Source organism: Panthera uncia, chromosome A2, assembly GCF_023721935.1.
Source record: "Panthera uncia isolate 11264 chromosome A2, Puncia_PCG_1.0, whole genome shotgun sequence".
Taxonomy (NCBI): Eukaryota; Metazoa; Chordata; class Mammalia; order Carnivora; family Felidae; genus Panthera; species Panthera uncia.
The window spans coordinates 34800103-34944281 of NC_064816.1; the positions used below are offsets into that span (position 1 = coordinate 34800103).

A 144179-nucleotide genomic window follows, 5' to 3' on the forward strand; every position below is an offset into this window, starting at 1 on the left:
AAACTCGTAATATTTAGTGATCTACACAAGTAGTACTAAATAATTCAGGTAACTAACTTAAAACAGCTTAAACAAGTAGACTGAGAAGGAGGTTGGGGGCAGACTGGTGTTGGAATCGCTGTTCCAAGATTTCGAATTGTACAATTTGGGATAAATGATGTAAACTTTCTAAAAGGATTGAGCTCTCTGATGTAGATATTAACACCTTCTCACACAAGGCTACTCTGAGAATTATTAGAGCACCCGTGTAAAGGAGGTGCTAAATGTTAGTCCCTTCATATTCCGAAATTCAAACTTTATCTGTAACTTTCTAAATTTTTAAAAAAATGTTTATTTCTGCCAGCACAGAGCTCAATGTGGGGCTCAAACTCAGGAACCTTGAGATCATGACCTGAGCCGAAATTAGATGCTTTAACTGACTGAGCCACCCAAGTACCCCTGAATCTGTAACTTTTTAAGTACCTATAACTATGTATCTCATTATATGATTTTATAATGAAACAAACGTTGGTATGGAGCTAAAAAGAATAAATAAAAATTTAACCTAGTGACAGGTAATCATAAAGCTTTTGAATAGAACACTGCCATCTAAGTGAAAAACACATAGTGCATGTTCCCACATTGAGACACTAAAACTAATTTTTCAATACTTACACTTAATTTTGTCTAAAGGCTTAATTTTTTAGGGAAGAAAAGGGCATTTTAAGGACAATATAAAAAGATTCCATTTCATTACATTATTATGTGAGAGCAAATTAAATCCGTAGCTATTTCTTGTGGTACCATAAAAGTTTTGTATTAGTAATCCTGCTACACATTTAAAAATTATTGCAATGTACATCACTATGGAACTTACTATCCTTAATATACCTTAAAAATTTTCAGTGAGAAAAGTAGACAATATATGATTTTATTAATAAATAGTGTGAAAGCATCAGTGATAACTGTTTGAACATTAGATTCTTTTAAACATCCATGTCTTAGCTTTAATATTGTGCATATTGGCCTCTATGGCACTACAAGTAAACATGAAAATAGTTCCCATTTCCATGCACAGGTATTCAGCTATTACACCATTTACAAATTATTATGGACACGGTAACCTTTGCAATAATTAATATTCATTTGGACAACCACAATTAAATGAATATTAAATCAAGCAAGAAGTAGGCTATGTTCAATATGCTCTAGATGTCAGGTTGTAATGTTTAATGTTATTTAAAACTTTATTTTCTAATTTTCTTTAAAGGGGTATCTTTTCTATATGGGGGTGCTCAAATGAAAAATGAGGAATGCGTTCTGTGACCATAATAACAGAAGTCACGCATCAGAGTGTTTGCCTCCTCCTCTAAAGAAATACATTTGCTCATTATCTCTCTCTCCAGATATCATTTGCCATATTATTAATGAAAATGCTTACAAATACCAACCCCAAAATTCTGTCTTCAAGGTAAGTTAAAAATTTAAAAAAAGAGTGGTTCTTTATATAAAAAAGTCAAATTCTAGCAACACTAACGCTAAAAATGACATTAAATTTCTTAGCATACATGTAATATATAATATTTCCATCAGTTTTCTATTATGTGCAGATTTATTTTCCTTAAGTAAAATGAAGTTTGAATAGTACAGTCTGTGGTGTGGTGACATCAGCAACTGCCAGTTCTTGCCCATCAACGAGTCCCAATTCTATAATAGAAAAAGTATAATTAACCCAAGCAAAAAAATCTCAACAGAAGCAAAACACACACACACATACAAAGTACACATTTAAGGTCTAGATAAACATCAAAATCCAATTCTCTTTAATCAAGGTGATACTATCTTTGATTTCTTCGAGTTTTTTTAATATTCTACTGAAAGAACAATTCTATTATCATTTCTAAAGATATAATTATAATGAAACCATCGTTTAAAGGCATTACCTAGGATAAGGATTCATTACTTTTACCAAGAGAAAAAAAGAAGAAAATGATTAGTAAATATATTCATTCAAAATAGCTTTCAGGACACTTGGGTGGTTCAGTTGGTTAAGCAACAGACTCTTGATTTAGTTTCAGGTCATCTCATAGTTGTAAGTTTGAGCCCATCGGGCTCTGTGCTGACAGCACAGAGCCTGCTTCAGATTTTCTCTCTCCCTCTCTCTCTGTCCCTCCCCTGCTCATGCATTCTCTCTCAAAATAAATAAACATTTTCTTTTTTTAATCTTTAAAATACCTTTCAATGTCTTGGAGAGATTTGGCCTTGTTCGTTCTTCAATAGAAGTTACTGACTAGAAAACAAAATTATTTTAATGTAAAGCACATTAAATGAAATTGAACTTGTAATATAATGAGAAAAAAGACTTGTAATATAGTTTTGTGAAAAACAAAAAAACAAAACAAAACAAAAAAACAACCAAACACTGATTACCTGTAAGTAAAGTGTTCTATTTCTTCCCTCTAATGTAGCTGTGATGGCTGGAGATTTCATCTGCCTAAATTATGATAGGGAAAACAAAATAAAATTAAAAAATCAAAGATCACTTCTTAAAAAACAATTCTAGTTTTTAAAGTTTTAAAATCAGAAAAATTATTTCTATAATAAAACAAAAATCCAGAACACTTACAGAGATGCACTATTGGTTAAATAATCCAAAACCTCCTGCAATTTAGCAGATGGAGAAAACTGAATATTTTGAGGAAGCTGGCTACATGCTGGGCAGTTCTCCTAAACACATAAAACATAATATATAATAGTGGCATACACACCAATAATAATCTATAAATATGAAATGAAAATCAACTTGTTTTATAATATTTCCTACAAATAAATTTTCATGCTTTAAAATCTGTTTTTCATAATAGACCTGTTTTCCTAAATTATTTTGCTACACAGTATTTATTTTGGGCTACACTGCAAAAGATATATAGTAAGTAGGTTTCTGGAAGTTAAAGAATACATAGGATGTAGGCAATTTCACTCATATTTCTAACCAGTAATTAATACGTAAAAATCAAACTATGCATGATCAAACAAGTTTTCATTAGTGTAATAGTACTTACCTTTCTCTCTGCTTCAAATGTATACGTGTACAGTCCATCTACATCATTGAATACCAAGTAATTATTAAGAGGAATATATGCACTGTAATGAAAAAACGTTCATCTTTATACAATTGAGCCAAGTCAAAATACAGATTTACATAGATATTAAAAAATGAAATCCATTACCTTGTGGCTATTTTAAAAACCTCAGTGGCACACACAGCTGAAGAGGGGAGAAAATAAAGGTGCCTCAACTCAATGAAAATTAGACATTTAAAATTATAAGTTTTTTAAAAAGTCAGTTATAAATCAGAACAGATAAACATTTAAGGCTATTGATTAAAAAACAGATAAATATAGATATATACATACACACACTCTTTAAAACACTGAGAAAGTAACAAATTGTATATTTGTTTTATATAATCCAAGTAAGAGAGTAGCATTGCATGTTTTCCTTCCTCTTCTTTAGATTAATGAGCAATCTGTTACACTGATTAAAGGGAAAGGTATATAGGGGGCCTGGGTGGCTCAGTCAGTTGAGCGTCCAACTTCGGCTCAGGTCATGATCTCAAAGCTCGTGAATTCGAGCCCCGCGTCGGGCTCTGTGCTGACAGCTTAGAGCCCGGAGCCTGCTTTGGATTCTGTGTGTCCCTCTCTCTCTGCCTCTAACCCACTCGCATTCTGTCTCTGTCTCTCTCAAAAATAAATTAACATTAAAAAAAATAATAATAAAATTTAAAAAAAAAAGGAAAGGTATATAATATCCCCTTACAACAGAGCACTTTATGACATAATTTAAAACAAAATATGTACAGATCCAATAGCTTGTTCTTTTTTGCAGTTTTGTTACACCCTCCCTACCTAAGAAGATACCAAATTTCTAAAATACTAGTTTTCTGAAATCAAGTAGCTGCAATAATGTCAATTTAATGAATCAAAACTAAAGGAAAGAAAACAAAATTAAGTATGGCCATTTTCCCCTACCTGCAATGACTGCATTTGTAGAAGCTACTGCAGGAATGATTCGTTTTACAACTCCTGAAAAATATATTGATTAAAAGACGGTCATTTCTTCTAAAAAGTGTCTTAGACAATCTGATTATTAAATATCATTTTCCACAACTTGATTTTTCAGGCATTCAAGTCAGAAAATAGACTTAAGTTTAACAATGAAATGATCTTCTTTCACATTCCCATCACTTTGTTGTATGTTCAGAATCTTAAACCAGTTACAGTATCAAAGAAAACTCTTTACTAAGCTTCAAATAAAAAAGACACAATATAATACAGCTCACAATTAGAGTGTTTATTGTATTTCAGGTACAGTATGAAGATTAAGATACGACAGAATTTTCATAACATCCTTGTTATTAGTCTTATCACTCTGATTTTAAAGGTAAGGAAAATGAAGTTGAGACAAATATCCACAACTATACATCTAATAAAGTGATAGGAGTGCCATATGAACCTGTATCTGCTCCCCAGTGCATAATCTTAACTGCTACAGTTTACTATACTATCCTCAGTGAAGTGTGAATAAAGTATAAAGAACAAGAGTTAACTAATTTTTCCTCATACAATAGTTTTATTGATTCCCTGAAACTTACAACAAACAGAGAAACTGCCCCTCATCGTCTCATTTCCCTCTATAATATGGACTATGCAAAATATTTAACTGTACTCTATTTCTGTCTCATGTTTTGCATATCAGTATTCACAGATTAGGAATGAACAAAGCCCCACCCTCTACCATTTTTTTAAGTACAAAATAAATATTCCCTAACTATATCTGAATTGTTCATTTTGGAACACAAAAACTTCAGAAAAAAGTAGCCATATTATCTTGGGAGTTGAGGGAGAATTTAAAAATGTGTTCCCAGACTTTAGGTGCAGGCAGGTTTCAAAAAACTGAGAAAAAGGCCAAACAATCTAAGAAGACATGGAGCAAAGACAGTGAAAAAGTTTGGAAACCTGTTTTAAAAAGTTAATTCTGGGGGCACCTGGATGGCTCAATCAGTTAAGTGACCAACTCTTGGTTTCAGCGCAGGTCATGATCTCACGGTTTGTGAGACTGAGCCCCACATCAGGTTCTGTGCTGACAGTGTAAAGCCTGCTTGGGATCTGATGTCTCCTCTCTCTCTGCCCCTCCCTGACTCACACGTTCTCCCCATCACTCTCAAAATAAATAAACAGCTAAACTTAGGGTGCCTGGGTGGCTCAGCTAGTTAAGCGACTGACTCTTAGTTTCGATTCAGGTCATGATCTCATGGTTCATGAGTTCAAGCCCCACAGCAGGCTCTGTGCTGTGACCGCAGAGCCTGCTTGGGGTTCTCTCTCTCTCCCTCTCTGCCTCTCCTGTGCTCTTTCTCTCTCATTCAGAATAAATAAACTTTTAAAAAGAAATAAATTTAAAATTAATTAATTTTTAAAAAGCTAACTCTGACTGTATGAATACATATAATTTCAGAGAAGGGGAAGTAGGGAGGAACTAACTTCATGATGGTTAAACTAGAAGCTCTCCAGTGAACCACATACAGCAGGATGTACTGAAAGGAAGAACAGGTAGTCACAGTGAGGAATGTAAGACACATTGCCCAATAAGAGCCAAAATGATTCTCATCGCCCACTCCTCACTTCTTGTCCCCACCCCCTTTACTTCCAATTTTGATTCTGTACTTTGTCAAGGCTCTCAATCATCAGGCTCAAAAGCACACACCAAGCCTTGCTAAATATGGAAGGATGAAAGAGGCTGCATATTGAAATGAGTTTACAGTTCCTGATCAGGACAAAATTAAGTCATTTAATTCAAACTGTTGCCAAATGTGCACTATATGCCAGACACCATTCTACGTGAGTAGCAGTGAAAACATGTATTTGCTTTTACAGAGTTTCCTTCTGCTTTCATACACTGAAGAGCTTTATGAAGAAAGTAAAACAAGGTATATGGTAGAGTTGACAATGGTGGAAGAGGTCCATTAAAGTAGATCATCAGGGATGACCTCCTCAGGAAGGTCATTAATTTGAGCTGAAACCTAAAGCAGAAGAAAGATCTAGCTATGCAATGACCTGTGGAAAGAGCATTTTCATAAATAGTAAGGGCAAAGGCTCCAGGGCAAGGATGTATCAAAGTGTTAAGTATGAAATATTCTTTGCATAGGAAAACAAGACTACCATTATTTCTGAGAAATTATATGAACATTGATAGTGAATGGCTCCGAGGTCATTATCAGTTGAATGATGGAGTAAACCGGTTAAGTTGGTACCTGAGGGATAAGCAGCCAACCCTAAGGAGATCCAAAGAAGAACATTCCTGGTATAAGAATCAGGAGTATTAAAAAAAAAAAAAAGAATTAGGAGTATTAAAGCTCCAGGGTGGGAATGAGTTGGGTGTGTTCAAGAACACAAAGCAGGGACGCCTGGGGGGCTCAGGTGAAGATCTCATGGTTCGTGGGTTTGAGCCCCATGTCAGGCTCTGTACTGATAGGTGAGAGCCAGGAGGCAGCTTCAGATTCTGTGTCTTCCTCTCTCTCTGCCCCTCCCACCACATGCACTTTGTCTCTGTTTCTCAAAAATAAATGTTAAAAAATTTTTTTTAAAAAGAACACAAAGCAGGTTGGAATGGTTAGAGTAGGGGGAGTACAGGAAGCACTAAGGAGCATGTAATAGAATTTTTAAATGACATTACCAGGACCTCAGTAAATACAAGGAAATAATCACAGAAGAGAAACAGATTTTCAAAAAGATGGCAAAGCCTTTTTTCTAGTGAACTAAGTGATGAACTTGGAACAAAATTCTGGAAGGATGAACTGTGAGTACCTACATTAGGAAGCAGTGATCACTAGACTGAGCATTAAGATTGTTCACTGAGTTAAGTCATGTTGGACTCAGTTACTGTGATAAGTAACTAGGTAACCCAGGGAAACATGGAAGATAGTATATCCAGGATTCGGCAGAGCAGTTGGAAAGGTCTTTCATGACATCCTTGTGAATAAGACAAAGAAATAACAAGTACTCAAGAAAGCCTGATCAAAAGAATGAGATAAACCTAAAAGGGCCTAACCAGAAGTATGATTCAAATGTCTGTTCTCAGCTACTTGAGCCTTGTTAAAAACAATTTTTTTTTTAAATTTACATCCAAGTCAGTTAGCATATAGCACAATGATTTTAGTAGATTCCAGTGATTCATCCCCTACGTATAACACCCAGTGCTCATTCCAACAAGTGTCTTCCTTAATGTCCCGTACCCATTTAACACATCCCCCCACCCACAACCCCTCCTGCAACCCTCAGTTTGTTCTGTGCATTTAAGAGTGTCTTATGTTTTGTCCCCCCTCCCTGTTATTATTCCCTTCCCTTATGTTCATCTGTTTCGTATCTTAAAGTCCTCTTACGAGTGAAGTCATATATTTGTCTTTCTCTAATTTCACTTAGCATAATACCCTCTACTTCCATCCACATTGCTGCAAATGGCAAGATTTCATTCTTTCTGATTGCCGAGTAATACTCCATCGTATAATATATACCACATCTGCTTTATCCATTCATCTGTTGATGGACATTTGGGCTCTTTCCATACTTGGCTATTGTCAACAGTGCTGCTATAAACATTGGGGTCCATGTGCTCCTTTGAAACAGCACACGTGTATCCCTTGGATAAATACCTAGTAGCGCAATGCATTGCTGGGTCGTAGGGTAGTTCTATTTTTAACTTTTTCAGGAAACTCCATACTGTTTTCCAGAGTGGCTGCACCAGTTTGCATTCCAACCAGCAGTGCAAAAGAGATCCTCTTTCTCTGCATCCTTGCCAACATCTGTTGTCTGAGTTGTTAATCTGACCCATTCTGACAGGTGTGAGGTGGTATCTCATTGTGGTTTTGATTTGTATTTCCCTGATGATGGGTAATGTTGAGCATTTTTTCATGTGTCTTTTAGCCACCTGGATGTCTTAAGTCTTGTAAAAATTTTTAACTATTTGGAAAAGAGATAGAGAATGATTATCAAAACAACAGATGAAAAGATGCTGGAAAAAAAGAGACAACCTGGCAGGCATAAAAGCACATATAGAGAGGTAACAGCAGGTTTAAGAATAAACTTGTAAAGGGGTGCCTGGGTGGCTCAGTAGATTAAGCACCTGACTTCAGCTCAGGTCATTATCTCACGGTTCGTGAGCTTGAGCCCCATGTCAGGCTCTGTGCTGACAGCTCAGAGCCTGGAGCCTACCTCAGATTCTGTGTCTCTCTCTCCCTATCTGCTCTTCCCCTGCTCATGCTCTCTCTCTCTTTCAAAAATAAATAAACATTAAGAAAATTTTTTAAAGAATAAACTTGTAAAGGCCTACACTTGTGTATTAAAACTACCCCAAAAACCTGCCAAACCTATAGTAGGAAGATGGGGCTTAGCAACTGCATGTAGGAAAACTTTCAGATTTTAGTAGACAGTAACCTTAAAGAACCAGAAGTATACCATCAACATAAATAACAAGCAAAGAAATAACAAAAAACCCTGCTCTCCTCTAAGACTGCACCAATTATCACAAGTTTATTTTAAGACCAAACCTAGAATGCTGCATTCTACCCTAGATAGTTAAGAGAAATATGGACAACTGGAACATGGTTAGAAAAAACAACACGATGGGAACTTAACATCAGGCAACATGTCAAAGCTTTGAAGGAACTAGAAAGGCTGATGACAGTGATTTGCAGGCAATATGATAACTGTTGTCAATATGTTAAAGGCTATTACTCAAAAGGGAACTGATTTATCTATGGTGTATGCTGGGGCAATGCTCAGACCAAACTAAAGATGGAGATTTCTGCTCAATACACAAAATAATTGTCTTGACAGTCTTATCCAAATGTGACATAGATGGTCCCAGGACGTGACACATTCCTCTTCAGTGAAAGATAAAATGAATGGTTCAAATTGGATGATTCAGGGCCTCTTCCAATTCCAGTAAGATTTTATTAAATTCCTCTAGCTAATAAGTAGTATGGATTCTGTCAAACTCTGTTCCTTCCAACCAAATTTGGGACACCTGGAAACTATTATTTCCATGGTACTTTGAGCCGCAAATGGCTGGTACTATCTGAAATCATTTATCCGTTATTTCTTTCAGAGCATCCCAACCCTTGAAAATGGGATCATCCCCAGGTTATAATTCATGACAATTCACTGACTTACCTTGAGTGAGTCTATAGGTAACACCCCTAATATTATATTGTGATGCTCTCTCGAGGGATTTTTGGAAAATCCACTGAATATGATCAGGATCATCTCCATCTAATGGAACTCCTTCTGTTAGTGGGGAAAAAAAAAAGAAAGAAAAGAAAAAGAAAAAATAAGCAGGAGAGGAAGACAGAAACATGTAAACTTAAATCAACTTGTTTTTAATGTAATTACACAAACGGATAATATAAACAAATATATATCTTACATAATTCCGGATTATGAAATTCAGTTTATTACCTCCAAAAGGCTGCTCCTTAGGCCACTGTAATATCCTTACATACTCAATACAGTGTTCTGGTAGCCTGGGCATAGATGCAATGGTGCACATGGGAAAATTAACCTGAAAGCACAGTTTACCTTTTTTAGTGGATTTTAAACAATGAATTATTTTAAAATGTAACTTCTAATTAGGACTGCTCCCTAAAAGTAGATAGTAGGTTTTAATTCATCTTAGCTTTCCTCTTATAAAAACAAAACATTTTATACCACTAATAATTCTAAAACTAAAAGAGCATCTGAGTCACCTGCCTTAGATTCATCTTCCTGTAACAATAGGTTTGCCCTACATGTACAAAATTTAAGCTTTGTTAGATCATGAGAAGAAAAGTGCCAAATAATTTCTCAAATATGAGCACTTCATTATGTTTGCATATTTAAATATGACGGTATAAAACAAACCAAAACAAAAGCAAATTCACAGAGTTAAATCAATCCCAAGTAAACACTAATAAAATTATTTCTTTTTGTTTTTTAACCTTTATTTTAAGTAGGCTCTACACCCAACATGGGGCTGGAACTCACGGCCCTGAGATCAAGAGTCACAGGCTCTGCTGACTGTCAGCCAGGTGCCCCTAAAATCATTTTTACTTTTAAATCAAAATTCTAACTGTTCCTTAAAGTGGGTATGTAGCTTAAAGAGGCCCATCTTTGGAAGGATCATTCTCATCCCTGGTATCTTTATTTCCCCGGAACAATCACAGGCAAAAACCAAAGAAAACACGGTATAGCTCTATCCCAACATATAACTTTAGAATTGGCCCTTGATCCCTACTCTCCAAAAGAAAAAATGAATACAAAGGAATTATGAAAAGAGAATAGTATCAAACTGTGATATTTGGTTCCTATGTTTCTAGAAATAGACCATAATTTCTTATATTTCTTCTTAGCATGATTTTTAAAATATGATCACCCGTAATTAAAAATCCTAAATACTGAACTAGATTTAATAATTAATCCTAACTCTACCCCCCAAGAGACTGTAACACAAACGCAAATGCAGGTGCTTTTTTGATTACCTGTGGAGGATACAGTTCTAGTGTGCATTCAATACAAGCAGTCATTCCAGGCAGAATCACCCTGGCATTTCCTTTAAAACCTTCTGTCCCCCCATCTATCAAAGGGACAATGGAGCTTGGATCTAATACGCCATCTTCATAATTTAGAAGAGATATCTAGGAAAATTATTTGAAGGTAGAAGAGGGGAATAACAATTAAAAAAAAAGATAACATGCTGTCAAGTAATTTCACAAGTCAATCACATTACTGAGCACTAGATTATCAAATCAAGGGATTATGATATTAGCAATTTATATTCTCACCTGAAAATTAATGACTGGCAATAAATAATGAAGCACAACTACTTGAGTGAAAATTAAAATGATTTTTCAAAAATATGATATGGTATTCTAATTTTTGGTATGTTAGAAGCAGCAGCAAGAACTTCCAAGAATCATAACAACACTAAAGTTTTTACCAGCATGCCATTTATCCATCTTCTGGCTATGATAGAGTCCAGTCCACATACAATTATATGAAATTCTATGGAAGAAAAAGCAAGTTTAGCTTTTAAAAATGCCATTGCACAAAATAATTCACACTTTCTAAGAAACAATAAAGCCCCGCCTTTTATTACAACACAAACACACACAGCTCCTAATTCTTGAGTAATCTTTACTCAAGACAACAAATAAAAATGCAGCTAATGATATCAACTAAGAATTACAACAGTGGCATTCTCTGTTCAGTCAACCTTACTGAAAAGCAAACACCAAGAGATGAAAACAAATGAAGAAACAGCCCTCAAATAGCTAGCAACCTTCAAATAGATAGCAATAAAATACAGGAAGAATTTAGTGAGAATTTAATTTCAAGTGGACAACTTACGTCGATAGAAAGTGTCATTAAAATCTTGAATCTTGTTGAAATGTCTGGATATAAGTAAAGGAACTTAAGCTGTTAAGTTTTTAATTTATAAAGTGAATTTAACAATGCCATAAGGAACAAATTATAAATGTATTTAACAAGACATAAGTCTTCAATGTTCCGGGGAATGTGACAAAATGAACACAATCCTAATTCATGACAACACCTCTTTTCTAAACATTCCTCTCCTTAACTACTTAGTTCTCTCATCTCTGAACTCCCATATTATATTTATGTCTCTGTTATACTCTCTACTAGACTTCAGTTTTAATATCAAACCATACATCCTGGGAAAGCAGACTGTGTGTTTTAGCCCCAAACACACCATTAGCCCTAAGCAAAGAGGCAATATGGATTTTAGTGAAGGAAACACGCATTACAGTTCCCATTGAGGCACACGATTACAAGACTTAGGACAAATGAACACCTTGTACACCTTGAATTTATACGAAGTTATATATCAAACATTTTCCATTAAAAATAGGAATTACTGCTGCGAAGCTAATTTTAAAAAACCAGGTTTCCAATAGCTTTTTCAGGTACTAATGTGATTTGTTATTTTGGGAGTAAGTGGGGCGGGCGGGGGGGAGGAACAAATCCTTGTTCTTCTCTCATTTAAGTCAGTTTTCCAAGTCTCTCTCTTTTTTACCCTACAAAATTCTATCAGCAGTCCTTCCCTGTCTGGATGCTGCAAAGAGAACCCCATTCAAATGGCTGTTGGTGTTAATCAATCATAGTAGGTAGCATTTTAACAGCACACGTGTACAAAATATTTTAAGTTTTCTAACGGAGCAATTTTCTATTTAATAATATATATTATACTTCTCTAAATTATAATTATCCATCATATATTTTTAAAAAGCAAAATGGAGAAAAACGGGACAATATAAATTATGTTTGTCCTAGATTTTTTATTCTGGACTATAAAAGCTATAAAAAACAAATTCAATTCTAGCCCTCACCCATTCAGGCCTCTATTCCTTCTGAATGCTTGGCAAACAGGAGGCATAAACTGCAGCTAGCACAGGGAGGTCATAAGAGAACCAGAGCACACACTGGAGAAACAGCAATAGGGGGACCCAGGATCCACACTAAGAAATTCTATGCCCTAGATTTCTACAAAATACTCAAAGTTCACAGATCTAACAGTATGCATATTCTTCTTCATCCTTTTCCCTACAGGGGCCTGTATTTGCCTTTTTAAACTTTTTATTTCGAAATACTACAGATCCACAGAATGTTGCAAAGCTAGTACAAAGAGGTCCCGTGTTTTTCATCCAGTTTCCCCTAGTGGTTACCTCTTAGAGACTATAGCATAGTATCCAAACCAAAAACACGACATTGATAAAAATGAGTATGTACAGCTGTCATTCAAACACATGTAGATTTGTGGAGCCGCCACCATAAAGACATGTGACTATTCCATCAAGGCAACGCTCTACCTCCTGCTAACCCTTTAGAGTCACTCCAATCCGTGTCTAATCCCTGGCAATCAGGAATTTGTTCTTCATTTCTGTAGTTTTGTCATTTGAAGAATGTTATTTAAATGGAAACATACAATATATGATGTTTTGAGATTGGCATGTTTCATTCACCATGTCTTTTTTTTTTTTTTTTTTTGAGAGAAGGTGCGCATGAGAGAGCAGGGGAGAGGCAGAGAGAGGGATAGAGAGAATTCCAAGCAGGCTCTTTGCTGTCAGCACAGAGCCTGACACAGGGCTTGATCTCACAAACTGCGAGATCATGAGCTGAACCGAAATCAGGAGTTGATGCTCAACCAAGCCTCCAGGTGCCCCTCAGCATACTGCCTTTGATATCCACCTAACTTGTTGCATGTTTCCTTAATTCCTTTTTATTGCTCAGTATTACTCCACTGCATGGTTATACCAGTATTAACAATTCACCTAGTGACAGATGTTTGGATTGTTTCCAGTTTTTGGAGACTGCAGATAAAGATGCTATGAACATTCGAGAATAATTTTTATGTAGACCTAAGTATTTGTCTCTCTAGAGTAAATGCCGAGGAATGAAATTACTGAGTTATACAGAAAGTATATATTCACATTTTTAAGAAACAGCCTATTTTCCAGATGGCTATACCATTTTACATTTCCCACCAGCAATGTATCTGTGACCCAATTTTTCTGTAGCTTTGCCAGGATTTGATTTTATTATTTTCTCCTTTAGCTATGTCAAGTATGTAGTAATATTTCATTGTGGTCATAATTTGGATTTCTCTTATAGCTAGCAACGATGAACATACTCTCATGTGCTTTTTGAACTATCTTCTTTAGTTAAATGTCCCTTCACATTTTTTGTCCATTTCCTAACTGCATTGTTTTCTTACTGCTCAATTTTCAGAGTTCTTTATTTATTCTGGACAAGTCCTTTGTCAGATACCTACTTCATAATTATATCCCATTCTCATAATTACATCTCATTTTCTTAACAGGGCCCTTCACAAAACAAAGTTTTTAATTTTGATATAGTTCAAATTTTTTTCTTTTATGGATCACACTTTTTTGATGTGGTCTAAGGCCTCTTCACCAAGTCCTACATCACAAAGATTTTCTCGTACACGGACGGCCATCAAAGTTTTAGTTTACATTGTATACTTAAACCTATGATGCATCTTGAGTTTTTTTTTTTTTTCAATTTTGAGGTTTGAGTTGAGATTCATTTTTTTTGCATACGGTTATCAAGTCTCCACAATTTGTTGAAAAGATTATCCTTTCCTCCACTGAACTAGTTTTGCACTTTTGTCAAATACCAATTGGCCATATTTGCCTCTGGCTATTACTGGTTTCTGTGTTCTACTAATGTGTGTCTCTCTCTGCTAACACCACAAAGTCTTGATTATTGTAGCTGTATTAAGTCTTGAAATGATACAGTGATTCCTCACACTGTATTCTTTCTCAAAATTGTTTTAAGTGTCCCGTCACCTGTGCATATACATTTTAGAATCTCATCTGTATCAACAACGAAATCCAACAATACAGGATTTTGATAGAAATTGTATTAAACTTGTGTACATATGTAGGGTGACATGACACCCTTACTCTGTCAAATCACCCAAGTCTTGAAAAAGGAACACCTTTCCTTTCATTTAGACCTTTGATTTCTTTCATCAGCATTTTGCAGTATTCAGCATATAAGTCACATACTTATTTTATTAGATTTATACCTAAGTATTTCTTCTTTTTTTTGAGTGGCTGTAAATGGTATTCACTGTATTTTAAATTTCACTTTCTACATTTTCACTGCTAGTATAGAGAAACAGATTTGGTTTTTTTGTTCATTTTGTATCCTGTGGCATTTCTCAAATAGCAAAGCTCACCTCCTGAATTTCTATAAAATACTGAACGGTCCCCAAACCTACAGAACACTACTTTTTTAAAAGATATTTCTTCTAAGAATGAATTTACTCTGACACACCTTCCATTTGGTTAATAATACAGTAACTGTCTATTCAGCCTGCTACTCTAGGGAGATATAAACATTAACTATAGCCAGACAAGGACTTACAGTCTAGCAAAAGAGATATGTAATTCAAACTGAAATCAAGGGCAATAATGCAAAATAAACAATGGCGCTGGCTGTGAAAGCTTAATTTAAAAATTAGGGCAAAAAATATTTATATAACCTTAAAGAAAAGATTGGAAGCAATATAAAACAAAACGTCACCAGCAGATACCTCAGTAATAAACTTACTGCTGATTTTTTTTTTTTTTTTTGCTTATCTGTATTCTCTATGTTAAACATCTCTTTTATAATAAAAAACAAATGCTTTTGAAAGTTAACCTTTTTGTCAAAAGGATACGGAACTACATTGCAATTAGGAACTCTGTCATTAAGAAATTCTGCAGCAACTTCAGCCTTAGGTCTTCCAACATCTTTAGGCCTACAGGAAAAATTATATTTAAATTATCATTCATCATATAAATCTAGATGATCTATATAATTTACTTTCAGACATAAAAAATATTCATGGTGAGTTTATTTAGAGGATATTTAGAAGGAATACTTTTATCGAAGTACTTTTGATGAGTGATTAGGCATTCAACACTAACACCAAATGGCAACAATTGCTGATGTTCCAAATTGTATTTACAATACAACTGTAAAATTGTAAAATTCACAAGCACTGACAAGTCTAATCAAATATTTCTTAAATGAAAATAGAAAGTGTTTGTTTTTTATTTTTGTTTTTTCCATATAAAGCATAACAATGGCATGTTTCCTGGCCACTTTTCACTCTGGCATTTCCTAATGTAAAATATTATCCCACACTCAGAGCATTCCAAATCTGCCCTGAACCCCAGAACCTCAAGGTGCTACTATGGAGGTGGTGGCTGAAATATACATGAGATTTATTCTGGGGATACAAGAACCTTCGTTTATCCCCTTCTTCCCATGTGTGCTGATTAAATAGGAAATTTTATGTCCCGTAAGAAGTCATATGCATGTGTTCGAAGAAGAGACAATGCCAAAGCCATTATCTAAAATTGCAAATATTGCCAACATTTTTAAGAAGCTAAAAACAGAAGACCTAAAAAGGTAACTCCTAGTTAAGAACCATAGCTATAGATACAAAAGGACACAAAGAATTCTCTCTTCTAATCTCAGTACGAATGGTATTTTCTTTCTACTTCCTTATTCTCCTCAAAGACATAAATCACTCCCTCACACATGCATAGTAAGAGCTTCGTTACTACTTTTTCACAACATATTTTTCATTATACACAGAGATCTATCATACCCATTAGACTATGAACACCTGGAAGAAAGAGACCATATTCTTATATCTTTGTATTCCTTCATATATAAGCACAGAATACTTTAAAAATAAATGAAAATTTAAAAATCAATGTTCCTAATAAAAATTACTTTTTATTACTTACTTTTTAGAAGTCTAAATTTTTCATGTTTATTTATTTTTGAGAGAGAACACAAGTGGGGGAGGGACAGAGAAAGAGAGTGAGAGAAAAAGTCCTAAGCAGACTCCATGCTGACCCCAGCGGAGGGCTCAATCTCACAAACCCTAACATCATGACCTGAGCCCAAATCAAGAGTCAGACGCTTAGCTGACTGCGCCACCCAGGTGCCCCTAAAATGGGAATTTTAAAGAAAAATAATTTAACAGGTCAATTTTTTCCTCTCCAATAAAGCAGTGTGCTTTTCTTGATTCAAAACTTCTAATAAGAGTTTTATTCTGACTTTGTCCTAGAACTAGACTGTACAAATCAAGGAACCTGATTTCAGTACTGTATTCAACTACTCTGGACAGAGCTCTTTAGATAAAAGGGATAAAGGAAACTTGATTCTTTAATGTTGTGGATTATATGCACTTCCACAGTAGAACCCAAATAAAAAAACTCCTAGACAGTTTCTGTAGAAACTGCTAATTTGCCTTTCCAGAATTAGGGGATCAGATCGCTCCACCTAAAAACTGCCCTCTGAACAAAAAGGCTTTATACAGGTATCAACTTTGCAGGACACCCTGGCCTAATTGCTTATTCTGGAAAACAATGACCTGCCCTGAGGGCTGCTCTGAGATTAAAGGAGGTAATATAAAGACTTTAGAAAGTGTTTACTACATCTTAAGTACTCAACAAATGTTAACTATCATTATGATTTTCAATCATTATTTTAGCTACAAACTAAAGGTCATGGCCTATCATCATTAACCAATGAATTCAATGGGATCTTTCTTAGAGCATTCATGTACTAAGAATGTGTCACTCGGGAAGGATCCACAAAGTTTTCTGTGAAGAAGGATAATTTCAAGGGCTAAATAAACAAAAAGATAAGGCCTAAATGTTAAATGTACAGTTTACATCGCAATTACAGCACTTCCTTAACTTGACTTTAACCCATCCCTCAATCTCTTTAATATCTTCCACAAAGAGAGAGGTTTTAGGCCTATCCAAAAATTTAATTTTACCTTCTCTGCTAACCTAAGCTTATTCGGCATATCTACAACTATTTGAGTACTCTCTGCTAGTAATCTAATCCCTAGAAAGAAAAATAGAAAGTCCTTATCTCTCCATATGTATAATTTTTTGATCAATGATACTTCTATCTAAGCTAATCAAATCTCTAAATGCTACATAGTAAAACTGACTAATGAATCTTTCCTCAGGACTGCATATATGGCCTACTTCCAGTTTTTAAAGTCATTTCTAACAATCCATTTCTAGACGCTTTCTGTATTTCATGTTTGTCGAAGGTAATTACCCCTTTGTTCCTGGGTCTTCTCTCCTTAACTGTCCATTTTCTTTTTCTTTCTATTAACAAAGTTCCAACTCTGTCACAACTTCATTGCCCCAGAGTCACCATACAACTCTTGGCTTATAAATTCCCACCAATGTATGTCATTAGGGCCTAATATTCTGGCTACTATTCTCTCATGAAATCAACAGGAGGAAAAAGGCTGCACTCCACGTCTTCAGAACACAATCACCTCCCGAATCACATAAACCATTTGGAAATCTCTTTAAAAAACACAACAAAATCATGTATTTGTTTACAAAACTAATTTCACCAGAATGCTCAAATTTTCTTGCAAAATTTTACCTAAAAAGGGAGTGGTAGTTATTTTTTAAATAAAATGAGTGTGACCCTCTCATAGTTTTTAAAGATGATTAAACTGTAATGTACTCAAGTTCAAGTGATTATCAGCATTTTAAACTAAGATCTTAAAACTTACCTAAATAAAAACTGCCTATTTAGATTGGAAACATCTATTGTGTCCATGTCTATAACATGAATCTGTCTAAAACCAGACAATGCCTGTGGGAATAAAAAAAATCCAATTAAGCAGAAGTTTCCTCACATTTGAAATTTTAAGATTTGTTTTCATGTAGTTCTAAATTTATAAATGCTCAATAATAAATTCTACATAATTGTATTCAGTGGTTAAAGAGTCTTACAAGGTACATAAAACTCAGAGTTCTTGTAAAGGTCAAAAATGTGTAACTACTCAACTTTAAATAGTCTGCAACCAAAAGAGAACAACTCGACATTTCTGCAGCGGTTTTATAATCCCGTAAACACATTTGTAAAGTTTGTTGCTTTGCTGCTGTTGCCAGCTATTTTAATTTTACTAGTCTTACTAATTAATTGAATTTGCTGTTCTTTTTCAGAATATTGTTAATAATATTCCTACAAGCTTTATCTTAGTTTACATAACATTAAGTATGTCGTGCTTCAGAAATAACTATTACATAGTTACATATTACCAACACACATACGTACACAGCACATGTAAAAGGAGTGTCCTTGAAGTATTGAGTCAAGAACAAGCCATCAAAAAAGCTAAGGAAAAGCAACAAATGGTTGCATTTCAATAAGGCCACATATTCTAACAGTACAACCACTGCTCAAATTTATCAGCAGAAGCAACAGAACGAAAAAAACCAAGTCTCAATAATTAACCATGCTTTTCTGGTCTTGGTCAGTGAAATAGATTAAATCGGGTGTCAATAATTCTCCTACTTTTGGGCCCCTCCTTAGATAGCAAGATGTCCTCCAGGGCTGTCCATACTTGCTTTCTCATATTCCTGTCTCACACTTATACTAAACAAGCTTTCACTACCACCACTTCACAGAAAACTGCCCTTGTCAAGGTAACCAGTGACTCCTATGTCGCTACCTCCAATGACAATTTTCAGTCTCTCTAATCATATCCACCTGAGATATGTGACAGGGTATGAACCAATTCCTCCTCTTTAAAATACGTTCTCCACTTGGTTGCTACACTCATGAGAAATCTGAACACTAAAAATTGGTTTCCAGTTCATCTCACTCAGGAGCTTTCCCCCTACTTTACTGGCCAGAAGGTGGAGTGCCCTTGTGCTTACTTCTCGTTAGTGCTTGTGATCCCAGGCAATTTGGGAAGATAAAGCATCATCTGACAGACCTGTCAAACTTAACAGTTTCCAAAACCAAACTCATTCATCCTTGCTCACCAACACCACTAAATCTATTCTTTTCCCAGTGTCTTCCATTTCAGTGAATGCAAACTCCATCCTCCCAGGAGAAAAGCTTTTCATGTCATCCTTCACTCTCCTTTACTCATGTCCCCAAACTAATCCACTAGCAAACCCTGTTGACTCCAATCTCAAAACATGTTCATCATCCTGACCACCTCTTACCACTTCCAATGCTACCATCTTGTTCCAAGTCATTGTCATCTCTTGCCTAGGTGACTCCAACAACCTTCTAACCAGCCTCTCAGCTTCCTGCTCTGTTCTTCCTTGAGCTTTTTTCTCTGTATATCAGACACAGTGAACCAGGTTAAAAGTCAGATTAAGTCAACTCATCTGCTTAAATCCATCCAATGACTTCCTGACGCACAGTAAGAGGCAAAGTTCTTACAGTAGCCTGTAAAGCCTTTTGTAATATTCACTCTGAGCTCCTCCACCTCCCACTACCTCTCTGATACCCTATGGGAAAATGCTCCCCCTTTCCCACTTCTGATTTAGCTATAATGACCTCCTGGCTGTCCTAAAAAGTAACGGTCATGCTCCCACTTGACAGATTTTGCACCAAATGTTCTCTCTGCCTAAAGAATTCTTGCTCACCCCTTTGCTCAAATAACACCTTTTTGTAAACCACTTCCATTCTCACCAGGCTATCTACCAAGCTATCAATCTTGCATTCCTCCTTTCCCCACAGCTTTTATTACCATCTGATATATTATGTATTTTACTTGTCTTTTTCCTTCCGCTAAAACATAGGCCCCACAAATACAAACACCCGTCAGTACTATTCAAGGCTGTATCTTTAGCTTCCAAAATGATGCCTGGCATATGAGGGTGAAGAGGTTAAATAACTATTGATCAATCATTAATACTAATGTCATAGCCTTTTTTTTTAGAATGAGTCTTTAGAAGGCTTATAGTCAATTCAAAAAACCATGTATACCTCTTAGGTATTTATGTCTGAAATAAGCAAAGCAACAAGTGGTAATCTAAAAGCTTTAGTTTTCTTCTATTAAGCGGTTATTACAACAATAAATTACAAGGCATCAAAGTTGTTTGGTGACTTCCTTAGATCTAATCTCCAATTAATTTACATTTAAAATTACCATATGTCACATTTGCAGGTAATAGCTTCATTAGAGAAAAAGTTAAGCATTAGGAGATTTTTGCATACAATGCCTACCAAAACCACTACCCATCCTCCATAAATCCTTCCTTTCTAGAACTCCTTGGTACTGCAATAGGGTTTTTATGTTTAAGAAAGTACTGTCATTTTGGCACCACATCACATAGTACATCATACATAATTCTATTTATTTTGTGTACGACTTGTACCTCCAATGAAATTTCAAATTCATTAGGGACATAGACCATGATGACCCACAATCCCTTCAGAACTGAGCACAGGAGTAAGTACCATGAAGCGCATTAAGTTTCTGCAGTGCCACTAGGAGTGACATTAGTGTTTTCTTAGCAAAATGTATATGGCTGTTTACATTTAAACTGTAGCTCCAAGACCAACTTTTTAAGTCCTTCATTTGGCCAGTGAATGTGACTTTACTCATTGTCTAAGAGTTTGTTCTAGCACTTCCAATTTTTGACACACCAACGAACACCTGACACACAACACCTTTAAATCAATTCTTCCCCTCACCATTTTTGTTAAATAAGCCAATAAGGCCTTATAAAAAGCTACTTTGTGGTTATTAAAAGTCAACGAAACTCTCAAGTCACATATTATGGATTTCAAACCAGTATACAGAAATAGCTTCACTACAGAGTACCCTCTTTTAAGATGATACTGTGAAAACAAATTGACAAAAAAAAAAAAAAAAAAAAAAGGCTTAGCTCTCTGAAATTTCATGAGTTTACTATTTTATGGCCATCACAAATTACTGTTTGATTAAGTCCTGTAATGACCTAATGGCTCAGTGAAAAGCACACTTGACTAAGATTTAATGACCTGGATTAGGTTCCAAGCACATCACTATTCTTCAGAAAAACTTGGGCAATTCATTTAACATCTCTGAACCTCAGTTCTCCCTATATGTAAAATGGGACAATATCCTATCCACCTAATTGGGTTATTTTGAGGAAAAGAAGAAATAATTCTTTGAAATTACACATTAAAATAGGAATTACCAGTTTTGTTATTTACTTCACTGAAATTAATGACTGCTGTGCAAGAGGAAGCACAAAGATTTGTTTAATAAAGACCAGAGAAGAAAACAGAAGAATTTCTATCAATGACTTTACAGTTGAAAACTTTAGACTGTAAAAAGTTCCACAGTTATATCATCATTTTAATTACTATCTCTAATCTGACCTGCTAAATTTATCTAACAAAGTCTCAGGAGAAAAGATTAACAATCATAATAAAGAAATTTTCTAGTAATAGAACAGAAAAAGATAAAGGACTAATTATCACAAGGAGGAAAAAAATACATTATATATATATATATATACATATATACATACATATATGTATAAATTACCAGATTTTTCAGGAGCTCACATCCTAAGCCGCCAGCTCCAATGACTAGAACTTTACATGTATCTAACAAAAACTGGAGAGACTGTAAAGAATGAAAAGGCATTATTAAAATCTGGTTGATAATAACTGTAAGTACCATCAATAAAGCAATCGCCATAAAAGTTTCTAATGTTTCCGTGAAAAAAGCAACTGAAGATAAAGAGCAGACTTTGTATTCAATGAATTATTTTAAATTTATGAACAAGGTAGAACCAGAAATTCTATAATCCCAATGATTTCAGCGGGTTTCAATTTTAGTGTTTTTAAATTCATTTTCATTTTATGAAATTAAAAGTTCATGTCCAACAAGAAAAACTACTATACCTAGTTAATTAAGACTCATCTTTTTTTTTTTTTAAACTCTGAAAGGGGATGGAAAACAGCAAATTTACTTATTTAACTGACTTCCTAAGAAGAGAAAAGTTTGTAAAAACTTTAACAGAGGATCAAGCACTGCACAAGGTGTTTAAAGGTCTTAAAAAGGTAAGAACAACAATAATGGTATTTATAAAACAAGAGAAAACAGAAAGAAAAAAATGGATAAAACTCTTAGAAAACTGTACATCAGCAGAAATACAATTTAAAACAATCATTTAACACCAGTATCTTAAATTATCAGGCAAAAAAATAAAAGGTAGATTATCCAAAGAAATTCAAAATACTTGCAATTCTGTCTAAGATGAAAGGAGAGAAAATTTATACTGAAACCCAAGAGTCTGTACCTTAATTTTAGGAATAGCATAATATTTCTATTTCAACAACATCTCTTTATAAACACAAAGGACATAAAAACTAACTATAAAGAAGATATTCTCTACCTTGTATTAAAAAATAAGTTGTATCTAATTGAATACTTGCCTTAAGTTAAACACTCCCAGTCCAAAATTCTATTCCTCTATTATAGAGCAGTCATAATTTTTAACATGCAATTATACTCAATTCTAAGATGCGCATTTCAACTAAATTTCAAAATTTAAGCAAGTACATGTATATCTCTATCAAATTTAATTCCTCAGAGTAGGACTAAAATGGGGAATGTGTCTCAGAAGTCATTTTAAACTGTAATTTTAAGTGAAGTATAACTTAGAATCTTAATTCAGATTATAAAGTTATTTTATTCTTGAGAATTTTCAACACATTACATGAGAAATGTGAAAACTACTAAATATTTGTCATTCAAATAAAATCAGTTGCAAATATTCAATTTAGTATTTCAAGATAACTTACACAATTGTATTAGTATTTTTTTATTAAAGAGCAAATTAGAAAGAAAGCATTTTATTATTTTTGAAACATAAAACTATTAGAGGAGTTACTTAAAAATAAACGTTTCTCACTTCAGTGCTCGGTTCGAAATCAGGGTGTGTGAAGGGTCCAGATCGCTCGAGGAACTTCTTTACATGGTTCCAGCGACCTTCCCAGTCTCCAGTGTCCCCACACCCACCATCAACAGCCATTCTGCACAGAACACAGTAAATTCAGCTGCAAAGATCAGTAGGAAAAAGCCACACCTACAACTATTATGGTTTCCCCAAATGAAAAAGTAACCACACCAGACCTGCTCAAATAAAAAGGGAAGTATCAGTATGATTAGGCTTATGCTTTTAAATTTTCCCTTGGCTATTATACAGTTTATTTCAAGTTAGGAACAGCACGTTTGACGAAATATATCATTCTACGTGCTTCTGGGATCCTAAAGCAAACCAAGATCAAATTTGGGGTTTTGGTCAATTGGTGAGAAATGGGCTTTTCTACATTTGGAATTTATAAAAGATTACTGCAAACCCCTCAAGTCTGTTCCATCAACACAATTATACCAGGAAAATGAAAAACAGAAAACAAAAAAACACCACTTTCAGATGTGTGATGCTCCAAATCTAATTCATGTGTCATTTCCAAGTTTGAAAGATGTCATTTAATGATTATTTCTGATGACAGGAACTGTTACACATTTTTCTCTGAAAGAGGTCCCAATTTTCAAGAAAGAATCTCTTAACTATGAGGTGTTGTTTCCACTCAACACAAAAAAAGTTTGGGGTTACAACTACACTACAGATATGCATTACTATCTAAAAACTTTTTAGAACATACAACTGAGTAGAGAGGGACTCCTCTAACAAAATACAAAATGTATTTCCTATTCTATGCAAGATACATGTTTGGTTCTGATTATTTTTAATTTTCAAATTTCCTATAAACCCACAGTTGCTACCTTCAAATGTATTAGTAATACCCAATTTTTACGAAGGGACAAATAAGTACTGCCTAACAATAAAGCCCACAGGTTTTGATGTCACATTTCAGCTGGGTCTGGTTCCACAACATTGTGACCTTCAGCAGATTACCTAACAGCCATAAACCTCATGTGTAGGTGGTAGCTACATCTTAAGGTCAGAACGAGGATAAAGAGATAATCCACATATAGGACTTAGTAAAATGCATGGCATATAGTAAGCATTCAATTCTTAACTGTCATTTTAAACAAAAGTGGAAAGGAAATGAAAGATGGGAAGGAATGTGAAATTAAGCTGGATATTCCAGTCCAATTGCAATTAAACTCTCCGAAGGAGATTCGTAGAGACTCTAAAGCACTGCTACCGGGAACTGGCACAGAAATTACTAACTCACCACACCCACTGCAAGAGTATGTTCCTCCCCTCCCGTGTAGGGAGATGAAACATTAAGTGGTGTGGGCCAGGGTGGAAAACATTTTGTTTAAATCTGTCTCATCAGCACAGAATTAAGTATCTGATAAAAACTTATCCGGGGAAAATAAGCTCTTTGGAATCAACGCTCTCCTTTTAGAACCAATGATTCTGCAAAAATGATTGAAGTGCTTACTGCAATACCTTATGCATAAAGTTCTCATAAAAAGTTTGCAATTAATACTACTGTCTCAGTATTTACGAAAGGCCAAACAGGCCTACGGTCCGTTTCACGTGTTTAAGAAAGATTCCCTTTTCACAAGGTCACGGCTTTGACAATTGGGGTGGAGGAGGGGTTGGGGCTCAAGGGTCCTTCCGCAAGACTTTTGGTCAAGTACCACCCCGGCGGGCCGGTGCAGGGCCTGCTGCGGTAGACCCCGGGCCCGGCGCCCGCCCGAGACTGAGACGAGGAGCGGCCCGCCAGGCCCCTGGGGCTGCGGGATGGGGGTCAGGGGATGAGGCCGCGCGGCCTGCGCTCCGGGTGCCCCCCTCCCAGCCCCCCGGGCCCGCTGCGGCTGGTCCCCTAGGCCTGGGGTCGGGGGAGGCGGGGGTCCCCGGAGAGGGCCCCGGCCTCCCGGCAGCACTAACTTCTCAGCCAGCAGCTCCTCTATTCTCCTTCTTTTCTTCTCCCTAAAAGAGAGAATAAAAGAAGGGTCAGCATCACGCTACACATTGGGCGCCGCGAGGGGATGGGGGGGCGAGGGGACGGGGCGGGGGGCTGGGGGACCCCGGGTGGCGGCGGTGACCGCCCACCGCCGCGCTCTCTCACAACCCAGCCCGGCCCGGCACGCCTGCTGAGCCCGAGTACTTACGGCTCCTCGCCATCCGCCATATTGTTCTCCGCCTCTTCCCAGGTGCCCTCACGGCGGGCGGGGCGGAGGGGCGGGACGACGCGAAGGGGCGGGGTCAACGCGGTCGAAAGAAATGGGGCGGAAAGGGGCAATGGGGCGGAAAGGGGCACTGGGGCGGGGCCAGAGGAAGGGGTGGGGCTGACTGCGCGGAGGCTACGACGGGTTTTAAAGCCTTTTCTTGTAATTATAATCTTGATTAACTACACTTAATTACATAAATCTTACCCAGTGTGTAATGTTATGCTGAGTAAAAATATACATATAATACATTATATGTTTGTACAATTTATGTTAATAAACAATTATATAAAATGGTATATTCTATGAAAAAACTCTTTGAAAGAGCCATCTTCATACGCCTGACCTTTTCCCTGACGCAAAGCATCGGAGTAATTTTCACTTTTTACTTTTCAGGAAACATTTTTGCATAAGGGTACTCACTGTAAGAATAAAACGTATCTAAATCGGTTTATAGTGGTGGGATGGAGAGATTATTTTCTTCCTTTGTGAATATCAGTGGTAATCTTTTAATGTCACATCATTCTGTCAGATAAGAAGTTAAGCGGCAATGGAACTGAATTGAAAAAACACTTTTTTGGGGGCAAAATATATATTTAGACAAAAGAAAAGTACAAAGGAAAAAAAACCACAAAATTAATGAATACTTTAGAACACCCATAATCTCATCACCTGAAGATAAACGGTAATAAAATTTGGGGCTATTTTCTTCCACAGTCGGACATACACTGATAGATGGATAGATACATTTGTGTGTGTGTGTGTGTGTGTGTGTGTGTGCGCGCGCGCGCGCGCGCACGCGTGTGTGTGCACGCACATGTGTGTTTGAATGAATACAAAAAGATTATATTAAAATATACATATATGTATGTATCTATACATACATATATGTATCCTTTCTTGGAGCGGGAGGTTGGAAAAATGAGATATAGACTCAGGAATACAGTTTAAATCCTTAACTCTCAGGGTGCCTGGGTGGCTCAGTCAATTGAGCTCAAGTCATAATCTCAGGGTTGTAAGGTCCAACCCTGCCTTGGGCTCTGTGCTGACAGCTCAGAGCCTGGATCCTGCTTTGGATTGTGTCCCCCCTCTCTCTGCCTCTTCTCCGCTTGTACTCTATTTCTCTGTCAAAAATAAATAAACATTAAAAAAATAATAAATCCTTAACTCTTCACTTATGAACTATGAGACCTTCGGCACTTCTGGGTCTTTATTTGTAAAATATTTACTTTGTAAGACTGAGAATTGAATAAAACACAATGGTTCTCAAAATATAATCTCTGATCAGCCATATTAGCATCACTTGGGAATTTGTTACAAATGCAAGTTCTCACACCCACCCCCAACCTTCTGCAAGGCCCTGAATGATTCTATTCAAAATAAAGTTTGAGAACTACTGACGTGGAATACATATAGCCTAATGGGTACTCAGTAAATGTAGCTGCTGTTAATAAATCATGACATTGTCTCCTCTTTGTCCTTTATTATTCCCCAATCAGGTTGAGTTTAATAGCATTCATTGAGCTGAAAATTAGTGCCAGGCAGTAAATGGGAGAGGACAGAGTTCACAGTCCACAGTCAGTAGCAGGAGATACCAGCCACTTTCCCAGGTCAGGTGTCTCAACATCAACCCAGAAAGCTCTTTTTTTCCCCCTCCAGACTACTCTACAGGTAGAAACCACTGAGATTAAACCGGTGCTTTTCAAAACAGCCTCATGTGGGCTGGACCCCGGCAATGCTACTTTCAGGAGATCTTTTGATTAGTGGCAGCAAACACCACAGCCCCCTCAGATAATAGAAACCAACAGGTGCCTTGGAAATCACCTAGTCCAAACCTACCTATTTCACAGGGAGGAAGCTGAGGTCCAGGAACAGGGTGCTGCTGGATGGAGAAGAGGTCTGCAGAGGCATCTAGCCCGGCATCTGTGTGCCTTGGATCTAACACCTAGACTCCTGTGGTGGTGTTTTGGTACATGACACCAGGCACTCCCACTGGCTCAGACTGACCAATTAGAGACAGCCAGCAATGAAAGTAACAGACATGCAACAGTTTTTTTTCATTGGAATGGAATATATCATAAACTATTAGACTATCCACTGTGGTTTGTATACAGACAGATAAATATTCAGGTGGCCCTGTCTAGAAGCATAAGTGTGGACATAAGAGCCCCAGGAAAACCTTTACATTGAATTTGACCCCCTGAATGAAAAGTGGCAAAAAGCTGCTACTAATAGCATTTCAAATAGTACCTGACATAAATTAAGGATTCCACATCTGTCCATTTTTATTTGAAATGATTTTGACAAAGGTAGAAATGTGTAGTGGAAAAAAAAATCATATGCAGCCAGAGAGAGAAGCATGATTAATATTTTATGAGAGAGGGAGAAGGAAATCATGGTAAATACAGTCATATCCAGCTTTTTTTGTTGTTGTTTATTTTTAAACCTCTTTGGAGGTTTAAACAAACAAATTCATTCTTTTTTTAAAGTAAGCTCCATGCTTGGGGCGCCGGGGTGGCTCAGTCGGTTAAGAGTCCGACTTCGGCTCAGGTCATGGTCTCACGGTTCGTGAGTTTGAGCCCCGCGTCGTCTGTCGTCGGGCTCTGTGCTGACAGCTTAGAGCCTGGAGCCTGCTTCGGATTCTGTGCCTCCCTCGTTCTCTGCTCCTCCCCCACTCGCACTGTGTCTCTTTCTCTCTCTCTCAAAAATAAATAAACCTTAAAAAATTAAAAAAAAATAAATAAAGTAAGCTCCATGCCCAGTGTCGAGGGCGGGGGGGAGGGGGTTGAACTAAAGACCCTGAGATTAAGAGTCACACACTCCACCAACTGAGTCAGCCAGGTGCCCCTAAACAAATAAATAAATATATGCTGAACAAACGTTTACTGCATATCAATTGCCTATGATCAATGAGGAATCATACTATTACTAAAAGACATGTGACAGCTTATGATCATGCAGTCCTGAGCAGTTGGAAGGGTCTTGGTCACAGCTCCAAATGCTCACTGATCTCTCCAACAGGTGCAGGGTCCTAATGGGGCTGGTATGCTGGTCACGACCAAGATCATTTTTTCAGCTAGCCCACAGTGCTGCCTCGTGAAATTCTTAAGCCCCAGGGAATTCCTCCACACCCTCCTACTTCCTGTAACTGATCACCAAGGTCTGGCACATCTCTACGGTGCACTCCTCTTACTGTAATATATTTAAGTTAGTTTCCACTGCATTGCAAGATCCCTGAAGACAGGGCAAGGCTGAATTCTTCTTACCTTTTTAAAAATCCCCCACAGTGTTTTTATAGTGCCTTGAAAGGACTTAAAATTTATCTGTTGGCATCCTACTGAAGTTTTCAAACTTTTAGTGCCCTATCAAGCCTACTCAGATACAGCCACACCAATAAAACTGCAAGATAGAGAAAAATCAGAGGATGTTCATAATAAAGCACTGAGAATAAATCAGGTTAAAGCACTATTAATACCATACATATGAATCATGGACTGTGCTATTATTAATAACAATAGCAGTAATATCTAATTGTAAGCGATTACTGTACACTATTGGTCACTGCAGACCATTGTTTGCTTTCAAATGTGAATGACCTCCCAGCTCAAGGCTGATGTGACTCGAGTGACTGCAGTATCAGAATAGCACAGAAGTTCAATAATTTTGTCCAGAAAAGACAGAGTTGCAGAAGAGAGAGAGAGAGAGAAGTGAAAAAACAAGCCAGCCTTTCCATTCTACACGTCCTTCTTTCCCATTTTGCCAATCTGATTTCACTCAGTGACTCATGGTGAAACAGAAACCATGAGAATTGCATTCAGATGTGCAGAGGTTAGTAACTAGTTAGTTTTCAAAAACAGCTCATCTTCAGTAACACTATAGTTGCCTTCCATTCCATTTCTCTTAGACTGGCATCTGAACAGCTGCAAAAAATTTCCTTAAAGTCTAGAACATTCTTAGGTTAAAGACTCAAAAGGGATATTTTAAAGGAGGCTGTGTGTATTCGGACTGGTAGGGAAGTCATTGCCATCTCGCTTCAGCCTGGGGACTTCCGCTGGTTTCTTTCTTTTTTTTTTTTTTTTTAAATGTTTTATTTATTTTATTTTTGAGACAGAGAGAGACAGAGCATGAGCAGGGGAGAGGCAGACAGAGAAGGAAACACAGAATCTGAAGCAGGCTCCAGGCTCCGAGCTGTCAGCACAGAGCCGGACGCGGGGCTCGAACTCACAAACAGCAAGATCATGACCTGAGCTGAAGTCGGACGCCTAACCGACTGAGCCACCCAGGCGCCCCACCGCTGGTTTCTTTCTATCATTTCATCTCTATTTTGCACTCTGCCCCTGGCTCTGCCGCGAGACCCCACTTTTCCTTTAACCACCAACCTCTTAGAGCCAATCAAGAAGTAAAGAAGAGGAAAAACGCCCGCCCGCTCCCAATTTCTTTCGTTCCGCTGCTCACCAACCTCAGAGCCGACTGAGCCAGAGCGGCTGTCAACTCCAACCCAGCTCAGCTGATCGGTTGCCGCCGCCGCCGCCGCCAGATTCCAGAGGGGGAAGAACAAGAAGCTGAGAGACCAGACATGGACGTGAATTTCGCTCCGCTCCGTGCCTGGGACGATTTCTTCCCTGGCTCTGACCGCTTTGCCCGGCCGGACTTCAGGGACATTTCCAAATGGAACAACCGCGTGGTGAGCAACCTGCTCTATTATCAGACCAACTACCTGGTGGTGGCTGCCATGATGATTTCCGTTGTGGGGTAAGTGGGGTCCCCCTCCGGGGCACCGATCGAGGGCGGTACTGTGGGGCTCCGGTGCACAAGATCCCTGGATGTGGAAAAGCTCTCCACACCCAGCCTCCGCCCTGGCAAGCGCAAGCGGTCAAGCCAGTGGAAACTTGTCAGGGCGAGGCCGCAGCCGTCTTGTGGTCCCCTTTTCCATCCCGCGCCTCGGGCCCAGAAGTGGGGGGATTCCTAGGGGTGAGGACATTTTGCCAGCTTCGGACAAGAAAAATGACTTTTTTTTTTTTCCTCTCTGTACCCTGATTAGGCACTTGCTGAAGGAGATGTTCGCAGTGCCCCTGTCTTGTAAAAATAAGAAAGAGGGAGGTGGTGAAACCCTATCCTGGGGCTGGAGGGAATGGGCGCCGCCCTGGGAGACTTGGGCGACGGGGTGTGGATCCGGATTCTGCATTCTGGGGTGTTAGTGTAAAAAGGGTACCAAAGAAGGGACGTGTTTTGTCGATCTCTCTGCGTAGTGCCCGCCACACTGTACAAGGAATCTGAGCTTGGGAGCAAGAGGGTGGGTGTTCCCTGGTGACGCATCTCCCGGTGTGGGGTGACGGCTGCGCTGACCCCAGGAATGGGGTTCTCTTGCTTTTTCATCCAGGAGCTGTCAGGTGTGGTCACTCTTGCTGCTTTCACTTCCTGGTGTCGGTGTATTCAAGGCCTTTTCAGTGCCTGATCTGAAAGTGTTCTGTGTTACATAGGATTCCACCGCTTCCAGCAGACGCACCTGCTTTACTAGAAACCACATTTTCTTGTAGTTTACCCCTTAAGAAATGCTTCTCTTACTTTTGGAGGATGGTGATATTCTAGATCTGACTGATTCTACGCCCCTTTAAAGAAAGAGGCAGCCTCAGACTTTATAAAGGAACGCGCTTGCCATTACAGAGGGGAAGTGCAAGCTGGCCTGGGAGAAAGAGGAGAGAGCCAAACTTGGAGGGGGTGGGAAAGGCCAAAGAGGGTGGTTTCTTGAGTTGCTTTGCTGGTCTTTGGCTTATTGAGTCACTTCTCTGTGCCAGGCTCGGAACACAACAAGATCAATCAGACATGAATTCTAGCCGATGGACAGGTGGCAGTTGTTGAGAAGCCAGCCGTAGGACCAAGTACCCAGCACAGAGGAGAGAGAGAGTTCGCAATTTCCAGATGTGGTTCAGAGTAGTTGCCCCCATGCGGAAGAGAACGCTCATTGGTGGGATTTGGTAGACAGTGACACAGGCCCTCATTCTGTGTTGCTTGAGGAATCACCAACTCTGAGAATGGCTTAGTGTGTGGAGGGCACAGGTTCTGAGCCCTCTTTGAGGGAGGGTGGCTGCCAAGAGGCCTGAGGCAGCTGCCTCCAGAACCTTTCCCTAACCTTATGCTTGAGGCTCCTTTGCCAGAATGCTAAAAAATGTCTTTAAAACAAAAACCAAATAGTACATAGGATTGTATCCGTTGGTTTGCTTTCTTTTTCTTTGCTCCCTCTTGGGAAAGAAGCAATCCAGACATTTTGTCTGGTGATCTAGAGGTGAGGCTTTTTTGAGGTAGCCCCCAAACTTTGTTAATCGGGCAAAGTTTGACCCAGACTCATCAAATGTTCAAAGAAAACTGTTGCTTTTCAGAGAGGTGTACTGCCCAGACCAGACACAGGCTTTGATGGAATCCATTTTTCACTGTGAAGGTCAGGGTCCAGCCCCCTGGCTAAATATAGCTCCCTCATTATGGTGCCTTAGCCTACTAATTCAGGCAGTTTGGAGTGTTGGCCTTCCCATTCTCCTTTTCAAATAGGATATGTTGGTTGGCAGTGACATTTTTGAAGATAAAAGTGAAAAAGAGCCATCTTTATTTTTTATTGACCTTATTTTTAAAGCCATACAAAAGATGCAGGCCAGAAGTAAATTGTTTTGAAAATTACATGCGTGTAAAATAGGAGATTTCCTCCATACTGCAGTAAAAATTTGGTATATGATCCTTGACTGTTTTCTGTGTCCACAAACACACATTCGGTAATTTTTCCACAAATGACTTTTTTCTTTCTTTATAATCTAATAACAACAAAAGCAACCATTTATCGAGGTCTCCGTGTACCAGGTACTTTGTTCAGTAATTTACCTGTATTATTTTGTACAACCCAATGAGGTGAGATGACATGATATTATTATCGTTGTTATTATTGTTGCTGAGGCTCAAAGAGTATAAATGACTTGCTTAAAGTCACAGACCCAGTCTTGTGCTCTTAACTACTATGCCATCTTCTTATGAGTCATGAGGTTTAGAATTATAATCTCTTAAACCTGGAAGAAACCAAGTATCTTCAGGGTCAGAGAGCTTAGTTGATTTTGGAACATTTCTCATTCTAAAGAGAACTCTCCTCTCTTGATGATGTCAGTAGATGGGTGGGTCAGAGCAGTATTAGAAGCTGTTTATCTGGATCCTCTACAGGCGTCTGATAGTTTCCTATGACATCTTGGTACAGTGTGTGTGAAAATGTCACCTGGGTGTTTACTGGATAAGGAACCGTGTTCAAAGGGTGTTCTGTCCCCTAAGAGTAAGGAGGGGCCTCAGGGCATTGTTAGAAGGCTCCAGCCTCAACTGTGAATGCTCCTGTGTTGAAAACTGGCTTGGGTGAGGATGGAGAGAGCCCGTTCTTGCGGATTGCAGAAAGGAAGAAGGAAAACCAAACACCTATCATCTAGCTCCAAAGAAGACACAAAGGGCTACCTTGGTAAAAATGGACAGTAAGAGGGATTAGGATAGAGATAAATCTGTACATGAGGGCTGATCAGGCAGGGCCTCATAATCCATGGGTAGAAGTTTGGTCTTCATGCTCAGTTCAGCAACATATATACTAAAATGGGAATGATATATAGATTAGCATAGCTCCTGTGCAAGGACAACGTGCAAATTTGTTAAGTGTTCCATATGAAAAAAAAAAAAAAAAAAGAATAAGGTCGGTCTTCATTCTAAAAGCATGGTTTACCAGGCATGTGACTTCCTCTCAGTAGATCTACTCTAGCACTAAACTAGCACATTAGTTTTGAGTAAGTTTCTTAGCTAACAGCCCTTGTTGAAGGCGTCCTATCTCCTGGCTCTTCAAATAGTAGAAAGTAGCGGTTAAGAGTGCAAGCAACAGAGCCAGATTAAGTGAATTTTAAATCCCAGCTGCCAGTCATTAGCTCTGTAAGCGTGGACTTGAACTACGCCTGGTCCTCAGCCTCCTCCTCTATAAATGAGACTAATTATAATACCTGCCCTCATAGAGCTTCTATGAAGATTACCTGAGTTAATACAAACAAGGTTCTTAGAATAGTGTCCGGCTCTTAGTTTTTGTTCCACAAGTGTTACTTATTATTTTTTTCATCATTTGGTATGATCATGGAGATTACTGAAACACGTAGACAGCATCTTTACCCCAGCAGCTGTATCCACCCAAGCTCCAGCTGCCAACTTACCTGCTCCTGCTTCTCCTTCAAGATGCAGGGTTGGTACCATCTCTTTGAGGAAATATTTTCCCTTTTCCCCTCACTCTCTTATGTTAATTGGGCCACACACCTGTGCCTTTATCTTTCCTGGTAGTTACCTCACAGGCTTTTAAGTTGTCTGTTTCCTTGTCTCTACTCTGGACTATAAATTCCTTGAGGTCAGAGACCGTGGGTTTAGTGTGTGATTATTTCTTCTTTTTCTTGTTGTGGTTATCATTATTTTTATTCGCTGTATCCCTGAGGCCTACTATATAGCAGATGCTTAGTTGGTGAATGCAAATGTAAATAAATGAACAGAAGGCCTCAACGTAATCACGGGGGCAGCTTTTAACCTACCTAATGGAACAAATTATTTTGAAGCACACAGCAGCACGTTAGTACATAGCAAGGAGATGCTCCTAAAGTGATTCCAACTGGGTCGTTGCTGACAGCACTTGCTACCCGTTGGTCAGGATTACTGTCGTGTAAAACATTCAATTTAGAAAAGATCAGAAGTCAAGCTCTTCACTAATTCCTATTGCCCTTGTCGAATTTCGGTGAAATACTCTCCCGCAAGTTTTCTCAACATCAGCACCGTGACAATTTGGATCATATAATTCTGTGTTGTAGAGAGCTGTCCTGTGTATTGTAGGACAGTTAGCAACATCCCTGCTGTCTACCTTCTGAATGACACTAGCAACCAGGCTCTCAGCTGTGACAGTCACAAATGCCTCCAGACACTCCAGGTGTCCCCTGGGGGTCAAAATCACCCCTGGTTGAAATCACAGGGGTGGTAACCTTGGCCTTGAACTACACCTGCTCAAGTTTCTGTGGCCAGGAAAATCATGATAATTTAGTGATCACCTTCACTAAATAAGTTGGTTTATAACAAGTTACAAAAACAGAGTTCTTGGCAGTTACTTAGCAAAACAGTTTGGTTTTAGCTCCCAGCTTCTGACTTTTCAAACCTAAGAATGGAGCAGATTTGAAACTTACACGGCTTTGATGATTATCCTTGATTTATTAAATTTGTTATGCTATCATTCTTTTATTAATCTGCCTGGAAGACTGTACTGATTCCACCGACTCAGACTTTTTATTTTTTGACAGAATTCTGGCAGTTGCTTTTTTAGTTTTCTGCTCAAAAGTTCACTTGCTCTGGAATTCCTATAAAATAGGAATTGTATGACTTTAGTTAATATAAAGTACATTAAGACCTAGCAAGTGATAACAATTCAACATTAGCTGCTGTTATTATATTAAATTCTAGGTTACAGGTATACTTGAAATTCTAACAACTTGTGTATTCTCTTAGAAGTATTAGAGGATGAATACACTTCAGTGGTTTTGACATAATTGCAACTTGTGCTTCTTGTAAACACTTGGGTTGCTTTCCTTGAAGACTTCAGTTTCCTTTTGAGATTCAGGCATCACTTCAGAAGAGGTTAAAAGGAATAGCATAAATAACAAGCTGGGAAATGTGTATTTTGCTGAAAGTGGCTTTGCATTTTTAAAATCAAGATTGAAGAGGACCTAACTTACCGTCTCCATCCTTGACACGATACATCTTGGCACTAAGTATTCTTTTTTTAAGTAATCTCTATGCTCAAGATGGGGCTCAAACTCACAATCCCAAGATCAAGAGTCAAGTGCTCCACTGACAGAGCCAGCCAGGAACCCCTAGATACTCTTCTTACCTCACACACAGCAATACAAGTCTCTGCCTCTATTTTCAAAGTGAAACGCAAAGGCAACACCTAACTACACTTGAAGTTTAAATGCTCAGTATGGGATACAGTCTGATTGTGGATGGAAATTGCTTTGTGCTTAATAGAATGCCAAAAGAGTGGAGCTGGAGAAATCTAAATCTGTTCCGGGCCATGGAACAGCAGCATCTCTCACTCTGGGAGTTTGGAAATGCAGAATTTCAGGCCTCTTCCCAGCTGCTGGGACCTACTGAATCAGAGCCAGCTTTTCGACAAGACTCCCAGATGATTCATAGGCACATTAAAATTTAAGAAGCACTGGTCTGGTCTGGTTCAAAAGAAACATTGAGAAAATTTAAATAAATGTACCCATATGTGCAGGTGTTAACTTCAGAAATTCTACATATATCATTTTTGGAATGGTCCAGGATCTTAACTCCCCAAGTAGTTTCTGATATACATCCCCAAGTGGAAGTTGAGAAGTAATGATCCCATCGAACCCCCAATTTCACCAATGTAAAGGCTGGAGTTCGTGTGGCTACTTAGAACCAAAAACTGCTATTAAATAGTAGCTTCTTTTATTGATATGAAGTACTTTTTTTGTTAAATCATCCTGCAAATATTCTGCATCTCCTATTTAACCTAATTCATCTGAACAGCTGACTCTCATACATTTGTAATTATTGGCCTGTCTTATTCTCACAAAATCCCCCCTGCCATCGGGACTCTTATTTCCTGGCATGGCATCAGAAGCGCCAACCACACACAGAATATTCAAACATATAAATGACTCCAGTGCATCTGTAGCCAACAGGCTCATTTATTTTCATTTGTGTACGTTCAGGCCTCCCCTTTAAGACAGCACCGTGTAGCCGCTGAACAAATGAGCCTGTATTTTCTTGAAGCACCTCTCCACCATGTGGCCTGGGGAGGTGTTACCAGAGGGTGAAACCTGCAGCTGCCACTTTATGCTACCCGTTGTTTGAAATGGCAAGGGATTTCTGGAAGGCTGGTACTTCTGTTTGAAAAGAGCATTGCTTTAATCTCTTCGGAATGAGTGTGGTCCTATAATACGTTCTAAGCCTTCTGGCTACAGCCTTTGGTATTAAAAAATGGTCAGATGGATTATACCTTTCAATGCTGCAAGGATGAAAACCCCAAGTTTCTAGATGGTAAGGGAAGATCAGGGTAAGAGAGCCCTGGGATGCTCTGAGTTGGAATGTATTAAAACATTTGTAGATGAAATCAATTGCAGTGCTTTTATGCCAAAACCTAGTGGAAAGGTTTTTGAGATTAATCAGCTTCAACACCAATGCTACAATATTACTCTTATTTTTGTTGTTTTATCCATTCACTCCACAGAGTATGAAGCATTTACTGACTTCTCAGGCACTGTGCTAGGAGATACAGTGCAGAATAAGAATCTGTGATCCCTACCTTCATCATGCGTAGTATCTACAGGCTGCAAGATGAAACTACACACATAATAATTAATATTTATACAAGCATAGCAAGTGTGCAGAAATACCTACACAAACATATTCTTTCCTTTTTTTTTTTTTCTTTTTTTAATGTTTATTTTTGAGAGAGCACGAGTGGGAGAGGGACAGAGAGAGATAGGGAGACACAGAATCCGAAGCAGGCTCCAGGCTGTCAGCACAGAGCCTGACCCGGGGCTCGAACTCACAAACTGCGAGATCATGACCTGAGCTGAAGTCAGAAGCTTAACCTCCTGAGCCACTGAGGTGCCCCAAACAGATTCTTTTCAACCCGACTTATCTCATTTCTCCTGTACATTATGATGCCAAATTTCAAAACTCAGGTATTAAAAATGGGAAAGGCATTGAGTATGTAGACAGAGGAAAGGGTAATTATAATTTTCTCTTCCTCACCTGCAGCTGACATGTCTTTTACTCAGTTCAACGAGTATTTACTGAGCACCTACTCCGTGTCATACAGTGTCTAGGCCCTGAGGATATGAGCAGGAATACAACTCCACCCTGCCTTCCTAATCCTCCTAGAATTCATCTTCTCCTGCTCTCCCATACCTTTTTATCTACACTTGAGGTATGCACATGCAATGTTGGCATGTCTTTCCCTGACGGGTGATGTGCTTCTTATGAGTACAGAACTTTACGAGGTCTGTCAACACCCAATAAAATTTTAATCTCAAAATTCTTCATCTAATAAGGGTTGTCTTTCATTAAATCCTTGGACACCATTTATGCAACCTTGTTCTTGGCTTCTCCCCACACACTTTTTAAAAAAAACACTCCCACCACCATCAGTCGGGGGTTGGTTGTTTCTGTCTCCTTTCCTACTTTAGGATTTACAGTGATTCTGGATAAGTGTGCAAATGAGCATATTTGGGATTCCTGGCCCCTTTTGTAGAAGGCAAAAGCTCTCAATCTACTTAGTAGGGGCCAAGACCTCTGTATAAGAAATTGAGTTCTAAAAGATGAACTTGACCTATCCACTTAATACCAAATTTGTGCAGCACTATTGGGAATTTCTTATTGTTTTTCTTTTGGGCAAATGAATTCTCTCCTTTATCACTCAGCTTCAGAATACATACCCGTAAGATCCTCCTCTGTCTGTTGCGTTGGGCTTGTTCTCTTACTTCAGAGAACACTTTCAAGCCTGTGATCTTGGACAAAAGCTGCAGGCTGCCTCTCTGTTCTGCAAGTGTTTACCATAAATAGGATTTCTCACCCTGCTCTTAGATGGAGCCTTCACTAATGGGGACACCGAGATGGCAGAAAGTCCATCCGGAGTGGGAAACTGAGGCTTTGGTTCCTGCTTCTACTTATCTGCTTCAGTGTGCCGTGAGTGTGGCTCGTCCCTCAGAGAAACAGAAGGGAAGGCAGAAATTGGGTGTTGGTGGGAGGTGGACAGGAGCCTACTTGTAAGATGGAAGATTATGTGTCACCAGGCTCATTTGCATTTGCCCAACCCCAGCCTCCTCAGCCAGTGCTGTAAGAACCTGCCATGTGAAGGCGATTTAATTTACTTTACTAAAAGGATTCAGAAAGAACAGTTTGTAAACAAATATCTTTCTACTGCAGCTTAAAAGCATTATTTGTTGTGAGGGTAACCATAGGTTCCTAATTGCTGAAAGCAATGATTAGTATACACGAGAGTCCATTATACTATTCTCTTTACTGTTGTATATGTTAGAAATTTGCCGTGATGCAACGTTTAAAAGGGATTAGTGGCCATCTAATCAGAGCCTTGTACGCTGTTATTTGAAGCTGCATCACTGAGGGAAGTATGAGATGTATGGCTTCTAAACCAGGCCCAATTTATTACTTATTAAAAATAAAATAAGCCATTAGCTTCATAAACACAAAAGAAAACATGGAGGTTCATAAGATATGTCTTATTGTGAATACTTTTTTTTTTTTAATTTTTTTTTTCAACGTTTTTTATTTATTTTTGGGACAGAGAGAGACAGAGCATGAACGGGGGAGGGGCAGAGAGAGAGGGAGACACAGAATCGGAAACAGGCTCCAGGATCCGAGCCGTCAGCCCAGAGCCTGACGCGGGGCTCGAACTCACGGACCGCGAGATCGTGACCTGGCTGAAGTCGGAGCTTAACCGACTGCGCCACCCAGGCGCCCCTTATTGTGAATACTTTTGACATGCCAACTGCTGCAAAGACGATGGATCATTTGGATGTGAATGTTTAGTTTCATGTTGCCAAGTACCCAGGATGCAATAGCTATACATACACAGCAAGAATGCAATAAATACTATGGGTCTTCCTACTTCAATTGGTTAAGAAAATCTCAACGTTAGGTTACTATGCCCTTTCTGTGACAAAAGAGACAGGCTCCCATCCCACTTTCAGTGCCCTGAAGGCTCCTTTGCCTAGTGATTATTAGGCCTAGGCGACACTGATCGTGTTGACTCGAAACTGATTTGTACCTTTCCATTTATACTTTATAGTCAGAAATATTTCCTGCCAAGATGGAAGCCAGGTAGGGAAGCTAAAGCAACCATGGGAGACCCTCGGGGTTATCAGAGGAGTCACAGAGCAAGAGGGGCCTATATAGACAGGTGTGCGGGAGTACAAGTCTCCCTCTGCGCCACCCCACTCTCCCTCCTGGCCCCCAGCCGTACTCGTGGCAAGACTTACCAAGTTCCTCCTGCCGGCCAGCCAAAGGGCCCTGTCACCCCATCCGAACATGTCATGATCATTAGAACTCCCATCTGCACGGGCATTCACATAAACTTTCCTGTTTTTCTTTTTCCTCTGTTTGTTTCATCACAACTCTGTGAAGGTACAAAGACAGGGACTATTTCTCCAGTAATACTTAGTGTACAATGAGAGTAAGAGTGATTCGTCCAAGACAAATCTCCCATCGCTTCACTCGTGGCCATGGAAAGTTCCTGGGCTTCTTTTAAATAACATGAAAGTACGCTAGATCCTTACTTACCTTTCTTCTTTCTTTCAACAAACACGTATTGAATACCTACTGTATGCCAGGCCCTGTACCAGGTGCCAGGGAGACAACGTTACAGTCCCGGCCCTTAGAGAGCTTCATCTCTAGTGCGAGACATTCATCCAACACGCAGTCAGGTAAATGTAAAACCACCTCTGTGATCAGGGCAATGAAAGTGAGGCCTATGGTGCTATCATGTGGTCAGCGAGATGGATTAGGCTGGGAGTTGAAGGCAGTAGGAGTGACTCAGGCAAAGAATGGCTTGTGTGCAGGCCTGTGGGGGCCAGACCCAGGGCGAGTTCGAGAAACCCTAGAGGACGGGGTGTGGAATCAGGAGGCCGTGTACGAGGAGAGCACAGGCCGGGCTACCAGCCCTTGGTCCCCTCATACTCATTATTAAAAACACCCCTTACTCCTGGCAGATGCAGTCTAAGCTAGATTGTGTAGTGAGTGAACTGTGGCCTGGACTGGCGCCCCCCTGCTTACCTCAGCTGGGTCTCCGCCTCCGTGTGCTGGGTTCAAACTACACAACTGTGTGTAGCAGCCCTGGAGGTACAGGCAGGCAGGAGCCAGACCCTGTGGGGCCTTGGAGAATGTGTAACGAATTGTGTTTTTATTCTAAGAGCAAGGAGAAGCAAGAGAATGGATGGGTGGATTCATATTTGCAGTGACTCTTCTGGCTGTTTCAGGACCACAGCAAAACATGACCAATTTAGAGAGAGCCACTGTGAGTAAATTGTTCCCTCCCTTTCTTGGTGAGTCAGGCTTCCTCAGGAACCAAACTACAAAAATAGCTTTTTGGGTTAGAAAATTGGAACTCGATGCGAAGCTTCTTCCCCTGCCCGGAAAGTGTTTCACTGCCTTTTTGACTCTTGTTGGCATTGTAGTGTGACAGGAGTCACCAGGTGTGCCCTTGACTCGATCTGAGAACCTCTGTTTTGGTAAACTTTTATCGCCAACTCTATAGTTGATGGGTTTGAGGACGTACTTACTAACCTGTCCGTTCGTTAGCTTGTTTATATGTAGAATGAGATGCATTTTTCTTTTTTTTTTTTTATTTATTTTTGGGACAGAGAGAGACAGAGCATGAATGGGGGAGGGGCAGAGAGAGAGGGAGACACAGAATCGGAAACAGGCTCCAGGCTCCGAGCCATCAGCCCAGAGCCTGACGCGGGGCTCGAACTCACGGACCGCGAGATCGCGACCTGGCTGAAGTCGGACGCTTAACCGACTGCGCCACCCAGGCGCCCCGAGATGCATTTTTCAAGATGTGTCCTAGCTCTGAAGTTCTGTGACTAGCCAAGATTTTTCTTCCCCCTTCAGGGACTTGTGCTAAAACCATAGCTATAGCTACCTGATTCATGTTGGTACATTGAGGACATGTGTCCACATCTGCTTACAGCAACCTTCTTTCAGAGAGAAGTGAGAATGCCACGGGATTTCCCAGAACGATGCTTCATTGCTGACCCCAACTGGAAGAATACTGAGAAGGCGTGGGGGAGGTTCCTGAAGCTGCTCAACAATGCACAACGGGTTATAGTATGAATTGCTGTCACACTTACATCAGCTGGCACCCTTTTCTCTCCCCTAGACCCCTAGAAATAGGTTTCTTCGCTTCTCTGGGCCTTGGTTTATTCATCTGTGCAACGGGACTGAACTGATTTATTTATTTTTTTTTTTTAATTTTTTTTTTCAACGTTTTTTATTTATTTTTGGGACAGAGAGAGACAGAGCATGAACGGGGGAGGGGCAGAGAGAGAGGGAGACACAGAATCGGAAACAGGCTCCAGGCTCCGAGCCATCAGCCCAGAGCCTGACGCGGGGCTCGAACTCACAGACCGCGAGATCGTGACCTGGCTGAAGTCGGACGCTTAACCGACTGCGCCACCCAGGCGCCCCTGAACTGATTTATTTTTGAACGCGCTGCTACAGGATTCTGTGATGGGATTGTAAACCTCTTTACAACCGTGGATGTTTCCACTAGAATTTTTAACCATTACATTTATTTATTTACTGACTTACTTATGGAATAGGATGTGTATGCATATAGGTATATATTTTTATCCCACAAGAGGAAAACATACTGAATGCTTTTGACTTGTTCAACTAGGTCCCATTTCCACCAAGGACAGAAAGTTACATTTGTCCTCTCCCTTTGTCCTCTCCACTCCTCTCTGTCCTTCTCCCTCCCTTCTACCGCTCTGCCTTCCTTCCTCCCTCCCTTCCTCCTTCAGGGATTACCTGTAAGTGAAACTCCACCATCAGAGCCCAGTGGCAGTTGTGCCCATGAAAGCTGGGGTAGCATATTTATGGAAGTTTTTTTTCCTAAAGGTTCTTGGGCTTTCTTGTGGGTCACTGTGACTAAGAGCCCCGCTGTTGACTAAAAGCTTTGCTCATCTCAGACAAGAACTGGCTCCCCAGTTCCTGCACTCATTGGAAAATGAAATTAAACTCTAGAGGGTGGTGTAGGTGTTTTATTTTCCTCCAAGTGCAGGGAGGCGCCAAGGCATTGGAGTGGTACAAATTTTACTCTTTGTTAGAATGGAATGGCACTTCAGAAGAAGGGGGGAAATCGTTTCTGCTCCGAGTAACTTTGTTCATTTTTTTCCAGCTTGGAAACTTGGTTACTTTCTAATTATAGACTGTGTGGCTGGGCGTGTTGTAAGCTAAAACCAGTTCTATAGGGCTCTGTGCTCTGTTCTTTTCCCTTGACTATGAAGAACAGGAACAGGTGACAAGCAGATTTGGAATTGCTTGAGTCAGGCCTGGATTTTTTGTTGTTCTTTGTCCTGGGTTTTATTTAGACATTCAGCATAGACGCCTATTTTACTTCAACAGAGAAAAATAGACAAAGCTTGGCATACTCTTTATTTTATGCTTCACCTCATGAATCATTTTAATAGGTGTTCTGTAAAGAACTGAGTAGGATACCTTTGCTACTTTGCTACCAACCATCCAACCATCCATCTTTTATTTGCACTTTATGCAAAGTGTTTCCTTTAACTTGAACCCTCCACTGTAGTTTTTTGAGTTAATGTGGATCTTTGCTTTTCTTTACAGCTGAAAAATATTTGGGTGAAACTAATAAACAAATGGGGGTAAGCTACCCATGATGCTACTACCCCTGTATAACCAATGTAGTCTTTCAGGATAATTTCTTCTGGAATCTCTTGAGAGCTAGGAATGAGATTTATTAATCGGTGACAGTTCCTGGGCCTCTCCACTCCATTTCCTCACCGCCTGCTGAAAAAGATTTTATTTTTGTCCTAATTCTTCCTTTCTCCAGGCCTATAATTGTCTTTCCCAGATTCTGGGCTTAAATCAGCAGATAGGGCATAACCCAGATAAAATTTTAAAAGAGAGAAAAGTACAGAGTGACTTGTGGCCCCCAGATGATAAGGAAGTGGTGAAAGACAGACAGAATAGTTCATGTTCTGGGTACTGGAAAAGCCTGGAGGAGTGGGGTGGTGAACCCTGGCCAGAAGAAGATCTGCAGAATGAGTAGGGAACCAAGGTTTGGGTCGGAGAAGGAAGAGCTTCGCTATGAAGTATGAATTTAAATTGCATTCATGTTATTGGAGAGATGACGGAAGTAAAGATAGGCTGTTGTAGCAAGCCTGTGCCAAGCCTGGGTTGGGATCAGGGAGCAGTTGCTTTTATATTTTTATATTTTCCTTTGTTGCATGTTCATTTTATTTCTAATTACAAAATAATATACTAATTGTGAAGCTTTCTACTTCTGAGCTATACTATATGTATATACATACATACATACATATATATACATATATATATACACACATATATATGTATATATATCTATCGCATGTATATATCTATATATGTATATATATCTATCACACGTATATATCTATCTCCACCTAACAGAATTACAGTTGCTTTTGCCCACTCAATATATTATTAGTGTCTTCTTTTATTATTAAGTATTTAAAATAGCTGTATATACCACCTCTAGGCAATTGTTGGCCATACACGTTATTTCTAAAACTTTTTAATCATATGCCACTCCTGTGAATATTGTTACAACTCAATCTTGGCATTTTTGTTTATTTCTGTAGACTCTATTCTGAGGAAGAGATTTATGGCCTGTAGGAGGATAAGTATTTGCAAGAGTTTTGAATGAAATAAGCAACTTACTATTATGGGATTTAACTTTAAATTATGTACTCCTATACTACTACTCTTACCATTGTTTAATAGCATGCATTTTAATAGACCTTCTTAACTTTTCCAAAGCACTTTCACATTGATTATACCCCCAATTTCACCCATTAAGGCATATGATACTTTTATCTGAAACTATTTCAGATAGCTTTTATGTTTCAGAAGGTAGAATCAGAGCTACAATTTAAAGGGATTAAAAAAAAAAAAAGAATCTTAGTTATCCTGAATATGAATCCTGCTCTGAGTATGAATCCTTCGTCTGTTTTATTTCAGTGAAAGTAAGCTCTTGGCTTCACTTTCCATTGCCCCGTTTGCTTCTGTCCCTCATTTCCAAATCTGTCATGTTGATATTCAGAGCATGATGAAAACACACTGACCCTCATTGTCCTTCCCAAGTAAAATACGCATCAAGCCTATTGTGAGGGTAAGAAGTTAGTAGCTCATGGGACTTGCTGATCACAAATGTCACATTCAGGGTTCTGTATTCACTGTGGGTTTGGTTAAGAGTGGGGGCTGTAACACCCAGTCATTCTCTTATGAAATACTGGATCTAAGTTTTCTTCTTTATTATCAACAGTAATGTAACCTTTGACTCCTGTAACAATGAAGCCAGAGGCTCTGTGCTTGGAAATCTCCATTGATAACCCATCCCCTAATGATACTCTCAGCCCTTTTAAAGAATTATAATGGATTCTCTTTGCCAAGAGTCATATACTCAAATGCCTCCATGGGCCAGGCAGGTTATGTAAGAGAGAATGCAGGGCAGCTGTTAGAAAAACAACGATCAATGGCAGCTCAATGGGGGCCTCTGTGTCAGAGATGCAGGAGATGGTGGGAGGACAAGAGCTAATTGGAGAGCGTTTGTTCTATCTGAAAGAGAAGGTGCTCCAGCCAGTGGCTGACATGTGGAAAAGTGGGCCTACTGTTGTTAAATTTTCTTGTTTATAGGAGAAGTTAGAAATCCCAAGTTTTATGGACTTTCTGAACAGCGCAATTCAAATAAAAGTTCTGTAAACACCATCCAATGCAAACACATATGTGACAGTAGGCTGGATCTGGCCCACGGAGGCCGTCACATGACTTGCGTCTGTTGTGGCAACTCCCATGAAGATTTGAATAAGCCTGCAGAGCTCAGAAAATATGTGAGCACTGTACTGGATGTGCACCAGAGCCCAGGAGATAATGAAAGTGAAACAGCCCCTTCAAAAGAGGCGGTCTCGGGGCACCTGGGTGGTTCAGTCGGTTAAGCCTCCGACTTCAGCTCAGGTCACGATCTCGCGGTCCGTGAGTTCGAGCCCCGCGTCGGGCTCTGGGCTGATGGCTCAGAGCGTGGAGCCTGCTTCCGATTCTGTGTCTCCCTCTCTCTCTGCCCCTCCCCCGTTCATGCTCTGTCTCTCTCTGTCTCAAAAATAAATAAACATTTAAAAAAAAAACAAACAAAAGAGGCGGTCTCTTTTAAATTTTAAAAGGCCTTTTAGCTCTTCGCTACCATTACTATAAGAATGAGGACCACTCTCGGCCATAGGACTGTTGACATTTCAGAAAATGTCAACATCACGCTGCAGGGACATACAGTGTCCTCAGACTTATCTGTGATATTTTACAGATGCAATAAAAGCCTTGTATGGATTTGGGGCCGGCGGGGGGGGGAGTCTTTGAAAATTGTGGACCTCTAATGAGACGGACTGACCACTTTGGTGGGAGTCAAACTACCCAAGTGTGAATCTTGGCTCCACCGTTTTCTCACCTCTGTGCCTCACTTTCTTCATTTGAGAAATAAATTAATAGCATCTGCCTCATCGGGTTATGAGGATTAAATGAGCCAGTTTAGATAGAATGCCGAGTAAGTACTCAACACCTGATTTGCTCTTCCTTACCTTTCTGATCTTCCCTTCCTGCTCCCACTACTGCTGACCCAGGCTCCCTCATTTTTTCCCATTCCAGGTTCCTGAGCCCCTTCAACATGATCCTTGGAGGCATTGTAGTGGTGCTGGTGTTCACGGGGTTTGTGTGGGCAGCACACAACAAAGACATCCTCCGCCGGATGAAGAAGCAGTACCCCACAGCATTTGTCATGGTGGTCATGTTGGCCAGCTACTTCCTCATATCCATGTTCGGGGGAGTCATGGTCTTTGTGTTTGGCATCACTTTTCCTTTGTTGCGTAAGTGAACCTCAGTCTTCTTGTGCCTTAAACAAAAAAATGTAGGAGCAATTGTTCATTGGGAATATCCTACCCTGTTTCTTCCACATGTTGACATGTCTGCAAAATTACCCCAAGTTTCTGAAACAGCAGATCAAGGCTAATGGTGCAGTAAGTCCATAGATTTATGTCTACTGGGTGCCTGCTCTGTGCCAGACACTCTTCTGGGGCTACAACAATAAACAAAAGAAGTACAAATCCCAAGTCGCACAGCAAGAAAGTTGTACAGCCTCCACTGGCCTCCAGATTGGTCTGATATTCAAGTCTGTTCTCAATCTTTAAGTGCCATTCATACTGATGCATTCATACTGATGCAAGAATGAATGTATTTCATTGGGAAGTAAACTAGTTACTCTCTAGTTACTCAGTATATCGTGTTTAGTGTCCAACTTTCCTAAGTCTGTAAGAATAATTGGCCCAGAATATAGTTACCAAGTACTCCAGTTCTGGTGAAGAGAACTAGATATTTTCTAAATTTTACATGCATTGTTTGCTGAGATCCCAAACACTCGAAACCTGAAATAGAAAACAGATATAGTTCCAGTCTCATCAGCAGAAATCTACTTAAAATTCAATTATATTAAGTGACAAGAACAGTCTTTTAACTTATTAATAGCATTTCACATGTGTATTTTTTCCATTAAATAAAATCAGTTGCTTGTTTGGGGATATGTGAGATTAAGCCCAGAATATTTATAGATGGATCCCACACCTTATTGGAAAAAATATTTCAATCAGCAAAGTCAAGACTTTTAAAAATATTCCTCACATTTACCCTATATACTAGAGGCTCAGTATTTCAAAGATTCTGCTTTGACACACAGCTTGTTAACTTCAGTGCCTTTCTACATCAGGGCCTGAGACAGGCCAGTGTAATGAAATGTATCATAGGTAGAGATCAAGGGTCCAGATTTTTCTTCCTAGACATGCTGGAAACCAGCCGTGTGCTTTGGACCAGGTATCCTATATGGGCTGTAGTTCACTCATCTATAAAATAAGGAAGTTAGACAAGATTAGTGACTCCCAGACCTTGATGATTTTGAGAATCATGTAGGACACTTGTAAAAAGCACAAATTTCCCAGCCATATCCCTTAGAGATCTTGAGTCTGTGAGTTGACAGTGCTCCTCCCCAAAACCTGTATTTTTAGGAAGCTCGTCAAATGTTTCCAATGGCCAGTCTAGATTGGGAGCCTCCAGATAAAATGCACACCAGTGTTTCTTAAAATGATGGTCCAAGATCACCTACATGAGATTCATCCAGAGTGAATATTAGCATTTTACATTGTGGAAACGTACCTCAGTCTTACTGGTCTGAATTTTGGGTGGTGGAGACCTAGGATTTGCCTATGTAACAGCTCTGCAGGCAATTTATATGTACACAGCAGTTTGAAAAATCGCTCCTGGTAGATCACATGGGATGCCTATTTAAAATACTGATCCCAGGCCCATCCCTCTAAGGTTCTGGTTCAGGAGGTCCAGGAGAGGGACCAGGGAATGTTTCTCAATAAACAACATGAGTAATTCTAAATGATCAAGCAAATTCAGGAAACTTTAGGGTACCTGACATGTGTAAAACCTTTAGTTTTTATCTATACATCTATATCCATCACTTTGGAAAAATGCCTCAGGAGGTGCCTCTAAGGACGACTTCACCTGATCATCCCTGATAATCCTTGAATTGAGCATGAATTCCTTTCTCGAAAACTTTGTGTAAGGTTTTTTATGTAAGTTGGAATCACACTGATTCACTTTGAATTTCAAGCCATTTAAGTGGCAGCTAAAAAGGTAACAATATCGACATGAAAAAGAGAAGGTGTGGTTGGCAGATGACAGTCCTGCCTGCTGTGTTTTCCTTCACACACAAAGAACACTTAATATATGACTTAAACAGCTTTATATCAAGTCCAAGGATCCATGTGAGGACTTGGGTAAATTGGAGAACCAGACTGGACTACAGCTAACCGTGGCAGTTGACCCAAAGTGTGAAGATGGGGAGCCTAAGGCTGCAATGGGCAAAGAGCCGTTGCTTCCGTGCTAACCATGTTTCTCTTCTCTGTAGTGATGTTCATCCATGCGTCATTGAGACTTCGGAACCTCAAGAACAAACTGGAGAATAAAATGGAGGGAATAGGCCTGAAGAGGACACCAATGGGCATTGTCCTAGATGCCCTAGAACAGCAGGAAGAAAATGTCTCCAAATTCGCTGACTATATCAGCAAAGTGAAGGAATAAATATAAGGGCTGCCACGGACATCCAGGTGTGGTTTGTCCTTGTGCAGACCTAGTTTCCATTTGTGTTCTTGAAATAGGAGGTGCCTGTACCACCCAAGTATCTCTGGCAGCATGCATGTATAGGCCAAGCTGTTAACATCTCTGATGTGACAGAGGGAAGCCCTCAGAAACTGAAAGAATCTACCCTCCTATTATGCCTGAAGTTTCAAGTGTGTTTATGCAACTGATAGGAAATGGATCACACTTACTTCTTTAGAGAAATAAAAAGAATTATGGATTGTACAGCAACAGTACAGTTAACTTGTAGGAAAAAAAATAATTGTAAAGTATCAAGGCAATATGAGTAAATGAAAAAAGACTGTTAAAATAGATGTCATGTGTTAGCCTGTTTTAAGCACCACCCTCCTCCCCCCCCCCACCCCCACCCGCATCATTCTCCTCCAAAAATATTCCCTGGGACTGTAATATGTGGAGTCTAATTTAGTTTAGCTTTTATTATTCTTCTTTTAAAATCAAAGATGATCTGTATCACTTTACCACCCGTTTGACGTGCAGTGAAAACTGGATAAACCAGTTGTTTTTATTTTGTTTACAAATAGAAAGATTGCTGTTTAGGAGATATTTTGTCAAGTTTTTACAAATTTTTAAAATGCTAGTAATGCCTTTTCACTAGCAGGTATTTGTTGCAAATTAAATGTCATCTTCTTTAAGGAGGTTAGAGCTACGGAACCTGTATTATTCTTGACAGTCTTGTTAAAAAAAGCAACAACAAAAAAATAAAACTTGAGTTCTGTTTATATTGCATATTTCTTGTTGTTATGGCAAGAAGGTGTCCAAGATAATGTTTCTTGTATTTTTTTCACTGTTTAGCTTTTAACTGGAACATTGAGAAGGAAGGAAATCAATGTGCATTTTATTAATTCCTTAGGGGCACAAAGAGAACAATAATGGCTAATCTTTTGAAATCTGAAAAGCATCTTTAGATGACCAAGCAAAAAGACATGAACGTGGGAGTGATCAGCGGCTTCTGCAAATCATGAAAATTTTAGATAGCAATTGTTACGACCGCATGTTTTTACAGATAGGCATTAGAATTACGACAGCATGAGTTTATATATCCTTTTACTTTCTTCCTTTTATTTCTCATGTATTTAGAAATAGGTTATACAAAAATGTTTTGCTTGCCAATTGGGTGATTTCATAGATGGGTAGAAAACACTTGGGTTTCCCTAACACTGAATTATGAAGACAACTGGAGTGGTACTTACTGGAGAGACTCTCTGTACATCCTAAGATAAGAAGCAACTGCATATGCCATTCCCATCTTTCTTGCATTTTTATTCCTCAGCCAACCTGCAGCCATCATCTCTAGCACAGCGTTACCACCGTGACTTCACAGCCACGGTCTAGAGTTTGTACCCTTACCCAAATATGGAGAATAAAATTTATCAAAGATTTTCTGTGTGTGAGAGACGTTGTTTATTAATGCACATCTGTGCTAAATATCTGGGAGACTCGGTGACAACCCTTTAAACAACGAGGATGTGCTATACTGCACGACCCGCTCTGCTCGTGTTTCAAATACACTAGGTCCCCCCACCACACGTCAGTTACCTGCTGTCAGCCTCAGTCCAGAAGCAGATGATTCTCCTTGTGACACATCGTCAGGAGGTCCACAGTAGCTAAACACTACACATCAGAGCGCCTACAACATTCCCTCACTTCATCTCATCACGTAGAATATTTCTCATCCCACGTCATCACAGAGGAGGGGTGAGTATGTACAATAAGTTAATTTTGATAGACTGCATTCACGTAACTTTTATTACAGCATCATTGTTCTAGTTTATGATTTTTGTAGTTAATCTCTGTGCCTGGTTTAGAAGCTAAACATTCTCCTAGTATGTACAGGAGAAAAACAGTATATATAGGGGGTTCTGTACTATCTGCGGTTTCAGGCATCCAAGGGGGGTCTTAGGACATATCCCCACTGGATTAGGTGGGGACTATGGTACTGTTTAATAAAACTTTAACATTTTATTAATTTCTAGCTGAATAACATTGAATTCCAATGGGATCCTGTTCTAAACCTGACACACTTTAGCCCCTTCCACTTTCTACATGAATTCTGTAGAAAGAATGCAATCTATTTGGAAAAAGTGACAACTTAAATAAAAACTATACTCATTATAATTACTAACAGTTGGTGGTCAATTCTAGAATAATAACGATATACACATGTAGCATGTAAGTGCTATATATTATTGCATTTTAAAAACAAATTAAAGGGGTGCCTGGGTGGCTGGGTCGGTTAAGCGTCCGACTTTGGCTCAGGTCATGATCTCACAGTCTGTGAGTTCGAGCCCCGGGTCGGGCTCTGTGCTGACAGCTCGAAGCCTGGAGCCTGCTTTGGATTCTGTGTCTCCCTCTCTCTCTGACCCTCCCCCTTTCATGCTCTGTCTCTCTCTGTCTCAAAAATAAATAAAACGTTAAAAAAAATAAAATAAAAACAAGTTAAGGGGTACCTGGCTGGCTGTGTTGGTAGACCATGCCACTCTTGATCTCAAGGTTGTGAGTTCGAGCCTGACAATGGGTGGAGAGATTATTTAAAAATAAAATTTTAGAAATTGAAAAAACCAAGTTTCAAGTGATATTACATCTTAGGAGGGTGACTTATCTACGTGCATACCTTCCAGAGGACACTGAAGAAGTTAAAATCTTCACCTAATTTTTAGGGTAGGAGTCAGTTGATGGAAAAAGTGTAAGTAAGCTGCTTTACCTGTCTCTTGACAAAATCTGTGCACTGAAGCAGTAAGCTATGAATTTGAATCCTCTTTTCCCTTGGCACATCTAAGAATAAACACCTCTTTTAGGACTATTAGCACTCGTTGAAATTCCTGACTTTATTAATACTGTGGCTATACAAACAAAGGCACCGGGCTTTCAAGAGTTTCAACTACTAACAGTAAGCTTTTAAACATGTTTAGAGCACTTTGCCCAACAGCATTTAGCCTCTCGATGTAGAATATGCTAGACACAAAGTTTTATTTACAGTAGCCCTTTCTTAACTTGCTTTGCATGCAAGGATGTTTTATAGAAACGGTAACATTGGAGGAAAAAACCTCTCAGCCACTGGCTATTGTAAAACCTGATTGAAACTACAGCTATTCAAATGTGGATACTTTTGCACACACTAAACTATCTTTAAAAAATGTAAACACCATATTTCTTTCCCATGGTCTGTCCTTCTAAATAATGTTATTTTTTAACTTTCCCAATTAGGCCTATTCTCTCCTAGCCTGTTTTGCTTGTTATGTACCACCTATGATTATATAAAAGGAGAAAGAAGGCAGGCACAACTAACTATTCACTTGGGTAAAGAAGAGAGAAAAGGCATCAATGTGTGGTTTTCTCATTTCTAATGTTCATGCCACTTCTATATAAAAGAGTCTAAGGGTGCCTGGGTGGCTCAGTTGTTTGAGGGTCTGACTTCAGCTCAGGTAACGATCTCATGGTTGGTGGGTTTAAGCCCTGCATGGGGATCTGTGCTCACAGCTCAGAGCCTGGAGCATGCTTCGGGTTCTGTGTCTCCCTCTCTCTCTGCCCCTCCCCCCACCTTCAAAAAATAAAAAAACATTAAAAAATGTTTTGAAGTCAGATTCTATGCATCTAGTGACTAGAATGGATGATTAAGGGCTCTAGGAACTTGGAAAGAGGAAAGAACACTGGGTTTGGAGTTGTCTGGAAGATTTTTATGGAGGATTATGACCTGATCTGGTCTTTAAAGATGGGTAGGCCTTTTGTAATGGAGAGCAGGAGGGAAGTGTTTTGAAGGTGTTCTACAGAAGGGCTAACAAGAGCAAAGGCATAGGCTGTGCATGAGGATGTCTTATCAAGAGGAGCATAAAGAATCTGTGGCAAATATGACTAAATCGGAAACAGACAGTGGAGGGCCTTGACTAATACAGTAAGAAATTAAAAGCTAACCCTGTAGCAAATTTCCTTTAGAAGATTTTTGAGGAGAGCAACAAGATCAAATTAGATGCATAGACTAAACACATATATGTGTGTGTATATATGTATATGTTTTATATATATTAGCTAAAACTAAAAATTTATCAATCATTATTTATACAAAACTTTTAACAAAACAAAACTAACATGTTCTCTGCCTTTCTCCCTCTACATATGGAAACAGGGAAGTATACGCGTGTATGAGTATGTATGTATATTTATGTGTGTGTATACATACACGGTTTGTTTTTCCCATTACTTTTCCTGGAAACACTATTTTCTCCATGTCCTATGCCTTAACTGCTCTGCTCCTCACAGATAAACACACACACACACACACACACACACACACACACACACCCCTTTCTGAAGTACGATCCACCAGGGGAATGACCAAGAGAGCAAGCTAAACAGGGCTGGGGACTGAAAATCCTCACATGATTCTCCAGAGAAGAGCTCATTCACCATTCTTCCATTTCAAAGCATCAGCAGGTCCTGGAGCCCAATTCACCCTTCACATATCCAGAGAGTGAAACATGATTTGTGCCCTTTAAGATACCATGCAATGAATTACAGCAGGAGATGGAGGGAGAAATACTTAACACTTCTATAGTATTTATTGTTATTTTCCAGAAGAAAGCAAAACAAACGTTTACGAAAACAAAAATCTCTTTGAAACTTCTGTTGCTGGAAGCGTGACTGCATTTTTATCTCAGTCACGCAAACTGATTGGACATAGAGAATGGTGTCCCAGAATAGTAATTTTCTTATCTCCTCCTCCCTTTTCAGCCCCTATTTTGCCTCTGCATTTACAAAATGCTCCTATCAGATGTCAGCCCATTCCCGCTTCCACCACCTGGCTCCAGAAGTATGCTGCTCAAAGAGTCTCCGAACTCTGATACGAGAGTCATTATCTCAAATCCTTGCTCTTCTAGATGATTCTGTTGCCACTTATGCCAGCTCTTTTGGCAGTTGCACCTGTGGATTGAAGTAGTTGAAGAAAAGAGAAAAAAAATTAATCTTGGAAATTCAAGAGTTTTACAGCAAAAATGACAAAAACTTACTATGTGTCTGAAAAGTTACAGAATGGATGAGAAATTGGGGCCAGAGAGCCACTCCGATTATAATAAAACAACAGTAACAACCACAATCACCATTCAGTGGGCATTTACTGATACCAGGGACTGATCTAAGGGCTTGAAGCACATGGTGAAGCATAATATAAAAACAAAAGGGCAGATGTTGGAATCCGCCTGGTTCAAATCCTGATACTGGCACTCCTAGCTGTGTGGTGCTAAACATCCGTTTTCTCCACTGTAAAACGACAGTAACAGTATGTGTCTAACAGACAAGGCTATTTTAAGGATGAAGGGATATAATACAAGCTAGTAGTCAAGATCAACACTTCAAAAGCAAGGCTATCATACAATAGCCTTGTAAGGAGGGAACAGGCTCAGAGAGGAGAAACAATTTGCCCCGCAGCTAGTAAGTGACAGAGCAGGATTTGAATCGAGATCTGCCTGATATCAGTACCCAAGCCTTAACCACAAAAAAATACCACCACAGAAGTATAAAACATATATTCTTTTAAAAACTGATCTTTCTGGGGCGCCTGGATGGCTCAGTCAGTTAGGCATCCGGCTTTGGCTCAGGTCATGATCTTGCGGTTCACAGGTTCAAGCCCTGCATCGGGCTCTGTGCTGACAGCTTACAGCCTGGAGCCTGGAGCCTGCTTCAGATTCTGTGTCTCCCTCTCTCTCTGCCCCTACGCCACTGGCACTCTGTCTCTGTCTCTCTCTCAAAAATAAATAACATTTAAAAAAATTTAATAAAAAATAATAAAAACTGGTCTTTCCTTCTTGAAATGCATTTCTAATTTGAAGCTCAATTAAATTTTAAAAATAAAACATCACTGGGAGAAGCCCTAAGGCAAAAAAAAAAAAAAATTACAAAAGAGTAGCAAAAGTCTGACTGCTATTTTAGTTTTGCTTCATAGGAACAACTTAAATACAAGGCAAGTTGTTAAACAGTTTCAAGTGGTGTTACATCTTAGGAGGGTGACTTACCTCGCATGCATGTACCTTCCAGAGGACATTCAGAGTTTGTACAATAATGATTAAGAATGTTCCTCCTCCTATTCCCCATGTCCACCTGCCAGCGTGATGAGCCATCTTGGCCATCTGCTATGGCCCCTCCTACAGGCAGTTCTCTGCCCATGACCTTTGGCTGGAAATTTCCCAACATCCTGCCTCCTGGGGAGACTTCTGATGGGTTGCTTCTGCCTGCCCAGCCTTCAAACCAAGGGGTTCTCCATGTGCTTTGGCCCTCTCCCTCCTGGTGTCAGACTTTCAGGATGCGACAGTTGTGACAGCACTTTGGTAGGGCTCAACCATGGAGACACCGACAGTAAACACCAGTGAGCAGAAAATGCACTGCCCAGTATTTAAAGTGACTACAAAGTTGCAACAAATAACTAGAACAGTGTGTTCTTTGTATTGTTTTTTTTTTTTTTTTTAATTTTTTTTTTCAACGTTTATTTATTTTTGGGACAGAGAGAGACAGAGCATGAACGGGGGAGGGGCAGAGAGAGAGGGAGACACAGAATCGGAAACAGGCTCCAGGCTCTGAGCCATCAGCCCAGAGCCTGACGCGGGGCTCGAACTCACGGACCGCGAGATCGTGACCTGGCTGAAGTCGGACGCCCAACCGACTGCGCCACCCAGGCGCCCCTGTTCTTTGTATTGTTGAATGGAAAAAATTATTTTACATAATGTTATTATTTACATAATGTTATATAATGTTATGCATGGGAGGGTTCCAAATTAATAAAAATATTTTAAAAAGCAGAATGTGGCACTGGCCCAACAGAGTAAACCCAGATACATATTGATATATTTAAAATATGACCACGTTGGCAATTCACTGTGAAAAAGAATGAGTCATTGGTTAGCTGTCATTGGTCAGCTCTTTGGAAAAGAAATAACAAAGGAGGCTTTTTGCTCTCTATTTACTTCTAAAATTTAACCCTTTAACTCATCTGTAATATGGAATCTTTTTTTAAAACCAAAAACTACACGGGCACCTGGGTGGCTCAGTCGGTTAAGCGTCTGACTTTGACTCAGGGCATGATCTTGCCGTCTATGGGTTCAAGCCCTGCGTCAGCTCTGTGCTGACAGCTCAGAGCCTGGAGCCCACTTCAGAATCTGTGTCTCCCTCTCTCTTTGCCACCCCCCCCCCCCATCTCACGCGCGCACATGCTCTCTCTCTCTCCCTCAAAAATAAACATTAGAAAATTTTAAAAAAATCAACTACAAATGCAGGAATAAAAGATGGGCAAGTATCTTAGTAATCTCCAAAAGAAGCCATTTCTAAGCAGAACACAAAAGACAGAAACTGTAAAGGAAAAGATAGCTAGTCTTGCTGTTATAAATACCTAAAACTTACAAACACATGAGAATCAGCGTGTAGTACTGTTAGGGGTCCTGTTCCCCCCTTTACTTGTTGGTTAAAACTAGTTTAAGAAAAGTATGTGTGGAGAGCATTACATAAGGCACACACATACATACACTCACAGAGACTGGGCCGGAAGAGAAGATCCATCTCAGTAGGGGTTATTTAACTTGGCATATGGATGTGAATTCCTGCTCTCAGTCAACAACTCAGTGGGTATCCAGGACAGAGAAGAGGAAAGGCTAGTTTGAGGAATTCACAGTCCCCTAGGAGACCTATACTGTAACTTAGGAGGGCTGAACCTGAAGCAGAATGTGGGAGATTCAGTAAGAGAGGTGCAGATTAAGGAGAATGGAAATAGAAAGGGAAAGTATTCACTACTGGTAACTTGTTTGGTTTCTTTTGTTGTAAGAAGTCGTATTTGAGTCAAGCCTGTTGGGATAGATTTCAACAGATAGAAATAGAATTAAAGGTCATTTGAGTAGAGGGTATAGAGGCAAGGAAGGAAGTTCCTTTAGGGGAACTGTTAAAAGATGTGGTTTGTCGTGGAGGTCACGGAGTTGTGACCATCAAAGTGTGGCGTCAAAAAAAGTAGCATCGGCATCGCCAAGGAAGTTGACAGAAATGCAAATTCTCAGGCACCATCTAAAACCTATGGAATGGGGAATTCCAGAGGTGGGCTCAGCAATCCGTATTTAGCCTTCTAGGTGATTCTGATGCATGCTAAATTTTAACAATCACTATCACAGACTTCAGAAACGTTGTATACCATAGATTCTTTTCTACACTAGGTATTAGGAAATGGCAGCTCTTAGACTAAGTAATTCTGTAAGCATAGGCTCTTTCTAGGGGAGTTTGAGATGTGACATAGCTTTTTCGTATAGAGAGGTATCCTCTAAAGGAGCAAAAACAATAAGGCAGGAAAAAAGTTGTTGAAGATAATGCTGGGGGCTCTAGACCTGAACTCGTGAGAGAAGGAAGAGAGCATGGAACACTGGGAACCAGAAACACAAGTAGATCTAAACTCAAGAGCTTGGCTTGGGGACAAATTGAACGAAGTAGTCAAGAAAACCCCAGTGATCTAAGGGGAAAGAAAGATCCAGGGAGTGTCCCAGATTATGTGACAATTGAAACAAAGGGAAAAGATAAAAATAGGAAGGAGAAAATTGTGAAAGGAGAGAATCCAGAAATCCTAAAGAGAAAAAAGATCTTGTTAATGAGGCAAAGAAGAAATGGCTAGAAATAAAGATAAAGACTCAAGAGTCTATAATGTTGCATCTTATAATCACAACTGCCAATGCGTCATTGAGACTTTTGGCTAACAAAGGCTGCTTAGGATATTATTAAACTGAAGTCTTTCCGAAGGAGAAATTTAGCTGTGTTTTTAGGCAATTGAGTGGAAGCAATCCAGAAATACATAGATGAGCCCAAGTGAAACTGAGTTAATGTTAAAACGCCTTTTTTTTTTTTAAAGTTTATTTATTTTTGAGACAGAGACAGAGCATGAACGGGGGAGGGTCAGAGAGAGAGGGAGACACAGAATGGGAAGCAGGCTCCAGGCTCTGAGCCATCAGCCCAGAGCCCGATGCGGGGCTCGAACTCACGGGACCGCGAGATCGTGACCTGAGCTGAAGTCGGACGCTTAACCGACTGAGCCACCCAGGAGCCCCTAAAACGCCTTTTCTGATTGGCACTGAAGCTTGTGTAAGATATAAATGCATTTAGCCTCGGTGAATTAAATTGTTGTCGCAGATGGAATTTTATTTCAGGGAGAAGTACAAAGACCCATCTGGGATGGTAGGCAGTGAGTGGTCCACAAAATTTTCAAGATGAAAAAAAAAAAATCATACATTTGCCAGGGAAGGATAAGCCTGTATAAGCCTAACATCTTTGTTTTGGGCTGGTATCACACTGACTAGTTATTAACTTATAGGGAAAGGAATTAGTGATTATCTAATAAATTCACTTTGCTAGACAAGACAGAGAGTTTAAAAGCACAGCTAAAAACAAGAAGAGAAGAACCTAAAAAACTACTGGAGCCAACTAAGTCATGCAAATGAGTGGAACAGGCCAGGTATTAGGCGGTAGGGAATGGTGGAGACAGAAAGACTCAAGAGTCCATCATCTATCTCAAGGGAGAAGCCAATCCCAGATCCACCTGATTAGTACATGCAAATGCGAGCCCACTGTGGCCAGATCTGAGGCTTCCAGGGGTGCCAGATGTCTCGATGTTATTGTGTGGTATTTTAAATTTTGTACAACAATACTCAAGCCAAACAATATAGGCCTGGAGCCTTGGCTGACAATCTGTCAGTTCTCCATCCCTGGCCCACAGAACACATACATTCCTCTTAAGCTGAATTAAATGGGCGGCTTCTTGGAGGAGGTAGCATTTAAGCCGAGCAAGTGTACAGGTTTTCTTTTATTCTTTGCTAGCAACTTCATTTCAAAGTTCCCAGGCCAGAAGCAAGCATGGGGACAGAATAGGCATTGAAATGAAAAAAATAAGATTAAAAAATACAAACTGACTACTTGATGAGATCTCCTCTGGCAAATGTAAAAAGAGGATTTCCAAGTCCACGAGAGGAAAAGAGCTAGTCTTGTTTTTCCCTTTCAAGTTTCCTAAATAATAATACTAAATAATTTGTACATATGCTTTTGGACACTCAAGATTCCAGTGAGGAACACGGGGAAAAAAATCACATTTCAAAATTATTCTTTCATCTTAACCTCCTATTTGAAAACCCAGGGGTTTGGAGGGCATCTCTATCTACCAACGCAAGCGTGGGGAGAAAAACCTAAAAACCTTTAGTTTAAGCTCTCCAAAATGAATGCTGTGATGTCTCCTTTGGCTGGCTAAAAAGATCCCTTTCTGCTCAGATTTTGTGATACCATCACCAGGGGTGTTTTCAGTGACATTTCCACAGTCCCCAGACCAGAAAGCGTCTTGCATGCCATGATGTTTTACAATAGCTGGTTGCGCATACAAGCACGAACACACCATGGCCTTGAACCCTATTAGCGCTTCCATTAACTACACGGGCTGGCTGGGTTAGTAGAGCATGCGACTCTTGATCTCTGGGTCGCAAGTTCAAGCCCCACACTGGGTGGGGAGCCTACTTTAAACAAAAGACTGTTTGGGCATGCTTGGCTGGCTCAGCGGGGATAGCAAGCAACTCTTGATCTCGAGGTCATGGGCCCAAGCCCCACATTGGGTGTAGATTACCTAAATGAAACTTAATAAATAGAGTAGCTTTTGAAGAATGTCAAAGTTGACAAAATGTGATGGGTATGTACCAGTTCTTTGCACTATTTTTGAACTTCCGCAAGCCTAAAATGATTTCAAAATAACAAGAATAGCTTTTAAGATCACGCTATGATTCATCATGAAAGCAGAGATTTATCGTGCATGTAGCAAAGCACAAAATTTGATCAGCGGGGAGCAAAGGGACATTAGTGGAGTGAAGGTTTGTCAGTGGAATGAAGCATTTTCACATTTTTGCAGAGCATTTTCCAGGACTATGTGGATGAAGTTGCGTGACATTCTGTATCTTAAATATATGCAAAGAGGTACCTATTGCTGGCCAAACCAGGCAGCGGAAAGCAGGCGGAATTGCCAATCCGTTGGAGCAGATAAAAGACATTTCCAAGCAGAGGCCAACGTGCAAGGGCATCATTCAAAAATCATGTCAGAGTTTACTTTGAAGCATTTTTCCTTCTCAGTGGACCGTAAAAACAAAACACAGCTTAAAACTGGTAACTTCCTAGAATCGATCAAAAGGGGAAAGTGTAGTACTTAGCAGGGTGTTGCACTTTTATAAGTATCCTTGGGAATTTATTTTATTGCCCTCTGTTCTGGAATCTGAACTCAGAGTTGGATTGGTTTCAGCTGACCAAAAGGCAGAGTGTCCTGACTATGGAAATTACAAAACCAAGACCCTAAGATCCATGAGGCCAAGACTGCACCTGTCTTATTCACCACAGTATTCCTGACCCCTCGGATGGTGCCTGACATGTAAAAAGTACTATGTAAATATGTGTAGCATTAATGAATAAGTGAATGGGTAGAATGAAACAGACTCTAGGAACAGCAGACTCGCTCACTACAACACTCCCTGGGAAGGCAGGGAATTGGGTCAGATGATCATCGGAACTTGTTTATCTCTTCTACTCTGAATCCACAGGCCACCTCTAATGTAGATTGTAAAAAGACTTCCCTTCACTCTTTTTAGACTGTTATTTTCTGATGGTACAGCCTCCCAGGCAGCTCCCAGATGCTTTACCAATGATTGGTTGCACAGTAACAGAGCTAGTTTCTCTCAAAACAACAGCCCAATCCACCCCCTACAGAGGTCTGGCTGCCGGGGAGAGGAGCAGGTGCAGCAAGTCTTGATGTGGTACCCAAGGGCAGGCAAAGAACTCTTGCCTGACCTCATGGGACCTCTAGTGTTCTCACCCTGGCTTCTGCCCTAGGAAGAACCAGAATCCTACCACACAGAGGAAAGTCATCTTTGATTTGGAGGAATGGAATGTTGTCAATTCTGCATTACTAGCAGATGGGAAAAAGGAACATACATATGTAGAACACATCTTGAAAAAATTGAGGCTCCCTATGATGAAATCATGTACAGACTATTCTGGCTGAATTACACACTAGGATTTAAAACTGGGGCACCTGGGTGACTCAGTTGGTGAAGCGACCGACTTAAGTTCACGTCATGATCTCACGGTTTGTGAGTTCGAGCCCCATGTTGGGCTCTGCGCTGACAGCTCAGAGCCTGGAGCACATTTCTGATTCTGTGTCTTCCTCTCCCTCTGCCCCTCCCCCACCCACACTCTGCCTCTTTCCTTCAAAAATAAACAAACATTAAAAAAAAAGAAAAATTTTAAAATAATACAGTTAATTATCAGCTACCAGTGACCTTGGGACACACACCTCTCAGATTCCATAAATGCTATCATAGTAATGACCAAAAAAAATTATTGCCTCAACTTAACCTGCAAGGAATAAAATACTTTCATGTATCAGCAGCAGCAATAGTGAATCATTGTAAATATTAAAACTGAAATAGTAGTTAAAACTCCATTAATTCATGGAGACACTAACTTGAAGTTTGCCATTTGTCTGGCTGTCTAAAAAGTGAAGAATATATAAATGCAATTGTACGTAGTCTCTCTTCATCTAATAAAAAAGTACCAATTGGGGCGCCTGGGTGGCTCAGTCGGTTAAGCGTCCGACTTCAGCTCAGGTCACGATCTCGCGGTCCCGTGAGTTCGAGCCCCGCGTCGGGCTCTGGGCTGATGGCTCAGAGCCTGGAGCCTGCTTCCGATTCTGTGTCTCCCTCTCTCTCTGACCCTCCCCCGTTCATGCTCTGTCTCTCTCTGTCTCAAAAATAAATAAACGTAAAAAAAAAAAAATTAAAAAAAAAAAGTACCAACTATCTTTAAACATTGTGGAAGCCCTCAGTTATTTACAAATAAGGGGCCTGATTTAGGCTTCATTCTTACTTATTCCTGCAACAGGTTCCTCAAGATCTCTGAATGTCCACTTTATGGCTGGGGCAAATAAAAGCTTCATCCTCAACTTGGAACTGAGTATCCGCGTCAATTCTACCACTTTCTACCTGTATCTCCTATACTTGGTATTTAACTTCTCTAAGCCTCAGTTTGTTTTTAATAACATGTGGAGACTAATAACACCTTATAGGGTTGCTAGCCCTATAAGATAATTCATATCATCAATCTGGCCCATAGTAAGTACCTAATAAATGTTAGCTGTTAGTATTATTATTACTAAGGTGTACAGATGTACATATGCCCAAGAGGACAACTAGTAATTTAGGTCCACTGGTAATGTTGATGGGCTTCTTCCAGTTAGTCACACTTATGAGAATGTCCTCACATTAAAACAAGCAGGGAGGGGCGCCTGGGTGGCTCAGTCGGTTAAGTGTTTGACTTTGGCTCAGGTCATGATGTCATGTTTCATGAGTTCGAGCCCCACGTTGGACTATGTGCTGGCAGCTCAGGGCCTGGAGCCTGCTTCGGATTCTGCGTCTCCCTCTCTCCCTGCCCCTCCCCTCCCCTACTCACACTCTGTCTCTCTCTCAAAAATAAACAAACATTAAAAACAAAAACAAAAACGAGCAGGGAATAGAGGTGGGATACACTGGCTGGTGCTTGCTCCCCATTTCTCTTTCCCTCTACTTACGGGTTTAAGGTAGGCGACATTGCTGTGACGAATGTCATTCAAGAGCTGATCTCTGGGAGTGATTTCCACCAACGGGGGCGGCCTATTTCTCGGCACTGGCTTCAGTGTTCTGATGACGTCTTTGAGGTTGGTTTTCTCGGGGGGTTCTCTGGCCTCTGGCATCCGAGATTTGCGCTGGATTCTCTTCAGCTTCACCACCCGGAAGGAGTCAGGGTCCGTCCTGTACTTCGGAGGCTGTGATGGCTTCTTCATCATTTCGTTCTGCCGACTGAAGGGGACTGCCTGGGGGTTGGGAGGCTGAGGAGGAGGTTGGAGGAACTCCTGCATCCTGGCATCTGGCATGGGTCCTCCCAACTTCTCCCACATTCCGGGAGGTAGCCCCAACCCGTTCTCCAGCATGGCTATCAACTTCCTCTGCTCTTTCAGTTGCTGTTGTTTTTGTTCCTCTTGTCTCTTCTGCCTTTGTTTATCCTGATTCCTGGTGAGCAGGTTGGTTACCACCATTCTGGGGCCGGGGAGCTCAAAATGGTAGCCCATCTTCAGGAGGGTGGTGTTGGCCTTCAACAGTCTGGATATTTCCATTTCGGCATGGTGGCCCAGCATGTGCCTTTGATTGTGAAACCGAAGTTCAGTGAGCGTCTCGTTGAACTGGAGACACCTCATGATGGCCACAATTCCTTTACCTGTGATGAAGTTGGACTCGATGTTGAGAGTGGTGATGCTCCTATTTTCCCGCAACATGTTAGCCAAGGCAAACGCGGTGTTCTCATCGGCGCCCACGTTTGCTAAACTGAAGGTTTTGACATGTTTGTTTTTCTTCATTGCGTTGACAAAGTCCAGTAACATTTCCTTGGGGATGTTTTCAATGTTGTTCAAATTGAGCTCCTTCATATCGGGATCATTCTGTCTAACTCTCCTCAAGCTCCCATCTAGGTCCGTCTGGTTTCCTGAAGGCCTTGCACTCACCTTTAAAAAACTGGTGTCTAGAGCTAACTTCTTAGGATCTAATTTTGATACTTTCTTCTCGCTCTTTTCTTGGACCTCTGGCCTGTCTTTCTGTTCTTCGAATGCTTTCTTAGCTACTTGTGGGGAGCTGCTCTCACCGTTTCTGATTTGCTCCTTTCCCTCACCTTCCTCTCCTCTTTGCGGCTTTTTATCTTCCCTGCCATCTTCATCCTCATCATCCTCATCCTCATCGTCATCATCCTCATCATCCTCATCATCTTCATCATCTTCATCTCCTTCATCTTCTTCACCATCTTCCTCATCTGGTTCTTGGACATCGTTGCTGCCTTTTGATTCTCTTTTATTGGCTGTGATTTCATTGTTGAGCTTTTCTTTTAAATAGTGGGACACGTGTCTATTACCTGTGCCTCTTTCTTCATGCTGCTCTTGAGTGTCCACCTAAAAGAGAGTTTTAGGAGGGTTAGAACACAGGGCAGGGGAGAGATATGAAGCAGAGCAGTAGCTACTAGAAATAAGAAAAAGGTTTATTATGAAGTGGGGAAAAAAAACCCAAAGGAACTGTATGTATAGCATTCCGTTTGTATGTGTATACGTATATAAACACATATACAACATATCAAGTTTATAAAATATTGGGAAAAAAAAGTCTCTTGTAATGTTTACCAAATTAGTAGTTATCTCTTAGAAAGAGAGCTAACTGGGAAGGGAAGAGCACCTGGCTGGTTCATCAAGGCGGGGGGGGGGGGGGGACAGGACTCCTGACTTCAGAGTTGTGAGTTTGAGCCCCACATTGGATGTAGAGGTTACTTAAACAATAAAATATTTTTTTAATGTTTTTATTTTTGAAAAAGAAAGGCAGAGCACTAGCAGGGGAGGGGCAGAGAGAGAGGGAGACACAGAATCTGAAGCAGCCTCCAGGCTCTGAGCTGTCTGCACAGAGCCTGATGTGGGGCTCGAACCCATGACCCGTGAGATCATGACCTGAGCTAATGTCGGACACCTAACCAGCTGAGCCACCCAGGTGCCCCAAACAATAAAATCTTAAAAAAAAAAAAAAAAAAGAAAAAAAAAAAAAAAAAAAAGGAAAAAGAAAAAGAAAAAGATAACTGGGGAAGGGACACATGGGTGTCTCAGTTGGTTAAGCGTCCAACTTTGGCTCAGGTCATGATCTCGTGGTTTGTGAGTTCAAGCCCTGCGTCAAGCTCTGTGCTGACAGCTCAGAGCCTGGAGCCTGCTCCGGACTCTGTCTCCCTTTCTCTCTGCCCCTCCCCAACTCACACTCTGTCTCTGTCTCTCTCAAAAATAAATAAACATTTAAAAAAATTTTTAAAAAGATAACTGGGGAAGGGAAGCATTTGGGGGATTTTTACTTTTTACATTCTATAATTCTCAAGTGTTTGAGTGGTTTCCTTTTTAAAACAAAGTATGCATACTCATTTTGTAAGCAAATATAACCTAAATAAAGATGAATTTTTATAGCCATACTACACATACAAACACACATTTTTTTCGGTTGTGTTTATCTCATCCCATATATTAAACTGAAACCTAATTTTGTTTTCAGATTCTGTATTGTTTTTTAAAATGGTATTCAATTCTGGAAGTGACCCAAAAATGATTTGCTGTGAAAACCTCACAGGCTTATCTATCAATACATTGAACTCTTGGTTTTATATATAGCTGAATAGGCATTTTTGTACTCATAGTCCCGGGTTACAGGATAATTTACTTATTGCCTTCAACAAAATTTGCATTCCTTAAATTCTTGGTAACCTAATATAATGTGTACATCACATACTTATCCTGAAAATGTAACATATTGTGGGGAAAATGAGAGCACCTTGGTATTTTGAAATATATCAAAGACCTAGACTTGGGTTTTTGGTTTTTTGTTTTTTTTCTTTTTTGGTCTCCTCAGCTCTGTAACTGCCCTGGCTACTCCAAGGACAGGCTTGCTAGTCAGTTTCTTTTGAAACAATGTATCTAGAGGCAGAGCCAGCTACAAAAGAGGGCTGGATTATTTAGATATTTAGCAACAATTGCTTAATGTAGAAAAGAAAATGGCAGCCTTTAATCAATAATGTTTATTAGATTCTTGCCCAACAATCAGGGTGCTTTCCTATACCACATGTGTAACTCGTTGGTGTCATTTCAAAAGCTCATGTAGCATTTTCAAGCAGTAACTTTCTTATCGCTTCTAACATTGTTGGTTGGAAGTCACAACTGACAACAGTTATCCTAAAACCACTTAAAGCCTTCACCACTGCATTTCTCATCTTTCCCAGGAGGGGGAGCCAATCATCAAGCTGTTTAAATTATACCAAGGGAACAAAGTGTTCAAAGTACTCAATTATTTTTCTTTTTCTGAAATTCATATTCACATAGAATTGTCTTCTAGTCCAGTTGTAAAATATCTGGAGATTATACCTGAAACTGGAATCTGATCAAGCAAGCAATTTATTTTCTTAAGTTTCGTACATGTTTAAACTCTCCTAACCATGAAGATAGTTTATAACTTTCCTTAATTACAGCCTGCATAAGAGCAATGAGACAAGGTATCTATATAAGCAGGCATAACAAAAAGAGACTTTACCTGTGGGGATCTCTGTCTTCTTCTTTCTATGTCATTTGTAAGTGGAATATTTAAAAAAGTATGCTAACATACAATCGTCTCATAGATTCAACCATAAATTCTAGTTTTCATATAAAGAACATATTTAAGAAAGAACCATCCTTAAAACAACTCTTTCATAGCTATCAGTCTCTAAACTTATTACTGATAGCCAATAAGCTGTGTTAATATTGAATTTTTAGTTATTTAACTTGGTTAACTGTAAGTTGTGTGGTGGGTCTTCAGAGGGGTTTAAGACCTTGGCCGTTGTACGTGAAATACTGCATATGGATGCATATGCAGAAGAAGGGGTACAGAGTTTTCACCAGCTTCTTAAAACAGCTTGTGAGCCAAAAAAAAAAAAAAAAGAGTCAAGGACAAATGCTTCTGGGTTATGAGTTAATTCATTAAGTATCATGTCTGCAGAATACAGGCTTTCCTACATGGTGAACCCCATAGTAATTTTTTTAAAAAAAAGAGACATTGACAAGCAATTACCACTTTTTCTTCCCAATTCTACCATGTAAGTGTTTCAGGAAGTTTCAATCTGGCATATGATTAAACATTATGGATTTAACCTAGAAGAGGCAACACAACAAGAGAAAAACATGGAGTCTTGAGAAATGACAGTTGCAACATGGACACCTGTCGCTCAGGCCCAGGCAGCCGTTTCTCTGTTGTACACAAATCCCTGGTTACCTGGGATGGCACAAAGGTGACAGGGACACGTTCGTCTTCCAGCATGCGTCTCGATGCCTTTTGCCAATACATATAATCCATAAGAGATTTATGGTCAAAGTTTCCCGTGGGTGGCTTGTCGGTCTGATCCTTCTGAATCATTCCCACAGGAAGCCTGGGGTCAGGGGCCATGACTTCCATTTCCGACTGCAGTTTCTTTAGCTCTTCAGGGGACAAGTTGGCCAGGATTTCATCTTCATCAATCTCCTCATCAAACAGTTCCTCTTGATCTGAATTCCTGCTGTGTTCTGACATGATTGTTTTTCTCGGTATTTCTCTATGTTACTAGAGAAGGAGAAATAACCACAGACTCTCAAAATCATCGACTCTCAAGGAGTTCCCCCAGTGAACAAGCAATCCAGGTTAACGCTGCTTTGAGAGATTTTTTCCCCCCTGAGAATCCCAGCAGCGTGTGCTGAGCAGCTAGGGGTGACTGGAGCTAAGCTTATGCCGTATCTATATTAAGCAGGGCTTGACTGGATAGGGTCAGTTTATGGAACTACTCTGCCGCTCTCATTTTGGCAACTTGAGTCAGCTGTGCAAATCCATCTGACATTTCAGTGCAGCTGCTTAGGTTTGCCAGTGAGTAACCGGTCTAGACAACCTCTACAGGAATCAAATTAGCGCTCTTCCCGTGTGCTCTTACACGGTCATAGCCAAACGCACGCCAGCCCATAAACACATACCCCAACCCCACAGGGGGACACCGCTTCTTTGTATTTAGAGGATGAAAGCAACTTACAGTATTTTGGAAGGAAGATCCAACCAGCGACTTGAGTTCTGTTGAAGTGAAAAGTTCACTTGAAGGTGGAACGGGAGCTCTCAGGGTTTCCCTCTTCGCTACAGTGTGACTCTGGATGCAACCCTGCACACAGAGAAGAGGTCTGGCTGTGTTCCTCGTTCCCTGTGTAAGCTGAACCTTCGCAAGCTGTCCTTGTTTGCATCTAGATCCTGTGATCAAACAGATGGGGGCAACCAGCACTTGAATTTCCACCTCTAAGTGAGGAGTTTAATATTTTACATGATTTGTTTTTCTTACTAAGTATCCATCAAGCCGGGATAAATTAAAGTGGATCACAAATGAAAGACAAAGCAAAACAGACAAAAAACAAAAACAACACCCAAACCATTCCAGTACTGGAAGAAACGATGAAACGATTTTTTGTTTTTAAATCTCAGAGGGCAATATGGCAATAGTTACCCAAATGACAAATGCACATTTTTTTGACTCGGCAATTCCACTCTTGGGAGGTGTATCCTACACATAGACTGTAGATGTGGGTGAAGCGACAGGTGCACAGACTTACTTAATATAGCAAAGTACAGAACTTTTGTATACAGTTATTTGTATGATAAAGGGTAAAAAAAATTTATCACCATAACAGATCCTTGGGAAGATACACAAGAAACCATTACCCTCCATACTTTTGGAGAGAGGAGCTCCTTGTCTGGGAGACAGGGCTAGGAAAGACTTTGCTACTGTATACCCTTCTATAATCGCCAACTTTGGGACTTTATGAATGGAATCCTTAGTCAAGCATTTAATGCTTATTTGTTGCTTATTTGTGCATTTATTGTACAAAAGTTAAGATGACACAGGGAAGTATAAAGAAAATAAAATTTTCCCCTTAGGGCATCACTAAGAGCTACCACTATTAACATTTGGTTCATCATCCCACTCCTTTCTTCCAGGCATATGAACTAAATAATCTTTTGTCATCTTTTTTTTTTTTTAACCTACAAAATCAGGATTTCTTCCATAGGATTTTTTCTACTACTATTACTACTTTATTTATCTATTTATGTATTTAGTGCATGGGAGTGGGAGAGAGGGCCAGAGGGAGAGAATCTTAAGCAGGCTCCATGCCCAATAGGAGGCTCAATCCCACGACCCTGGGATCATGACCGGAGACGAAATCAAGACTCAGATGCTCAACTGACTGAACCACCTACATGCCACCATAATTTTGAATAGCAGTCTGTTAAGACTTTTTATATGGATATACCATACTTTATGTAACCTATCCCCACCTGTCGAATATTTGGGCTGTTTTCTTTTCTTTTTCAAGTTTATTTATTTATTTTTGAGAGAGAGCGAGCACAAGCAGGAGAGGAGCAGAGAGAGACACACACACAGAATCTGAAACAGGCTCCAGGCTCTGAGCTATCAGCACAGAGCCTGGCGCAGGGCTGGAACCCATGAATCATGAGATCACGACCTGAGCTTACATTGGGCACTTAACCGATCGAGCCACCCAGGCACCACTGTTTGAATTGTTTTCAGTGCTCACAGCACAGGAGTTCTTTAGTAAACATCTCATATAGTTAAATCATTACACACATGTAAGTTTATTTCTTTAGGATAAAGTGAATCCATTCTAAGAAATGAAATGGCTGGGTCCAAGAATACGAAGAAATGAAAGGCTTTTCGTATGACTAAGTGATCTGCTCAATAATTTGTCAAATTATCTCCAGTACATATATATATTCCATTATTTGCCAGCTATATATATTACTATTCTATCATTTATAGATATTAGATTTATAATATATATGATTATTCTTTAAAAAATTTTTTTAATTTTTTAATTTTTTTTTCAATATATGAAGTTTATTGTCAAATGGTTTCCATACAACAGCCAGTGCTCATCCCAAAAGGTGCCCTCCTCAATACCCATCACCCACCCTCCCTTCCCTCCCACCCCCCATCAACCCTCATTTTGTTCCAGTTTTTAAGAGTCTCTTATGCTTTGGCTCTCTCCCACTCTAACCTCTTTTTAAAAAAAAATTTTTTTTTAATGTTTATTTATTTTTGAGACAGAGAGAGACAGAGCACGAACGGGGGAGGGTCAGAGAGAGAGGGAGGCACAGAATCCGAAACAGGCTCCAGGCTCTGAGCTGTCAGCCCAGAGCCCGACGCGGGGCTCGAACACACGGACCGCGAGATTATGACCTGAGCTGCAGTCAGACACTCAACCGACTGAGCCACCCAGGCGCCCCTGCTTAAATATTCTTAAATATAAATATATATATTTATCATATTTCTAAATCTTGATTTTTGGCATGTTTCATGTATATAATATACATACACAGACATATACATATATACACATATACACACACATATACAACTATTTAACAAAACATATGCAAAAAAGGCAAACATGAGAAGTTTTAAATGGATGTTCTAATGTTTTCTTCCCATCCCAGGGATTTATTTTGAAACCCCCAAGGTTGAGAAGCTTTTCATAGACGTGGCTATATTATTCCCAAGAAAGGTATTACCAATTTACTGGAATGATCACTTGTAAAGTCAAGAACACAGGCACATAGTGGCAACACACTGTTGGCCTCTTGCCTGCAGGTCTTCCCATCATCCCTATAAAAGGGACCAATACATTTAGCTTAAGTGGGCAGGGAAGTAGACCAGCTTCCACATAACTGATTTGCAAACCATTATTTCATAGACTTAGTTTGACAGTGGTCTAAAGACACTTGACCCAGAAGAGTTTTGTGCTCAAGGAAGTTTGGGAAACGTGAAATTCTGCTTTTGCCTTTTACAGATTTGTACAGCACCCGGGTTTTTGAAGCCTCGGAGAAATCACGCACAAAATAAACCAACTTGTTTAACCCAGTATTTCCCAACCTAATTCATGCTACCACCCCAAGAATCATTTATTAATATCCTGTGCAAATAACTTTCTAAAATGCATACTTTGGGGAATACTGGTCTAAATATGAAAGAGGAAGATCTGGCAACAGCCGGCTGGATTCACATTCCAGCTGAACTCTTTAGTAACGATGTGCTCTTGGACAACTTACTTAGCCCAATTGCCTCATCATATAAAAAGGATCTGAGGGGCATCTGGGTGGCTCAGTTGGTTGAGTTCCAACTCTTGGTTTTTGCTCAGATCATGATCTTGCAGTCCATGAGATCAAGCCCAGCGTGGGGCTCTGAGCTGATGGCACAGAGCCTGCTTGGGATTCTCTCTCTCCTCTCTCCCTCTCTGCCCTTCCCTTCTGCTCGCTTGTGTGCTGTCACTCTCTGTCTCTCTCAAAATAAATAAATAAACATTAAGAAAAGGATCTGAAAATAGTTACCATATGCAATTATTGAGAGAAACAAATGAGATTAAATACGGATACGTAAATTAAGTAGGATTGTCCATGGTACAGAGCAAGCCCTCAACAAGTGTTAAATATTACTAGTCTCATCTTTCATGGATCACCACAGAAACATTTAAAGAAAAACAAAGGCAATTATAAGTTTAATCCATTTTATAAACCATTTCAGTGACAGAAACCATTATATTAATGGCAATAAACAAAAGGGCTTTAAAACATCTTGTTGCTTTTACAGAAAGCAAAGGGCTTTTAGATGGGATTGTGTATAAGGAAAATAGAAAAACACCATCTGCATGTAAATATAAAGCTCTCCCAAGGAAAACGATCTGAAATTGTGGCTTATAAGCTCTCAGATGGAAATTCCGTTCTGGTGACCAAACGTTTTTGATGATCAAAAGCAGATTTAGGAACTGCTGTAAAGGGTACTGTTTCAGCTACCTTCAGTCTTGCTGAATGAGTTTAGGAAGTGAGTACGTCTTTCCCAGCTGCTTCCAGGGTGCATTTTACTCACATGCTGACTGAGAGGGTTTCGCTGGTGTAATTAGCCTCATTTGACACACAGATGATTTAGCTGTGCTTTCTCTTAATGATGTGGCGCGGCTGCCACCTCAGCAGCTTCTCACATCAGAATCCAACCACCATACCAAAAGTGAGCAGCCAGCTGTGCCACAACTCAGTTTTATAGTCAGGTAGGGCATCGGAGATCAGAATCTCTGGCAGAGGTTATTAACTGCACTGACGCCCTGTGGCCCGCAGAGAAGCTACTGATTCAGACTTCTCTGGTTTGGGTTCAGGAATCTGTATTTTTTGAAAGCTCTCCAGGTGAATGTGATGTGTCAATAAGCCTGGGAATCACGGTGCTATTGCAAGCCACCCATTTTACAGATCAGGCTCAGAGAGCTTAAGGAACTGCATTCGATGAAGTTCACAACACACTACCCCAAAACACAGCACCTGGGAATATGGAATAGTTTAACCTGAAGGTGCTTGCGAAAAGGCAGGGATAGGAGGGACTCTCTGACCTCCTCCCTGCCCCCAACAGGTCAGAAGTCCCTCCCATGAGAGGTGATCTCCCTTTACCCAAAGGGAAGGAGCACCCTTATCTCAGAAGACAGAAGGACTCCAAGAGGAATCCAAACTGACAAGACTTGCTAGATTTCCCCCAGTTTACTACCTTGAGCTCATATCCTTTTGTCGGGTGCTGTTTTTCCATCATTCTCTACTTTTCATTAAACTTAACATAAAATCACTCAGGTTTAATGTTTCTTGGGGTCTTCATTTCTGTTTGTAGGCTCGTCATGTAAAACTTACATTCAGTACATTTGTATGCTTTTCTTTTGTTAATCTGTCTTTTGTCAGTTTACAAGGTTGTAGCTGGAGAACCTTGAAAGTAGGAAGAAAATATTTTTTTCCTCACTTACACTAGTCATGTCGGCTCTATGCTTCAGTTTTCTCTCTCTCTCTCTCTTTTTTTTAATGTTTTTTATTTATTGTAGAGAGAGAGAGAGCGCGCGCGCGCGCAGAGCGTGCCCACAAGTGGAGGAGGGGCAGAGAGAGAGGGAGACACAGAATCCGAAGCAGGCTCCAGGCTCCGAGCTGTCAGCACAGAGCCCGATGTGGGGCTCGAACTCACGAGCCATGAGATCATGACCTGAGCAGAAGTTGGATGCTTAACCAACTGAGCCACCCAGGGGCCACTGTGCTTCAGTTATTTCATCTGTAAAAGTGGGATAATATAAGGTACCTACTTTAGGATTTTTGAAAAACCTGAAAGACACAATCCGTGGTAAACACTTAACATTAGTTATGATTACATTTTCACAAATAAATTGTATGGATTTTTTTTCTGCCTAGAAAGTGCCCAATCCCTAAGAACTATTGTTCAAGACTGAGAAATAAATGGCTTTCAGTTTTATTCTTTCCAAACAGTATATAGAATACATGTAAAAGAAAGATGTAGGGGTGTCGGGATGGCTTAGTTAAGTGTCTGACAATGGATCTCACTGTTTGTGGGTTCGAGCCCCGCATGGCTCTGTGCTGACAGCTCAGAGCCTGGAGCCTGCTTCGGATTCTGTGTCTCCCTCTCTCTCTCTGTCCTTCCCCTGTTTGTGCTTGCTCTCTTGCTCTCTATCCCTCTCTCAAAAATAAATGAAAATATTAAATAATTAAAAAAAAAAAAGAAAGATGTAAAGCTGGATACATTTATGAAAAGTCCTGATGGTAAGAGGAAGCACTTGTTCTGATCCATTTATTTTTCCATCCCACATTCATTGGGGATGGGGAACACCGTGGATAAGGCTCATCCTCCCACAGCCCCAGGCCCTAGGTGTTAACGAACCTGACTTCTATAAATGGTTTCCAAATGTTACTAAATAAATCAGTTCTGTCCTGTTTGTGGCATGCTATTCTCTTGTGCAATTTCATCTGGATCGCCAACATTCTGCTCGCTGGCTGCAAATTGCCCGAAGATTTTGCGAGTGCGAAATAAATGGCTGGCTCTCTCCTCAAATTGCCCTGACCCACGGTTGCATTGCCTCAGGATGGACTCAGATTTGGGAGGCCCTTGTTTCTCTACAGCCAAAATACCCAGCCTGTCTTGATTTTTACCAGGCCTAGAGTTGCTTGAGTTACGGGAGGGTATTTACTATTTTATCTTAATTGTTTTTAGAAGCCATCTCAAAATTGTGAAATTAAATTCACTGGATTTCAGTTTAATTTCAGTGATGACTTAATTCTATCTCTGAAGGGTGTGAGGACATGATTCCTACTAATACTGCAAGATGGACACTTTTGTGAATCTCATTTTACGAATATTGAAACCGAGGCATAGGCACTTGAGCTAAAGACTGACTGCCTCTCAACTGGGGGCTCTTAAGCAGTGTCCTCTGGTACTCTGTTACTTCCTTATTCAGTCCCGCAGAAGTGACATCTCATGGTGGACTGCAGTCACACAGCACAGACAGCAATCGTTCTGCTTGTTGGTGCAACTTAAAAATGGCGACCACTGGTCCATTCCAAGTCATATAACCATCAACTGCAGTGCTATCATCATCAACCCAAACACTCATTCAGAATGTTGACTTTATAAGGATTCCTGGATCAAATTGGTCTGGAGAAGGCTGGGTTAAAGAAAGCTAGAGAGATTACTTAGCCCCAAAGTTGTTCCCTAATGGGAATTGTTAATCTCTCGACTGAGAAGGTATTTGTCTTTTCTGAACTGATGCCCACAAAAAACTTTTTAGCACAGGACATATTATAAGAGTAATGTTCCTCAGAATTCATTTTGTGACATGTTGATCTAACCAGGTCACTTAAAATAAAGAAAACAGGATATACGTGTTTCCATAGGAAAACAGGCCGGAAAAAAATTCTTTAAAATGTTCCAACTCCAAGGGGAGGCATTACCAATGCTTTTTATTTTGTTTCATTTTTTAAAAAATATCTATTTTTGAGACAGAGATAGAGTGCACACATGCTAGAGCACACATGCACTTGAGCAGGAGAGGGGCAGAGACAGAGGGAGAGAGAGAATCCCAAGCCGACTCTGCTGATTCTGGGCTCAATCCCAGGAACTGTGAGATCATGACATGAGCCGAAATCAAGAGTCGGAAGCTTAACCATCTGAGCCTCCCAGGTGCCCATGTTTCATTTTTTGATCCAGCCTTTTCCACATTTCCAGAATAACAAATAAATGGCTGCATTTACATTTTAAACACAGGGAATAACCCCAGATAATCTTTAAGTCAGTTTCAGAACAACTGCCTTAGTCTTCTAATTTGGGCCATGAGTATCCTGCTAAAACAGGGAAAAAATAAATGCAGGTCTGATCAGACATGCAGAACAAAATACTTTAACCCTTCAATCATCAGTGTCTTTTAAAACAACCCATTCATACTTTTCTATGGCATGTGTAAATGCAACAGGCAATGTCAAGATTTTCTTTTTGGATGCTTCACCAACATGACATTCCCCAACTCCTTTGATTAAAGTCCACATTCTCAAAGGCGGAGTTACTAAAAAAAAAAAAAAAATTAAAAACTGAGAGCAAGCTCAAGATTTCTTTTGGGTTGTTTTGTTTTTTAGAGTGAGAGAGAGTGCAAGCAGTAGAGGGAGAGAGACAGAATCTTAAGCAGGCTGTATGCCCACCACAGCCTGTGTAGGACCCAGTCTCGTGACCCTGAGATCATGACCTGAGCCAAAACCAAGAGTCAGTCACTTGACCCACTAAGCCACCCAGGGGCCCCAGGCGTAAGATTTCTTGATAGATGTCTACAACACATTTGGCCGTAAAAAGATTTCTCCAATCAAGCTGCAGACTCACAATGCAGATTTAAGTACATTCACGCATTCACGTACATTCACCAAGCAAGGGTGATTGTGCCACATTGTGACTGTACGTAATGCCACTGAACGATATACTTAAAATGGTTAATCTGGTAAATTTTATGTTACGTGTACTTTCCCAAATAAACAAAAATTAAGAATAGTGCAATACATTTAGGTAGCATATTTTATTTTGAAAGATCCTTACAACTTTCGATATTTAAAAATGTGTTCACAAAATTTATTACAGTGACCTGGAAACAACCTAAATGCCCAGCAATGGGGAACTAATTAAACTATATCCTATTCCTACCACTTAATACCACAAAACCTGTTTTAAAAATTGATATAAAGCTGTTTTACTATGGAATCTTGTCTACAGTTTATCGCGTGAAAATGCCTAATATTAAGTGGAATAATTTTTTAAATTTAAAAAGCATGTAAATATAATCCACATATATTTTATATATAAACATAGAAAAAAGCCTGGCAGAATCTATACCAATATGAAATGGGGATCCTTATTTTCTTCTTTAAACATTTCCAAATTAGGGGCACCTGGGAGGCTCAGATGGTTAAACATCTGACTCTTGATGTTGGCTCAGGTCATGATCTCACAGTTTATGAGATCGAGCCCTGTGTTCAACTGTGCCCGGTTTTGTGCCGACAGCACGGACCCTGCTTGGGATTTTCTCTCCGTCTCTCTCTGTTCCTCCCCTGCTTTGGCTCCCCCCTCTCTCCCTAAATAAATGAATAAACTTAAATAAAATAAACATGCCCAAATTATTTGAATATTTTGCAAGGATACATGTATTTTTATGATTAGAAAAACAGTAAACCCTATTTTAATGATATCCTGATAGGGGTCAATTTTTATCACTAAAATGTAGACTATTCTGTGAGAATGCAAGCTGGTGCAGCCACTCTGGAAAACAGTATGGAGGTTCCTCAAAAAACTAAAAATACAACTACCTCACGACCCAGCAATTGCACTACTAGGCATTTATATAAGGGATACAGGTGTGCTGTTTTGAAGGGACACATGCACCCCCCATGTTTATAGCAGCACTATCAACAATAGCCAAAGTATGGAAAGAGCCCATCCATCGATGGATGAATGGATAAAGAAGATGTGGTATATATATATATACAATGGAGTATTATTCGGCAATCAAAAAGAATGAAATCTTGCTATTTGCAGCTACGTGGATGGAACTGGAGGGTATTATGCTAAGTGAAATTAGTCAGAGAAAGATAAAAATCATATGACTTCACTCATATGAGGACTTTAAGAGACAAAATGGGTGAACATAGGGAAGGGAAACAAAAATAATATAAAAACAGGGAGGGGGACAAAACAGAAGAGACTCATAAATATGGAGAACAAACTGAGTTACTGGAGGGGTTGTGGGACGGGGGATGGGCTAAATGGGTAAGGGGCACTAAGGAATCTACTCCTGAAATTATTGTTGCACTATATGCTAACTAATTTGTATGTAAATTAAAAAAAATTAAATTAAATTAAAAAAATAAAAAAAAATGTAGACTATTCTATACAGGCCTGATCATGGAAGGGCTAGCATGCCCCCTGTTTTACTATGTTTAAGTGAAGACTTAAGAGTGGGTTATACCTGGAACTGATAGAACATTCTAGATTAATTATACTTACATAAAAAAAATAAAGTGTAAAAAAAGAATGGAGGCAATATTTTTTAAGGGGAAGACAATAAGTACATGGGTCAGGGAGTCAAATTATAGGGGGGGAACCTCAGCAAAATCAGTATTTTGAAAATTTGTTCACTCCAGATTAAGTTAATTTATAGATTTTGACAAACTTTTAAAATAATCCTATTTAATATGTTTAGAGAAAGAAAATAGAACTTTTTTCAAAATAATTATAAATTATCAAACAATAAAATATAAAAAATAAAAATCTTGGAAATAAATAATATGGTTATGGGAATAAACCATACAATGAGTAGGATAAAGCCGACCTGGACACAGAGTGCATTTTTGAATGGGAACATAGAACTGACATGTTCAGAGTATGGTAGGATTACAGAAGAGCTAAGGTACAGAGGATGATTCTAAGGCTCCCACATTTGTTTAACAGAAATTCCAGAATAAAACAGTGGAGAGAATGATGAAGAAGCAGCATCTGAAAGAAAATTATCGCTAATTTTCCAGAATTGAAGAAAGACTTACATCCTCTGCATAAAAGTGTTTTCTGAATACTGAGCAAAATAGGTTTTGAAGCATTTAAAACCATCTGCAATTTTAAAACATCTGCATCTGGCCATACTTAGACAACTAGTAAAACTAGAGAACTCCAAAGAAGCCACGAGAGAGAAAAGTCATTATCTACAGAATAACAAAGACTCAGAGTGACAGTAGACATCTTAGTCATACTAATGGGTGCAAAAAGTCAATAGAGTAATATCAAAAGATACACAGGCAAGAGAGAAGCACCAAATTCAGGGGAGTGGCTGTCCTTGGGCAGAGAGAGAGAGGAGTGAAAAGGAAAGGTAACCTGGGACCTCAATGCCAACTATGATGTGTGACTTGTTCAAAAAATACTTGAAGCAATGTTGATGGGCATGGAAAATGGCGCAGCCTCTATGGAACACAGAATGGCGGTTTCTCAACACATGAGAAATGGAATTACCATATGATCCAGCAACCCCACTTTTGGATGTATACGCAGAACTGAAAACAGGATCTCAAAGTGTTATTTGCACATCAGTGTTTATGGCAGGCATATTCACAATAGCCCAAAGGGGGCTATTGAGCCAGCCCAAATGTCTATCAACAGGTAAGTAGATGAGCAAAATGTGGTATATACATCTAATGGAATATTATTCAGCCAAAAAGAAGGAAAGTCATGTCCCGCAACATAGATAAAACTTGAAAACATTATGCTGAGTGAAAAAAAGCCAGTCACAAAAAAACCCAAATACTGTATGATTGCACTTATAGGAGGCATCTTCAGTGGTCATATTCATAGAGTCAGCAGGTAAAATGGTCATTGCCAGCGACTGGGGAGAGCAGGAAGTGGGGAGCTATTTGGTGGATACTGAGTTCCAGTTTTGTAAGATGAAAAACTCTGGAGATGGCCACACAAATATGTTAAAATACTTAACACTACTAAATGCACACTTTAAAATGAATAAGGTGATAAAAAATGATTAAGGTCATAAATTTTAGGTTATGTGCTTATTACCACAATTTAAAAATTATCTGAAAAAACGTTGAGTGAAAAATATGTAAAGCAAGTAACTTGATGATAAAGATGTGCCCACTATTGTTTATTAAGTAAGAAAATATTTGCAAGTGAGATATCTGATAAAGGTTTAGTATCCAAAATATATAAAGAACCTATACAATTCAACACCCAAAAATGAATAATCCAAGTAAAAAATGGGCAGGCAACATGAATAGATATTTTTCCAAAGAAGACATCTAGATGGCCAACAGACACATGAAAGGATGCTCAACATCACTCATCATCAGGGAAATGTAAATAAAACTACAGGAAGATACCACCCTACACCTTTCAGAATGGCTAAAAGCAACAACACAGGAAACAACAAATGTTGGTGAGTAAGAAGAGAAAGGGCAAGCTTCTTGGACTGCTGGTGGGAATGCAAACCGGTGCAGCCACTGGCAAAAACAATATGAAGCTTCCTCAAAAAGTTCCAAATCCAACTACCCTATGATCCAGCAATTGAATTTCTAGGTATTTACCCAAAGGATACAAAAATACTAACTCAAACGGATACATGCACCCCGATGTTTATAGCAGCATTAACTACAACAGCCCAATTATGGACTCAGCCCTAGTTTCCAGTGCCTGATGAACGGATAAAGAAAATGTGGCATATACCTACAATGGAATATTATTCCATGATTAGAATTGTAAGCCATAAAAAAGAAAACTTGCCATTTGCAACCATGTGGATAGAGCTAAAGCGTAGTATGCTAAGTGAAATAAGTTAGAGAAACACAAACACCATACGATTTCACTCACGTGTGGAACTTAAAAGACAAGACAAATGAGCAAAGGTTAAAAAGAGAGAGAGAGAGAGAGAGAGAGAGAGAGAGAGAGAGAGACAGAGACGGAGGCAAACCAAGAAACAGACTCTTGACGATAGGGAACAAACTGATGGTTAGCAGAGGAGAAGTGGTTGAGGGATTGGGTGAAATAGGTGACGAAGATTAAAGAGTGTGGTGATGAGGACGGGGTACTCTATGGAAGTGTGGAATCACTATAGTGTACACATGAAACTAATATTACACTGTATCTTAACTACCTGAAATTTAAATACAAGTGGAAAGAAATGAAGATCGTTTGGAATCTCACATAAACATATCCAATACAGGAAGAAAAAAAAGATCCTATTTCTTTTTTTCTGCATTTTACAAAATAAAAAGTCACTTGTTTAAAAAGTTGAGGGTATTAAGTCTACCAGAAGAATGGATAAACAAATTGTGGTGTAAACATAGATACAAAGGAAGACCACAAAACAATAAAAATCCACTGCTGATCGACATAGCAACAGGACCGAATTTCAAGAACATCAGTGGGGCAGCTAGTGGCTCAGTTGGTTAGGCATCTGGCTCTTGGTTTTGGCTCAGGTCACGATCTTAACGGTTTGTGGGATGAAACCCCAAGTCAGGCTCGGTGCTGACAGCGTGAGCCTGCTTGGGATTCTCTCTCTCTCTCTCTCTGTTTCTGTCCCTCCCTAGCTCAAGTGCATGCGTGAGCATTCTCTCTCTCTCAAAATAAATAAATAAATAAAAAAAAAAAGAACATCAGGTGAGCAAAAGAAGCCAGATACCAAAGAATACATGCGATAAGATTATATTTTAAAAAGATCAAAAACTAGTAAAGCAAACCTTTGGAGACAGAAATCAAAAGAGCATTTGCTTTTGGAGGGTGGGGATTGACCAGCAAGTTGACACTAGGGGAGTTTCTGGGGTGACAGCTTTATCTTGACTGCATTGTTGCCGACACTGGGGAATACATTTGTCACAGCTCACCTATTTGTACATCTAAGATCTAAGCGTTTCACTCAATGCTCATTTCACCTCAATATATGAATAAATAAAACTTTAAACAAAAGGTGAAGCCAGGCCATTTACACGTGGAGAAAAGAACCGCAACATTGGTGGCATCAAACGCCTGAGGATACGAGACAAAGGGCACTGGGGTTGATTGAAATGCAAGGAGAAATTTAGAGATCACAATTCTGTTACTCAAGAAGCATCCAGGACATTGGAGAAAAGGCCAGAGCTTCAGGAAACTTTAGAAGCATAACCTGAAACCACGTTCAGTGTCTCCACAATTTTACCAAATCTTACTAAGGTACAAACAAGCCTCCTCTTACATGACTCTCCAAAGAAAGGGCTAAAGAATATGGTCATTGGAGAAAATTAATTTTTTTTCTCGCTTAAAATTAAATTGATTTTAATTATATAAATCATACACATGTATTAGAGAAAAAAATGGAACTACAGATCAACAGAAATAAAAGATTGAAATAATAGAAAACTACTCTTAACATATCGTGTGTGTGTGTGTGTGTTTGAAATGCTGTAACTTTTTCTGTTAATATTGTTTTGTATCTCAGGGTCCGTGGGTGGTTCAGTCAGTTGAGTGTCCCGCTTCGTCTCAGGTCATGATGTCACAGTTTGTGGGTCTGAGTCCTGCGTCAGGCTTTTCGCTGACAACATGGAGCCTGCTTTGGATTCTCTCTCTCCCTCTCTTTCTATCCCTCCCCTGTTCATGCTCGGTTTCAAAAAGAGATAAACATTTAAAAAAATGTTTCCTATCTTTTTGGCCATGTAAGTGAGATTCTGTAAATCCCACTTTGCAAAAACCTGTGGCTTTCTTTATTGGGGAGAACCCAACAGTTTGATCATGTAATTAATCATATTTGCCCCTACACTCACTGTGTGTTCTTAAAGTGTTTTTCTCAGTTTCTTTTTTTTAATGGGTCTATTGTCCTCTAAGAGAAATTAAGTTTGTCTTTCAAATGTTACCATTAATACTTGGAATGTATACTCTACTTTCAAAGTAGTGGTATTTTTCCACGAATGATTTCTTCCTACAAATATAAAAACACCATTACGTATACTTGTGTATGAAATGTGACTATAAATAGCTATAAAACATGATTTTTTTGAATGAACACGCTAACGTTTACAAGTCCAAATGAGAATTTTCTTATCTACAGTCTTTTCGGTAGGATGTATACTTATTTAAACGGTTCTGCCATTCATCCAAGCATCTCTGCAATGTCTCTTTGAGAGCAACCATTAACCTATGGTGGCTTCTGTTAAATATTTTCAATTTGACTATTCTCCATTAGAATACAAGCGATGTAAAATCAGGGACTATGTCTGTTTCATCTGCTTTGCTATCCCCACTGCCTAGCTCAGAACTGGTATGTTGAATGAATGGTAACGAATTTTCATTGATTGAGGGTTGCTTGATTGCCGCAATAATATATAGTCTCCTAAGAGGACCCCTCCCCTCCCCTCTCTTTTCTCAGTGAGGTTGGAGATTAATGAGTAAGGGCAAGAGTGATAGGAGTGGGTCTGGGGAAGTAGGCAGGGGTCAGGTAACATCTAGATGGTAAAGGGTTCACATTTTATTCTAAATGCAAATGGGAGCCACTGCAAGAGAAGTGCAAAGGAATAAGATGATTTGTGTCTTTAGAAGATCCTTCTGAATACACAAGGAGAATAGATTTTTATGGGGGCAAAAGTGGAAGCAGGGAGATATTGAAAAAGCTGCTGCAGAAACCCGTAAGGGAGAAGATGGCAGTGTGAGCCAGAGAGGCCATCGTATCAGTGGTGAGAAGTGAATGGTTTCTGAACGCATTTCGGGGGGAGATCAGACAGGGCTGCAGGGATCTAGTCAGCAGGAACGAAGCAGCAGTGCCTTTCATGTGCCTTTATGCAGACAAGAATCCCTACCATTTCAGTCTTCTGATTTCTCAGCTTAAGATGAAAATTCCAGAGAATGGGCATGTGATTATCTTAGCTTAGACGCCATGGGGAGGGTGGGGCACCTTGACCGGGCACTCCACAAAAAGTCACATCCAGTGAGGAAAAGGATGTTGCCCCAAGAATTACTGGTGTGCTGCTATCTGGAGAAGAAGAAATAGTGGCTGGATTGGCAAAAATACAATAGACATCCCCTACATGTGGTGCTAGATTTATAACCACATCAATGATTCTTTGCTGAGCAAAGTCATAGCATGTTACTGCACATATTAATACTAGTTAATAAAGAAAGCAGCAGTGCAAGACCCAAGTAAAATAGCCGTGTAAACAACTTTGGACATTAATGTTTTTCTCTCACACCTGTGCTTCCTCCCAAGTCAACTTCAAAGTGGCAAGAATGTGCTAACTTTTAAAATTTTGAGTCCCTTCTGTTGCATTTGAAAACATTCTAGTAGGTGTTCCAGAATTCAGATGAAAACTCCAGGTTCAATGATAAAATCCTGTTTTCTTTAGAGCACACCAGCAGTTGCTTTCTCCATCTCATTCTATTTCCATAGCCAGCCTTATACATGACACTTTCTATTATGCCAGCTAACACAAGGTGGAGACAGCTGTAAAGTAGAAAAAACAATTAGTTGGGTATCGAAAGGCTGCAGCTTATCTCTTATAAGCTCTTTCCCACGGGCAAACCATTTACCCCCTTTTTTTTTTTTAAAGTTTATTTACTTTGAGAGAGAGAGAGAGAGAGAGACCGAGTATGTGAGCAGAGGAGGGGCAGAGAGGGAGGGAGAAAGAGAGAATCCCAAGGAGGATCCACACTGCCAATGCAAAGCCTGATGCAGGGCTTGAACCCATGAACTGTGAGATCATGGTTTGAGCCAAAATCAAGAATCAGATGCTTAATCGACTGCACAATCTGGGTGTCCCTTGCTTTTTCTCCTTAAGTGAAGTTTTTTTTCATCTGTTAAATGTTATCAAATGTGTACAAGTAACAGGTTGCAGATGAAAGGCATGTAGAAAATTGTGAAGAACTATACGCATGTCAATTATGATTAATGCAGATTATTTCAAAATCAGGAATCCTAACCTCTTCGAATTTCCTATCAAGTTCTCTGTCTTACTCTTCCTCATTTACACATTTGAACTGCAATACATTCTGTGACCTATTTTCTGAGTTTCCCTCAATCTAAAAAAAAACAAAAAAAACCAACAAACCAGCTTCATTATCATCTCTTCAAAGAACCTGAATCTGTTCCTCTGTCTGTGTAGGATGCTTCCTCTTTGGATCCTCAGCTACCTGTGCTACCCCTATCAGAACACATGTCACACTGTACTCTTTCAAGGACGCAAGGTTCTCTGTTATTAACTCTATTTCTCCATGCATTAATTCCTCCATTTCATGATTTCGCTTTCCTCTCCTGTTAGTTTTCTCATCTGTTCAGTGTTTTGTGTGTGTGTGTGCTCATCTTTATATTTGAGATACGCTGTTACCTCTCATGAATGCTAACATCTGCTACTGCAGTCTGACCAGAGGGATTACCAGTAAGGGGCTGGGAAGCTGCTGGGCAGGATATGCCAGTAGTTAGTTAACCAAACTAATGTTTTCCATTAACCTATTTTTTTCTCTTTCTTTGCTGCGTAAAAGGGAGAGGACATTCTAACATCAAAAAGATAACTATTAGTAAGATGATATAAAATTTACTTGGTGAATGAAATAATTTTGTATAGCAACAGAGGGTAACTAGACCTCTGAAGGTGATAATTTCATAAGGTATAAAATATGGAATGAGTATGTTATACACATGAAACCAATATTGTATGTGAATTATAATTCAATTTAAAAAAGCAAAAAGAATAAAGGTTTACTTGGTTGTTTGTTGCATTCCTTTTTTTTCCTTTGCATTCTTTTTAACGTAAGATATGCCAAAGTCTCATGCATCAGAAAGCTTTGTAAGAACAAGGGCTATCAGCGTTCTTTATGTATTTCCATTGTTCAGTGCACACACAAAGTTATCAAGGATTTTGTCTGAGTGAACTAAGAAGTGAACCTATGAGCCACTTACATGGTTGGGGAGGAAAGGAAGATACATATAATGTTTATCAAAGTATCACAAGTGCTTACCAATAACAATTTCCTAAATTTATGAGGTCAATAGGAACACAAAGAAAGCCACAACTCATATGTGCCCCTCTCTGGCTTGACGTTTGGACCAGACCTTTCTTTCAGAGTCTCTGGTGTGGAACAGAGCTTACACAAGGGAATTTTGCCTCCCACTCTCTCAGGACACAGATATCATCACCTTGCAATTGTATGCAGCCTGGAGAGAAACCAGAGTGTCAGCTTGCATAGCAAGGCTGCTGGAGGTTGTGTGACAACTTTGAAAACACTTGAACCAATTGTAGTTCAAAAGAGCCAACTATACTGTAGTATAGCTCAAGCTGTGACTCCAAGTCCCAATCAATTCTCCTTGGTGAGCGATCATGATTCGAGACCAAAGCGTGGAATCAGAGGTGCGAGAGTGCCACAGATGACCAGAAGCGAGTCAGGTGCTGTTTTCCCGGTTTTTAAGGCACAGCCGATACCCAGGATAATTTCAGAGCTTTTTGGCTTCACTGGTTCATATTCCATTCCTCAGTAAACCATTTTCACTGGGCCATGAAATCTTTTTAGCAATACAGTTCTTACTGTCTACAGAATTCCCTATTTGAAAACACATGTTTTCTTCCACGAGCTCAGATAAATTTAACCCATCCACAAAGGAGAAACAGCCACCCACCTATTAGGAGAATTACAACTGGGCACTGACTTGTGGTCTCCTGACCACCACCATTGTTTTTAGTCACAGTGAGGTTGGCTCCCTAATCCTATGACCAATGTCATTCCCTACATACTTCACATGCTTTGTGGGTTCTATTTTTAAGTTAACGAAAGTGTCACATGCTAAATGCTTTAAAACAAATTTCACACCATTGGCTTCAGTTTTTCCCCTGATAAACAACACCAAGTGATCGATTTAGCCATTGCTCACTGTCTTTGGTTGCCAGACAGTCCTTGACTTGGCTCAGCCAATGTTTCCATGTAACACAAACGAGCATCACTTCAGAAAATACTTGTAGGTATGATGGAGGCTTCTAAAATTGAAAAAAATATTTCTCTGCCTCTGCCCAACTGCAATCCACTGAAATGCAATCTGGGGATTATAGAGGGTCAGATGGTGTCTTTACGCTAACAACCACCCAGAAATTGAAGGCATAAAAGGGCAAGGCTCTGGGAAAGAGGCAAGGCTACCGGCACATGGTTTTTGAATGTTTAATGTTAATGGAGGCATTCATTTCAGCAGAGAAATCATTCTGCTGTAGTGTTTAAAAAAATAATTGTGAGGCTTTTTATATGTCATGGCATGTGTAATTTCTATTACCAAGATTTTCCCTTTTTTTCCAAAATGAATGTTTTAAGAATGAAGAGAGAATGTTTTCAAAGTTTCAGGAAAAAATAGAACTAAGGTAATCAGTAGTATATTTTGATCTAAAAGAAATGTATTTCTTGCATTGATCTTGATAGATTTCCCATCTTTCTTGGCATCAAAATATATTTAAAAAACTTAAACACCTCATGAGAGCTCCAAATACATGTGTACAAAATGCTCATTAATTAGTTATTTAAAATACAAATTTAATTAGTGCTAAGTTAGTTTAGTAAACAACAAAACTACCCAACTGCTACCAAGACATCTGAATAGCCTGCCAAGGCCATGTGAGGGCATGACCCAGCAGAAAATTACAACTACTCCCACTGGCTGAGGCTTATGTTACAGATCAGGATGACAAATACATGGCACTTGTATTGCCACTCCCCTATGTCACGTCCATGGCAGACATTGCTAACTGATCATGGCACTCCCTCTAAGCCCAGAAACAACCTCAGAAACCTTCCCAGAGCCCCAACCAGACAGCCATTATCAGTGTGGTGTCTGAGATGATATCTATATTCAGCCCCTAATTAAAACCATTTATTGGGTCAGATGGCTGAATAGGGTGTCCGTCACTTGTATCCCCCTCTTCAACAATAATCTTTTGGCACTTTCATCCATGGATGAAAGATACTTTGAAATCCAGGTAGCAGATTGTGAGCAACCCCTATCCCATACACACACCATGCAGTCCAGGACTGAGTAGAGCAGGTTCACATCTGGTTCCCAGACCTGGTCTTGGCTGCAAACCCGGAAACAGTTCCATAATCTCAAGAACTTAGCCACAGCCCCATGTGACTATTGTCCTGTCACCAGCACTGTATACCAAGAGGCCCAGAAGAAGTAATGCCCCTCTATATGTCAGGTAATAGGTATACAAATCTTAGTCCCAGTTATGGACTCTGAAATGGACCCAGAATTGGCTCTGTCCCATCTCAGCTGCACTCTGGGAGGTCCTGGAGATAAGTCTACCAAACTTTGGTAGATTCTGAAAGGGCCATGAAACTGAGATCCCAGCCTGTCTCAGCCATAGTCCATGAGCAGGTCTGCTGGCACAGGGACCCCGCTGGAGACATTCCTACCTGTGTTACTGGAGGTCCTGGAAGAGCCCTATACTTGGCTCTAGCCCATCCCCCAACTACAGTCTTCCAGAAGTCAAAATGAACTATAAGAGACAAATCGGTCACAATATAGTAATAAAGGTATTGACTCATCAGGAGGATATAACAATTGTAAACATATATGCACCCAGCATTGGAGCACCTAAATATTTAAAGCAAATATTAACAGAACTGAAGGAAGAAGTAGACAGCAATATAATAATAGCAGAGGACTTCAATGTCCCACTTTCAAAATTGGAAAGATCATCCAAACAGTCAGTTAATAAGGAAATTGCAAACCTCAATTACACTATAGACCAAATGGACCTAAGAGACATATATGGAACATTCAACAGCACCAGAATACACATTTTTCTCAATCACACATGGAATTTTCTACAGGACAGATCATAGGTTGGCCCACAAAACAAGTCTTAACGAATTTAAGAAAACTGAAATCATGTCAACTGTCTTTTCTGACAACAATGGTGTGAAATCAGAAATCAGTAACACAGGGGAAAACTGAAAACTTCACAAATACATGTAAAGTACACAACACGCTCCAGAACTACCAATGGGTCAAAGGAGAAATCAAAAGGGAAATCAGAAAGTATCTTGAGACAATTAAAAATGTGACTCCTGAACTCAGGGTCGTGAGTTCAAGCCCCACATTGGGTGTAGAGCTTACAAGAAAGAAAAAGAAAGAAAGAAAGAAAGAAAGAAAGAAAGAAAGAAAGAAAAGAGAGAAAGAGAAAGAAAGAGAGAGAGATGGAGAGAGAGAGAGAGAGAAAGAAAAAGAAAACACAGTATATTTAAACTTATGGGATGCAGCGAAAGCAGTTCTAAGAGGGATACTGGTAACAGTAAATGCCCATATTAAGACAAAAAGTGATCTCAAATAACCTAACTACATCTCACTGAATTAGAAAAAGAACACACTAAGCCCAAAGTTAGCAAAAGGATGGTAATAATAAAGATTAGAGCAGAAATAAATGAAATAAAGACTAGAATGACAATAGGAAAAAAAAATCAATAAAACTAAGCGTTGTTTTTTTGTAAAGGTAAATGATATTGACAAATCTTTATCTTATTTATTTATTCTTTTTTTTTTAATTTTTTTTTTCAACGTTTTTTATTTTATTTTTGGGACAGAGAGAGACAGAGCATGAACTGGGGAGGGGCAGAGAGAGAGGGAGACACAGAATCGGAAACAGGCTCCAGGCTCTGAGCCATCAGCCCAGAGCCTGACGCGGGGCTCGAACTCACGGACCGCGAGATCGTGACCTGGCTGAAGTCGGACGCTTAACCGACTGCGCCACCCAGGCGCCCCTTATTTATTTATTCTTAAGAGAGGGAGGGAGAGAGCATGGGCGCATCAAAATTGAAAAAGAAGTAAAATTATCTCCATGTGCAGATGATCTGATTTTATATATAGAAAATCCTAAGCATTCCACAAAAACAGTTACATGATACAAAATTAACATACAGATATCAGTTGTGATTCTATACAGAAACAATGAAATATCTAAAAAAAATAAAGAAAACAATCTCATTTATCAGAGCGTCAAAACTATAAAATTCTTAGGAATAAACTTAACCAAGGTTGTGAAAAATCTCTTCACTGAAAACTGTAACATACTAACAAAAGAAACTGAAGAAGACACAAATAAATGGAAAGATAGCTCATGTTTGTGGATCAGAAGAATATTGTTAAAATATTTATACTATCCAAAGTCATCAATAGGTTTAATACAATCCCTATCAAAATCCCAATGGCATTTTTTACAGGTATAGAAAAAGACAATCCCAAAATTCAGATGGAACTACAAAAATCCTTGAATAGGCAAAGCAATCTTGAAAAAGAACAAAGCTGGAGTAAACATACTTTCTGATTTTGAGCTATACAAAAACAGTAATCAAAATGGTTGTTACCGATGTAAAAATAGATTAGTATATTACTGGCATAAAAATAAACACATAGACCAATGGAACAGAATTGAGAGCTCATGAAAAAACCCCATCTGCATATGGTCAACTAATACTTGACAAGGGGCTAATATTCAATGGGAGAAAGACAGTCTCCTCAAGAAATAATGTGGGGAAACTAGATAGTCCCATGCAAAAGAATTAAAGTGGACTCCTATCTTACACCATTCAAAAAAATTAAAAAAGATTGAAGAGTTAAATATAAGACCTGAAACTGTAAAGTTCCTAGAAGAAAACACAAGCTCCTTGACATAGTCTTGGTAACAATTTTTGGATATGACACCAAAAGTCCAAGTAACAAATGTAAAAACAAGTTGGACAACATCAAACGAAAAGCTTCTACACAAGAAGTAACAAACAAAATAAAGAGGCTAACTACAAAACATGAGAAAATATTTGCAACCATAAAAGGTTGATATCCAAAATATATAAGGAACACATACAACTCAAGACAAAGAAAACCCACAAATAATCCAATGAAAAAATGGGCACGAGACCTGAATGGGCATTTTTCCAAAGAAGACCTACAAATGGCCAACAGGTACATGAAAAGACTCTCAACATCACTAGTTATCAGGGAAATGCCTATCAAAACCACCTGTTAGTATGGCTATTACAAAAAAGACAAGAGATAAACAAATACTGGCAAAAATTGGGAAAAAGGAACCCCTGTGCACTGTTGATAGGAATATAAATTGGTATAGCCACTACAGAGAACAGTATGGAAGTTTCTCAAAAAATTAAAAATAGGGGGCAGCTTCTGGCTCAGTTGGTAGAGCATGCAATTCTTGATCTCAGAGTTGTGGGTTTGAGTTGTGGAGTTGTGGGTTAGAGTCCCATGCTGGGTACAAAGATTACTTAATATCTTAAAAAAAAAAAAAAGAAACTACCCTATGATCCAGCAATCCCATGTCTGGGTATATAGCTAAAAGAATTTAAAGAATTTAAATCAGGATCTCAAAGGGATATCTGCACCGTCTGCAGCATTATTCACAATAGCCAAACATGGAAACAACCTAAGTGACTATCTGTGGATAAACAGTTAAAGAAAATATGGCCTAAATACAATATTATTCAGTCATAAAAAGAAGGAAATCCAGCCATTTGTGACAATGTAGATGGACCGTGAGGACATTACACTGCGAAGTAAACCAGAGAAAGACAAACTTATTTCTTATTTCACTTATTCCTAAAACAAACAAAGGGGCTCATGGGTGGTTCAGTCAGTTAAACATCTGACTCTTGGTTCGACTCAGGCCATGATATCACAGTTCATGAGTTTGAGCCCTGTATCGGGTTCAGCCCTCAGAGCGTGGAGCCAGCTTGGGATTCTCTCTCTCTCACTCTCTCTCTCTCTCCCCTTTCTCTCTTGTTTTCCCCCCCCCCCCCGTCTCTCAGAAATAATAAACTTTAAAAAAAAAATCAATCAAATAAAAAACAAACAACAAAGCCAAACTCATAGAAATAAAGTAGAATCATGGTTTCCAGGGGTTGGGGAAAGGGAAAATGGAGAGATGTTGATCAAATGGTACAAGTGATAAGATGAATAAATTCTGGGAATTTAATGTATAGCATTGTGACTCTAGTTAACAATACCATATTTTATACCTGAAAATTACTGAGACTAGATCTTAAATGTTTTCCCCCAACCAAAAAAAATTATAATTATGTGAAGTGATGGATGTAACTAACCTTATTGTGGTAATCATTTAACTTAAATGCTACATTTCAATTATATCTCAATAAAACTGAAAAAAACTAACCCACATTTATCCAGAAGTTAGGTTTTGTTCTTGCAAGTACCCTTAGGGATTTGGGGGACGATTTACTTCTTCTCCCTTTCCGTGCTCTCATCCATGGAGCATATAGAGATGTTGATGCAAAAATAAAAGCCAAGTGCAAGATTGTTCAATGCTTGCTAAGAGTAACACACCCTAATGCAAAGTGCTGGACCTGGCCATGTTCAAGGATGAAGTGAGACTCCTACTTCTTATTTTCTCTTGCAGAATCTACTTCTAGGGACCCACCTAAAGCGTGGGCGTAAAGGCGCGAGATGGAGCGATCAAGAGGACCGTCAAAGAGAAGGAAAGAATGAGTAGGGCAGGTCAAGCTCTAAGAGGGGCCTGAGTATACCATGTCTATTAAAACAATTTTTTTAGAGGGCGCCTGGGTGGCTCAGTCAGTTTCGGCTCAGGTCATGATCTCGCAGTTTGTGGCTTCAAGCCCCATGTCAGGCTCTGTGCTGACAGCTAGGAGCCTGGAGCCTGGTTCAGATTCTTTGCCTCCCTCTCTGTCTCTGCCTCTCTGTCTCTACCGACTCTTGCGCATGCATGCTCTCTCTCTCTCCAAAATGAATAAACATTAAAAAAATTAAAATGTTTATTCACTTTGGAGAGAGAGAGAGAGAGAGAGAGAGAGAGAGAGAGACAGACAGACAGACACCGTGTGTGAACAGGGGAGGAGCAGAGAGAGTCCGAAGCAGGCTCTGCCCTGCCAGCCCAAAGCCCCACCTGATGTTGAAACTCATGAACCGCAAGATCATGACCCTAGCCCCAGTCAGAGACTCAACCAGCTAAGCCACCCAGGTTCCCCTACCAAATACATTTTTAGTAAATGGGACATACTTTTACCACCACCACCACCACAAAAAAACCCTGTAATATCTAAAATTAAAATGTAACTGTACATATTATATTTTTATTTGCTAAATCTTATCATTCTAACTTGGACACCTTGCTCCCTGGGCAAAACTGAGGGTTTCAGTATAGAAGAAGGGCGATACAAATATTGAGTATGAGATGTACAACATCTGCCACAGATAAATACTATTATGCCCACCTTACAGATCAGAAGCTAAGGCTTAGAGAAAAGGAGGAATAAAGTTAATAACTAGTAAGGGCTAAAGTTGGATTCGATTTCAGTGTCCACAAACCCAGTGTCATTTAGCCATTATGTTATTGGCCACTGTGACTTGAGAGGTTTCAGAAAGCAACAGAGAGGTCAGGTTAAGGGCTGTTTAACATAGTGGCCAACTCGCCAGTGAAATGTGGCCCCAAAGGAAGTAACATTGTCACCAAATTAACAGCTCCTCCTCTTAGAGCAGTGGGTCTCTACTGAAGGGGGACTGTGTCTCCGCAAGGGACATTTCGTCATGTTTAGAGACCCTTTTAGTTGCCACAACTGGGGAGGGCATGCTACTGGCCTCTAGAGCATAGAGGAGAGGGATAGTGCTAAATGTCCTACATTGCACAAAACAGCCCCTGCTCCAGAAGCATCTAGACCAAAACGTCAGTACTGTGGAGGTTGGCAAATTCTGTCCTGGAGGAAAGAATTATGAGCATACTCCCTACCACAAACCCCCCAAATGCACAGAGGGAGCTTGGACAAAGACACAAGCATGAGAAATCCCCTATATCTAGGTCTTAGAGTAGACTCAGTCACATGCTATTTTCCTTCCCACATTTGCATATTTTAACTTTTCCTATGACACAGGAGTAAAAGAAAAGAATATTCCAGGAGAAGATGTCCTATGGCCAGAGAGACCAAGCCCTATAAAGGGATTTTAGAATTTACAATTGTGAGAACAGCTATTGGCACCATTGTGAAACTATTTGCTTAAAACAAATTGCAGTATGTACCCAAAAGATTTAACATCGTTTAACTCTTCACTAAAGCCAAGCATAAGTAGAAGTAAATATGCTACTTAAAACCATATTAATAAAACCAAATAGAGACTCTACTTAAGTTCTGTGGCCCACCTGCCCTACCTCTGTCCTCTATATGGGGAATGAATCTAGAACATTAGGGTGTACACAAATTTGATCCTCCCAGATTGGCTTTGTTTTGGATTGAGGAACAGCCTGTGTCAAGGAAAGATTATTGATGTGTTGATTCATAGATCGATCTAAATTAATGTATGTATCCCCTTTCATAGATTATCTCCAAAGAAGGCTAACATTTGCTTTATTAATGTGGCTAATGGATGACTGAGAGCAGAGAGCTAGAGTTAGGCTATTTTTCTACTTGTTAAAAATATATTGTTGATCAGAATCTAGGCACTGTGAGTTTTGAACTCACAGTTTCTTTCTCTTGGAGGGTTTATCCGATTACCTTGTTAGTCTTATGGGATGGTAACTTTTGATACTGACCGAACAAAGACACCAGGCTAAAGGTGTCTCTATCCCTTGAGATTCTTGGTAGATCTCCAGCCCAAACCTTCTTGCTCTGTTGAGACCTTGCCAGATCTACAGTATTTAACAAGCCAATAGCTTTTGCAGGCTTGATTGGACTTTCACTGTTAGTCTAGCATTTTTACTCATCAAATCTATACATCACCATTTGATTATGGAAGTGCTTATGTTAGCTGGAACCAGAATTTTAAACTTATTAAAGACGTGAATTCCAAGAGCCTTTTCCAAATGGGGTTCTAGCCAAGGGCTATTGGTTTCTTAAGAAACCAAAGGACATGGTTGCAGAGAGAGAGCTCATTTCTAAAGTGGTCCAGTGGCAGTAATCCCAGGGAGAGGAACCAATGTGTATAGATCACCTACTCTGTTAGGTACTATACATTTCCTATCCACTTCTATCAAAACAAACCAACTTCTTCATTCCCATTGGAGAGATGAGGAAAATGATGTTGGGTATGTAACCTAATAAAGCATCAGCTTATTTATCTATATGATGGGAGTAATGGTAGTACCCACCTCATGTATATATTGTGAGGATTGAATGGGAACCTAACTATAAGACAAAAGCATTAACTGTTGTTAGGTCTTAGTGACCCCAAAGCCTTTGTTCTTCCCACTATGCCATAAGACTGCCAAATAACAGGAATCCCATTTTTTATCCATTTATTTACATGTAATCTTAGGGATGGCTCAGATATGCATTGGACTTTCCTTAATCCCCAAGTTTAATTTATTTTTTAATTTCTAGAACCCTCCCTCTGGCAGAGACCTCAAAATAGAAGGGGAAAAAATCTTAGACCAAGCAAGATGTGCATGCTATTCCCTAATCTTAAGGTATTCTTTCCTTCAGAGTTTTAGAAAATCATGATTGTTTAGTCTGTCGTGCTTGGACTACAGCAAGACAAAGGAGCCATTATAGTTAGGCTGATTCTGTAGATACAGTACCTGGACAAGAATCCATTATTGGCTGGTGCCTTGTAACTATAATACCACAAACAGTTTGCTGTTGACTCTGTTCTAGAATGGCTACTCCCAGTGTTGCCGGATGCTGATATGCCGCCTTTAAAAAAGTTAACAAGATGATAGTAATCTTCGACACACACACACACACACACACACACACACACACACACACACACAAATACAGAGTCAAAAGACTCTGGGAGTCAGAAGACTTCCTCCAGGAAGCCTTCCTTGACTCCATTCTGCACCCAATTGTGTTGGTTGCCCACACCCAATTCCTTATGGGCCCCTGATCATATCATTTTGCATACTATTACAATCACCTATGAACTTGAATGACTTCCTGATTTGACTGCAAACTTCCAGGGGATGGAGTCCATGTCTGAGACTCTGGTATTCCTATCACCTGGCACATTACAGGTAATAATTTGATAAATAATTTATAAATAATTCACTTAATAAAGAAATGAAAAGCATATGAAAAACTAAGGAAATAAGAATGAACACATAGTGTATTTGGCATTGGAGAGAATGAAGAGAGTTTTGAATATGGGAGATGGTGGTCCTTGGATTTAGTAAGCAGTGAGGGTAGCTAGAATATAGAACCTTAAGTATGCAGACCTCATAATGTGGACAGAACCATTTTTTCCCCACATTTTTTACTGTTGTAAAACATGTATTATATAAAACTTGTGCTAAGCATATACAATTCAGGGGCATTAATTGCATTCACCAGTATATATTTCCAAAACTATTCAAGCCAAATAGAATCTCGGTAACCTTTAAGCAAGAAGTCCTGATTCTCTTCTTCCCCTGGCCCCTGGCGACTTGTCATCTACTTCCTGTCTCTATGCAGTTGCCTATTCTAGACATTTCCTAGTGGAATCATACAGTATTTGTCTTTTTGTGTCTGGCTTATTTTACTTAGCAAAACACTTCCAAGGTTTATTCACAACATGGCAGGAGGACAATTTTTAAGCAGAGGAGTTGAAGAGAGACAGCAATATCTTGTAAAGACAGCATGAGAAGGCGCATATCCATACATTTAAGTGGTGAGAAACCTAAACATTTCACAAGTGTGTCACCAAATCTTGATCAATATATAGAATTCAAGTTTGCTCGGACTGAGGGCACACATAGTTTAACACACACAGTGAAACCTGTCAGACAGTGACACCTGTTACAATGACATGGCTAATGTGCAATACAATGGGGAGAAAGGACAGGAGTAGTGGACATCATGTTGGAAAGCAAGCCAAGGGTGTGCTAACTGTGGATGCTTTGGGGTATGAGCACCACTGTTCTCCAGCAGTGGTTATGGACTAAATACTGCTGGCTTGTTTACTAACTTGTATAGCTTTTAATACTTTTTAGTGGCTGCCCAAAATGCTAGAATTTGAGAGTGTGCTATGTATGCAAAAAATACGTGATCCAACATAGAGTCATAATGTGCCCCCATTTAATTTGTGAAAAGTCAACTCTACATGCCCAGGAGAGACAGAGACAGAGACAGAGGGGGGAAGAGAGAAAAAAGGGAAAACAATTTTAAATTACGCAAGTGACTGATTGCCATTTCCCTCAATGGGCTTATGCTCCAGAACGGATAGAAGCTGGGAGATACGCATCTCTTTTTTCCGTTTCCATAGTGTGATCTTCCTGTTGAGATTGTGAGTCCAAAGTTTAAAAGTAAGTACTTTTCATCCAATGACATCATGCAAGAGAAGCTACTATTTCTCTTCATCTGTGGCTCAAGTGAAGAAATATCACTGTTTTCAAAATCAGCCCCCTTGGGACTTGCTGCAAGGGGGTGTATCACTTTTTAATGTGGCACATCTCCAATACATTTTCTGGCATATTTTGACCAGACACAAGTTTCGCCTTATGGGCTGACTTTGGAACCTAATGTCTCTTCCACTTCTAGGTTCATTCATCTTCATGACAGGATATGGTGGAAAAGCCCTAATATCCTGCAAGGTTTCTTGAATATAGTGGGCAGTGCCATTGAGATGTGGGGGTTTCAGGTAGCAGAAATGAACTAGAGCTTGTTTACTAACTTGTATAGCCTTTACTACTTTTTAGAGCTAGCTCAGGCTTAAAAAAGGTAAGGCATTAGTTGAGAGTATTTTATAAAGGTGTGGATTTGTACATGCAGGCATGAACATGCAAAGGTCACAGAAATGCCTTCCGAGAGGATAGCAGGCTTTCCTCTAAGTGTGTCTCAAGCTGTAATGTGCACCTTATTAAAAATGCATCCTTATTCAGTAGGTCTAGGCTGGGGCCTGAGATTGTGTATCGTGTAACAAGCTTCCAGGTAATGTTCACACGGCTGTTCCTCTGACAGCAATTTTAGTAGAAAAATTCAAATGTCAACTATCAAATTTTGACACCATCTGGTCTCTGACGTTTTCACTGCCTAGATTCAAACTCCCAAGAGAGGGTGTGAATGCCCTAGCTTAGGGAGTCAGGTCATGAAATAGCAAAAACACCACCACCAGCAGCACACAATGAATGTTTACTCCGAGCCTGTCACTGTGCTATACAATTTATAAGTATCATCTTTAATCTGCACACCAGCCTTTGGAAGAGAGGGAACAAAAACAGATTCTTAGACAAGCCCAGTGACTTTTTCAAGGTCACAGAGGTAGCAGGTGTCAGAGCTGGGCTTTGAACTCACACTGCCTGTCTGTGGAGCCCCCATCTCTAATTAAGGTTTAGCAGAGGAGCTGGGATCCCTCGTGATAAGGAGGGAGGGTAGATCCCAGAGGAAGAATCACAGTCACCTGGGCAGTTGCACCCTCTAAGATTTAATATATTGGTACTACATTAGTATTTATGAATCATTATCAAGGTGGAGACCAGTTCCGTTACTGGAGTTTTAGTAATTTTCCAATAAATTCCACAACCTTTTCCACTCAAGTTCAGAAAAAGGACACCAGTGTCATATAAGAAAGCAAGGTATACATGTATATATAACAGATAAAAGCTGGTGTGGAGGGGACAGTTTAAGATGGCACCATCTCGCTACTTAAAGTGTGGGCCGGGGACAAGAAACAAAGGCATGCCCTGGGAATGTGTTACAAACGCAAGTTGCCAGACTCTGGGCCTCAGAGCTCGAGACAATCAGAACCTGCACGTTAAGGAAGGTCCCAGGGGTGCATAGAGTTCGGATCAGCCAACCCTACCTGAAGTTCCACAAGCAGGTCCGGACAGTCACGGTCTGTCTCACGGTGATCTAGCCCAGAGAAACTGTGTGCTATGGCTACCCCATGGCCGGACAACTGGCCAAATGCCCCCTTCCAAGAGACAGGCAGGCACACTGAAAAAGGAGGAAGGTGATTCCCAGATGAAGGGAACACGCAGGGGAGGGGCCAGCCATAGCTCACTTGTTCTCGTGTCTCACGATGCATAGGAGCATCAGCTGACAATTTAGAACAAACAACCATTGGGTTCACCTTCAGGTGTTCTGATTTAGGTGGTTCATTCCTCCTCAGTCTTCAATGTGCCTAAGCATCAGTTAAGGATCTCATGCAAATGCAGATTCTGATTCAGTAGGTCAGTGCTGATCAATAATCTGTTCTCAGCTGTCCATATCCTGACTTGGTTGAGTTATCTTTACTTCAATATCATTGTTCAGGGCAATTTTGAAAAAGAATTTACCTCCCCAAATCCTCTCAAGAATCTGCTGAGACTGTTAAAATGTTAAAACAGCTAGAGCTTGTTAGTCTATAATTTTGTCTTATCTGAACCTGGAAAACACGTCCCGCAGAGTCAGGTGATTTTTCTTCTTCATTTGGTATTTGCTATGGGTTGAATTTTCCTCTCCCCAAAAAGACATGTGGAGTTGTAATACTCAGTACCTGAGAAGGTAACCTTACTTGGAAATTGAGTCTTTCTTTAGAGATGTGAAGTCGAGTTTAGACGGGCCCTGTACTGATATGACTAGTGTCCTTATAAAAAACGGCAATTTGGGGGCACCTAGGCAGTTCAGTCCGATATCGGCTCAGGTTATGATTTAGTGGTTCAAGGGTTTGCATCCCACATCAGGCTCTGTGCTGACAGCTTGGAGCCTGGAGCCTGCTTCAGATTCTGTGCCTCCCTCTCTCTCTGCCCCTCCCCTGCTCACACTCTCTCTCAAGAATAAATAAAAAACATTAAAAAATTTGAAGTAAAGGGTCAATTTGGACACGGGGACATGTAGACAGGGAGAACGCCATATGAAGATGGGGGTAGAAGACACAGTGATGTGTCTACAAGCCACAAAATGCTGAAGATTGATAGCAAACTTCCAGAAACCAGGTGAGAGGCATGAAACAGACTCCCCCTCCCAGCCTCCGCAGGAACCAGCTCTGCCATCACCCTATCTGGACTCCAGAAAGCTGAGGCAACACATTTCTGTTATTTAAATCACAGTTTGTGGTTCTTTATTTATGCAGCCCTAGAAAAACTACCATGCAATTCCACAAGCACTTGCTAGACAAAGAATTGGTTTCGGATTCTAAATGGAACACATATTTAAATAAGACATGGTCCCTGTTCTCTAAGAGCTCACAGACTAATGGCACACACACACACACACACACACACCCCTGGTATCAATCTGGGAGGGATCTAAGAAATTTTCACTGAATAGGTAGGGTGTGAATTAGAAACTAAAATGTTTGTTCAAGTCATGCCATTGCCTAAAAATCCATTGACAGGTTTTAATGATTCACTCTTACATAATTAAAAACCTAATAATTCAAATAGTGCTTAAAGATCAGGTTAGCCTTGAAATATTTTTCTCCTTCATCTGCATGCAGTTGCATTATTAGAAGAAATAATTTCTGACAATGTATTCAATTTACTGAGCTCTAAGGGGCTGAAATTTGCTAATGGTTCAGCTCCAGGTGGGTAACATCATTGCCTTTTTTTTTTTAAGAACGAATTTCATCCATTCTCAATCATCTTCATTGCGCTGTGAATGGAAGCAAATCATTAGGGTTCAGAATATTATTCTGCCAAGGAAATAATTTATGTTGCCTGGAGCCAGAGATCTCAAAATAATAAATAACATTTGTAGGACATGCAACAAAGAATGCCTAAAGCAGTTTCTTTATTTTATTTCAACTCAGGCTTGTAATTTCTCATCGCAGAACATCTCAGTAAAGACCAAAAGAAGGGCTTTGTAAGGCCAGATGAGGCTCCAATTGTACCTTTGCCTTTAAGCCTAAAACACTAAGCCAGTTTTCTATTTTATTGGGGGAAGAGGGCTTGTAACTCTACAAAAGCCATTCCTGATCTGGGCTCGGTACAGAAATGGCAGGATTAACCCAGCAGATCTCTTCCATTTTGAAGTTGTGAGCTCTATTTATTAAAATGTCTGGTCTCTTTGGTGATTGGTGGGGGAGGAGAGCTGCCAGATAAAATAAAGGAAATGAAATGGAACATACACATACTAAAAATTATTTGCGATTTAGCTCAACTTCAGATTTAACTGGACACCCTTTTATTTGTTCAATCTGGCAACTCTAAACACAGCACAAGTGAAATTACACCGTGGGGTGGAGAGCCTTGAGCCCGGCATCACTTCTTGAATGGAAAGTATGAACAACATAGAAAAGGCAAGACACGAGCTTTAGAATCATTCAAATCTGGGGGATATTTCTGGTCCTGTACCTGATTATGTGGCTCTGGGCAATGTACCTGAGCAGTCCCTCTGGGTTTCTATTTTCTCATCTGTAAAATGGGTATATATAACACTTGCCTCTTCTGCTTGTCAGGATTAAGTTCTAGCCCAGTTCAGTGTAGCGCAGAGCAATGATGGAGGCTGAGGAACAAGGTATAACCAGGCCTCCTGAACCTGCCTTTATTTAAAATTTTAATATTTTGTTCGTCACGATTTTCTTTGCCTAAGTTTTTATTTTAAAAAAGACTGCTTTAAAATATTGTTTACCTAAAGACTGCTTTAAAATATTGTTTACCTTGTCAGCTGGGTTTTCTTTTTTCTTTTTTTAAAGTTTATTTATTCACTGAGAGGGGGAGAGAGAGAGAGAGAGAGAGACAGAGAGAGAGAATCCCAAGCAGGCTCCGCACTGTCAGCATACAGCCTGATAAGGGGCTTGAACCCAAGAACCACGAGATCACAACCCGAGATGAAGTTGGATGCTTCACCGACTGAGGCATCCAGGTGCCTCTCAGCTTAACTTTTTTTTTTTTTTAAACGTTTATTTATTTTTGAGACAGAGAGAGACAGAGCGTGAACAGGGGAGGAGCATAGAGAGAGGGAGACACAGAATCTGAAACAGGCTCCAGGCTCTGAGCTGTCAGCACAGAGCCTGACGCGGGGCTCGAACTCACAGACCGTGAGATCGTGACCTGAGCCAAAGTCGGACGCTTAACCGCCTGAGCCACCCAGGCGCCCCTGTCAGCTTGACTTTTTAAGCCCCTTTATATTTTTCACCTGAGAAGGAAGCTTATCGCATCACACTGATCCTGGTCCTGGCACTCAGTGCCTATTAAATATTACTATTTAGTATTTTAATTGTATTAACATTTAAATTTAATAATAACATTAAATATTATTAATAACACCTCTCTTATATTACACTTACTTGTAGTGTCACATTAGAAACAGTAATGACAAGAAACACTTATAAGAGCTTATTATGTCCCCAGCACTGTGCTAGCCTCCTTAAGTGCATACTTTTATTGAACTCTTACAATACTATGAGATTGTTAAAATTACTATTATCTCTTTTACAGAAAAGTGAAATTTTAAAAAATTTAAACAATTTCCCCAAGACAGAGCTAACAAATCAAGGCTTTGGACTTTCAAAATTGATTTTTTTTTTTCTTCCTTGTAGGGCTACTGAAATTTGTACACATAGGATTTGAATTCATTATCACATAGCGGTCCATCAGAAACCTCCTGCCTGTGATAACCCAAGAAGGACTCTAGGTGTCCTCGTTGACCAATTTTATAAAAGCCGGACTTGCAGGCCAGAGAAAAGCACTTTTTAGGAAAGGTGTTTCTCAGCCAGGCTCTTCAGAAGAACTTCCATACATTTTGTGCATGTTTTCAGACCAAATTAGGTGTGCTCTAGAAGGTGCCTGGTCTGAAGAAAAACTCCGGATTGAGCAGGGCAAACCTCTTCATGGACCCAGAGAGTGTGATATTTACCTTTCTGGAGAACCAGCTTCAAGAACTTCTCAGGTGTCTGTTATTGTCCTACCTGCCAGTGGGCGGTGGCCTGTGTATCTATGGTACATACTCTGAATTTCATGATTTCGTTTGGTGTTGCTTAGAGATTTTTTTTCCAGGATGCCCTAAATGTATCTCCTTTTTTTTTTTTTTCAAGTTAATGACAAAAATTTGGCAGTTACAGCTGTTTTTCGTACTTAACCTAGCACCTTGATTTTCCTTTGTTGAATCTGGCCACTCCTCTGCATTCTTCTGCACAGAAAAAGGCAGGTGTCATCTTGGAGCCAGCAGCCGGAGCCAAGCCCAGAGTGAAATAAGAGAGGCCTCTAGGGTACCCACTTTAAGGAGGCTCTCACTCTCAGGCTCTTGCAAGTGCCTCTTGCCCTAGTTCAGGCCTTGCAGGAGAGCTCTGGCCCCCAGGTCTGGAAAACACCTGAGTAACAGGTCTGGAAAACACCTGCTTGACTCCGTGGGTTAAATAAGCCTTGGTGCCTCCTCCATCCATGGCAGCTTCCAGAGTGACGCACATTCATTCTTTGCAAAGGTTCTGTTCTATGCATTTGTGAATTGCAGTCCAGGCCTGGGAACCTTCTACATATGCAACTTGGGTAAAGCACTTAACCTCCCTGAGCTTTTGTTTGGGATTAACATTTGCAAATTTGCTGTAAGGATTCAACAGGAAAAAAATATTCCAGTCTTCTAGTAGGTCCCTGACAGTGCCTGAGATGTAATTGGCTCTCCACAATGATGAATATTTTCAAGAGTGTTGTCATTTCAGTGGCCAAACGAAGGCAGTACCAATCCTCAGAAACCCCAACATTCTAGATCTCATGTAAAATTAAACATCACCTTTTTCTTCCAGGAAATAATGTATCTCACAAAGCACCTGCCAGAGACTAGATGTTATACCTTTCCGTTTACATGCAATATCTTGTTCAGCCCACAAATATCCTTGTGTGATGGGTACTAGCGGGGAAACTGAGGCCAGGGAGGTTAGAAAACTTATTCTAGATCATACGACCAGTAAGTGCTGAGGCTGGGATTGATTTCAAGCCCGCCGCCTGTCTCCAGGTCTGCCTGACTTCAAAGCCCATGCACTTAACCACTGCTTTATGAAGATGGTGATGTCTACCCTGACACCCAGTATCTTCTGATAATTGAAGGGCTGTGGAGAATGCCCTTCCCAGACTCTGGGAAATTTGCCTGATGAGATCTTTCTCACTCTGACTTCCCAGTCTTTAATCTCCTTATGGAGCCAATCTCTTTCGAAATGAGGAGAGGATAACGTAAAACATGGTTTTCTAGGGAAAGTTAAGCATTCGTTTTGCAAGGGAGCAGGGGTGATAGGCTGCACTGGCTAGTTTAATTCACTGTTCACAACCTTTTGAGTACATTCCTCAAATGCATTGGCTCTTTTCCTCCATCTTTTTGCGAAGAGAATTTTCCCCCCCGTTGGCCATTCATTAGCAACATCTTGAAGCTACATTCCAATCAGAAGTGTCTGAAGCACTTATCTTGAAAACCCACACCCTGCAGCCTGCCCTGGACTGTCTTTTTGGCCATTTTCTTCTTGCTGATCAGATGTCCACCCCTCCCCTTGACCTTTGCTCCTTCTTCCTTCTAGGGCAGCTCTTTTGTTTGTTCCTTCGTCTTTTCATTTTCTTTGGTTTCCATTTGAGAGAGGTGCTTGATGAGCAATTACTTTTTATAATGGCATGGTTAATAAAGAACATGAGGTCTGGACTCAGACAAACAGGTTTGAATTTTGGTTTTACAACTTACTTACTGCGTGGCCATGTAACTGAGGTCAGAGGTAACCTTTCTGAGCCGCTTTCTTTACATTCTTTTCTGGGATAAGACCACCTTTGTCACAGAGTTGTAGGAAGGATTAAATCAAATGACAGCACTTTTAGCCCGGTTGTTGGGACTATAGCAAGAGCTCAAAAATGGCAGCGTTCTTTCTACTTTCCTGTTTCTTCAATCCTGGAATACATCCTCCTATTCTTTTAGTTTCTGAAACTAAGCTGGTTTTAGCTTTAGGACTTTGGCAAATGCCATGCTGACATTCTCTTAAGCCTGGAAGAGCTTCTTTCCCTTCGTGTTTAACTGGACCTTCTCTTACCAACCCCCATGTCTGGGCTGAAGCATCACTGCCCCAAACGCCCCACTATGTCCCAGCAACCTTTGGTATTTTCTACGTCCTTTCTTTTCTTACCACACTTGGCTTTCATAAGACAAGTTACTCACATTGGTCACTTCTGTTTCTCCCTCCTTGATTGGACTGTTGGCTTCAGGAAAACATTCTATCCTCACCACCTATGACAATGACTGACATATAGTTGATGTTCTAATATTTGCTGCATGTATGGTTTTTCAAATCACATACCATCTCTCCCCCACCATCAAGAAACAATCATCTCCTATACTTTTCCCTTTGGACTCTTCAAAATGAGACATCTCTGCTGGAACACTGGAAGGCAGCACCCATAAAGTGGATTTAACACCTTTTCTCAGGTGAGATGCCCAGGGTTTCTCAATGGGGTCACTTTGGGCGGTTTGGATAGAACCACTGTTTGTTGTGTGGGACCATCCCATATCTTATAGCTGTTTAATGTCCATAGTCCCTAAATGCCAGTAGTATTTCCAAATCATTGGGGGATCCAAAGTGTAGCAACACATTTCCAAATGCCCCGCAGCAGGTGGTACAGCCCCAGTTGAAAATCACAGAACTTTTAAACCTTTGGGACTTCGTAAGTGTAACAAGCATTTAAGGAGAGATCATTATCTAAAACTCAGCAGTTAGGTCAGCTTCCACCCCCATTTCCCTGGTCCCAATACACTCTTATCGTCAAGACGGCTACTATTCAAAAGCAAAACAAAAGGGAGAAAACGTGTTTGTGTGTGTGCTAACCTTAAGAATCAGCTAAGTATTGGAGTGCCTGGGTGGCTCAGTTGGTTAACTGTCCAACCCCTGATTTTGGTTCAAGTAATGATCTCATGGTCATGGTATGGAGCCCCATGTTGGGCTCTGTGCTGGGCTTGGAGCCTGCTTAAGATTCTCTCCGTCTCCCTCTCCCTCTCTCTCTTTCTCCCTCTACCCCTTTCCTGCTTGTGCTTTCTCTCTCTCAAAGAGATAGACATATAGATAGATAGATACATAGATAGAAGATAAATAAATGTTAAAAGAATCAGCTAAGTATTACCAAAATAAATCTTGTTGCATATTTCCTATTTTCTTTTGCAGGGAGATAGATTCATGAATCATCAAAAGTAGAAGAGGTTGGATGTATTAGAAGGATTTTTTGGGACTGGGCTCAGATTCTAAGAGAAGACTAATCCCTGATTCGCTCTTTCCAAGGAGAATCAAGAGTAAAAACTCACAAGCACATACAGCTGAAAGAGGTCTATTCAGAAAGGAGTTCTTGGGGTTATGTTAGAAGAGCATATAAACGTCATATTATCATACTGTCCTGAACCATCAGAAATGGGGAAAGATCAATAGATATTTTCAGTGCTACTGATCAATATTTAGTTCATTATGGTTACCTGTGATTATAACAAGTATATTCACTGGTGTGAGACATTTTATTGACTTGAAAAGAATTTAACAAATGTACTTGGTCCACTGATGAGCTCACACAGCAATAAATAATGCAGTCCAGTAGGCTGCAAGCCTGGGTAGTAACCCAGAGAAGGGTTATCTTCATCTGTGTTCAGACCGAGACTTGCCTCTGCCTTTTTGCCACTGGTAATGGAAAAAAAACCAACAAAACAAAACAAAACAAAACAACCAGTAACAGCTGAGCTTATCATGTGTTCACTCCATTTTCATTAACATATTTTAAAAAAATCTTGTTTGTTCCCCTGACTGTATAGAAATTGTTCATGGAACAAGGCTGCAGTAGTTAGGATTTAGTGTTTGCCAAGTCAAGATCTATCTCTTGCTTTTCTCTTAAGAGCTGCATGACTTTTGACAAATTACTTGACCTTTCCAATTTTCAAATTCAGTGCCATGGAGATAATAGCAAGTCACTGGGCTGTTGTGGGGATTAAAGCAGTAGGTACACATGCGAAGCATTTTAGCACACCAGCCTGGCACACATTGAACTAGAATTCTATGAATGTCAACTCCTTTTTGCAGCAGGACATGCTTTTCTTTCTGCTGTTCCAGGGTTGGCGCAAAAATGGGGGTGGAGAGGAGGCAGAAAAGTCCCATAAGGATCCAGAGGAGGGGACTGGACTAGAATAGGAAACATGAGAAACACAGGAGACAAGGGGCTTGACACACTTTGAGCCGAAAGAGGAGTCGAGTTCTGCATCCTTTTCTGGGCTCTGTGTATATGTTAAATCTTTTTTCTCACTGAAAATAAACTGCATCCCCATGCCCTGTGAGGTAACAGGGGGCAACAAATGACTTTCCTTATGACTGTGAATGGATAGGGCACCTCCCGTGACAGAACTCCAGGTTAATGGTGCTCAAAGGGCAGTCTAGATACACCTACCACGGTGAATGTTGAGTCACCATATATAATTGCTGAGTTAACATACTGTACACCTGAAACTAACAACACACTGTAGATTAACTATACTTCAATTAAAAAAGTAGGTAGTGGGGCGCCTGGGTGGCTCAATCGGTTGAGCATCCAGCCCTTGATTTTGGCTCAGGTCATGATTCCAGGGTTGTAGGCTTGAGTCCTGCATCCAGCTCCACGCTGCGCATGGAGTTTGCTTGGGATTTTCTCTCTCCCCGCGCCCCCTTCCACTCTCACTGTCTCTCCCTAAGGTACTTTTTTAAAAGGGTAGTTAAGAAGCTCTGTTCCTGGAATGTAGATCAAGGTAAGTACAGAAAGTTACGAGTCTGCGTTTAGAAACTGTGATCGCAACTTGACAGAGTAGTTTTTTTTTTTTTAATGTTTATTTATTTTGAGAGAGAGAGAGAGAGAGAGAGAGAGAGTGAGCAGGGGAGGAGAGGGAGAGAATCCCAAGCAGGCTCTGAGCGAACAGTTCAGATCTTAACCAACCATGATATCATGACCTGAGCTGAAATCAAGAGTCAGATGCTTAACTGAGCCACCCAGGTGCCCTGCAATTTGACAGAATCGTTTTGTCTGATGAATGTAATAATGAGCAGGAGGAATGTGTATTTTTGTGTCTATTTTTTTCCACATCTCTAGGAATTCATTTTTTCAGTTAACTTTTTTCCTTAGTAATTCATTTTTATTTTTCTTCACAAGACTATAGGCCCACAATAGTTCAAAATTTTAAAAACTTGACTTTCACAACTGGTCCTTTGAAAATAACTACTCTAGAAAATAATCCAAATTTTTCTACAGTCCTGACAATAGTCAATATTCCACTTCTGAATGCTCTTAAAGACTAACATTTGAAGGAACTCTTTAGTCTGAACCTTTGTTCCTAAGAACAGGCCAAACTTAATAGTTTGAGACAATTCTGGAATCTTTATTGCTTATAACATTAAGCTTTTATGAGTACAAGAAAGATTGTGAAGAATTTTCTGAAATATAGAAAAAAAATATAAACAGCAAGGAAGGTGAGGCAATTTAAAAAATCCACCTTGTAAAATATACATTTTTATGAGGTAGATCGAAATATATACTGATACAGAGAAGCCCAAGGTATGTTCAGTGAAGAAACAAGTTGTAAACTGTACTTGTAATATGATGCTGTATTAAAAAAATTACTATATACATAGAAGAAAACCTGAACTAATATAAATTAACCAGTCTGAAAAAAAAAATCAGTTCTTACATCTGAAATGTTAGGCTCCCAGGGGCGATTATGTTCTCATGTTATATACTTGCTTTGTGTTTGAACTTCAAATTTTTATCATGACTATATGATACACCGTAATATGAAACAGATCGATGTGTGATGTTGAACAATTTGCCTCTGTCATGTTTTGGTCATTAATAAATATACCGAAAATGCAGTTGAGAGAGGTTTTCCTAAAAAGATAGCGGGTAAAAAAAATCATACAGCAAGCCCCCGGTGCTTCTATTTCTTTACCTTCTTTAAATATTTGGGGGCCAAGTTCCACGCGTTCTTTCCAGGCCCACTTGCAGTTCTGAGCATTCCATTTCTTGAACAGAAGAAGGCTATTTCCATTTAAGATACTTGCACGGAAGTATTAAGGTCTTCCTACATTTCATTTCCCATTCCCTTCTCCCCATTGTGCAGGACAAATACATGCCAGATGAAACATTTTCCTGAATTTAAAAGACCAGTTTGCGACTCTGCAAAACTAGGATGAAGGGCTTGTTACAAACAAACAACATTCACAAGACCGGGAAGCCTAAAAATTCACATCTGTCATCCTCAGCGAGGCAATAAACTACCGTATTTCATCAGTTCTAAGACAACTTTATTGTGAGACACAGCATCATTTTATGTAGCGCTAAGAAAGAAAAAAACACTGCCAATTCCTTTAGAGCATGCCATCAGTCAAAAGATGCATCCTGATTTCAAGGATGTAAATGTGAAAAGATGGGCACCTTGGCGTCAGTAAAATATGGTAATACTACAACTAAAAATCTGCAATCTTGTCCAAGAGGATTACATAAAGTAGAACACTTCAAACTGCTTTGGATGAACCCTGAATATAATGGAAGAATACGTAAACATTTTCAGTAGCACACCTTCAGTTTATTGACCTATGTAAAAAAATAATAGGTCTTAAAAAGTCAGAACAGTAAAAGAATATGCAAAAGTATTTCTGTTTCTAGAAGGCTATACAAATATGCAAAAAGGAATAAGTTATTATTTTTCTGCATGTCTTCTGTTTTGCTCCAAATTTGTTCCCCAAACTTCATTTTTAATGATACAAATGACTAAGGACCAGCTTAACAAATCATCTTTATGTATATATTACATGCTTTGGAATATAGATAGAAAATGTTCCAAAAAAGTTGTTCAGAAACTTCTCTCTTCACAATAGGAACATGAAACCTGTATAAAAGGGGGGGTAGGGAGCACCTTTTATGGAATATTGAAGCAGAGTGAAGATGACAAAAAAGATCAATCTAGAATATGGAATTTTTTTTTTTTTTAAATCCTACCATAAACCATAGCTAATTAGTTCTTCCAAGTGAAGTATGAGGTAGTTTTAGCCTCATAATTAAATCTGCAGCTTGGAGTTTTTTGTGTTTTTTTTTGTTGTTTTTTGTTTTGTTTTGCTTTTGTTTTTTCCTTTTTAATGACTAATCTTGTTTTTGTCACTTGGTGACTTAGAACCCTCTGTGGGATCTGGACAATATGCTTACTTTCCTAATGTTCACCATTTTAAGGCACGCAATTCATCTAAAATGATGTGGCTTTTGTTTTGTTTTGGGTTCTTTGTGTATTACCTTAAAATAGTTTTTCAAACTCTTGATTATAAAAACTCTCCATGTCAGGTATGCCATTTCAAATGACAATCAAATTGGAGAGTTACCAGCCTGAATAATAACCCATCAGGCCACTGGTGTAGAAAGAAAAAAGCAGCCCAATAATATTGGACCTTAGAAAATTCTCCAAGCAGAGTTTGTCAATTATTCAGTGGGCTGCTGTGTTTTCCCCAATCTGCTACCATAAAGTTATATTACAGGATGCTCCAGCAGTAAGTCTTTCCGGAACCCATTTTATGGTGCTTATGAAAACCATCACTCTTTATAATATCCTAAAAACATTTACACTCATTCAGAACTTCATGAAAATCCAGCTTCTCTTCAAGTAATTTTCCAATACTGTCTCAATTGTTGACGTCCATGTAGAAATGGCATGTCATTCTTCGCCGGCTCACAACTCCAAACTTTCTGATGGTGAGCAATGACTGAGGAGCTCCTCGTTGTTCTTCTTCTCATCATGCTGAACTGTGCTCTGAAATTTCCCAACCTTCCTTCCTATTAGAGACCCTGAACACACTTTTCACAGTTTTACGGTTTGCCTTCAACAACTTTTATTCCCTTAACAAGTGCTTGCTACTGATAAAGGCTGAGTCTGTCCTTGGCAATGGTTCCACCTTGCTGTTAGGTTAGTGCCCGGAGCTGGAAAGGCATGTGGTTCAGGGGCTTTTCCGTGGCCTTAGAGTGTGATTCACTTCCAGGGCAGCAAGAGTCCTCTCTTCAACCTTTGATGCCTTTAGCTTTCTAAAGCCAAACAGCTTTCTGGGAAGACGAACACATTTTGCAAGGCACACTAGTGTGAGAACGCGGTGCTTGGTCAAGAGGTCCAAGTACAGTTCAGACTAATGTTCCAGGCTTTGAATCTTCGTGCCAAAAGAGCCTCTGCTCTCTACTCTTCAGGCTTTCTTCCAACCGGTTTCCATCTGTACTGTCCAGTTGACTGATCTCTGTGTACTGTCTATTAAAGGAAACCAGAAAAGTTGTTACTTGTGGTCATTTTGATTCCCAGAGTACAAAGATTACTTAAAGAATTAGTAGAAAGCACCGTCAAGAAAATATCCAACACTTGGAAATAGGCAAAGCATGACTGTGTGCTGTCTCATTGTCCTACTGGAGCATTGTTGAAAAGGCCCATGCAAGGTGTACTTAATTCTCAAGGGAGATATTCCTTTGTCTCACTTTCATTTACCATTGATAAGGACCCAGATTGTGGTAAGTTACATGTTAATTTTTAGGGTTTTTGTCTGGGAGAAATACAAATAACTTCTGTCTAGTATAAAAAGATTATGGTTAAAATTTTATCGCCCTGTGAGCCATTAACTGTTTTGTTTTTTTTTTAAATCTAATTTCATAATCTTATTCCAGCATTTTATCTTTCAGTGTATTGAATTCAGTCTTTTGAATTGTCTCAGAAACAACTTTACCATTCTGTTAGTTCTCTCATTAATGGGTTAAGTAAATCTTTGACACACGCCCATTTTCTCTTTGTGGGAGAGTCATATTTTTAACTTTTTAAAAAGTATTCCTGACAGCCACATTTTAAGTATTCTTCAAATTAAGAGACTATACTAGATCCTTTCCTCAGGGACAAAGGAATATATTTAGAGGCAGGGGCACCTAGGGACACATTTTACATCCGTAGGGTGTATTGGTCAAGAGTAAATTGGAAACAGCATCACATATAAAAATCACAGGCATGTTTGGAAGGTAGATCCAAATGAAGGCATCCTATTATACAAACCATTCCAATCAGCAAAACTACATTCCTACAGTAGTAGTTTAGAATAGGTTAGATAGTTAGTAGGTTTCTTTTTATTTTAAATTTCTTTAGTAAAAAGGATTAAAAAGTCATTGGAAGAAGAGCTTTGGAAAGAAATGCTCCGTGAAAGCAGGTATTTAGTGTTTTCATCTAATATAAACACAAAGTCAGATTTCCACAGCTTCACACATCGGTCAGTGAGCAAAACACCTGCTAAGCAAGAAGCAACACACAGATCTGAGGGGCTGTACTTACTACTGCTGGCTACACTTAGCAAAAGAGAATTTAAAACTGATCTCATTTCTGGAGACACAACCATTCTCCGGGACAGAAGCCCTCGGTTTTGCCTAGTTTAGGTAGAGTTAGATAAGGAAGAGAATGGGCAATGGAAAACCGGAAGTGAAAGAAAAACAGTTATTTGAAAACACAGTTTGTAGCATAGAGACAAGAATTGGACTGTATTATATACTAGGTAGGATAAGAGACTTCAACATTTGTGATGCTGGAAAGTTTATGCCACTGCCAATTATACCAAATCAGACCTGGAAACAAACTCTTATTGGTAAAAATTTATAGCTTTCTGTAATATCAAGAGCCAGACACTCTGGGAGAAAGGATCTCTAAATAATACATACTTCATTTATTTAAAAAAAATACTCAAATCTTTAACTTAAGGGCAGATCTAAAGTTTTTTATTTTTATCTTTATCTTGAAACCAAATTTCCCTCTTATTTAAAAAAATTATGTTTCCATCAAAAACACAATTTTACAGCAAATTCCTAAAATTTGGTGGATGGCTGTTATTATACTTGCTTTGGTAACAGGTCTAGTTAAATTGATCATTCTGGGGTGTAATAAAAAAATCCTTAGGGCACCTGGGTGGCTCAGTGGGTTAAGCATCTGACTTTGGCTCAGGTCATGATCTCACGGTTCATGAGTTGAAGCCATGCATCGAGCTCTCCTGTCAGCATGGAGCCTACTTCAGATCCTCTGTCTCCCTCACTCTCTGACCCTCCCCTGCTTGCGCAGAGCATGCGCTCACTCTCTCTCCCTCTCTCTCAAAAGTAAGAAAGAAAAACATTAAAAAAAATCCTCAATAGGCAAACAGATGGAAATAAGCACACCTGTACCTCTGTTGCTGGGTGGGTAAACTGGCAAATCTTTCTGGAAAGCAAGGGCTTCAAAAAATACATTTTTCAAGTTAACCCATTAATTCTACTTATTGGAATGTATCCTATGGCAATAATCTGGGATTGAGACAAATATTTTGTAGAAAGATGTTAACAGAAGCATTACAATGAATCATAATGAAAAAAAAATCTAAAAATTCAAAATACAGGAAATAAAGTATGGCATATTTATGAGGGGAATATCATGTTGCTCCCATGAAACAAGGCTTAAAGAGTTTTAAAAAATATGAGCACATGTGTATGTTGTGATATTAAGTAAAAAAACTGGGATTCATAGACAATGAAAGATGTACAATCGTACATAAGTTTATCATTACAACCACGTTAAAAACGGATACAGAAAAATGGGGGAATGTGTCAAGATGCTAACAGAGACTACCTCTAGATGGTGGAATTATAAGTAAATTATTTCCTACTTATTTATCCCTTTATCATTTTCCTAAGTTTCCACAGCGAGCTCATATAATGTGCATGTGCGCACACACAATAGGGATCTTTAAATAGTTTCTCATTTCCTGTACGTTGCCACCCCTCTGACGTCAGACTCCCGTGTCAAGCCATCTTGGGCTGGCTGAAATAGAAAGGCACATTTGGCAAAAACACATTTTCTCTAAAAATGTTTAGTACCTTCCCGAGTCCAGTGAAAGTGGTGTCAAGGATTTTAGAACTGTCTTACGTGCTGTTTTCTGTTGTGTCTAACTCAGTCAACAAAAAAGGAAAGTAAAAGTATACAAATAGGACAACAATTTGCAAATGAACTATACAAAACGATGAGAACTGAATCGAAAACCTTCAGCTCCAATTTTGGGCCAAAGCCATTTTAGTTCTTGCTCCTAACTCATTTGCATTATTTACAAAACCCCAAGATATATGAAGTCCTCTGAGGTATATTTTCACTAACATTCTATTTTGAGCACACCCTTTGTTGAGTTGAGACAATTGGCCTAACAGTTCCAGCCAAGAAAAACTCTCATTGAGCATGGAGAAGAAAAAAAAGGCTTTGGGGGTTGAATAGCTCTAATTCGCTTATAACACTGAGTAATTTATTAAATTATGATTTCATTCATTTGTGGAATTTAAGAAACAAAACAGATGAACATAGGGGGAAGGGGGAAAAAAAGAGAGAGAGGGAAGCAAACCATAAGAGACTCTTAACTATAGAGAACAAACTGAGGGTTACTGGAGGAAAGGTGGGTAGGGGATGGACTAGAGAGGTGATGGATATTAAGGAGGGTGTTTGTTGTGATGAGCACTGGGTGTTGTAGGGAAGTGATGAATCACTAAATTGGACACCTGAAGCCAATTTTACCATATATATTAACTAACTAGAATTTAAATAAAAATTGAAATTAAAAAAAAAGGAAAGCAAGAAACTAAACTCTTAAAATCAACAGGATAGACACTTTTATAAGTTATTATCTGTGTAAGTCTCCCTATGCCTGAAGCAATTTGGCCTCAAGCAAATTTAAATAAAAACAAACAGAAAATGCTCATTTCTTGGCACCATGGGTTTGAATTATATTCTGTGAAAAGTGACAGGGAGATGTGACCTCTTCAAACTTAACTCATCCTGCATGTACAAAGAAGTGAAGAACGTGTAATGCAGAATTTGCAATCTTTTTTAAAACTGCATTTTAACAAATTGTTCTTGTACATTTCCTCCAAATGTTTACAAAGAATCATGATTATAAATAGAACAGCTGGCTGTGTCTGTAGCTTCTTAATGAACACAGGGTCAGACACAAAAAGGCAGCAAATGTTTGAAATCAAGCCTACCAACTGTCTGTGAGGAATTTTGGTGTGAGCAACCTTTTCTGGGGTAGAGATATCTTTCCTACAAGGTTTCAGAAGAGTCTTAAATGGATATTATCTATACTATGGTTTTAAGCACTTCGATTTAAAAAAAAACCTTCAGACACAGATTTTAGTGTATACATGTCTAGGAATAGAGTCAAATTTGAATGATCTAGATTAGGAGTGAACAAACCTTTTCTTTAAAAGCCTGATACACAAAAACAACCAGAGATATGGGGCTCCTGGGTGGCTTAGTTGGTTCTGCATTTGACTTCGGCTCACGTCATGATCTCATAGTTCATGAGTTTGAGCCCTGCACTGGGCTCTGTGCTGATGGCTCAGAGCTTGGAGCCTGTTTCAGATTCTGTGTCTCCCTCTCTCTTTGCCCCTCCCCTGCTCATGCTGTCTCTTTCTCTTCCAAAAATAATCATTAAAAAAAAAAAAACAGACATAGACAATATGTACATGAATGAACATGGCCATTTTCTAATAAAACTTAATTTACAAAAACAGGTGGCAGCTGGTTTGGGCCTATAGGCTATGGTCTTATGATCCTTGAGCATTCATAAAATAACATAGAATTCCTGAATTCTTTTGACCAGGGATAGGCTAGTAGAATTTCGAAGCATTGCTTTCTCACCTGCCTGGAGAGGGCAAAGGATTATAGATGTTGCCATAGCAGCTGGTGTAGGAAGAATGTGCCGGGGTCTCGTATTCAGATAGCCCTACAGCTATCTGGGTCCTCCAGTTCCCAGAAGCATTTGTAGAAGATACTGGAAATAAAAATGAAAAGAGACAAAATTAGTGAGAATATTAAAAATGAAGATTATTTAGGCCATTTAGACGTACATTATAATTATCTGTGTGCAGAGATTAAGAGACAATGGTTATAATCAACAGAGTTCTTTTCTATTCAAGTATAGTCACTTACTGGCCATGTGACCTTGGACAAATAGTTTATTCTCATTAAGCCTTAGTTTCTTCACCTGTAAAGTGGGGATGATAATACAAATACATCCTGTATAGGGATGGTATCATGATTAAATAAGGTCATATATGAGAATATTTAACACTTTGCCTGGTACAGAGTAAGCACCCCAAAATGGTAACTATTGATATCATTATGAATGAGAATAAAGTTAATTGAAAGGCATGCTATAAAAAATAACCTAAAAGGCAGGTAGAAAAAAAATTCTCATATATGAAGAGAGTCTTTCCACTTGGGCTATGGTGGCTAGATATATATAAGGCTTTATTTATAAAGATAAGGCAACGAGTTTGAGTTTCTTGGAGGCCTTTGGTGGAAAAGCACTCCATAAATTGACCTGTGGATAAGACTGTTCCTCGGCCCAAGGCAACATCAGCCACTAGCAGAATCAATGCATACTTTTTGCCTAAAAAAAAAAAAAAAAAAAAAGTGTGTGTGTGTGTGTGTGTGTGTGTGTGTGTGTGTGTGAAGGGGTGGGGAGGGTAATTAGAACAGGAGGCATTTCAGGAAGAAGAGAATTAGCTCTACTGAGGGACTGAACTGGAGCAAGATAAGGGCACAATGCAGGAACAAAGCCTAGTGAATGTGTCACACTGGTGTTGTTCCCCCTCTAAAACCAGTCCTGCCTCATGCTGAGGACGCACAAGGTGCCCACAATGGCAGGCTGGTGGTCCAAGACCCATACTGCTCATGGATCCTTCCAGCTCCCCTCCATTTCGGTTCCTGGCAGCCACCCTCCGCCTCTTCTTTCTCACACCCACAAAACCCCTGTGACCAGTGTAGGACAGATGCATTTCAAAACTCATCTGTGGCCCTGGATGCCATGAGATTTTGACTCAAAGATGTAATTCTCTCACTTTGAGCTTCCACGAATGTTTCATAACTCTGAGTCAGGGGTTGGCGGGCTTGGTGGTGAAGGTATCAGAGCTGCGGTAGAATTCCCATTCCAGCACTTACCAGCTTTGGGGCTCAGGCAGGGTCATTTGAACTCGCTAAGCTAGAACTGCCTCCATGGCAAGATTAGGATACTCATAATAAACAACAACAGCACTCACTGTACAGAAGTGTTGCATACATTAAATGGGATAGTGCACATAAAACACTGGGCATGCTGTGTGGCCCAGGGTTAAGTTGCCAACAGACGATGGCTGTCATTTCTACTAAAACTGAGTCATCAAGAGAGTCTTCAGCTGGCTGGAAGGAATTACAAAACCCCTAATTTGGCAAATAATAGGAAACTCTCCATGATGCATGTGTGCATGTCTGTTGTAATACATTTTTGTAGCTATTAAATGTAGACAGGAATGAAGAAAATTCCAAAAGGGAATTCTAGGAGGTCTAATTTTATCCCTCTGATTCCTTACTACAATGTAATGCTTTTTGGTCTGTGGGGCCAAATCCTGCTGCTACCAGGTAACCTCCTACTGGGTCTGAATCAGGAAACATTAACTCCGTTCTTACTTTTGTCTGAGACACTGAGCCAAGCACTAGTAACGCTCTGGTTTGGGAAGTGCACCTGCTTCTCTCTGGCCTATTTAAATAGGCATTACCCCAGCCCTGTGCCCCAGTGGGCTTCTATATGCATCTCAGCCCTCCTTGTTTGGTTCTTTCTAACACTGTCCCTGGGTTTGGTTTCTGAAAGAACCTCATGCAACGCCCTGAACTGTAGGGTGAAGAAAGGCACTGTATAGGCGTGAGCCATAAATAACAAGGAATACATGACAGGACACTTTTTGTATGTTAGATATGGTAATAAGTGGGAAAGCCCTAACGGAAGTCCAAAGTCCTACGCAAACAGAAGAGACATTAAACCCAAATAGAAATCTCCATGGAAATGCCTCTGGTCAACAAGCTTATGAAACTTTTAAAGACACAGTTTTCACAGATTTATTACTCAATGAGTTGGGAATCCCTGTGCTGTCTTACTAAGGGGTCATGCTTGAAAGCAGGGGCAAGAATGCATGACCTCAGGTTTTCACATAGTCCAGGGCTGTAGAGCTTTAAAAGTGTTTTCTTTGTATACGTTCCTCTGGCTGCTAACTAGACCGGGTGCTCAAGGCTGGAAACCGTGTCAACGTTGTCTCCTCAGCATCTGCGATATGCCTGCTTGTTTGCTGAATAAACGAAACCATAGGCAGATACTCCTCTTTCTCCCCACTTCTCTACTGAGGGCAGCTCGAACAGCTGGGGGGCATGGGGGTAAGCAGGAAGTTCTTCACGGGTTTTAGTGGATGGAGGGGCCAAAGTCAATGCCTGAAGGGAATATCTCTAATCAAAATTATCTTGGAGAATCCCTTAAAGCAGCCATAAAGTAAAGTCTAAAGGATTACTGAATTGAGTCAAGGCATACAAAGTACTTAGAACAGTGCCAGGAACAGTGTTTACTAAATGCTGGCTCCCCTCATAATTATTAAGAGCCTCACGTAGCTACCTGAACATTCAAACCAAACTGCCTTTAGATGATCAAGTTCCTGCTGGTGAACAGGGAAGGGTGTATAATAATCCTAATGTTTTCTGCTTACCCGAAGGGTTTACTCTGCTTTTGAATATATCAAACATCCGTGACCAGAACACTTTTATGAGATGTGGCTATCAAGGTAAGACCTAGAAAAGATACAATATTTGAAAGCCCCCAACACCGAGAGGCATAGAGTAAGTGCTCAATAAATATCTGCTGCATTTGAATCTACAACTTGCTCCATCAGACTCCTGTGGGCTGTGTTCTTTGGAAAGCTAGAGAGACGAACTGTTTTTAAGTTGGCAATTCTTACTGTGGTGCCACAGAATGGCTACCCAGCTCATGACCTTGGGTACTGGTCCCATGATCCCTGAGGGGAGTGGTTTAGGGGGCGGGTGGGTGGCAGGCATGAGGTAAATTCAATCTGGGTATCAAGCGCCTCCACCATATTCTTACCTGAAGAGTAGGAAGATGTTCGACTGCTGGGAGAGCAGGGTACTTGCAACCCAGCAAACCCAAGGCATCTCTGCGATCCCCTGTCCGAGTCAAAGCTAGTCTGGGGGCTGTGCCCCTGATCCTTCTGTCCAGAGGCCCGCTGGTACCAGCCACGCAGGTGCTCGGCAACTAAGGCCTTGTGGATGTTTTTGGTGATGTGCTCTGACTTAGCTGCAGCCTTCCTGGGCAGCCGGAGAGTTGCATATGGGTTATGGGGTACCCGGTCGACCTCGTCTTCATGAAAGGACCTGCTATAGTCCCTTTGGCGCTCGTATCCATAGTGGACCGAGGACCGGTAGGAAGGATTGACACTGTACTGTCCCTCAGTGTCATTCTCATAGACATAGCCGCCGCTGTAATAAAGGTCACACTCTGCATATGGTGTGTACCCGGCAATATAGTAACTAGAAGAAGGTTGTTCCTGACTCTTTGTGTAGACGCCATTCCTCAAACTATCCTTTTGTGCTAGGTTGGGCATGCTTCCTGAATTTGAAGTCGAAACATTCTGTTTCTTAGACCTTCTCCGGCCCCTGGCACGAGTGTCCAGAGTCTGAGTAGTGTAATAGGGGCCAGCAACAGGCGTCACGCAGTAATACTCTGTGCTTGATTGGCTGGTGTAGGAAGACCCGTCATCCAGGATTTCCGTACTACTGCTTCTTTGGGATTTGGAGAGGGAGAAAAATGGCTTATCGTTGTCCATCTCAGACAGCAGGTGGGACTGAGACTCAAGGCTTCCACTCCGCTGGCGGCAGTGCTGGGAAGAAGATTCGGGTCTGCAAGAGGAGAAAGGCAAACTTGTAACAGAGAATCAAGGAAAGGAGGATGGAAATTAAAAACACAAAGACATGGTTGAAGGATTTAATCACCCCTTGAATTACTATAAAACTTTTAAGGTTTCCATGGGCGCCTGGGTGACTCAGTCAGCTGAGTGTCCAACTCTTGATTTCAGCTCAGGTCATGATCTCACAGTTGTGAGACCGAGCCCTGTGTCAGGGTCTGCCCTGGGGGTGGAACCTGCTTAAGATTCTCTCTCTCCTTCTCCCTCTCCCTCTGCCCCCCTTCTCAAAACAAACAAACGAAAACTTTTAAGGTTTCCAAAGCAGACTGCACAAGAGAATCCATTTGTTCACATAATCCATTGGTTCCCATGCAAGTTCACTGTCATGGTCCAAATGCGAAAAGAACCAGGTTCTATAAATTGTGCAATCCACAGCCTTACTCGAGGGTAGGGAAGATAAATTGATGATGTGCAACTTGTATCAAAGCCTAAAAAAAAAAAAAACAAAACCCAATGGGTCTTGGGAGGTTCCTCTCTTCCAACAGGATAGCAGGAGACAGACTAAGGTGAAGGCAGCACAGCATGAGGGAGAGTCTGGGCTGAGTCATGGCTCTGCCATTTCCCAGCTGTGCCAGCTTGGGTAAGACATTTAACCTCTCTCAACCTTGCTTCCGCCTCTGGAAAATGAGGGGGTTAAATGGTATCTGATATTTACAATTAAAATATAATACCTACAAAAATATAATATCTATTCGAACAAAGGATATTTTCAAGTACATTTCCTTTGTACTTGAAAGTACACGCAGTAGGGACTGGTGGCTCAGCGAGTTAAGCATCCAACTTCAGCTAAGGTCACGATCTCATGGTTCATGAGTTCGAGTCCGGTGTCGGGCTCTCTGCTGTCAGCACAGAGCCTGCCTTGGATCTCTGTCTCCCTCTCTCTGCCCCTCGTCCGCTTGTTCTCTCTCTCTTTCTCCATCTCAAAATATATAAATAAACTTAAAAGAAAAAGTACATTGAAAATGTAGACCCGTAAAATAGTCCTGCTGCCTCAAGTCCCTTAAAATGATTAAAAAACACAAGAAAGTAAAGCAAAACTTTGAAGCAAAAATCAGCAGAGTCCAAGTAACTGGAAGGAAGCGCTCTTACTCCAAGTGGCTGCTGCTGTAGGCGTTGCGGGTGAGAACCGGTGTGGTGGGCATGCTGCGTCCTCCCTGGGGCCGCCTCTCCAGGGTTCTGTAAGGGCTGCTGTGTGTCGACAGCATTTCCCTGTGATGGTAAAGAGAAGAATTGCGGAAATGATGAGCCTCCCCACATCTCTGGCAAACATCATAAGGTGCTTTGAAACTTACTGGAAGCTGAAGGAAGGGAGCATAGGAGGAAACTGGGAAGGGTGTCTTAGTAGCCTGTTATGTCCTAGGTGAGTTTGAGGGGAAACATGAGTGACCTGAGTCATAAATAGGAAGGAAAATAATTTTAAAAACTTTTTAAAAGAGTATACTGAATAAAAGAGACTGGAAGCAACTAGAGGGATGCCTGGGTGGCTCAGTCAGTTAAGTATCAGACTCTTGATTTCGGCTCATAGTCATGGGATCAAGTCCTGCGTCTGGCTCTGTGCTGAGCACAGAGTCTGCTTAAGATTCCCTCTCTCTCCCCCTGCCCCTCCCCGGCTCATGCTCTCTCCTCTCTCTCTCAAAACAAACAAACAAACCAACCAACCAACCAACCAACCAACCAGAGCAGGGGCAGCAAAGCCTTTTTCTGTAAAGAGTGTAATAGTCAATTTTTTTGGCTTTGCCGGCCAGATGGCTCTGTCTTGACTGCTTTACTCTGTCCCTGAAGTACAAAAGCAGTGTAGACAAGATGTAAGTGAATGGGAGTGGCTGTGTACTGGTAAAGCTTGGCTGTGGATACTAAAAGTCAAATTTCATATAATCTTCACATTTGATTTCCCCTCCAACTATTTAAAAGTACAAAAACCATTCTTAGCGCACAGGCCTCACAAACCAGGTGGCAGGATGAATTTGGCCAGTGGGTTGTTGTTTTCAGGCCCGTGGATGAAAAGGCAACATACTTAAATCACTTTGTCCACTTCCCAACATGCTGAGAGCACAACTTGAAGTCAGTTTTTTAATTAAACACGACTTTGAATACATTTTTACTAGTACCAAAGCACAAGTTCATTGCAGAAAATTTTGAAAATACAGATTAAAAACAAGAAAAATTTAAATGTCTATAATCTTGAACCTCAGATATAGCCAGTCAACACTGAATATTTTCAGATATTTTTACTAAGCATATTTACTTACAAGCATTTACAGTTTTTAACAATAAAAAAATAAGATCTTACTGTATATTCTCTTTCAAAACCCACATTTAAAAAGAACTCTATCTATGGGGCACCTGAGTGGCTCAGTTGGTTAAGCGTCCGACTTCAGCTCAGGTCATGATCTTGCAGTTCGCGAGTTTGAGCCCCGCATCAGGCTCTGTGCTGACAGCTCAGAGCCTGGAGCCTGCTTTGGATTCTGTGCCTCCCCCCTCTCTCTCTCTCTGCACCTCCCTGCTGGCGCTCTGTCTCTCTCTCAAAAATAATAAACATTAAAAAAAAAGAAACCAAAACACCTCTATGTAATGTTCTTTGTTGGTTAATATTCATCTACAATGTTATTTTAATGACAGTTTAGCCTTCCACTGTAAGGACTTGTAACATATTTAAACAATCTACTAGTTAAACATTTGGGTTATTTTCAGTTTGTCGCTAATGTAAACAGTGCCGTGATGAGCATCCTGTAGTTAACTAATTCAACAGGAAAAATTCCTCTAAGTCAAATTGCTGGATCAAAGAGCAAACCTATCTTAAGCTATTAAGGAAGTAGGTATAATAATTTTTAAGATAAGATTTCTGGTTATAATTTTTTTCCTTTTGCTGCAATAGCTTTGTTTTCCCTAATATAATAAATACACTTGTCCAGTGCTATCCAATGACGGAAATGTGTTGTATCTGTGCTGTCCAATATTCTACCATTAGCCCACATGTGCCTATTAGCACTTGACATATGGCTAGCATGACTGAGGAAGTGAATTTTTAATTTTATTTACTTTTAATTCAACTGGCCAGCACAGCTCTAAACACTTGGATTTCTATTATTTAAGGCAACAGTTCTAAATGCTAACAACTGGGGCTGAGAGGTGATAAAAGCTGTCACTGGTCTTTGAGAAATGAGAAATACAACAAAGTGCTAGCTTTATTTTCATAGGGAAGAATTATTTAATCTAAACAATCTTCCTATATTTTAAGACAAACTTCTACCTTTGCTGAGATGCAGTGTCATGTGCTAGCTAAAAATCACATCACAGGCTTTGGAGTGACGCTGCTGAGGTTCAAATGTTGACTCCAACATTTACTAGTTGATGAACCCAACAGGTCATTCAAGCTTTCTGGTCCCTGGTGTGCTTCTCTGTAAAAGGTAATGATATTAAAACACTTTGAACAGTGTCCGACGTACCGTAAGTGTCCAAAATGTTAACTTCATCATCTTATTTTTATGACAATGGCTGTATTTTTTATTTAATGTCATTTGTTCCCCCATGAAATCATAGTATTGTTCATTTGAACATTCTGATTAGCCAGAGTAAACATTTGGTAATCCTATCTTGGGCCCTATTTATTTTTTCTTTTTTTAATAGTATTGATCCACGCAGTCAAATTCTGAGAATCACTGGCCTGTCATCTTTTTACGGGCTGGTGTTACTGCCTGATAATATTTACCTGAGACATTTGAGAAAAAAGTCATATCATCTATTTTACAGATTAAAATGAGTTGAAGTCTCATTTCTATTTGAAAGATTAGAAGTCATTTCTGTCACTTGCACTGATGGAGTGATATTTAATGACGGTTTCCTGAGACCATGGGTTATGAAACTAAACTTTGGACATTATATCCAAACCCACACTATAAATAAGGTCCCCTAGAACCTAACATAAATCAAACAGACTTTAAAATATAGGAAACTGCCAAATGCTTTGAAAAGATCTCTTAGAAACACTTGCACTTGCTGTCGACAACAAATGACGGGGTTAGTTTCTAGGCTTTGGTTTTAAAAGAGAATCCCTTTTGAAAGGACAAATAGGGTAATGTCAAAAAGGCTGAACGATTTTGAAGGTAAGATCTCATGGCTGTGAGGATACTGATGATGTGACTTCTCACCTGGACTGCCTGGTATCCACAAACTGTTCATTGACAGACGACTTTCTGAAATGGATTCGCTCGATACCGAGAGACTTGGGGGGAAGAATTCTTGGAGAATGAGGTACTGAACTTGGTCGCTGCCCAGCAAGAGTGAAGGCATCAGCTATAGTAAGTAAATTAACGAATGGATAAATAAGTAGGTAAATAGATAATAAAACCTTGTCAGCACTCAAAAAACAAAAACAAAAACAAAAAACCAAAAAACAAATCAGAAGACCTGGTGAACATACAGTTTTTCCACAGATGGTTTTGGAAGTATATTACTTTCAGGAAATTTATTTTTATACTTTATACACTAGAAAAAAGAAATTACTGAATACTGCTGACCCTTGAACAACACAGGTCTGAACTGCATGAGTCCACATAAGCACAAATTTTTTTCCTTAAATATAGTACAGCACTGGGGCGCCTGGGTGGCTCAGTCGGTTAAGCAGCCGACTTCGGCTCGGGTCACGATCTCGCGGTCCGTGAGTTCGAGCCCCGCATCAGGCTCTGTGCTGACAGCTCAGAGCCTGGAGCCTGTTTCAGATTCTGTGTCTCCCTCTCTCTGACCCTCCCCCGTTCATGCTCTGTCTCTCTCTGTCTCAAAAATAAATAAACATTAAAAAAAATTAAAAAAAAATATAGTACAGCACTGCAAATGTACTTTCTCTTCCTTAGGATTCTCTTCATAACATTTTCCTTTCTCTAGCTTACGTAACTGTAAGAATACAGTATTTAATACATGTAACAGATATGTGTTAATTGACTGTTTAAGTTAATGGTAAGGCTTCTGCCAACAGTAGGCTGTTAGTAGTTAAGTTTGAGGGGGAGTCAAAAGTTATACTTAGATTTTCAACTATGGGGGATGTGGCCACCCCAACCCCCACATTGTTCAAGGGTCAACTGTACTCGTGTGGGGCCTGATCCAACTTTTGCCAATTCAGTAGGTGCCACTCTGAGCAAAGAAACTACTCAGGTGGAATGGGTGATACTAGAGCTTTTCGAGAGTTATATTAAAGAGCTCCTGGGGCTCAGTCAGTTAAGTGTCCAACTTCGGCTCAGGTCACAATCTCACAGTTCCTGAGATTGAGCCCCGCACCGGGCTCTGTGCTGACAGCTCAGACCCTGGAGACTGCTTCGGATTCTGTGTCTCCGTCTCTCTGCCCCTCCCCCACTTGTGCTCTGTCTCTATCAAAAATAAATAATCGTTAAAAAAAAAAAAAAAAGACACTCCTTCCACCACAAACAACGAAAAACGCTAGTATGTAAAAGGCCAAAGGGAAGCTATCCTATGAAGCTGGAGTGGATCACTTTGTTCACCTTTCAAGTTCTTCGGCCTCTTTGGCTGACCAGAGAGGCTCATCCTGTCGTTGAAAGTAATATAACTGATCGATGCTGAGTCATGAGAGCCTTGTTATGCACCCCCATTGACGTGTGCGTTTTCAAAGAGGAATGGCAAGCATGACCCAATTTCAGCTCAAGGAAAGAATTTGGGAATGCTGGAGTTTCATGCACCGTAACACTTGGGGTGGGGTGGGGCGGGGCTGGGGGAGATAACTGCTTTGGGTAGCAGTTTCCCAAAATTCTTTAAATCATGTCATTCAGGTAGCCACTCCTCTGCTTAAGCACAAAGGATTACAAAGAAATACTCTATCACTTGATACGAAATCCATTCCATCAGGAAATGTGTGGAACACAGGCCATCACAACACTAATGGCCTTCCTCTATGAAACCAACACAATGACATGTAATCCAATTTCCAAAATGTGTATGTCTTCCTAAGGAAAATAAAATCAACTCCTAGCTATCCAGAATACAGTGATAATCAAAGTTTACACTATATTTCTTGGTTTGAGATTAGACTCCAAATATATAAGATGTCACCATTGGGAAAAGGTGAGTGAAAGACTGTATTATTTACGCAAATCCCTGTGAACCTGTAATCACTTCAAGATAAAATGTTTAAAAAAATCCTATAGAGGGCCGCCTGGGTGGCTCAGTCGGTTAAGCGGCCGACTTTGGCTCAGGTCATGATCTCGCGGCCTGTGAGTTTGAGCCCCGCGTCGGGCTCTGTGCTGACAGCTCGGAGCCTGGAGCCTGTTTCAGATTCTGTGTCTCCCTCTCTCTGACCCTCCCCCGTTCATGCTCTGTCTCTCTGTCTCAAAAATAAATAAACGTTAAAAAAAAAAATCAAAAAAAAAAAAATCCTATAGAGCGGAGGCTGGCTGGCCCAGTAGGTAGCGCATGCAACTCTCGACCTCAGGATCGTAAGTTCAAGCCCCACATTGGGCATGGCGCTTAGTTAAAAGTAAAATAAAATAAAAAGTAAAGTAAAATAAAAATAAAATAAAAGTAAAATAAAATGGGTGGCTCAGTTGGTTAAGCGTCTGACTTCGGCTCAGGTCATGATCTCATGGTTCGTGGGTTTGAGCCCCGCATCGGGCTCTGTGCTGACAGCTCAGAGCCTGGAGCCTGCTTCGGACTCTCCCCTTGCTCGTACTGTCTCTCTGTCTCTCTGTCTCTCTGTCTCTCTCAAAAATAAATAAACATTAAAAAAATTAAAATAAAATAAAAATCCTATTAAAAAAATCCTACAGAGCCTCACAAACGCTTACTGAGAAACTGACTATCACGCGAGTAATAGTCATGCAATTTGTATGGTACTGTATTTTATTTAATGCTGAATTAACCTGGATAGAAGTTAATCATCGTCTCTGTTCCCCAACCATTCTGCATAAGTTAGTTGATTCTACTTTTCCCAAAAGAATAACATGTAGGCTTTACCAAATTAAAGCAATTGACTTAGTAGTTCAAAATATATAACATATTAAATCAAAATAACATACTTACAATCATCATAGGTGGTAGTGTCAGACAAGGAGCTGCTCTCTGATGGGATTATGTCTTCTGTGAATAAAAATAAGTGCCTTTAGAATAACTGGGCCTTTATATATATACCTACAGTGAGTTTAATAAAGCAATTCTCAACAGAGTGCATCTTATTTTTATTTAGTAAGCGTAACTAATTACAGTGCATTGAGGATAATTAACAATCATAAAAATGGAATAATTTCCTGCCAAAAATATAAACATCTTAGATGTCATACAAATATGACTATGTGTCATATACAAATAGTCCATACAAATATGGACAGATATGGACTATTTCTTAAGACGGCACCGACTTCAAGGGAGTTTTCGTATGCAGCAAGTTTCCAATCTAGCTTCTACACGAGACGAAAACTGTACCCTATACATTGAGGGCTTGTAACCAACGAACTGGAAACAAAAATCATGCCATTCGTGTCATAAATACTACATGTTATGTAACATACACTTGAACCTTCATGTGAAAATCCGTTAGTGTAAATTATTTTTTGAATCCTCCCTGAAGAAAAGGTACTTTTCTTAATAGGTGAACACTTTGTGGAGCATGACCTTCTCGGTTAGACCCGGGTGTCTATGTGGCACTACGGTCATTTTGGACTGGACAATTCTTCGCTGATGGGAGCTGTCCTTCGCAATGAAGGATCTTCAGCCTCCACCACTCTCTCTCAGCAGCACCTCCACACTCGGTTGTGTCAACCAAAAATGCCTGCAGACATTGCCAAGGGTTCCCCGGGGTGCAAAATTGCTCCTGGTTGAAAACAACGGATTAGACAGACCTGGGTTTAATTCTTCGTTTTGTCACTTACTGGCTGTGAGACCTTGGGCAAATGACTTAATCTCTCTGAGCATCCTTTGGGTCAACTGGAACAGGAATATGACTAGTATGTGGTCCGCAGTGCCGAGGTGAGCAGTAAGTGAAGTAACGGATGTACAGCCCTTAGCCTGGCTCCTTGCACAGGGTAAATGCTCAATAAATGTTAGCTACACTTCTTGCTTTTATTACCTAGACACAGCATTCTGGTGGCGGGAAATGCCCATTATGCTCCTGAGTGTTACCGCTGCCCATCAAATGTTAAAAAATGTGGTTAGAAATAAAAATCTTCTCAGATGTGTTGATCTGCCTTGGCAAAACATTCCATACACAGGCATGTACTGGCATGAGTACTGGCGTGATTACAGGCAAATACAGCACCTTCGTATTCACTTTTATGCCATTATGAAGGAAATCTCTCCCATCTGATCTCAAATGATGTTAATCTCCATCAGAGCTAGGCGGACTATCTCTTAATTGGACACACAGTAGTAGAGCTTGAAGGCAAGGTGCCAGTACAGTCAGCTGTCAGGCACATTAAAAAAAAAAAAAAATCTACCCAATAATCTGCTGTCCAAATGTCACTCATTATAAAGGAGATCGCTTGAATCTTGCACAGTTTGGAGATGAATGGGCCACAACAAATGGTTATGAAAGTTAAGCACACTGCTAATCACCTATCTCTGTAGGTCCAGAATGTAACCACCTCCAAGGCCAACTGGACTTCTCATTCAGAGTCAAAGCCATCCTAAATTCTCCAGCTGTAGCTGACTAACATTTGTGCGTTGATGTCTGTGCATTCACAAAAGCCATATCTCTGCTTCATAAATCATACGGCCCTAAACCTAAATATATTCTATAAGCCTAGTTACCATATTTCATCAAATCTAAGATATATAACTATTGATGTCTCCGTTAAAAAAGAAAAAGTATTGCCAATTACAATGGTAATACACCATCTAGTATAAAAATTATTCAAATTTCACAGATGTTTAAATGTGGAAAAAATAGTCTTGGGATCAAAGAAATATAAGCATATTTCAACCAGTGATCAAGGCTGAAAACCATGCTGATAAAGTAAGGCCAACTGGACTTGGAATCTACCTAAATGAGATTTTCAGTGTACTTTTTCCCTGAATATGAAAGTCTTAGGTATATAATGTTGAGAATTTTGAAGATACAGAAATTTACTTAAAAAAATTAAGTTATTTGAAATTCCACAGCTACTAGTATTTTGAAATATTTCCCAACCAGTTCTTGTAAGTGCATATTTATATAATGTCAGGATCATATTGTGGTTACAATTTTATACCCCGCTTTCTGCACTTCATGGTATATCACATTTGTCCCTATCTTTAAATAGCCTCCACACATGGCAGGAACTGTAAAAGCTCTATTCACAAATGTTACATAGGTATTAAGAAAATGTATGGTCCCTGCATTAAAAACCTTTCAGAAACTACTGGGTAGGCCCAGCTCTCTTACTACTCCGTGATGTTGAGTGTATTTCTTGCAATGACATCAGGCCAGTTAAAGGTGAATCTGTTATATCATGAACGAACATGGCCATGAATGCTGTTTCATCCTGAAAATTTAAGCAACGCAATAGTGTAGTGTTACAACAGTGAGAAGGTCACCGCAAACCAAGTTCACATACTTGTAACACTGAATTCCCAAACCATTTTTACCCTAAGAAACTTACTTTTAATCGTGTTCTTTCTTTTATCTCTTACCAAATGAACTAATTTGGAAATGCTAGATACCATCAAGGATATATCGACTATGTGACTCAAGGAACCTCACTTCTTACGAACCTGGTAAAATCACTGTTGCTTTCTGGCTGGGTTTCTTTCCACATCTGATCCGGTATTCATTTATCGCGTTTTCAATGTCCTGAAGCTTTTTCACAGCATCCGTGTAATCCTGCTTTCGTTTTTTCTTCACGGTTTTACAAAGGTCTGGCTCGTTGGCAAGTTTCTTCGCAGCTTCAACCAGCTTTTGCTGTATTAGGAAATTGCTCTCCAGTTCTTGTAGAGCAGGGTCCTGCATTTATACAATGATACCGTTTCTTGTACATTTTCAAATCAGGTGCTCTGAGAATAAAACCTTCCTAAGTTTACTGCCTATGTAACTTCAAACACTTTCCTGGAAGACAAACCTTCCTCATCTATTTACCTCAACTTATCACTAATCCGACTTTTTTTCTTTTAAAGAAGGGAATGCCCCTGAAATCAGTTAGTTGGTTGGGTGATGATGATATTTTTCAAGGAGAGATTCTTCACCCAAGATTCACAGACGTAGACAGTTATGTTAACACACATAGCTTTAGAGACAGATCCATTTGAGTTTGATTTCTCTTTCTAATGGTTCCTGGTTGCATGACCCTGGAAACACTGCTGAAATTTTTTAATGTTACAGGTTTTTCTCATTTTGTATCTCCATTTCTTTCTTTCTTTCCTTTTTATTTTTTCTATGTATCTCCATTTCAAATGCAGATAACATCTACCTTATAAAAATACGGCAAAGGTTACATGAGAATAATATATGTGCATTACTTAGCTCAGGACTGGGTATACTCTATAAGTTGCAAAGCTCACTCTATTCATGATGGAAACTGCTATCATTTCTAAAGCCAAGATGGCTAAATTTGGGCAAGAAGCAGGAGTAGGGTCCTACTGTCCGATGACTCAGATGAGAGAAAACACTGTATACTGGAACTTTATTATACCCGAATGCTGCACACGTATTATCTCATTGAAACTCCTTGCATCCCTCAGTGGGAAGAACAAAGATTACTCCCACTTTATGGATGAAGAAACTGAGGTCTGGGAAATGAGACTTCAGAATGGGCAAACTTATTTGTCAAAGGTTTCTCTGTTTTGCTCAGAAGAGTCTAACGCTAGAGTTCTTAATTCTCATAACAACGTTCCTCAGTTTACCCACAGTTGGGGTTTGTTTCAAGCTCCCTGTGTGCGGAGGAGTAAAAAAGCGAGAAACAACTCAAAGGTACGGAGACAGTGCACGAAAGAAAGAATCGTGTGGTCTACCGTGTCACGTTCAAGTGGCGAGCGCGAGATAAAAACGTACAGCGGTGACTCAAGCACCAAAGGGACAGGTCAACCACATTCAGCTAACAGCTCTTCTGTCCTGTGGCGAGTAGAAATGCTCGCGCTGATGCTCATACCTCCTCGCTGGGCAGCAGGTTGTCATCCAGTTTGAATGCGGCGCCCACACGCCTTCTGACCTGAGGCGGTTTCTCACCGACGTTTAGCGGATATTCCTTTGGCATTTTGCCCGTGAGCTCCTGTAAAACAGGACCGAATCGAGAGGGGGATAACTGACACAGGCCGGGGTTGCAAACACAAAGTGAAGCGTCCCCCAGACCAGAGAAGACACTCACAGCCTCCCGCAAACAGATCTTCTTAAGCTCCTCGACTTTCTTCAGGAGTTTTTCTTGCAAGAGCTTCTCCTTCTTCCTGAGCTCGAGGATTTTCTCCCTCTTCTGCTCCTCACTAACTTCTGAGTCTTGAGAACCTGGAGGGATTGGGAGGGAGGGCAGGGAAGGTTTATCCGAGGCATGTTTCCTTCCTTTTTAAAGGACAAAGGATTTCTAAGTGAAACCTGCTATTAAATCATAATTTATTTCTTTTCTCCTTGTTTCTGAACATAATAAAAGGAAACTGGAGAACATTTTCTCAGGCTTCTGGGCATCCAACAGAGCCTGGTATTATATATACCTTCTGTATTTTGGCTCAGTCATTTTAGAAGCGATGATAAAATACTTAATGTTTCAGACACACCCAAGGAAGAATTTCAGTTTTCTGAGCAGGAGAGAAGGTAAGATGTTCCTGGAGATAATTGTTTACAATGTCCTTTTAGAAAGCAAGCAAGCAAGGCAAAGGAATGTTGTGTGCTTCAGATTAAGAGCTGACAATAGGATTTAGATGGGAAAATTCATTTGAGTTAAGTTACATATACTTGGTGATAAGAGATTCCAGAATTTCTACAGAGGAAGGGCTTCCAGCAGCAATCACACTGGGGGGGTGGGGCTAGGGCTGGGGTCAAGTTTGAAGCTTGTAGTCACGTTTGGCTATATATTAAGTAGAGAATTAGCTGAGTGTCTGAACAGAAACTAATTATTGGCAGAAGAAGCTGACAGAATGTATGGGGAGAAAATGTCCTTTCAAGTTACCCTGAGCACTCAGTATCGTTGTATCTAGTGTTATTTATACAAGCTTTTTATAATTTAACTTTCCTTATACTTAAAAAAAATTGGTTTATGCTGTAATGCTGCAGGTTTTGATATGCTTATTTATTCCCCAAATAATGGGTCTAAAATGCATTTAAAAGTGGCTGCTGACCCCTATAAAACAGCGAAATAAAGATTGTTCATACTTTCCCAAAACATTACCTGAAGATATTAAGCTGCCATTACTCGCCATGATGAACTGACTTTTTGCCTCCAGTGTCACCATTTTGGAGACCCTTGGTGTTCCTGTCTCTGTCAAATCCATCGCGATATCATCCAAACTCCTGGCTGAAGGAATTTTTGCCTAAGAGGTATACAACGTTGAAACAGAATTCACTCAACTGAACCTATTTCAAACTGATACAATGATTAAGTTGCTATGGGATAAGTATGTCACGAAGGACAACTCAGAATTTTTATATGCTAACGTGACACTTCAGAAGAAAAACATAGGAGACTTAAGCTTACAGCTCAAATGTTCAAATAATTATGCATGAATCCCTCTCACAGTATAGTTCAACCATTAACCTGAACACGTCACCTGTGGACACGTGCCCACATGCCAAAAAGTTGGCGAGTCTTAGAACTTTTAAATCAGGTATATATTGCCCGTCTTTTAATTTTTTTTTTTTTTTTTTTGATAGACAGAGAGAGACAGAGTACAAGCAGGGGAGGGACAGAGAGAGAAGGAGACACAGAATCCAAAGCAGGCTCCAGGCTCCTAGCTGTCAGCACAGAGCCCGACGCGGGGCTCGAACTCACAAGTTGCGAGATCATGACCTGAGCTGAGGTCGGATGCTTAACCGACTGAGCCACCCAGCGCCCCGCCCGTCTTTTAAATGTAAGAAAAATTAAAACAGGTGGTCAAAAAGTTTATTAAAACTCAAAGACCAAAAACCCACGTGCTCGCATCTTTTCTGAGAAAGCTTATCTTCCGAACAGAAAGCAAACGAGGGAGGGAAGTCGGCTCCCATAAGAAGCACTCTTGTTACTTACTTTGCTTTGCTTCCGGTCCAAATAAAACTGATGCTGACTAATTGCCATTACCCAGATGGACTTGATGAGAGAAGGGTTTGCATACCACGTTTGCACAAAGAGGCCACTTTGCCCAAAGGTTCTTCTTGACACAGAAATCCTGAAAGATGAAGGAAAGCATTCGAATTATTCACCTCTGGCCCAGCACAACACAAAATGTAACCAGTGAGTCATGTTATCACGAAGCATCTACCTAATTGTTTTTCTGCTGCTCTACTGATGCCAACAAGGGCCACGCTTCTGATTTTCTCCTTTTATGACAAAACCAGTTGCACCTGGATAGTCTCTTTTTTTTTTAGAAAACTAGCATGTTCAAAAATGCATACACGCATACTCAAAAGCAGATAAGAACTAGGCAAATTAGAGGCTGTACCAGAAATGTTTGGTTAAAAACCACAGGATGTGTGGCCATCAGAAGAGTCTGGGAATAAATGTGGTAATACTTCAAAGACAAAACCGCCAAGAGGGGAGGGTCAGCGCCTTCCTTAAGGTAAAAGAACAGCTCAGATCTAGGTTGACTTGTCCAGCTATGACATTATCAGAGGATGAACATGATAATGTTGTCTGAAGATATGCAAGTCTGAAACTGGTCCAGCTTAGGGCTTATGCACCAGATAAAAAGAGGAGAAAGGGTGAGAGGAGGAGAGAGTGAAAGGAGAAGGAAGGTGGGGGAGGGCAGGCAGATGCTGCGGGGAAGAAGGGACAAGGGTACAGTGTTCTGTGCGGGAATCTGACTTGTCTCTTGGGGTCATCTTTTTGTCACAGCTGTTTGCCCCCATCCCTCTAACCTCCGAGCATCCACCAACATGTCTGAAAGGCAAACACTGAGGACTGAAAATGAATTCCTCTGAGGAGCTTGGAGCACCTCCAATCCTGACTTCTATCCATGTTGATAACCTGGCAACCGTTGTTTTAAAGTGCCCAGGAAGACCCAGTTAAAAAGTGAGCAAGGGATACAAACAAGGGATTTCTCTAGAGAAGACACACCAGTGGCCAAGACGTACATGAAAAGATGCTCGGCCACCATTTTGAATTGAGGGAAATGCAAATCCAAACCAGAAGGGCTATCGCTATATATCACCAGGATGGCTATTAAAAAAGCAACCAAAACACAACTAAAAATAACAAGTGTCAGGGAAGATGTGGAGAAAATGGAACCATACATATTGCTGGTGGGAATGCAAAATGGTGTAGCCGCTTTGGAAAACAGTGTGGCAGTTTCTTAAAAGGTTAAAGGAAGAATTACCATTTGACCCAGCAATTCCCCTCCCAGTATATCCAGGAGAAATGAAAACATACGTCCACACACAAAAAACTGCACATGAATGTTCCCAGTAGTGTTATTCAGATAGTCACCGAGACCAAACAAAGAAAAGGCTGTCATCCTCACCTCCGTGGATCGTGAACTTCAACGGCAAATTTTTTCTCACGGAAATACAAGTTCTCGAGCTGTTTCCATTGGAATAACTAAGCAATTAAGAAAAAAACAAAACAAAAACATAGAGCTTTAATGAACACTAATTTTTACCAAAGCTAGGACCATCTGTTTTTTTAAAAAATTTTTAATGTTTATTTATTTTTGAGAGAGAGAGAGAGAGACAGAGTGTGAGTCGGGGAGGGGCAGATAGAGTGGGAGACCCAGAATCTCAAGCAGGCTCCAGGCTCCGAGCTGTCAGAGAGCCCGATGCGGGGCTGGAACCCACAAACTGTGAGATGATGACCTGAGCTGAAGTCGGATGCTTAACTGAATGAGCCACCCAGGCGCCCCTAAAACCCATCTTAATCACCAAATAATCAAGAAGGTACACTAAGACAAAGCACGAATATGTGACACAGTCTTTTTACAAATCAATAACCTGAAACCATTTTATTCCTTTCTCTGACTAATCTGCAGCTCACTAATAAATCTTCCTTGAACTATAAAACCAGGCAAGTATAGGGAACATGCATACTATTTTTTCCCCCTGACTCAACTAAATAAAGAGAATTAGTAAGGAAATCCTCACACATTCCAGTAAGCACATGCCTTCTGATCAAAGACGCTGACTTCATATTTAAATGGAAAGATATTCAAAGGGGTGTTTTAGTAGAACCACAGATTAAATTTCAAAAGGAGGCAAAGTGAAAGTAAAACGGAACCCCAAGCAGGGGTGATTCTCTGTGATACCAGTTTCCCGCCTGCAAGAGTTCCCCTAAATGTGACGGAAACTTAGCTCCAGGAACTGGAACAAAGGTCGGGTGGGGGTAAATGCAGGATTGCCCTCTTGGTTTCTGAACTGGAGCCTCCAGTTTTTGTAAATAGAACCCACTTGTATATTCCCACTGCTGACATGCTAATGCTGCGCTCAGTATCATTTGCCAATTGGTTGGGAGAAACAGAATTAACTAGCAATGTGCAAATGATTGAAAACCCAATAATGTCTCAAACAAGATTGAACGCCCGGCTGTATTTTCTGGGATCATTCCCAACCCTCTTGTACTAGCCCGAGCCTCAGCTTTTCGTCTCCACTCGGACTTCATCGTTGCGTTTGTCCCACCATTGATGATTATTACACTTTGGCTGGAGTTTGAAATTATGTTCAAAGAATCTCAGAGGAGCATTTCAATTTTCTAAATAATAATAAGTTCTCTGTAACACACCCTCAGCACCACCATTTGAGCCAAGACTTTTCATGAATGTGTGAACCTCAAGTCCCTATGCACAGGTAACTAGGATACAAAAGCATGCAAATTGGAACCCCCAATCCCAAACACAGTAACATAAATCAGCACGCACTAAAAACACAGCCCTTTCTTGCCCGACATACAGACAGCGTAACTACAATCACTGAGGCTGAGAGAGTTATTAGTGAAAGTTTAAGGCTACATACCACTTTCCTAAAATGTCCATAGGCAAGACGTTTTCATTTCTTTTAATCCAGAGATTCCAAAAATGGGACAGAAATCTGAGGGAAAGCCCCAAGGCTCTACCTCCCCTCTCCCAGATAGCAGCTCCGGTGAGTTGTGAACGGAGTTTCATAAGACACCTAGGTGTAACTCAATTTCACAAACAGAGCCTCCCACGGCTGACATCAGCAAGCCTACCCAGTGACACCTCCCCACTTCTACTCCTTCCTCTGATCAGCGAGATACAGAGCAAAGTTTTCCCTGGCAGATCTTCCCAGAAGAGAGACACACGTTTTTAAAGGGGGTGTAGCGCGTATCCAGATGCTACTTGCTGGGAAGTAAGTTGCTTTGAATCCAGGCACTGGATTTCACTGGAGGCTGTCTGAGGGAGACATTTCTACCAGGGTTTACTCACCCTGGGCATGAACAGGTTCTACAGGAAGAGCCACAATGCAGCTCAGCTGTGTTTTTCTTTGCGTCCATTCCCACACACATAAAAAAACCAGGGCTGGACTTGAAACATGATCTCTGAAAGCCACCACCTCCCCCTCTTATCACTTACAAATGTGAAACACTAGTGCTTTTGCCTTCATTCAGCATGTCCCTGCACTGAGAGCAAACGTGCCGCCTGCAAGCAAAAACCGTACATAAAAGGTGAAGGGCTTCAGTTTATTTAAAGAATTTGAAATAATTAAATGGCAACTGGGTTTGCAAAAGAAGTTATGGGACCGAGACTGAATTTTCAAGTCTAAAAGGCAAAGCCGTTTCCCCACCTGAAATCTTAAAAAGTTCACGGAAAATGTGATTCCATATATGTGCCTGTAACAGCATAGGTGAGCTGGAATGACGCAGACTTAATTCGTGATGGCCACTAGGGTGAGGACGGTAGAGTGTATGGACGGGTTGCATTCCGGTTCCATCACTTATTTGGAGGGGGGATGGTGGTAAATTGCTTAACTTTACTGTGTCCGTTTTCTCATCTGTAAAATGGGAGCAACGCCTGCTTCAGGGGGCTGTTGGAAGGATTGGGTGAGTAGATGTTCATGAAGCACTTAGCCCAGGGCCTGGTTTAGAGTAAACATTCAGAGTGACAAAGCTAGTTATAACTGCTATGAAGGACTCTCAGCCCGATTCCCTAATTTTATCATGTCTTTGTGAAGGTGGAGGACAGCCATTTAATAGCAGAAACAGACGCAGAAACAGCCGTGTGGATCCCCATCTGTCTTTCCACTGATGAGAAACAATCCAGTTATTCTGTTGACACATTTGTGTCACTCAGGTTCCAATTCTGCGAGTTTCAACCTCTGTCAAAACTGCTGTTATTTCTGTTGATTTCATCGGTGGTTTCCTGATACACCCTCTAGGTAGGAAATCTGTTCACTGCTCCTGTACCACGGAGGTCACAGAGGAGGAGGGAGGGGCGGGTCAGGGGCACGCCCACAGAAAGACGCACGGCAGCAAGCTCCCTCCTGTCTGGGGTACCCAGAAAAGGAACGTGCCTTGGCAAGTGCAAAAATGCTGAGGAGTATGCACCTGCCACAGGCGAGGGGGAGCTCCTGGGGTAATAAAAGACTCCGGGAAAGCTTTGGACAGAAAGGAACAAACTACCTTTCTGAATCTTACCAAATCAAAATTAGATGTCACCCAAAGGTATACCACCAAGAAAGAATAGGAAAGACATGATCAGAGGTTTTTTTTAATAGCACTTATAATATAGGTTAATCATTTAACTGCAGGTTCACCTGGAAATGACTAAATTTGGGATAGTCACAGCTGTAGTGTATGACTGTATGTCAAACAATGACTCACATCGGGCGATCCCTTGCTGTAACGTGAAGCAAAACCAAATCACTGTATTAGTGATAAATTCTTTTTTCATTTTAAAAAAGTTATACTTGATGAATATACTCTTAGTACCCACGATCAAGCTAGTGGATATGTTTTGCCTTCTGGAGTCCCACAAAAAACAGAATTTTGCAGGATCATGGGCTTTTAGAAAGGCAAACTGACCATTGGGACACCTGGGTGGTTCAGTTGGTTGAGTGTCTGACTCTTGGTTTCAGCTCAGGTCATGATCCCAGGATTGTGGAATCGAGCTCCGTGTCCGGCTCTGCGCTAAGCATGGAGCCTGCTTAAGATTCTCTCCCCCTCCCCCTTCCTCTCTCCCCCATCCTTTCTCTCTCTAAAATAAATCAAATGGAAAAAAAAAAAAAAGAAAGAAGAAAGCCAAATGACCACCTTTTATCCGGCCAACCTTCCATCCATCAAGTGCTTTTGTGACCCAGAGTGAGTCTGCCCAACAACCCTATGGGGAGTTACTACTTTTAGCCCCATTTTCAAGACAGAAAACTGATGCTCAGAGAGGTTTACATAAATTGGCCAAGGTCACAAAGCTAAATGGGAGCAGATATGGCACAACCAGCCTCAAAAACCACAGTGCCCAATCAGAGCACATCATCATGACTCTCTCATCTGGGAAGATGACTTGATGGAGTTTATAAAAATATGGAGTAATTCTCAGATCTACCTCATGGGGTGGGGTGGGGGGAACCCAGCAATTACGACAGCCATTTACAGGAAAGGACTCTAGGGCCCTCACATTTTACTGGACTAGTGGTTCTCAAGCCAACAACGGTTTACATCACTCCCTACTCTCATCCACAACACAAAGACCACTTGGTGATATATGGAGACGTTTCTGGTTATCGCACGGCAGGGGTAGGTGCTACGAGCATCTTGTGACAGAGCCAGGGATTCTGCTGAATATCGTACCATGCTCAGGACAAAATGATCTGGCCCAAAATGTTAACAGTGCAAAAACTGAGAAAGCCTGACTCAGAGGAGAATTTTTGGTGATATCCCTATGATTTGGCAGGTAGAGTGTGTTCAAGAAGATGAAATGTTCCTCCAAGACAATGAACATCGGGGTTCTGTTTTTCTCCGTTGGGTAATCCCTTTAGAGACAAATGGTTGTTCAGATTTTCTAAATGGAAGTGTTACCCACCAGAAGGACTGGAAACAACGGATCAGACTAGAAGAGGCCATGCTAACCGTGTCACATGTGCTGAACAAAAATTATGCAACACACCCAAATGGGACACACTCAGGCAACAAAAATTACCTTTTAAGATGTGATATCATAACTTTCCATACATAAAACATCACATCTTAAATGCAAAGAGTACAACATTCGGAGTATTTTAGAAAAGTTCAGATGAAGAAGTTCTGGGCATCAGGAAATGCATAATATAAAACTCTGACCATCCAAGAGGATGTCATCTCCCCAGATTTCCTTTGCAGCTGAATCTCTAACCTCCCAGGACTGACCTAATGACTTCCTGTTAATACATGCAATAGAGTGCTCACGGCACGTGTATGATACAACCAGGGCTGACCTGCTGTTCACGGGCACCTTTTGGAGGTTCACACCTGGCATACAGTTGTAAACTGTATTAAATACTTCAGTAAAATCCCCAACTTTGAATATACTTCTCTTTCCAGATGAACCATCGTGTCCTTAATGACAGGGACTTGGCTTTTTCCTTAAAAGGAATAAAGAATATAAAGTACTAGCTCAAGGTCCTTCTAAACAGCATGGGCTTATTTCTTTTTGTTGTTGTTGTTGTTAAAATGTAAAACTGGGTACACTGCACTCTCTCATTAGAAATTTGTTCCCTAAGGATGAACAAATTAAAACCAAACCAATGTTTAGTCACAAGTACAAAGCCAAGAAGCCTTTCCTGTTTATCCCCTTTCAGAGAACTTTGTTTTTCTCCATGCTTTATGTACTAATTTGTTTTCTCGGCATTTGGACGAGTCAATTCTATTAAAGAGCTATGTTTCATTTCTCTACATGCACCAACAACTCAGCCACTTGGTAAATGCCTAGAAATACAAACTAATAGATTAAGTAATGAAATCTAATGGTTTTGCTGGTCCACCAGCCACTTCCTCTTCTTCACACATCATCTTCTGTTTTTACAGAGAAATCTCTAAGCCTTGAAGCTCTCAGTTTTATAGTGTCCCTACCTCCTTCCCATCAGCACACACTGTTCTCTGACCAGAACACGCCATCCCATTCTTCATAGCCTGACTCCTTCACCCCTTCAGGACCTAGCTGAAATGTCACCTTCCTTAGAGGCCATCCCTGACCCCACTAAGTGTCCCCCACCCATCCCGCTACCGACCCTCCATCTCATTTGTTTCCACCATTCAAAATCTATCACCATGTTTTATTTCTTTGCTCACTGATTAGTTTCTCACAAACCATCCCCCTAAAAGACTTCAGAGAAAACAAACACAGTGTGACAGAAACTACTTATCACTCTCAGGATCTTTTTTTCCTCCTTCCTTTTAGTAAAAGAACACCTTGACTTATGGCTTTGCCCATGGCCACCCACCTAAAGACTACCCTTCCCAGCCTCCCTTGCAATTAGACTTTATGACTAATCAGACTGCTTGCCTTGAATTCTTTCCACCTGCTTCCGGTTGTAAAATGGAAATGGAGACTGCCCAATGCTGAACCAATTCTCTGAGAGTTCCTTGTCAGAAGAACCGCTTAAAATCCTAACTGTGATGAGCTTACAGGAGGGGAAGAAAAACACCTGTGGTATTCAGTAACCCTTCTATAAACCAGAATGTGGTGTGAGGGAAAAATTATCTACTTGGTTAAGGAACTCACTAACCCACTGGGTCCTTCCAATGATCTTTGAAGTGGAGGGAGCAGACAGACTTATTAGAATTTGATAGTTGAGAAAACAAAGACCCAGAAAGGCTGAGACACAGCTCCAGAACCAGCCAACTGGTTCTTATTTGAAACCCATGCTGTAGGCTTTGAGTTCTCCTCCCGGTGACTCTGCAGAAGGTTTTAACAATCAGATTGATTATTGGTGTGGCCGGAGGTAATTATACACTTTACAAACAGGACGGACCAGTCTCCAGTTGACATTCTGTAATTGCATTCTTTTTTTTCCACACCATACTTTATTTGGTATTGAAGTATAAAGTATGACCGGGCAGCACATTTTCCTTTTTCTCCCGCAGTTAACCTCATCTAAAATTTAAGCAGCGTCGGAAGGAGCTTCCAGATCGAGCTCCCTGGCCACGTGGCAATAGTGGAAAAACGAGGAGCGGGGAGAAATGATTGAGATGGCTGTGCTAAGAAAAGTAAGCAAGTCACTGGGTTTAAATGAAATGAACCCTGTAGTTTTATGACCAGGAAACAGGAAGACTTTTGTGCTTGTTACTTAATACATCTGGCTCTAGGCATTTGGGAATTCCAATAGTTGAAAAAAGAAATCAGTTGACTGAAGGCTAGGAACCTTTTCCCCACCCCAAAATGCCCTGGGGTAATGATGCACATCAGAAGACTTTGTTAGCAGTTATAATGCACAAAGATACAAATCGTGAAAGGCATTTTACCCCACTAAGGTCTGCCTATGACACCTTGCCTGGCATGCCTTTTTTATTTCTCCCATCTCTGACAGGTTGTGGTTTTTTCAGGTCAAAGAACTTGCTGGAGGGGTACAAATCAGTCATGACATATATCAAGGCTTCACTTAGCCACTGAGCCACTCTACTTCTTTGTGAAGAAATTATATTTCTCCGTGAAATACTGAGCGAACAATAAAAACCTAGTAGGAACACAGTCTGCATTTTTTTTTTTTTATTGTAAATCTTCACAATTTTTAAGTTCAAAGGTCCTACGATCTGAAATTAAGTTGAGTTCTGGTACATTTTCACATTCCATAAGAGTTTGCAATGACACATTTCATGCATAAAGGGAGGATTAAAAAGAAAAAAAAACTGCTTATGAACTGAATTTTTAATACTCTGAATTTTTGTGGTTTGTAACTCAGAATCTTAAATTTCTCTTAATTTGCATCACGCCCTAGGGCACTGTGGTTAATAAATTCACGCAGAGTGCTTAAGAATCTCTGAAAATAGAACATCTGCGTGTGGACTCTTAGATGGAACACTAGGACTATGAGTTTGTAGCAATGCTGGTTCCTTCTCTAACCAACAGTGATCCAAGAATATTTCTCATACCTTTTTTTTTTTTCAAGTTTTTATTTAAATTCTAGTTAGTTAACATATAGAGTTATATGGGTTGCAGGATCTCATACCTTTAAAAATTGTCTTTCTCTGTCACTACCAATGAACAACAACCAGTTATGGAGTGATGAATGTGTATCAGGCACAGTGCTGAACATAATCTCTTGTAATTCTTACAAACACCCTATGCAGTTGGTGGCATTACCATCTTGCAGATGAAGAAACTGAGTTTAAAGAGAGATTAAACAACATGGCCAAGGTTACGCAGCGAATGCAACATCAGACAGGCTTTGGGTTGCTTCCCAACTTCTTGATCTGCATCTTTATACTACACAGACTGAAAACAACGCTGCCCTTTGACTAGAGAAAGGCTTACAGGCAAAATACAAGAAGAATACCACTGGGAGATACAACAAACATTGTCCTTAATATTCATAGGCTATCACTAATACACATTATGTGCAAAGGACAGAAAGCTTCAGCTTGTGGGTCTTGGACCAACCTTTTTTCAAAATAGCCTTCGGCATCAGTTAGTAGTCTCTTATTATTGGCAAACATTCTCCCTCCTGGCCTGTGCTTAAGCTACATAATTATAATTTTTTTTTAACATTTATTCATTTTTGAGAGACAGAGACAGAGCATGAGCAGGAAAGGGGCAGAGAGAGAGGGAGACACAGAATCGGAAGCAGGCTCCAGGATCTCAGCTGTCAGCACAGAGCCCGATGGGGCGCTGGAACCCATGAACTGCGAGATCATGACCTGAGTTGAAATTGGTAGCTTAACCAACTGAGCCACCCAGGCGCCCCATTAAGCTACATAATTACAAGCCAGCGGGCATGCGTAACAAAGGGCTCAAGAAGCTAAGGATCTCCAGGGTCCCCCATTCCAGCCTCTGTTTCAGAATCTGCCCATCTGACCTTCATTCCTGCTCGGCTACAGGTAACTTGCTGCATGTACAGGTCATGCAAAAAGCTGAAGCATGATCCTTCTTCTTATAAATCAATGCTCATGACCCTTGAAATCATGGATTCTTTCATTTGTACCAACTGGGCCAGGGCAGTGACATATGGAACATCCTCCCTCCAATTAAGCCATAAATTGCTTGGACATGGAAAAATAAACATATGGAAGCAAAAATCCATCATTGGATTTTAACAGAAGGAGGAGAAAGCAAACAGTGGTATGGAGTGGACACCTGCAAAAATGACCAGAAAAGAGAGGATGAGGCAGTGACAGCACAAGATGCCCTGTTAATGGTCCTTTTTGAATTGAATGGCATGTCTTGAAAATGAAATAGGAAAGCCCTGCAAATTGAAAAAAGCAAATGTCTTCTGATCCTTGTCTAAACTCTGGAATGAACAAGCAAGCCTGATTGTGATCAGTGTCAAACAATATTTACCGATTTCTATGAAACTGTGAATGTAAAGAAAGGGATGTGAGTCATGAGCAACTGAGAGGAAATTAGCTGCAGTATTTACTGTGCAGACTCTGATTCACCATTATTTTGGGAGAAAGCCTGGTTGTTTTTAGTCAATGCATTTACATTCCGTGGGCTTCTTAATTTCATGAAGAAACATTAGCTAAGAAATGACTTGTGAGTCAATTTAAGTTAATATATTACACGCAGGATTCAGCAAAACCAGTGAGACTCCTACATGTTATTTCTTAAAGCAAAATTCAGAGGAGAAATAAATTACCAAAACAAAAAATGTTAATATAGGTTGAGGTCTACCTTAAGGAAACATGATAAGCAATAATTTGGTTTTATTAAATAGATCAACTAAGGGTTAGGTACATGCCTTGGCTGGGATTCATTATTCTCCCTCTCTGTGCCCCCCCAACCCCCCCCACCAGCCATGGACTCCCACAGTTACCAACCATAATGTCCATCAAAAGAGAATCAGTTAAATGAATACTGTATTTCACATAATGGATGCTAGGCAGCTTTAAAAAGAATGAAAAGAGATGTGTTTATAAAGCGACCTGAAGAAGTAAGACATAGTATGAAATAGTGTGCATAGAAAGTTTCTCTTTCTGGAAAGCTTAGGATATACGCTGAAAAGTCTCACTGAGCCAGTATCCTTCTCTTGACAGCGGTTATCATGGGAAAGGAATGGGGACTACCCTAATTCACATGTTTCTGTGGTTTGCTTTTTTTCATTTGTTTTCACAATGGATATGTATAGCTTTTGGTAAACAGTTAAAATAAATAACTATAAATAGAAATGATTTTCAACAAAAGTGTATGCCTGTCATTTCTAACATTATTTATTACAGATTTGGTCTTCAAGGCAAATTTTAAACTAGGAACAACATTATTCATATCCCTCCTGGAAACTGAGTATATCTTGCTTCAATTGATCTTGGTCACAGGGCTCACAGAGACACAATTGTAATTATATGACTGCATACATGCTGTCTTACTGTTCCTCACACAGATGGATATCGGCTGTGAGGTGATGTGTTATTATTTTTAGCGATGATTTCTGATAAAGAGCCTCAATGCCCAACTAGTCTGCTCCCCTTGGCCACCCTTTTGTGTTGTTTGTGTGAGATTCACAACCATAAAGTGGGGAGAAAAGAGGAGCTTTCTTATTTTCTTAAAGAAAGATGGTGCACATTGATAGAAGCTGAAAACGCACAGAGAATGAAGAACACCGTGGTATGATTACAAGGGTCGCTTTAGGAACAATATGGCTGTTTTTCTAATAGACATTAAAGCATGAGACAGATGGAAATGGTAGGAGTTATTTAAGGCTGCGATGTCGGAGTGTGATAACACATGGTCTGCTATTATAGGCCATTGTTCCACTGCAGTGACTCCCAGTGATGGCAGGAGAGCATAGGGAGGGCAGCAAAAGCAGCCAGAGCTGTATGAGTAAGCCTTTATGTCATTATAATACACAGGGGGCCAGGGCAGGCGGGTGGCGATCTGTATGGACTCATCCATTCTCACGTGGGCAAAAAAGTATGGTACCTCTGTGCTCGGATCAGGAGAGCTACATAGCCAAAGTCCAAAACGAAAATAATGCAATTTATTAGCTCTGGAAAACCCAAACCTGATAGAGTTCCCTTCCATATACAGCATGTGACATAATTTTCTTTACAAATAGCAGGCAGGTTTAGCGTAGAAAACTGTGAAACAAAGATAAGTGAAAATAGCAGCGGTAGTAAAAAGATTAGTTGTAACTGTATTACGGAGAGGGAACCAGCACCAAAGAATCTGGCTTCTCTTCACAATTCATCCATCTGTTTATCCATCCAGTGCAAACAAGCATATGTATGTATGTGTATGTACATACCTATATAATTTACATATAAACTTATACTAACATTACATATAATTATGTGTATAAATAAATATATCGTATCTATATAACAGATTGATATATAAAATTTAGGAAACAAAATGCCATCATCATGTTCAAATGGCCTTAAAATAGAAATCTAGGGGTGCCTGAGTGGCTCAGTAGGTTAAGCGTCTGACTCTTGATTTCAGCTTGGGTCAGGATCTCAGAGTTGGGGGATCGAGCCCTGCATGGGGCTACGTGCTGAGCCTGCTTGGGATTCTCTGCCCCTCTCCCCTGCTCACGCTCTCTCTGAAAATAAATAATACACATTAAAAAGAGAGTAATCTAATTGTATGCCTTTATAAATGAAACTGTGATCAACATCCTTAAATCTTAGTACATAACTTTATTTCCTTAGAGTAAATGATCAGATCAGAATCACTGTATAAAGGTACATAAATTAGTTATAAAAAGTATTTTTCACTTAACCTGAGCCTCCTCTGAACCCACAGCTTCACTAACCAAAGTTCTTTGTCTGAGACTGTTCGGTGCCCCTTAAAGCAATGTTGCCAAATCCAGAGCAGCTCAGGTTCTCCTAAGTGTCTAAAATGATTCATACTTACTTTCCGAGGTTTCACTTTATCTTGCAGATCATACTGGCCGATTCCTTTGTAGCTGATTCCAAGCCACCAAGGAAGTCCTTGTTTATCCTGGAAAATGGAAAAGGATGAGAACCGAGCCCTTAATTGTTCAATCTTCTAGAGCTGAAGATCTACCAATTTCATAATTTACCAAGTATCAGCTAGTCAAAATAAAGCTGGCTTGGTAAACAAAACATTACTTACACACCTAACTTGTTTTTAAAATGCCTTCAAATAAGATCTTTAAGTTAAAACAGATTAATACCATCAATACCACCAAAAAGGATGAAACATTACTGTCTTGACAGAACATCTGGAGAGAAGAAATAAAATGTAAAAACTAATCCAGAGTATAAAGCCAGT

General features: G+C 40.0%; 4 protein-coding genes and 1 non-coding gene across 13 annotated transcripts in view; 2 read left to right on the plus strand and 3 right to left on the minus strand.

The window, feature by feature from the left end:
- Window positions 1-896: 896 nt before the first annotated feature.
- Window positions 897-25559, minus strand: UBA3 (ubiquitin like modifier activating enzyme 3). Of its 2 annotated transcripts, XM_049640873.1 has the most exons (18): window positions 25492-25559; window positions 25268-25309; window positions 23312-23432; window positions 21937-22017; window positions 18166-18248; window positions 15277-15357; window positions 11418-11461; window positions 11008-11072; window positions 10550-10705; window positions 9492-9594; window positions 9207-9320; window positions 4011-4064; window positions 3210-3246; window positions 3042-3123; window positions 2606-2706; window positions 2410-2473; window positions 2215-2269; window positions 897-1686 (listed from the first exon to the last, which is right to left on the minus strand). In XM_049640873.1, exons 1-18 carry the CDS (start codon window positions 25509-25511, stop codon window positions 1601-1603), a joined length of 1389 nt encoding a protein of 462 aa, XP_049496830.1. In that variant the 5' UTR covers window positions 25512-25559; the 3' UTR covers window positions 897-1600. The 2 variants fall into 2 exon arrangements, with proteins under 2 accessions (XP_049496830.1, XP_049496832.1); XM_049640875.1 differs by lacking the exon at window positions 25268-25309 and having other exon boundaries at window positions 25492-25553.
- A 4322-nt stretch (window positions 25560-29881) lies between these two features.
- Window positions 29882-49992, plus strand: ARL6IP5 (ADP ribosylation factor like GTPase 6 interacting protein 5). The gene is made up of 3 exons (XM_049640876.1): window positions 29882-30300; window positions 46045-46262; window positions 48362-49992. Exons 1-3 carry the CDS (start codon window positions 30125-30127, stop codon window positions 48532-48534), a joined length of 567 nt encoding a protein of 188 aa, XP_049496833.1. The 5' UTR covers window positions 29882-30124; the 3' UTR covers window positions 48535-49992.
- On the plus strand, window positions 33128-33231 carry LOC125931138 (U6 spliceosomal RNA). The gene has a single exon (XR_007460392.1). It is a non-coding gene; the product is annotated as a U6 spliceosomal RNA (small nuclear RNA).
- A 6293-nt stretch (window positions 49993-56285) lies between the features above and the next one.
- On the minus strand, window positions 56286-66791 carry LMOD3 (leiomodin 3). Its single transcript, XM_049642235.1, has 3 exons — window positions 66483-66791; window positions 62207-63610; window positions 56286-56300 (listed from the first exon to the last, which is right to left on the minus strand). Exons 1-3 carry the CDS (start codon window positions 66774-66776, stop codon window positions 56286-56288), a joined length of 1713 nt encoding a protein of 570 aa, XP_049498192.1. The 5' UTR covers window positions 66777-66791.
- A 39031-nt stretch (window positions 66792-105822) lies between these two features.
- Window positions 105823-144179, minus strand: part of FRMD4B (FERM domain containing 4B) — a 323328-nt gene continuing 284971 nt past the window's right edge. For 5 of the 8 annotated variants that reach the window (XM_049640868.1, XM_049640869.1, XM_049640870.1 and 2 more), the window contains 13 exons: window positions 143799-143885; window positions 132336-132412; window positions 130907-131045; window positions 130073-130214; window positions 129062-129195; window positions 128846-128965; window positions 127476-127704; window positions 124812-124868; window positions 121937-122081; window positions 118878-118997; window positions 116912-117723; window positions 113650-113782; window positions 106047-109224 (listed from right to left, as the gene is read on the minus strand). In XM_049640868.1, coding sequence (XP_049496825.1) covers window positions 109104-109224; window positions 113650-113782; window positions 116912-117723; window positions 118878-118997; window positions 121937-122081; window positions 124812-124868; window positions 127476-127704; window positions 128846-128965; window positions 129062-129195; window positions 130073-130214; window positions 130907-131045; window positions 132336-132412; window positions 143799-143885 — 2316 coding nt within the window. In that variant the 3' untranslated portion in view covers window positions 106047-109103. Of the gene's footprint in view, window positions 109225-113649; window positions 113783-116911; window positions 117724-118877; window positions 118998-121936; window positions 122082-124811; window positions 124869-127475; window positions 127705-128845; window positions 128966-129061; window positions 129196-130072; window positions 130215-130906; window positions 131046-132335; window positions 132413-143798; window positions 143886-144179 lie in introns of all 8 variants that reach the window. The other 3 variants (XM_049640871.1, XM_049640864.1, XM_049640865.1) reach the window with 3 other exon arrangements.

What these genes read in the sequence shown, in the direction of transcription:
- UBA3 (XM_049640873.1), bottom strand. Translation starts at nt 25,511, where the DNA reads ATGGCGGATGGCGAGGAGCC. An exon ending in CCTAATTGCAATGTAGTTCC is followed by an intron (nt 11,462 to 15,276) that starts GTATCCTTTTGA and finishes ACTTATATCCAG; the next exon opens with ACATTTCAACAAGATTCAAG. An exon ending in CATTTGAAGCAGAGAGAAAG is followed by an intron (nt 2,707 to 3,041) that starts GTAAGTACTATT and finishes TTATGTGTTTAG; the next exon opens with GAGAACTGCCCAGCATGTAG.
- ARL6IP5 (XM_049640876.1), top strand. Translation starts at nt 30,125, where the DNA reads ATGGACGTGAATTTCGCTCCGCTCCGTGCCTGGGACGATTTCTTCCCT. An exon ending in ATGATGATTTCCGTTGTGGG is followed by an intron (nt 30,301 to 46,044) that starts GTAAGTGGGGTC and finishes TTCCCATTCCAG; the next exon opens with GTTCCTGAGCCCCTTCAACA. An exon ending in CATCACTTTTCCTTTGTTGC is followed by an intron (nt 46,263 to 48,361) that starts GTAAGTGAACCT and finishes TCTTCTCTGTAG; the next exon opens with TGATGTTCATCCATGCGTCA.
- LMOD3 (XM_049642235.1), bottom strand. Translation starts at nt 66,776, where the DNA reads ATGTCAGAACACAGCAGGAATTCAGATCAAGAGGAACTGTTTGATGAG. An exon ending in TCACCTTTGTGCCATCCCAG is followed by an intron (nt 63,611 to 66,482) that starts GTAACCAGGGAT and finishes ACTCTCTTTTAG; the next exon opens with GTGGACACTCAAGAGCAGCA.